The sequence below is a fragment of the Enhydra lutris genome, unplaced genomic scaffold (assembly GCF_002288905.1).
Source record: "Enhydra lutris kenyoni isolate GAN:26980312 unplaced genomic scaffold, ASM228890v2 scaffoldscaffold27, whole genome shotgun sequence".
NCBI lineage: Eukaryota > Metazoa > Chordata > Mammalia > Carnivora > Mustelidae > Enhydra > Enhydra lutris.
Window position 1 is genome coordinate 1,587,739 of NW_019154111.1, and position 141,546 is coordinate 1,729,284.

The 141,546-nt window shown below is 45.2% G+C and overlaps 7 protein-coding genes across 14 annotated transcripts; 1 reads left to right on the top strand and 6 right to left on the bottom strand.

The window, feature by feature from the left end:
• Positions 1-5,629: 5,629 nt before the first annotated feature.
• On the top strand, positions 5,630-13,982 carry LOC111152079 (family with sequence similarity 131 member B). Its single transcript, XM_022510375.1, has 7 exons — positions 5,630-5,699; positions 8,033-8,142; positions 8,696-8,731; positions 8,979-9,072; positions 9,338-9,535; positions 10,970-11,113; positions 11,310-13,982. The coding sequence occupies exons 1-7, from the start codon at positions 5,672-5,674 to the stop codon at positions 11,780-11,782; spliced, it is 1,083 nt and encodes a 360-aa protein (XP_022366083.1). The 5' UTR covers positions 5,630-5,671; the 3' UTR covers positions 11,783-13,982.
• Positions 13,983-16,174: 2,192 nt separating this feature from the next.
• Positions 16,175-45,863, bottom strand: LOC111152074 (chloride voltage-gated channel 1). The gene is made up of 23 exons (XM_022510369.1): positions 45,684-45,863; positions 42,901-43,021; positions 42,359-42,490; positions 41,790-41,918; positions 41,429-41,562; positions 40,281-40,358; positions 39,187-39,265; positions 33,705-33,830; positions 33,362-33,446; positions 33,046-33,147; positions 32,668-32,752; positions 32,271-32,420; positions 27,353-27,422; positions 27,053-27,163; positions 25,071-25,284; positions 24,707-24,840; positions 21,377-21,621; positions 20,992-21,103; positions 20,566-20,645; positions 20,263-20,301; positions 17,227-17,331; positions 17,052-17,138; positions 16,175-16,543 (listed from the first exon to the last, which is right to left on the bottom strand). The coding sequence occupies exons 1-23, from the start codon at positions 45,861-45,863 to the stop codon at positions 16,175-16,177; spliced, it is 2,967 nt and encodes a 988-aa protein (XP_022366077.1).
• A 4,567-nt stretch (positions 45,864-50,430) lies between these two features.
• Positions 50,431-66,933, bottom strand: LOC111152078 (caspase 2). Of its 2 annotated transcripts, XM_022510373.1 has the most exons (11): positions 66,777-66,933; positions 63,591-63,741; positions 63,131-63,298; positions 62,897-62,978; positions 62,210-62,304; positions 61,771-61,947; positions 56,806-56,934; positions 56,563-56,653; positions 53,002-53,151; positions 52,742-52,851; positions 50,431-52,611 (listed from the first exon to the last, which is right to left on the bottom strand). In XM_022510373.1, exons 1-11 carry the CDS (start codon positions 66,848-66,850, stop codon positions 52,480-52,482), a joined length of 1,359 nt encoding a protein of 452 aa, XP_022366081.1. In that variant the 5' UTR covers positions 66,851-66,933; the 3' UTR covers positions 50,431-52,479. The 2 variants fall into 2 exon arrangements, with proteins under 2 accessions (XP_022366081.1, XP_022366082.1); XM_022510374.1 differs by lacking the exons at positions 50,431-52,611; positions 52,742-52,851; positions 53,002-53,151 and adding an exon at positions 55,928-56,477.
• Positions 66,934-68,374: 1,441 nt separating this feature from the next.
• LOC111152082 (transmembrane protein 139) lies at positions 68,375-70,176 on the bottom strand. The gene is made up of 3 exons (XM_022510386.1): positions 70,158-70,176; positions 68,974-69,217; positions 68,375-68,756 (listed from the first exon to the last, which is right to left on the bottom strand). Exons 2-3 carry the CDS (start codon positions 69,198-69,200, stop codon positions 68,375-68,377), a joined length of 609 nt encoding a protein of 202 aa, XP_022366094.1. The 5' UTR covers positions 69,201-69,217; positions 70,158-70,176.
• A 10,960-nt stretch (positions 70,177-81,136) lies between these two features.
• LOC111152081 (glutathione S-transferase kappa 1) lies at positions 81,137-86,398 on the bottom strand. 7 transcript variants are annotated; one of them, XM_022510381.1, is made up of 9 exons: positions 86,298-86,398; positions 85,653-85,734; positions 85,324-85,452; positions 84,930-85,030; positions 84,726-84,761; positions 82,994-83,110; positions 82,527-82,620; positions 81,414-81,474; positions 81,137-81,261 (listed from the first exon to the last, which is right to left on the bottom strand). In XM_022510381.1, exons 1-8 carry the CDS (start codon positions 86,367-86,369, stop codon positions 81,455-81,457), a joined length of 651 nt encoding a protein of 216 aa, XP_022366089.1. In that variant the 5' UTR covers positions 86,370-86,398; the 3' UTR covers positions 81,137-81,261; positions 81,414-81,454. The 7 variants fall into 7 exon arrangements, with proteins under 7 accessions (XP_022366089.1, XP_022366090.1, XP_022366088.1 ...); XM_022510382.1 differs by having other exon boundaries at positions 81,137-81,471; XM_022510380.1 differs by having other exon boundaries at positions 81,137-81,474.
• Positions 86,399-109,127: 22,729 nt separating this feature from the next.
• Positions 109,128-110,110, bottom strand: LOC111152080 (taste 2 receptor member 40). The gene is given in 3 exon segments (XM_022510377.1): positions 109,128-109,308; positions 109,310-109,563; positions 109,565-110,110. Coding segments are annotated over 3 exon segments (981 nt in total).
• Positions 110,111-135,478: 25,368 nt separating this feature from the next.
• LOC111152111 (taste 2 receptor member 39) lies at positions 135,479-136,495 on the bottom strand. Its single transcript, XM_022510419.1, is given in 1 exon segment — positions 135,479-136,495. A coding segment is annotated over 1 exon segment (1,017 nt).
• Between the last annotated feature and the right edge of the window lie 5,051 nt (positions 136,496-141,546).

The window sequence follows — 141,546 nt, forward strand, 5'->3', positions numbered from 1 at the left end:
CGCCCACTCATGACTTAGCTCTGAGCCTGTTCCTCTGTGTCAGCAACTTCTACCCCAACCTCCCTTCTTTGTCTTCCTGTTCCCAGAGGATTAAGTAAATGACTCCCATTTAAAGGAATCCCTGCCGCCATCGCTGCTGTTCTGACTTCTATGCAGATGCGCTGCCATTCCAGGTGCTACCACCAGATAACTTCCTGCGGCCCTTTCCCAGAGTTCCCTAAGTTCCCTAGTAGCCACATGCCCACTTCCACTTCCGGTGCCTTCAGCCAATGAGGCCTCCTGCGAGCCACTAAGAGCTGCCCCAAGGCTGACTAAATGTGGGGGTGGCCTGAGTCACTTTCTTGTCTCCCTGAGACAGAGACTCTGATACAAAACACCGACATTGATAAATAGGAACCGACACTCTGGTCATCTGTGCCTCGTGACAGCACCAGAGACCTACACCATGGGAGGCAAGTCTCCCTTGGCATTTCAAAATATAGGAGTGTGGATAGACATGTTCCTCTCTTCAGCTTACGGCCCCAACTTCTTAAAAGAAAGACAACAGTGAGAGAAGGTGTAGCAAATAAAACCCTGAACAAAGTAGCTCTAATCATTTAAAAAACAGATGAACAGGCACATAAAGCTTTTTCCTACAGCCTCCGGAGTGAATTTTCTACCTGAGGGGCTGAGTTTATGCTCCTGCTCCTTCTTTTTCCAGCTGGGTAATTTGGGGGGAAAGATAGTTAGTTAATGGACCTCTAAGCCCAGATTTCTCAGCTGCAACACAAAGACAATGATTTCCCTCTTGGATTGTTGTAGGAAGACAGTGAAAACTCTTTGTCAACTGCTAAGTGATATTTGCACATTACTTATTATTATTTTATGCCATCTCCCCCATTCCCAGACTTAGTAGATGACTTGCTTCCCACTTCTCAGAGAAAACAGACACCATCAGACTGGAATCCCTCAACTCCCCAACACCAAATGTGCGACCTACTGGCATCTGCTCCATCTTTCCATCTGCAAGAATAGCTGGGCTCCTCGGTCTGAGCCCAGTCCCCCTCCCTGAGCCTTGTGCACATCCCTTGTGGTTGCCTTAGGAACTCCAGCTCTGCCTCATGAACCTTCCTTTCCAGTACTTTGAACCTCCCCCTCTTAGCTGGATCTTTTCATCCGCCCTTAACTGTGATTTGTGTCTCCCAGTAAAACCAAAGAAATTCTTTATTAAGCTGTTGTTGTCGTTGTTGTTTTAGGGTTTCCTCTGGATTTGTTGGGGGAGGGCATGAAGCTTGAGTGTGACTCTTTTAGTCCTACAGATAAAAGGGACCTATTTTTGTTCCTGGCTTGGGAACCAAGTCTTCAAAATGAGATGTCAATTGTCTTGCTTGGTCATTGAAGTCGGTACTATTAACGGGATTATTAAACTCCTGCAGAATCAGAGACCACCCCACATCACCGCCAACACCAAAAATATATTTAGAAGCCAGAGATTCTTTTTTTTTTAAGCTTTTTTTTTTTATTATTTTTAAGCAATCTCTACACCCAAGTGGGACTTGAACTTAAAACCCCAAGATTAAGAGTCACAAGCTTCGCTGACTGATCCAGCCAGGTATCCCTGAGGCCAGGGATTCTCAAATGTTTTTCTGGCCTGGATCCCTTGGCAATCTAGAAAATCCATGGCTTCCCTGTCAGAGTAATACTAAATACTAAATAATAAACAATAATATAAAAAGGGAACAACTAATATAAAAAAAACCAATTATTATAAAATGGTGATATAGTAATATATTTGCTTCTTTATCAAAGCATTTAATAGGAACATTTACAGGCAAGTTTACTACCACAGTAATTTCAATGTAGCGATGAACATAAAGGATAGTGTAAGAAATCTGCAACAACCGTTGTATAATAGAAACATCTATGATTTCTATGGGCGGTAAAGACACAGAACAACAGCTCTAATACCACTGTGCTTTGCTGCCTATACACATACCTGAAGGACATGGAGAATTTCAGTTACAAGTCAGGGAACATAAAGATGTAAGTACTTCCTAACTTTCAAGTTAGACACTCTGGATGCTGCCTGTGTATCCTGGGACAAGAGTTCCTGTTTTAGGGACACCCGGGTGGCCCAGTTGGTTAAGCATCTGCCTTCGGCTCATGTTGGGCTCCCTGCTCAGCTAGAAGTCCGCTTCTCCCTCTCCCTCTGCTTCTCCCCACGCCTGTGCTCTTTCTCTCTGTCAAATAAATAAATAAAATCTTTACAAAAAGTTCCTGTTTTATTTAATATTTATTTATTTATTGAGAGAGAGAAAGATAGAGCAAGCCAGGGGAGTGGCAGAGGGAGGAAGAGAGAGAATCTGGAGCAGACTCTTCATTGAGTGTGGCGCTTGACCCTGGTCTTGATTTCAAGACCCAAGCCAAAACCAAGAGTCAGAGGTTTAACCCACTGTACCACCCAGGCATTTCTAGAGTCCCTGTTTTAGATGGTGCTATTTCTTTCTTTCTTTTTTTAGAGCAGGCTCCATGCCCAGTGTGGAGCCCAATGTGGGGCTTGAATTCACAACCCTGAGATCAAGACCTGGGCTAAAGAATCAGACACTTCACCAACTGAGCCACCTAGGCACCCCTAGACAGTACTGTTTCTGAACTCGGTTCTATTCCTTCTGTCCAAGAGCTATCCATAGGAGATTAGGGGCATGAAACAGCAACCACACCGAAGGGGGAAACATCATTCCACCCCATCATGTTCCAAAAGGGACCAGTTAGGAAGTACCAATGCCATACTTGGGCATTCAGCCAAAGTCCTCTATTTTTAGAGTTTGGAAATAGACTAATATCGTGATTTCATTGAGAGCCAAACTTACCTGATGAGTGAGCCTGGACATCTGTGAAACATAGACTTTCCTCAGGGAATCCCATAAATTACTTGGGATGGAAAGCCTGACAAAAAGCAGAAGAATGTGTGTATGCGATTTTTAAACAAACATTGATATATTCTAATTCTTCTATTACAGTTTGCTTCTTTATAATGTCATATCATGAGTAATTTGTCAACAAATTCAGTTATCAAATATTATCAGTGGCTACATAGTATTCTCTTATAAGCATATAGTAACTTATTTAATTAATCCCCAGGTTTGAGCATGTGGGGTGTGTACAATCTTTCATTATTATGTAAATAGTGCTCTGATGGGTGCTGTAGATTAAATCTTTGTCCACATTCTATTTTTATTTCCTTAGAATATTTCTATAAATGGAATAGCTGTGTCACAATTTAGTAATGCGCAAAAACAGCAATGCATATTTTAAAGATTTTTTGATCAGTACTGTCAAATCGTCCTCCAGAAAGGTTGTTCCTGTTCATATCAGAACTGGAATCTTTGACCTTGGCTCTGAAGATAGCAAAAAGACTGGGAAAGAATGCTTCTAAATGGGGAGAAGTAAGAGGATCCTGAACTAGAAGCAGAAAGAGAGCAGGCCGGCGTTGTGCCTCTGACATTCTGTGTTTCTCTCGTGCTGGAAATACCTTTAAGACAGAATGCGAACCAGGACTGATTCCTTAAAACCTGGGGTGCCTTTTGTTGACTGGATTTCAATCATTAGGATAAACCCAGCCTTGTACAGCTGTGGCAAGGGGAACAGGAGCGGGGTTTGTATCCATGTTTGGACCAGATGAATAGTGGGAATACTGGAATCAGAGAGCACCCCAAAGGGAGAGTAGTTTCAAATGGGAAGGTGTGAGCACAGCTGGCCACTTGGTCTGTTACTTCCTGGCCTGGATATTCCCATCAGTGCTTTCCCTCCACAAGCAAAAGGGACTGAGTGGCACTGCTGTAGTATTGGAAGCTGTTTCTTCTTCCTCTTCCCCTTCCCCTTCTTCTCCTTCCTCTCCTCCTCCTCCTCTTTCTTCTCCTCCTTCTTCTTTCCCTCCATCTTTCCATGTTCTTTCCTTTGCAGCTAGACAATATATTCCAGAAGGGCAGAAACCACATGATGCTCCTTTGTATAACCAACAATAGTAAATATGGGGAAAAAATACTTGCTAATTCTTCTCACTGTCAAAATAAGGTATCAGATCTTGCCACAAATAATACCGGATGATTAAAATCTCAGGATACCTACTGACGACTCCCTCTTCTCTCATGCTTTTATAGATGCAGACTGGATTTTTTTGGTCATGCACAGAGACCAAAGATCAGTTCTCTCTCCATAATTCCATCTCCCAGATCTACAATTAGATTATTATCACCTTCTCTCACATCTTTCATCTGGGACTCCACAGAATGTGGTGGTTATCACCCTAAAATTTACCTCCCCATTCAGACTATACAGGGTTAAAAGGTGCATCTATGAGACTTGGTATTTTGTCCTGTTACACACCCACACCAGAGACAGTGCCCTGCTCCCTGCCCAACCCGGGAGGGACATGAAGGCAGGTGGGGAACACACAATGCTGGGTAAGCATTTGCTGTCATTGGTGCTGACCCCATCAGCTCTCTCACACTCGGGGTTTGTGGGCGCTGCTTACACAAGAGCCTCTGGTCCCTTTCTTGTGTGACTTTTCTGGACTTCACTTCCTCCCTGCTATACTATAGTACTTGACCCCGACCACATAGATCACTCCTTCTTTCTCTCAATCTCTTACCCACCGCACCCTTGGTACCTACCTGACCCCTTCTGGCCAGCCAGAGGGCAATCCTCCATTCTCTCGACTGCTTCCTGACATCCATGCTGTCATTTGTCAGAGGAGATCATCGCACAGAAAGTTAAATTGGATATAAAACTGTGCCGTCTAGTCAGTCTTGAATCCTGATTTTTATTCCCCTCTAGCTGGGACTGAATTATCTCATTCTACTCTCCCATTCCCAGGCAGGCCTGGAGGGATCTGCACCAACCCCATACTTATCCCCGAGTTTCCAGCGAGCGCCCAGTACAGGGAAGCTTAGCACACGATCCACTCGCAAAGACTCCGCGATCTGTTTGGGTGGACAAAACAGCGCACAGGAAACGCAGAGCAACCGAAGCTGTATCCAATCACGCTCGCGTTTGTGTCCCAGATGAGGCCCCAGGAAGAAAACAAGTGTTTGCGGAATTTGGCGGCCAAGGCCCTTCATCCAAGCTTTATTGCACGTCCCCCGCGCGCCGCCCCCCCACCCCAATCCCGCGCCTTTCTCGCTGGGCATCCCCAAACCCGGCCCTCGAAATCCATCTACCAGAACCGGAGGGCGGGCGCTGGGTTCTTTCCCAGCGGTCCCCACCGGGGACCGAAGGGGGACGTTCTCCGGGTCTCCAGCACCCCCAGACGCCAGCCCGGCCGGGACCGGGCGAGGAGCCCCCGCTCGGGCCACGGACACGGCGGGCGGAGGGGAGCGCCGCGAGGCGCGCGCGGAGCGCGGCGGCGGGGTCGAGGGCAGGGGCGGGGAGGCGCCGCGCGCAGCCAATCCCCGGGCCGCCCCCTCCCCGCCGCCGCCAGCCGAGCCGGGGCGGGGGAGCCAGGCGGCGGCGGCGGCGGCGGCGGCGGCGACGGAGGCTGCCGCGGGGAGGGATGGAGAGGGGAGGGGGGAGCGGAGCCGAGCGGAGACAGCCGCGGCGCTGCAGAGCGGCTGGGGCGGCGGCGCGGCTCCCGGTGCTGCCCCCGGCGCCCGCCCCGCGGCGGTGAGCGCCCGGCCCCGGAGGCGCCCGAGCCATGGGCTGCATCGGCTCCCGGACCGTGGGTGGGTACCGCGGCGGGGCGGGGGCGGGGGCGGGCGGAGGCAGGCTCGGCCCGCGCCGCTCCCTGACCCCCTCCCCCACCGCCCCCCGGCGCCCCCCGGCCCCCGCCCCGGCCTGGCTCCCGCACTTTCCCCGCGCTCGGCTCTCCTCCGCGCTCTCCCCTCGCGCCTCCGGTGCCGGACGCCCTCCCGGCTGCTCCGCTCCCTCGTCTCCCTCCAGCCTCCTTCCGCCGCCCTCCCCGCCCCCGCCGCGGTCCCTCTCCATCATCTCTCCAGCAGCCTCTTCTCGCTACTCGCGCGTCCCCGCGCCCGCCACCTCCCGGCCATCCGCCACGACCCTGCCTCCCCGCCCGCGCCTTTCTCCCCTTCCATTTCTGGGGCAGCCCCCTTCCAAGGACCCCCGGCCCCCGCCTCGGCCTCCGTCCCCCCGCCTCCGTCTGTCTTGGGTGTTTTGCTCCCACCTCTTTCCCTCTGTCTTGTTGCCTTTTTCTGCCGTTTCGGCCTCCCCCGATTCGCTTTGTTCACGTGCATCTTCCCTCCGGGGCGGGGGCGGGATGCGCCTGGTGCCTCGGGGAGGGGAACTGGGTCCACGCCCGGAGAAAATGGGGCCGGGCTGGGCTGGAGGAAAGGGCCGGGGGCGCGGGGAGGAGGCTGGGGGATTGAGAGGGGCGGACTGGGGTGGGGAGCCCGCTCCCAGGAGGGTGGGGCAGGCCGGCCCGAGGAACGGGGACCAGCACCTGTCGGCGGGGGCTGGCGGGGCGGTGCCGCCTCTTTATTTACCTTGGACTGGGGGCGGGCACAGGCGCCTCCTAAGTCGTCTCTCCCCTCAGCCTTTGCCTTGCTTCCACCCCCTTATCCCCCGCCCCATGCACCCACTCCACGCTCACAGCTCCATGAATTAGTCCAACCCTCTTCCAAACCCCCCAATTTTTCCCATTCCAACTCCCAATTTCTCCCGCCTACACGACCCGGTGACCTCAGGCTGAGAGAATAAATCGTATTATTATTACAAACAAACTCACTCTCCGGAAGCCTGATTTCTCTGAGACCCCGTTTATTTCCATGGATACTCCCCTCCTCTGCTTTCACCTCTTCCTGGGGTTCTCTTCTGCTGCCCCAGCTGCCCCCCCCCACAGCTCTGACTCAGCTCTCCCTCCTCTACAAAAGCTACCCCCCTCCTTCTCTGCCCTCCTCATCCCTCCTCTTCTCTGCCCCCTTCCTGCTCTCTACCCCAGGGGTCAGCTATTTCCTCTTCCCTGACAGCCACAGCCCCTGGTCTGACCCATCTCATCACTCCCCTGTAGCTCCAAGGGAGAGGGGCTCACTTAGGAGGGGGCTACCTCCTTCCCACCCATTAACCACCATCCCTTTTGCACTAGCTGTGTGGATTCCTGCTGAATGCCTCCCCATGCTTAAGCAAGCCATCTGATGGTTGAGTCCCTTTCCAACTGCCCAAGGGGTTCTTCCCCAACCTCTCAGGAGAGGCACCACCCTGCCCTCTTGCCAGCATCTGCCTTGGCCACAAGCTCTGGCCTCACCTGAACCATTCCCAGCCTCCTCTGCCCTCCAGCTCTCCAGTCCGCCCTCAAATCCTGTCCACCAGCCCCCTCATTATTTTTTGTCTTCTCCTTGACTTGAATGCCTATTCTTTTAGGTCCTCTTTTTAAAAGTCCCCTTCTCTTCCCCCCCTGTGCCATTTTGCTCCTCTTACATCCATGGCTTGTCTCCCACCAGTCAGGGCAGATGATCGCATCTCAGTCTTTGCTTTCTCCCCTCTCACCATTTCTGAGTGAACACATCCAAATCCTGCCTTTATCCCTGCCAAACCTCCTTCCCGCCAGAGAGATTCACCAACTCCAAGATACAAGTCACAAAGCCCACATATAGAGAAGCTTACCCCTAAAGAAGTTGTGCCCTTATTTGTGGAAACAGAATGGATGAAAGGCACCGCTCCCATATACTCCCATGTAGAAACCCTCAAAGATTCCTCAGGACAGAATAAAGAATGGTTTTCCTGGTAAAACCCAACCACTGACTCCTCCATTTAAACAACAACAAATAAGGACATAAACACTTTCTCTGACTATGCTATTCTTGGGTGAGCTCAAAGGGAATATTCTGGCTTAGCATTAGGGTTTGTCCCACCAAAAATTGGGGAAGAGTAGGGACCGGAAAGGAATGTACTTTCAGAAGGAGTGGGAGCTGAAGGGAAGGGAGGGTTCTGGGGGGGGGGCTGCCCCTGGGCAACACTCTGCAACCCTGGAAGGGCCTTTTGGGGGGGGGGATCGCAGGGGCTGTTGAAGGTGGAGCAACTAATGAGCCCGTGGCTACTTCAGGGAATGAGGTGATTGCAGTGGACTGGAAGGGCCTGAAGGATGTCGACCAGATCCACATGGACAGCACCAGCTCGCTGCACGGGAGCAGTCTCCACCGGCCGTCCACTGAGGTGAGACCCCATGCCCGGCTAGCCAAAGGAGTTTTGTATTGTTTTTTACATTTTATTTATTTATTTGTGTGCGAGAGAGAGTGAGCGGGGGAGGCACAGAGGCAGAGGGAGGAAGCAGGCTCTTTGCTGAGCAGGGAGCCCAAAGTGGGACTCCATCCCAGGACCCTGGGATAAGGACTGGAGGTGAAGGCACATGCTTAACTGACTGAGCCACCCAGGCGCAGCAGCAGCAACAGAAGGACTTTTAAAAGACCCCAGAAACCCTCATGAACAAAGCCTCCCAGCTGCCTGATCCTTGAATTATCTTCCTAAATTCCAAGGGAACAGCCCAAATACTTCTTCAGACTGACACTTTTAAGGAACATTTCTCCTGCTTTCCTCAAAACACAGGCCAAATGTTCCACATTGAACTCCTAATCCTGTAAATTAAGCTGGGGGAAAACCTCTCTACTTCACACACTCCTGGAAGTCCCTGGAATGCGGGGTGGGGTGCGGGCTACGTGCATTCCTGGGAGTGCCTGGGATCCCCACTCCATTTGCTCTCTCCTCACAGCAAAGCCGGACTGATTTCTCCTGGGATGGCATCAATGTGAGTGCAGCCAGCCCTCCCCAGGGCACCCTAGCTCCTCTCCCTTATACTCTCCCTTGATCTTCCACAGCAGGCACCGTGAACCTCACATTTCCTAAGGATTCCCCATATTTTCAAGGGCAGTTATGGGATAAGCGTCCTTGGGACTCCTGGGCATAATGTTTCCCCATCACCTGCCCTAACTCAGACCCTTTCTCCTGGAAGCTCTGAACTCCTCTCTGCCCCTCCTCCACGTTCCCTCTCCCAGCTCTCCATGGAGGACACCACTTCCATTCTTCCAAAGCTGAAGCGAAACTCTAACGCCTATGGCATTGGGGCCCTGGCCAAGTCATCCTTCTCAGGTGAGACTCCTGACCTGGGGATACATCCAGACAGGAGAATACCTATGCGCTCCTGGTCTCAGTCTCCTTGTTCCTTGAGGCCTAAAGAAGACTCCTACCCCTGACCTATTTGCCCTTTCCATCAAACCCTCCTGTCTAGGCTGCCCGTCATATGGAGCTCCCCCACTGGATGGAGTCCCATGGGACTTGGGTGGGGACACGAGGTGGATCTTGTATGGGTATTGTGTGCTATTCTGGAGGATGTGGAGAATGTCTGGCCCCTCAGGGATTTCTCGCAGCATGAAGGACCATGTGACGAAGCCCACAGCCATGGGGCAAGGCCGGGTGGCCCACATGATTGAGTGGCAGGGCTGGGGGAAGACACCAGCCATTCAGCCGCAACACAGCCATGAGGCGGTGCGCAGGGATACGGATGCCTACTCGGACCTCAGCGATGGCGAGAAGGAGGCACGTTTCCTAGCAGGTACTTATTCTGGGGACCCTCAAGAGACATGTTTTCAGGATGACTAGAGACTGACCTTCCAGCCCAATCCCTGATGGTAGGATTGGCTCTATCCATATGATGAACATAGTCATAATTTCCCCATCAGCTCCGATTTCAAGTACTTTGACTGATTCGGGTAAGTGCCCTCAAACTTATTTTTATTATTATCTCAGAAATTAAAGAGAATTACATGGGACTGTGGGTCCACCTGTTCCAAATTCCTTCTTTCCTAAATGGCAGCACTATCAGCATAGATCAAAAAGGCGGGGGCCTTCAAATCTGAAAGACTTTCCTTCCACTCATGTCTCTTGAGGAAAAAGAAGAAAAGGCAGTGGGAAGTCCCTTCTAGACTTTGCCCCTCAGCACATTGCAGTAGTGAGTTCACTTACTTGACTCATTGCTTATGACAGCCCCTAGAAGATCAAGGAAGCTTGGTGAGGTGAGGGTGGTAGACAGAAGAGGTTTCGGTCCAGGATAGTGGAATCCCTGCAAGACAGGCATATGGCGTGATTACAGTAAGACAGCTGGAAGAATGATAGATCTGGAAGAGAAGGGAGGTCTCTCTGTGCTGGTGGCATGAAGGTAGAAGAACTATCAGCGGAGAGTGGGGAGACAAACGTGTATTCATAGGGGGTAGTCTAGGGCCATTGGAAATGTAAGCTTCAACCTACAGCTTTGACTAGAATGGGGACCCACAGATCTACCCAGCCTCCCTAGTCTGTCCTCCCTCCCTTCTCCCAGTTGCTGGAACTTTCCTCTTGATACCACTGTGGACCTACAAGCCCATGGTGCTTCCTTGGGGATTTTCTATTGAAATTGAGCCCCCTCATTTAGTTTCCCCTGTCTTTGATGACCTAGTACTGGCTAATATTCTTAAAACCGTCCAAAGAGAAACTTCTGGAAATTCCTCATTTTAATCCCTTTAGATATCTCACCAGAAGGACCCCCCCCCCCCCGCCAACTCTCTCAGCTTAGAATTCTTAACCTGACCTCTGGAAGTCCCACATGGTTTTGCCTTGTGTGGGGGTTAGTCTGTGCTGTCCCATATAGTAGCCACTTGAACATGAACTTGAAATGTGTCTGAATGGAGATGTACAGTCAGTGTAAAAGACCAGCTGGATTTCAAAAACATGTATGAATAAAATAATGTGAAATACCTTGTTAATAATTTTTATATGGATGACATGTTGAAAGATAATCCAAGATATATGTTGGGCTAAATAAGATATGTTATAAAAATTAATTTCACCTGCTTCTTTTATGTTTTCTTTAATATGGCTGTGAGAAAATTTTAAATTGCACAGGTGGCTTGCATTGTATTTCTAGGACAGTGCTGCCCCCATGTCACCAAACCCTGCACGTGTGTCTAAGAGTTCCAGAGGTATCTCGTGCCAACTCTGTTTCTTCTTGCAGGTGTCATGGAACAGTTTGCTATCTCTGAGGCCACACTCATGGCCTGGTCTTCCATGGATGGCGAGGACATGAGTGTCAACTCCACCCAGGAACCACTGGGCTGCAACTACAGTGACAACTACCAGGAGCTGATGGAGAGTCAAGGTGAGGGATGGTCCTTCCGAGGTCTGAGAGGCCTCCCCGACTTCACTGGTCTCCCTCCATTCCTGTGGGCTCCCGGTTCGTCTCAGCTTTCCTTTTCTCCTCCCTACGCTGTTGCCCTCTCTATTCAGTTTTGTGGGCTGTTGCTGCCGCCTTCAGTGTTCTGTGACCCTGCTGACTTCCCTGATTCTCTTTACAGATGCCCTGGCTCAAGGCCCCATGGATGGATGGCCTCACTCCTATGTGTCCCAGGGCATGTACTGTCTGGGGTCATCGGATGCCTGGGAAGCCAGCGACCAGTCCCTCATTGCCTCTCCCGCCACGGGATCCTATCTTGGCCCTGCATTTGATGACTCCCAGCCTAGCTTGCATGAAATGGGGCCTTCCCAGCCTGCTTGCGGATACTCTGCTCAGGAGCCTCCACCTTTGCTGGGGTCAGACACAGACTGGGCTCCGGGGGTGGGGGGAGTGGACCTGGCAAGGGGCCCTGCCGAGGAGGAGAAGAGGCCATTGGCCCCCGAGGAGGAAGAGGATGCAGGATGCCGGGACCTGGAGTCTCTGTCCCCACGAGAAGATCCCGAGATGTCCACTGCTCTGAGTCGGAAGGTGTCTGATGTCACATCCTCAGGTGTGCAGTCCTTCGATGAGGAGGAGGGCGAGGCTAACAACTAGCTTCCCCCCACTCCACGCCCAGCCTTCCACTCCCACCTGAGGGGCATGGCTGCAACGAAACCCTCCCTACCCCAGTGGCACAGCTGAAACCCGGGCAGAAGACCATGAGGTTACCCAGGAGTTGCCAGTCCTTGCTGGGAAAATGGAGAGCCAGGATGGGATTTTACCCAGGCTTATGCTGTAGAAACCACAGGTCCAGGAACTGAGGCCCAGACCACCGGATGGCCCTGAACTTTGCTTGGCGGCAGGCTTCTGGGTCTGTAATGATGTGGCTCCCATGTTGCTCCTGAGGACCAGAGCACAGAGCAGCTCATGGTCGTCGACTGGGCCTCAGTTCTTCACCCTCTGATTCGTCTTCCAGGAGCCTTGACTGTGGCTGTGGGAATGCCTCCTTTCTGTGTCACTCCTGCTTTTCCTGACTCTCTGTTTTCTCTGACTATGGCCCCAGCTCATCCCCACTATGAGGAACAGACCTCGGGGGCTCTTGGTATGGCTCGACGACCCAAAGTTGTGTGCCCTTGGAGGGTGGAGAGTCTGTCCTCGGCGAGAAATTGGCTTCTGAGATCAGGAGTCATGGGGGAGGGGGAAGTGGCAGCTGGGATGCACAGGGCACAAACGTGATTCTCTGTACTGACAGGGCCTGCTCAGAGACCAGAAAGTCATTGATGAGACCGAGAACAAACATGGCCGCCTGTTCCGAGATCTTGATTATTCCCTTGTCTGGAAGGAGGATCCAAGGATCTGGGAAAGAGCCCAGCCGGGGCTGGCTGCCCCAGCTCTTGCTTCCGTTTTCTGCCTTCTTCTGTCTCCTGCTCTGGGAGCCCTGGCCCTGAGGGGTGACACAGAATGCAGGTGTCCTGGCCAAATGGGGAAGCATGAGGGCTGTGTCTCCTTCCATCCACCCTCTAATTCTCTGGAGCTGTTTACACTTTTCTCTTTGCCTTTTCTACATTTTTATAACTTCTTGGGGACTCAGGGTTGAGTGGGTTGGAGGGAGGAGTCCGGTGCTGTCAGGGCCCGGCCAGGGCGGGCTGTTTGCTGAGGAGCAGTGTGGGCTCTCGGGTCCTTTGCCCCTTCTTCAGCTCCTCCCAGGACTCTAAGGAGGGCCTCACAGATGTACTCCCTCCCTCCCCAGGCCTCTTGTGGAGGAAGAGAGGAGAATCAGAGTGTTCTTCCTTCCAGGACGGGTTGCAGTGAAGCGTACGCCCCGAAAGGGCTTGTCCTCTCACTCCCTGTTTCCATTGTGGTGGGGACTTCTGCGTAGCCCTTCTGTGAGAGATCCTGCCAGCAGAGGCCCAGGGGAAGAGAGAAGGACACCACAGCTGTGGAGATGGCTGGCACATTGCCCCTTCCCACTGCAGGGGCACAGGGAGACTCTGGGTAGAAGAGAGAAGCTGAGAGCTTCATTGTTGCCTTCCCTCCTGCCTCGTGCCGGGCTAAGGCTCCAGCTCCAAGGCCTTGTGTCCTACCCAAACTTCGTCAGGGGTCCCACCTCTTTACCCTCTGCCAGGAAGGGGGCACTGTCACTCTCTCCCAGACCCTGGACAGAACTGCCCTCCCACCCCATGCCCCAGACTTCTATTTCTTTGGAATGAGGAGGTTGAGAGTCGGGGTGTTTCTGTCCATCTGTGACCGGACCCCACCCCGCACTGAGTTCACACTGTCATTCACATGTGCTCTTGCAATGCAGCTGAGGCCAGGATCCCATGTCCTCCAGAGGAGAGGGACAGTGGCTTTCCTGGGGTTGGTCCTTGGAGGACCCGGGAATGGGCATGGTGAGCGTGGGTAGGGGGTCACCTTATCCACAGCTGTCTCAACAGAAGACCTCTCTTGTGTTTGGTGATGGGACCTGACACAGGAGGGAGCAGGATGGCGCAGAGAACAGCTCTGGGAGGTGGCCCTGCATGCCCTCACTGGTTGCCCCTCACTGGAGACTCCTCCCCTCCTGCTGTAGGACCTCCAGGCTTTGCATGCTCACGGTTCCCTCTTCCCACTGGTCCCTGTTTCCTCGCCTCATGTCACCTGCTGTCTCAATGCACCATCTTTTCCCTCTCAGTCTCACGTGCTCTTGCCTAGGTTCTGCCCTGAGACCATGGTGGACATCCAATCCAGTGGGCTCATTCATTACAGTTTGTTCTTGCTCAGGGCCTATGGAGTTGGGAAAGGTGGACTAAAGCCGTGTTCTTTTCTCCCTCCCTCCTTCCCTCCCTTCCCAGAGGAAGCTAAATGGTCCCTGCAACAGTGGCTGAAACCTTGAGGGAATCTAGCAGACTTTACTTGTGGAGGGGGCTCGCAGACCAGAGGTCAGGTGGGGGCCTGCATTTTCCATTCTGAAGAGGGAGAAGAGCCAAGGAGCTGGCCTGGGACCCTCTTAGGACTCTTCTGGAGGGAGAAACTGCCTCTCTGGTGCTGGGGGCAGGGTGCATGGGGTTTGCTTATAGCCTATTCTGGGGGAGGGGAGGGGCATGTGCAGGAAGAGGCTATCAGGGGTGGGGTGGGGGAGGGTTGCTTTTCCTTTGGGGTTAAAGGCTGTGCAGCACGTTTTCCAACAGTCCTGGAACAGGGCTGTTTTTATATTCTTGTGAATGAAACTGCTCTTGCTAAATGATTTTCCTTTGGTGGGGGGGTGCACTTTCATTTTCGAATCACTTTATTAAAGAAAAATCCAAATCTCCCATTCCTCCCCTTCCACTGCCCCACCTCCCCCAATGCCTCCCTTCTTATCCTTGTGCTGGGGCGGGGGGGCGGCTCTTGGTGAATGAGTGTATGACCTTTTCTTTGTCCCCACCTCTACATCCCATACTCTGTCTTCCAGGTCTGGGAAATAACCATTTTTACGGCCAGTCTTAGCATGTTTTCTTAATGTGACATTCCCACCCCAGGCCCAAGAGAGATTCTATGACATATATTACAGAGAGAATTATATATAAATATATATATATAAATATCATAGATTATATACACATGGGCATGGGCTCAAATGCCCACTGCCAGCCCCCCTGCCCAGGCTGCACCCTCTCTTGGCCTGGGGGCGGGGGTGGAAGGGACATCCTGTTGGAGAGAGCTACAGGCTGTGTTCAATGGCACTAAACAATGTGGTGGCACCTCTGACTATGAGTGTCTTCTTTGGGGGATGATGGAGAGTGGGCACAGGGGAGGGGAAGGAGGAGAATGTCGGAAAAGGAGTACGACTGTAGAACCAGATAGGGACCAAAAGGAGGGAGGGAGGGAAGAAAGCCTTGGGTGTGGAAGCCAGGGCTGCTAGGGGCTCAGAGCACCCAGGACCATTTCAGAGGAAAGACAGGCTAACGACAGGCGCCCTGTTGCTGATTCGGGGAGGATAAGTCTCCGGCTTCCCTGGCGTGGGAGACATCAAAGAGGTTTGTCATCCTGACACTGAACCCCCATCTCCCCACCCTAGAAGAGGAACACAAAGAACCAGTCTAAGAAAGGCTGGTGTCTGAGTGACACAGTGACCTGGCTGCCCTGAGCCTTGGTTCTTGGCAGGAGAAGCCACAGCGGCAGCAGCTGGAGGGCACAGCGGACCCTGGGGCAGGAGAGGTCAATGAGGACGGTGGAGAGGGGATGTAGTGGCCAGGGTGACCTGGAAACTGGAGGGTGAGGAAGCTGTCGTTGGTGCGAGATAGGATGGATTTGTGCCTGAAGGAGGCACGAGTGTTCGGCAACAAGACACTTGCTTCCTGCACAGAGCCCTTTGCTCTTGGGGGTTGCTCCTCCTTTATCCACAATGCACTGCTTCCACCCTGGGATGAAGAGGGGCCAATAGGACCGGCCTTTCACTGCCTTAGTGATGGCCCCTGCCTGGTGACAGGTAGTGGGAGCCAGAATGGAGTGGGAGGCAAATTTCAGGGAGTGGAGGTCCGCAAGCCAGAGGATGGGGTCGGGGTGTGTGTGAGAGAGGGCCGTGGGTAAGTGTATTCAGGGCTGGCACTCTATGAGGCCGGGAGATGACCCTCTCCTCCGAGGCCACAGTCATTGTGGGCCTCCCCCTGCAGAGCCTGTCAGTCACAGGGGCAAAGCCAGGGCGGTGTTGGGTCAAGACACTGGGGACTGTGGGGGACTGAAGGGAGGCTGAGAGAGGCAGGGGATTTCCCACCCATGTTCCAGGAAGGCTCAGGAAGTCCCATGGAATATCAGGTCCTCCAATGGGCTTGGAACTCCCACCTATCTGGACGTGGCCTAAAGAGCTGATTGAGGCTACTCTCTCTGCCCAAATTTTAACCCTCCTCTAAAACTAAAACTATCACCTTTTAAAATTCCCAGGAGGGGTCGGGACTTTGGTGTGCTCTCTCCAGCTTCAGGACATACCCCCTCCACACGCACACTGGCCTGGGGCTCTGGACAGTCTTTAAGAGGAGGTCCTGGAGATGGTCACAGGATCAGCTCGTCCTCATCCTCCTCGTCAGTGGATCGCAGACTGGGGCCCTGCAGGATGTCGGCCAGCTCCTCCAGCCCCGGGCTCCCCACCAGCTCCAGCTCCTCCAGCTCGCCCTCTGCCTTGTCTGGAGCCACGGACAGAGGGGGCTCTGGGGAGGGGGAGGGCACGGGGGTCTCTGGGGAGGCGGGAGTCCCATCCCCTGCCCCAGAAGCCCCTGTTCCACCCTCAGGCAGGCTCCAGGCCTCTGTGGGAGGGGGCGGGCCCCCAGGATTCTTCCGAATGGAAGTCGTGTTCCGGAAGCTGGCGAGGGGAGGGCGGAGCTGCACCCCAGACTTGGTGTGCCCCTCAATGGCCTTCTGCAGCTGGTGGGGAGAGGGAAAGGGGTAAAAAATTGGGAAGAGAAAGAAGATGGGACAGGGTGAGACAAACAGGCATGCGAGAAGGACACATTCATGCAAGGAGGACGAGCGGGAAAGACACGGAGGGGCACGGGAAGGGGCATGGGGGGAGATGCACCTGTGGACCTGCAAACCTCAAGCTCCTCTGGCAAGGCCCCTTCCTAGTGACCTTCAGGCATCCTTCAGCCACACCCCATCTCTTCCCTCTTTCCACGGCCCTCCACAGAGCAAACACATGAAACCGTGACTCATGCCCAGAATCCTCATCCCAAACCCCCGGGCCATGGAAAGTCCTGGAGCATTCCTCTCCACCTGCCACTTGCTCCCTCCATCCCCTCCAATCTCTGCCTAAGAAATAGAGAGGGAAATCTGGGGGACCTTCCAGAAGTTAAACCATCCCCTCCGTACCCCCACACCCTTATCCTGTGTCCACTCTTCCTCCTACTGCTCAAATGGGACCTGTCCCCTTTACCTCTTCCAATGCCAACACGCCCCTGAGCTTCCCCATGCTGGTCACGTAAGCAAGGTGGAGGCCAAGGAGTGAGAACAGTGTGTGGGTCTGCAGGGAAAGAGCAGCATGTTGGCGCACGTTCACCCCAGACCTCCCCTGCCCTCGGCAGCCCTGAACGGTCGGGGCAAGCACTTGCCTTGTGCAGGGATGTCTGCTCCACCAGCTGGAAGGGGGACTGGTCAATGCAGCAGTAGTCAAAACAGACAGGCTGGCTCAGCTGCTCCTGCTCCCAGGCTTCAATCTGTGTGGCGGAGTAGGGCAGTCACTCAGTATCATGGAGCCCCCTTCAGCCTCAGACCGGCAGCTTGACCCCAAACAGCCCTCCCAGCCCCAGCCCAGACCCTGAAATATGCAACGAACTCTTACAAATGCTCCGGATCACTAGACCTGCTCCCTTCCTCCCAGGGGCCTCTCCTCCCTCACCAGGCCCCCCATCGCCTTCACCCTTCGGCACTTAGAGCGTGGCTCTGTCTTCTTGTCTTCCCGCCTCCCCCCACCCCTTCCCTCCAACACTTTGTCATTTCCAGCCCTTCTGCCCAGTTTTATTTTCCACCACTCCTGCAATACCCAGTGCTCAGTGAAACCAGGCATGTCTTCTCGAATCTGCATTTGCTCTTCTGGATTCCCCTTATTCCCCCACCTGCCTGCACGCTGTTCTCCTGAGGATCCCAGGAGCACACTTTTTCTGTCCCTATCGTACTTTGCTGGTCTCTCCTTTTCCGAGATGACCTAGATTGTGCTCAGGCTCTTACTGGTGTTTGTCTTCTCTCTCCCTACAGGACAGAGGTGAGGGTGTAACCCCTTAAGAGTGTTCTGTGGGGTTGCCCCCGGAATGCTGTGCAGAATCTAGCACATTTGTCTCTTACAGATCATGGCAGCTACCCGTTGGGTTTGAAGAGCTGTCCTGGATCACGTGGCACTTGGTTGGCTTGAGTAAAGCCATTGTATTTTGTCTGTGACAGAAGCATGAAGGCATGAAGGCCTTAACCTCTTTTTGATTTTAGAGATACATGCTGAAATCCCCAAGATTCCAAATAAACCAGGAGAGCTCTCACTCTCATAACTGAATTGAAAATTTCTTGAAATCTCTTTTCAGTCGGTACCCTCTGAACTCTGTACTATTTTATTTTCCTAATGTCCAAATTCGCATGTCTCAGGTGTCAGAGACAGTCTCCGAAGGCCACCTCATAGTTCTCATGCCCAGTGTGGAGCCCATAGTGGGGTGCCCTCCATCTGTCCCTTCCTGGCAGTTCTGGACTACAATCCCACCTCCTCTAAACCTCACTCTCCCTGGCTGAATGTTCACACCAGGTCCAGCTGGCCCTCACAGCACATGGATCCATGGATGGATGGATGGATGACCATTCGGCAGGTGTGCTGTGGATACGATTTATTTGTAGGACCCTTGCCAACCCTGGTGAGGTGGGTCCTGTCCTCCTGGACCATTTCCTGCCCTTCCCAGTGCCCATGCACCAAGCACTTCCTCTGGGCCATGCATTATTCCAGCTGCTTTACATGTCTTCACTCATTGCATTATCTCCAACAGCCTCTCATTGTCTCTGTCTTACGGATGAGGAGACGGAAGCGTGGAGTACGTAAGTAGTCTGCCCAAGATGACACAGAGGTGGAGCCGGGCTTCCGACCTTGGCTGAAGATCCTGTTCCAGGAAGCCCCAGCTTATCTCCAAAGGGTAGGGTTTGTCTGCTTCAGGGTCTGATATGTCCCACTACTTGCAAAGGCTCAGCCCCTTTACCAGACCAGAGCTCTGTGTGCGCTCCGAACAGGGGAGCGGAAGGAAACACTTCTGGTGACATGTAACTGAGCTCTTCCCGCAGGTGTCATCGGGATATTGCCAAGGGTGCCTCCTCGATCTTGTCTGAAAACCAGTTTCAAAATATCCTGAATTTTTACTCCTATGGGATCTTATCCCTCTAGAATATCCCAGTGAGTGACAGGGGAGCTTAGATACCCAAAATCTTCTTTGGGAAAGACATAAGCTAAAAATGTATGCTTTGTTTATACCCCTCGTTGCACTTTATTTCCAGTGGTTGTTAAATAGCCTCACTGGGTCAGCTAGCCAGCTTTCCCTCTGGTGTGCTTCTTTGAAGAGTATGATTATTGGGTTAGCACTGAGCAAGGCCCTCCTCAACCATAGTTATGACCCATCTGATTCCTGCTTGGGGGCAGAAGCAAGAGCTATTTTTTTCCTCTGTGCTCATCGATCTTTCCATTAAGCATTGATCAGAAAAGTGCGTGTTTTGAGAGGTGACAAGGGGAGAAGGGGAAGACTTCCTTCTCTCCTATGACTCCCTCCCCCCACATCTAGTCTGGACAACCAAGGACATGTTTATTTTAAAATAACACCTGCTATGGTTCTTTGTCATCTACATACTTTTAAAGCTGTAGCTGTTCAGCCTCCGCAGGAGGCCTGCATTCTTTTACCAAACAGAATGGCTGCGAATAGACTCTGCTGTTTCTCTGCAACCCTGGGGTCTCTTTCCATCAGGACTGCGATCAGGACCGCCCTGCTGCCTCCAAATCTTTGCTCCATGTCTGTCCCCTCCTCACAACCAAGCCCATTCAGGGCTGGGTTTTCTCTCTCATGTACTCAATAATTACCTTGATCAGGAAACAGGTGTTTGTCCCAATGAGAAACCACTGTCCATATTGGCCCTCTGTTTTCCCTTCTTTCCAGTCTCGCTTCAGGGCATTTCCTAGTTGTCCACTGTCTCGAAGCCCTGTCCAGTCTGGTATTGTAACCTCAAGCAGGCCCTGACCACCTTAGTTTCCATGCTGCTCCTCCACACTGGTACACGTAACTGCTGGCTGCCTGGGGCCATCTTACTTCCGGTGAAGCTCATCCTTCCTGCACGGCCTTTTCCTGGTCCAGAACGTCCCTAATGTCTAAAAGATCTGAGGCTCATCTTAGCACTGTTGGTCCCATCTATGCATGGAAGCTCACAGTCTTTCTCCTCTGATCCCTCTGAGACCATCACGTTTCCCTCACCTCTGAGCAATGGGCCCATCCCTTTCTCTATAATCACGTCTCATTCCCAGCCTCTCAGAATGCTTTCTGGCCTCGACTAGCATCTTACTGTTCCAACACAATGAAGCAAGTGAGCAAAGCCTTCATCCGACAGAACGATCCACCCCAGGTGGCTGTTTCTCTTACCTCTTCAGGTGACATGTTGTCCACTAAATCCGTTGACTCCTAGAGAAGAAAGCCACAGATCCAAGTTCTTTCCCTTTTCTCCCCATGACAGCTGTGGTTCCCCTGGCCATTAGCAACCCTCACAGGCCAGGGCCACAGATGCCTGCTTTCCTGCTCATCCTTCCTGCCCTGTGATGAAGAGTCCCTGTGCTGGGACCTCCTCCCCCTTGACCTCCTCCCCCTTGATTTAAGGACCATGGTTCTCTCAGTCTTCAGAGGCATGGTCCTTTCCCTGTCCACCCTCCACAGCACATCTGCTCTTACCTGGGTTGTTTTCTTCTTTGTGGGGTGAGGTTTGCCCAGTAAGCAGCGCAGCAGGGACCGAAAGACAGAGGGTCTTTGACCTGAGGAGTGGTGAGCAGGTGGAAATGGAAACAAAGTCCTGTCTGTCCTGGGAGGAAAGGGCGGGGGCCACGGGCAATGGGAGGCAGCGAGGGGCCCCTGACACTTTGCCACACACAGTGTGCTCTTCCCAGATGCCTCACCTCTACAGATACCCTCTATCCTACCCTCCTGAATCAGCCCTTACTCCCACCACTCGGGACAGTCATATGGAGATTCAGTGATTACAACTCCCTTTCCGCCTCCCTCTGCCCTCATCCATCCTCATAGTAGCAGCCCTTGGGTGGAGGAGAGCCCAGAGAGAGCCCAGGAGGCATGAATGGGGGTGCATGCTGGGAGAATCTTCACCTGCAGGTTCCGGTGCTTCTGGCTGCTGTTTGTGGCTGGGCAGGGGCCCATTGGACCCTTCGGAGGACAACGGGGCAGTAGGAAAGGGATGAGTAGGAGGGAGAGGAGGCAGCTATAAGGAACAGTAAAAATTCTCAGTCCTGGGGAAGAGGCTGGTGTCCTAGGAATTCTATCTACATCCATTCACCCTCACACCCGTTCAGAATTCCTATATCCCTTTTAATTCTCATTGGTACCATCATCTGCAACCTGATCTCCTTCAGTCCCTGCCCCCAGGTGCACTGGTCTCTTTGACTTTCTCAGTGACCAGCATCCCATCTCCCTCCTCCCACTTTCCCTTTGCCCCAATCCATCCTACTCCCGCAGCCCGTCCCTGCCTGGTCACCTCAGGCTTCCCAGAGAGGTCCTCATCTTCATCCTCATCCACAAATGCAAAGGACTCCCTCCGGCCCTCAAGGGAGATGCCTTGGTGTCCCTTGCCAGCCAGCAGAGCCTTCCCGTCAAAGGGCAGCTCGGACAGCTTCCTGGCCATGTCCTGGGCTGCCCGCAGCCTCCGCTCGGGGCACAGGTGACGCTGTAGGAGGGCCTGCAGCTCTGACCGCTCCACGGAGCCCAGCAGGATCATTGAATCTGGGGGAGAGCCAAGCTCAGCCTGAGGGCCTGCACGGTTCCCTGCCCCCTCCAACCTGCTCTGCAGGACTGAGCTGGGGACAGAAGCCAAGCACCCCTGCTTCTTTTTCCAGCTCTTCCCCTCTCTTCCTGAAGATTCATTTCATACATCTTTCAGGATTGACCTCATTCAATCCCTTTTATTTCGCTCATTTAGCACTTAGAGACCCCATTGATAGTATGCTAATTGGTGTTAATTTATACTTATTTTGATGCAAGCCCTTCCTTATACAGGCTGTTTGTAAATAGGTGAACTTGGTACTAAAATGGCTAATCAATCCTATCTTGAGAGAAAGAAAGAAAGACAGACAGGCTTCAAAATCCATTTATATAGACTGAGATGTAAATATACTTTGAAAGAAGTCTACAAGGATATCTGAGGTTTAATCACTTAAAAACTGTGGGTCCTTCTAGGATATAAACAAAATGTCTCCTTTTCCTGGGAAGATCTTTCATATATGGAAATTCTGCTACCACAATGAGCATTTTCGTTGTTTTAAGCCCATAAAATTACAACAGTGTTACTAAGATAAATCTTACCATTAGGTCTTAGTCACTATTATGAAAACCCTCTACCTCCTTGGCTGTACCCCTGCTCCAGTGAAAAGCCACTGCTTTAGAGACCACTTACAAAGTATTTGGGATTTGGGAAAAATATTAAAATGAATCTAACTTGAACAACATGGACATTCTGATTATCTGAAATCAGGAACTAACAAACTTAATGGCTCCAAATGGCCCTACATGATTCTTCTTAATTACATGAATTCAAACATTAGGCAGTGTTTACTTAATATCTAGTAAATACCTAGAAGGAGGCAGTCTGAAGGAGATAGAAGTTATAGTCTCTGCCCTCAAAGAATTCTCAGCCTAGTGAGACACAGATATAAACTCCAATAAGAAATAATATAGAGGCGCCCGGGTGGTTCAGTCGGTTAAACGTCTGCCTTTGGCTCAGGTCATGATCCCGGGTTCCTGGGATTAAGCCCCACAAAGGGCTCCCTGCTCAGTGGGGAGGCCTGCTTCTCCCTCTCCCTCTGCCTACTGTTCCCCCTGCTTCTGCTCTGTCAAATAAATGAAAAAAAAAAAAAAACTAAAAAAATCATAATACAGAGCAGGATTAAATGCCAAAGGTGGACGAAAAGGATGGTGAAGGAAGGGACATGAAAGAACTGCTTTAAGGCCATTCCATAAACAAACAAACAAGCAAATGAATAATTTTAAAAAGGGGTGCCTGGGGGTGCAGTTGGCTAAGGGTCCAACTCTTGGTTTCAGTCTGGTTTGTGATCTCGGTGTCATGAGATCAAGACCCATGTTGGGCTCCGGGCTCAGCATAGAATCTGCTTGGATTTCTCTCTCTTCTTTTCCCTCTGCCCCTCCCTCCCGCTCTCTCTATCTCTCTCTCTCTGTTTCTCTCTTTCTTTAAGAATAATAAATAGGGGCACCTGGGTGGCTCAGTGGGTTAAAGCCTCTGCCTTCAGCTCAGGTCATGGTCTCGGTCCTGGGATCGAGCCCCGCATCGGGTTCTCTCTGCTCGGCAAGGAGCCTGCTTCCCCCTCTCTCTCTGCCTGCCTCTCTACTTGTGATCTCTCTCTGTCAAATAAATAAATAAAATTTAAAAAAAAAGAATAATAAATAAATTATTTAAAAAAATTAGAAAGGAGTAAAACCACTCACTCTTTCATATGGAACAGTTTCATTTGCCCCTCAAGTTGGGCATTGAAGAACAGCTACCATTCAACTCAGTAGCAAAGAGAACCACATAAGGGGCTAAGGGTTTTACAGCGGAGCCTCACTATTCATGAATGCCCTGTTTGCGAATTTGCCTCCTGGCTAAAGTACAGGTATTTGTAAACCCCATATTAGGGCTCAAGATGCCGCCACCATCGTTCACAGACCTGCACAGCGCAGCAGTGGGGCCTCCCCCCACACATGTTCCCAGCTGAGGTTAGAAAAGTAACATTCTGCTGCTTCTCTCAGCCCTCATATTATAAGCAAGCATTCTTTTCATTGTCCATTTAATGTCACATTTTCACAGTTTTGTTGGTTTTGTGTTAGTGATTCTGCTGTTTGACATCCTTCCCACCCCTCCCCCTACCACCCAAACAAGAAGGCTGTGATGTGCCTTATGGAGAAAATATACCTGTTAGGTAAGCTTTGTTCAGGCATGAGGTGTAGCCCTGTTGGCCATGAATTCTAGTTAATGAATCGACAGTATATACTAAATATGGTGTCTTTAAAGAGAGACACACATAAAATAAATGTATGCATTCATCGGTTGAAGAAAATGAGACGAGAGGAACCTAACCCTGTATTTTTTCCAGGGCAGTGTTTCAGTATAGTAACCCTAGTTCAGTGTTCAGTGACTTTAAAGGACATAGCTACAGTGACTAAAGAGCATCGGCTGTAGTTCTCTAATTGAATTTTTTTTTTAAGATTTTTTTATTTATTTATTTGACAGAGAGAGATCACAAGTAGACAGAGAGGCAGGCAGAGAGAGAGAGAGGGAAGCAGGCTCCCCGCTGAGCAGAGAGCCCAATGCGGGACTCGATCCCAGGACCCTGAGATCATGACCTGAGCCGAAGGCAGCGGCTTAACCCACTGAGCCACCCAGGCGCCCTGAATTTTTTTTTTAAGATTCATTTATTTTAGAGAGAGCGAGAAGGTGGGGAGGGGCAGAGGGAGAGAAAGAATCCCAAGCAGACACCCCACTGAGCATGGAGCCCAGTTCAGGCTTGATTTCACGACCCAGAGATTATGACCCAGAAAGTGCAACCCCAGCCGAAATCAAGAGTCGGGTGCTCAACTCACTGAGCCACCTGGTGCCCCTCTCTGACTACATTTTTAACTATCTTCTTTTGCTTGTGTTCTGGCAGTATTTTTCCTTCTTGAAGATGATCGTGTTCACTAGGAACACAAGCTGGGTATCCTGTGGCAGACTGGGTGATCCCTAAAGATAAGCCCGCGCTACAGTGCCTCCTCCAGCTCTGTGGAGCCCTGGTTCAGGTCACTAGCTCAGGAGTCTGCTTCCTTTCTTCCCACTCACCTTTTGAATCAACCAGTGGTAAAGTCTTGACTGTGGTGGTCTGGAGCAGGGTTTGCAATTCCCGGTAAGTGCAAGTGGCTGAAACAAACTTCACATCACGTACCATGATGTCCTCAACAAAGATGGTGAATTTACTACAGGGGGAGAAGGCATGGGGCGTTAGCCCCACCATAAACTTGTTCCTTTGCTGTCCCTTCCATTCCTCGCATGAGGTTTACCATGCATCATGTCACTCATAATACTCATTAAGTACATGGGAACATAAAAATAAGTAAAAAGCAGTATTCCCAAATGTTGATCCTAATCTCAGCAGCTCCCACCTCCACCCCATCAAGCCTGAACTAATTCCAGCTGGTGCCCTGACCTGAGCTGGTTCCAACCAAGGTCAGGCAAGTAGGGTAGCTTCTTGACCTGGATGATGCTGTCATAGAGGGAGGGCTGAAGGCTCTGAGCCACCATGTTGGCCAAGATGACAGCCACCATCATGGGTAAGATGTGGGCAATCTGACCCGTTAATTCGAAGCAAATCACAGCTGTGGAGACTGTGTGGGATACTGCACCGGTCAGCGCGGCTGCCCCTAGAATGACACAGGAATGTACCAGTGGGTTAGGGCTGCCACGTGCGGGATGTGATCCTGGTCAGTGCCAACACTCCTGACACAACCATCTGTCAAGAGTAGGAGCTAGAAAACTGTCAGCAAATCATTTTGATCTCATTCTGTGTCTTTTGGCAATTTATAAAATCATTGTGTGTGTCAAATTTTCATTTGTAAGATGAAGATAGTGATGTCCTATCCCTTGCTTTTGAAAGTTTGGATCATTTTTTTTTTTAATATTCTCTATATCCAACATGAGGCTCAAACTCACAACCCTCAGATCAAAAATCACATATTCTACTGACTGAACCAGGTAGGCACCCCAAAAGTTTGGATCATTCTTAATTGAGGATTCTAAAACCCAGTGACAGCATTTTCTACTGGACCTCGGGTTTTGATGTCAACAATATATGAGTGAAGGGAGTCAAAACCCAGGACTCATGGTGTGGACTTGGAGTAATAACACCTGTGTCAGATTCTGATTCTATAGTTTCTCAACTGTGTGTGTAGAACTCCATCCTTTTGGAATCCCATACTATCATCTCTAAGGTAAAAAAGGTCATTGAATAAGTTGTAAGGCCCTTGCAGATCTAAAACGTTATGATTCTATGAACTCTTTGAAAACAGAATCTTATTTTTCATTGTTTTCCCATCAACAGAAATAGTCACTAGAAGGTATACGTGAGAAGAGAACAGGAAAAAGACACAAACGACAGGGGCGTAATTGAGAGAGCACGTGACTCTGGATCTCAGGGTTGCGAGTTCAGGTCCCTAGTTGGGTGTAGAGCTTACTTAAAAAAAAAAAAAAAGAAAAGTCACAAAAGGGAAATACTGAGAGGACTAATTCTGCAAGATGGTACAAATAACATACTTCAGAACATAAACTGTCACAAGAGATATGTATTCCGGGAAACGTCCACCAGGGAAGATGGGTGACACCTGAGAGTCATGAAGATGGGGAATAAGAGCAGAGGACTCTCATGGATGAAAGAGGCTTTTCGTAAAGGTCTGTGATGGGGGGGTAAGGACACCATATGCACTGGAAAGCTGCCTAATGCTTCTATATTTAAGGGCGGCACGGCTGTAGGTGTTATGGGGTTTTGATGGGGAAGAGCAGGAGCGGGGAGGCATAATAATTTTGAGGATTATACAGGCCACTGTGTTTGTTAGACAGGGTTTCGGTTGGATGGGATTGTGGATTTAATGTGAAAAAGATTATCACAGATTCTCAGAATGTTAGGGCTGTAAGATATCTCAGAAGTCATTTTATAATAAAGAAACTCTGGTGCAGAAAGGTAGGTAACTTGCTCCACTGTCATCCAGGTGACAAGTGACAGGGATGAGTAGAGACCATGTTTCTTTGCTCTTAGTCAGGTACTTTAAAGTCCTGTCAGTATTAGCCCATCTGCAGTTTGGGAGTATCCAAGCCAGTCACCTGCATTGCGGTTTCTATAATTCTTTGGAAGGAAGGAAAAAACCCTTACCAAACATTCAGACACAATCCTAGGTGCTTTCATTCTTATTATCTCATTTAATTCCCATAATCCCTTTTCTACATAAAGAAACTAAGCTTCAAAAACGTTCAGTAAGAGCTAATGAGAGTCAAAGCCAAGGGTTGATTATTTGAATGAAAGTTGAATCAAATAGCATAAAATTAAAACCACATTATGTAGTTTGTCTGGAATAAAGATGTCATGGGAGAGTTTGCGTGTGGCTATTAGGGGTTACCAGAGGGTGGAATGTGTCTTACCAATTACTGCATAGCCCCCGGGTAGGATCTTATAGATGATATCATCAAATAAGATACCATCAGGGAATAGCATAGCCATGATCTCTCCTACCAGCCTTCCGAATGCAGCTCCTAGAGGAAAGACAAAAGGAAGGAAGGTGTTGAAAGATCCAAGTTCCTTATCCTCTATATTTCAGAGCCAATCCCTTCTTGGGCATTAAGAACAAATACAAGCCCCTGGCATTCCAGGCCTTTCCTTAATTTCCCAGTACCCTAGATTGCAGCTGTCAGCAAGATCCCAGGTTTCCCATCAGAACTTACCTAGTACGAACACAGGCATGAAGCCTCCGCAGGGTATGGGCATAGTGGTGGCCACGATGGACATCCAGAACTGGGGTAAAAAGAGGTATCAGGACACCCTCTCAACTCTGCCCAACACACACACACACACACACACACACACACACACCTATTCCACTTCCTCCCCACTTCCAACCCTTCCTCTTGCCTCAAGAGTCACAGAAACCCTGGGGTAGCTAATTCGTCCAGAAGCCATCTTGTCTGTACTCTTTCTCCAGAATCAAAAAACGTGGAGTGCTCACCCAGGCTAAAAACCACCAAAGACAACATTGTAAGAGTTCTCTTGATGATCGTTTCCCCTTGGAATGACTATATTTGCCTTTAAGCAATCTAGAACAAGAAGCGGAGCCCCTGAAGATTCCTGTCACTGCTCCAGAAGGTATAGTATAGCCTATACTATACCCTCCTAGCCCAAAAAGTTCACCTCAGCAGAACAGCCTGAAACTCTTGAAGCTGGAGGGTTATCTTTTCCTGGTCAGATTGTTTCTGAAAAAGAGCTCAGCTCTAAGTGTCAGACATCTTAGAGTCTCAGTGACTTCCTATGTGACTAATTTAAATATATAGTTATTTATAAACCCATTTATATGGCAAACCTCACAAGGGAACCTGGAGTGAAGACTGTCCTGCCTGAGTCATTTCCTTTAACATCAAACCACATTAAACAGAGGTTCAAAAGATCAAATCTATCCTAGCCATACTGGAAGGACACATTGAGAAAGTTAGCCAGTGCAACAGAAAAGATCTCAAAGGCCAACTTTGTCAGGTAGTATTCCAAAAGAAACCAGAACAATTTTAGCAAAAGTAACACATACATTCTGTGGCAAAGAAATGTGGAAGAATTGAGAAATAGAATGGAAAAATGAGCATTGGTTGAACCTTTAAAATATCTGTAAAAGAAATAAAAATATGAGATACACCATGAAAATGTAGAAACAGGTTTTACATATTACTTCCAAAATAAGTAAGCCAATCTTACAAAAGGATCTCAAACTCATGTGGTGAAAGATGGTAGCAGCTAAATTAGAACAAATTGCCAGGATTGAAATATTTGTAATTGAAAATCTGTACCAAGTGCATTGTAAACTAATGAGAAATACATTTCTTACTATTCTGAACCATAGAAAGAGTCCCTTGATCTAGGGCTGATGTCAAGAGGCCATGCCAAAGGCTCTAAGAAGGCTTCATCCCAGAAGCTCTGAGATGAGACAAAAATGTATACTTCTTCATGTCAGAATATGACCATGTAAAACAGCTGATAATGGCCAAGTCAAAGGTACAGATGAAGATATTATAGACTGAGAAAGCCTTGAGTATAAAGCAACCTTGTGTCTTGTTTTCTCTGCCTGCTCTCAGTCCTGGTGGGGTGCTCATCAATGCGGGTAGCATGCAGGTAGTTCACTGGGGAGGGAAGGAGGAAGGAAGGAAAGAAAGAAGAGAGCTTGGTCAAATAGCGTTCATGCAACACAGAAAAGGCTTCTCAGAGCTACTATTTGCGGAAACGCCCAACAGAAATGCTCGTTGGGGAATTTGTTGAACCTGCAGATGACCAGACACCATGTCGGTCAGTGTGGACACGGAGTTCTGGGTATTTGTAGCTTACTTAACCTTTGCAAATGATTTTGACATGTAACAACTGGAGACCCCTTGAACTACTTTGTACCATCTCTTTGGAATAAGCACATGAAAGCCGTATGGGATTTTTTAGGTTCGGGTTAATCTGAAAGCTCCAGTAATACAGATTATAGGTGGCCGATAGGTCTGATTTCAGAGGATGAATTCTGGATTGTCCTCCAAGATATGTGTAAGAACAGATGAGGATCTGAGGGCCCTGAAGTGAGCAACTCCTAAGGACAAAGAATGACCCAAGTTTAGCAAACTTTTCGAGCTATTAGCACACCAAAGGAAAGATCCAGATGCAATGTAAATAATGTAGAACACAAATAACTCCCAAGAATTTAAACACCCAGCGCTAGAGAACTAGGAAGCTAGAGTCCCACCATGACAGATTCTACTTTAGTCAGACCCTTCACAGAAGGAGTGCCACAGAGAATTCTACAGAGCCTCAGGCTATGCTGGTCAGTGATACTAGGTACTGACTTTAGACTTATTAGATAGGGAAACTGAGAAGTTGTAATTTTATTCATACCCATGATACCCAGCTGTTAACTTACAACATGCTGGTATTTCCATGTCTTAAGACTGGGGAAGATGGAAATTCCCTTCATCAATAGGGGAGAATCTTATCTGCCTGTGTGAATACCGCCGGAAGCCCACACAGGCTAAATTTCAAACCAGACTGGAAAAATAGTTCCAGTCACTTTTATATTCTAATTTGGTTATGTAGCCTATCACCTACACTTAGGACTAGATAAAGGGATGGATGCATATGTGTCCAATAACAGAAAAGTGAAAATGCTTGAAGCAGTGATAATTGGACAATACCATGGATTTATAGCAATGAGTGGTGTTAGTTACATTTTTTTTTTTAAGATTTTATTTATTTATTTGACAGACAGAGATCACAAGCAGGCAGAGAGAGAGGCAGGGAAGCAGGCTCCCCACTGAGCAGAGAGCCCAATGCAGGGCTCAATCCCAGGACCCTGAGATCATGACCTGAGCCAAAGGCAGAGGTCTTAACCCACTGAGCCACCCAGATGCCCCTACATTTTTAAATATTATGGAATGGCATAGGCCTGATGCAAACTGTGAGGCTTGAAATATAGCCCAGGAAGTATGTGAGCTTCTTTCCCTGTTACGTGCATGATGTAAACATTATCAAGGATGTGATTCAGTGAGAAATTAATAATAGCGACATACAGTTGAGTCCTGCTGTACAATCCAAGTAGGCCTCCCAGAATAAACTTTAATCTGTGAAGTCAAATCCAGATACATACTTGGGAATCTGGGGAGGTGAGGTGAGGTGTAGGGGAAATGTTGAAAAATATATGGTATTTTGTTTCTACAAAACTTTGCAAGAGCTTGACATTTTAAAAATATGCATGATCCCAAAGTTACCATATAGTTCAGTCTAGAGGAACATCAGGAAAACGCAATCATTATCCTTGAACAATAAATCCTGAGAGGCTATCAAAGCTTGGATTTGGTTACTTACAGGAAGCTGGGATGTATAAGTTAGAGAAGAGGAACTCTGTATTGAAAGTCCTAAAGTCAATTCCTTAACAAGGCTGAGAACTTACTTACAATGAAAATATCAAATCTCTTGAAGGTAATAAAGTGGGTGTACAAAATATTGAAGCTGCCAACCCCCTGAACCCACACGGAGTGGAACGGGAAAGAACATGCAGAGATGCAGTTTCTAGAAACCCAGAGCAAATCCTGAGAATATAAGTCACAAAGTTGGAACCTGGTGTGTCAAGCACCTGGTGTCTTTAATCACAGGGTCCTTGACAAGTACATTAAAGGAGCAGCCAAAAACAAAGACATTTTTTTCAACCATAACATGAGCTTTGCCAAAGTACAACAATCAAATATTATATATTTGGCACACGGTAGGTGTGTAATAACATTTATGGAATAAATGAACCCATGACAGCTATTATAATGTAAATATAACTTAGTGACTCATATCCTGGGAAAATATAGATTCAAAAAATGTGTCATGAATAAGTGAATATTCAAAAGCATGAACGTTCAGTGTGGACGAACTTTTGAATGAGAACCTTAATGTACAGAGGAAAATGTTGGATCATTCAAGCAAGACATAGGATTTGTAATAAGGCAATCACTGAGAAAGAAAACAAGATGGGGAAAGCAGCAATTATAATAGATGTCACAACTGGGGGTGGAAATAAGAGTGTGCTTGTATAAAGCAGTGACTGAGAAGCCTATGAAGATGTGGAAGAGGCCAGCTTTGGTTTCCTAATTGAGATGAAAAGAAAATAGCTTGCAAGTGGCAAAATCCTCATGGTCTCACCAGCAAAAGGGGAAATAACAACATGTATAAAAATTACTTATAGAGGGGCACCTGGGTGGCTCAGCTGGTTAAGCATCTGCCTTCAGCTCAGGTCATGAATCCACAGTCCTGGGATCAAGCCCCACATAAGGCTCCCTGCTCAGCAGGGAGTCTGCTTCTCCCTCTCCTGCTGCTGCTCCCCTAGCTTGTGCTCTCTCTCTCTCTCAAAAAAATAAAAAATCTTTAAAAAAAATTACTTATAGGGCGCCTACATGGCTCAGTCAGTTAAGTGTCTGACTCTAGATTTTTGCCTTAGGTCATGATCCTAGGTTTGTGGGATTGAGTCCCATGTTGGGCTCCATGCTCAGCAGGGAGTCTGGGTAGGATTCTCTCTCTCTCCTGCTCCCTCTGTTCCTCTCTGAGCTCATGAGCATGCTCTCTCTAAATAAATAAATAAAGTCTTAAAAATTATTTATAGTCACTAAAAAATTGAGTTAAATATTTAATCTCTTTGGCAATTCTAGAAAAGAGATTACCCACTAGGTAGGGACAAATGGATATGCAAATCATCTAAAGATAGATAATTGGATATAGGAGAATGAAGTACCTAATTATCTAATATGTGGGGGATTTGGTTAATTTATGTCAGGTGTTTACACAGTTATCTACGTTGCTCAACCCTGTCTCTTCCTCATTTACTAGGCTGCTGTGACATCTTGGTCATTTAGCAAGTGGAACCTTTAGCAGGCTTATGGTAATTATGGCAACATTGCTAGGTTGACATGAAGGGAGCAATTAACCCAGATCTGGGCTCACTTCTGTAGGTGAGCAACTCACCTAGGCTATGGGAGCATAGCTATTTCTCTTTAGGTTGGACAAAGCCCCAGTGAAGTTCTTATGCAAACCGTGGGTTCCCGGCTGAAAAGGGACAGGAGCTTAAGGGGTTAGGAGTGCAAGGAGGGGTACCTTCATGATAAAGAAGAGGAAGATGATGATGACCACATTGACCTGTGGGTGGATCCACACGGCCGACCGGCCCAGGCTTTCAGGGTCACCCACATGCTTTACCCACGTGTTGTTGTCAAACAGGGTACTGATGGCTTCACGAGGCATCAGCTGTGAGAGGAGGAAGTAAAAGGGGGAGGTCTCCAAGGATGTCAGATACTAGCGCTCTGTACAGAACTGCTCCCCCAGTCTCATTGTTCGAGGGGCCCTCCTGCTCTTCTCTCAGGGGAGAGGTTCTACCCTTGAGCAAAAGAGCTCAGAAGCCTGAGGAATGTCTGCTGTGGCCCTGCCCTGGCTGAGTCTGGTCATGTGCTCAGTGACGTGACCCCTCCCACCCCCCAGACTCCTTGGAGCTGACCTCTCCAGCCATGAATTGACCCATTCCTGGCGGAAAGGTGAATGAGGCAATGATGAAGGTGACTATTCCGGGATACAGCAGGCGGCTGAAAAAGAAACAGATTGGAACCCTGCAAGTTAGCCCCAGGGGACGCCACGCTGAGCCAGCGAGCTGGGCCCACGCAGCCTCAGCTCTTTAAACACATGACATTCTTGTCACCAAAAAGCAACTTTTAAGGGGCAGACCACACCCCTTGCTCCCCTGTGTGGTATATTGGGTTCCTATATTTCATCGCAAGCCACCTACAGGCAAGGACGGCCTTTGACAAAGATTAAAAGGGAGGGGCTCATGGAGAAAGCAGAATGGAAACGGGCAGGACACAGAAGGGCAGTGACTCACTGCTTCGCCAGAAACTGGCTGAGGGCCTTGTTCTTTCGGACACCGAGCATGACTTGGCGATGCAGGTACACAAATACAGCTCCCAGGAAGCCACAGCAAATCCTGAGGGCATAAGTTATACAGCAATTGAACCCTCTTCGCAGACCTGCCCTCAGCGGGAGACAAATACCAGGTGTCCACCCTCCCTTTCTGCCCTCTTGCCCTCAGCAATTCACACTTATCCAGGTCTGCCCCACCTTCTTCCAGCCGGGGACCCTTCCGGCTGACACCGCACCCACGCCCTGTTCACCACTCCCAAGCAGCCAACTCCACTGACCCGATGATGGCGAAGGCTGGGAGCTCCTGCAGATCAAAGGGGAAATCCATTCGGAAATTGGTTCTGAAGAGAGCAGTGATGGTGACTGTGGGATGGAAAGGCCAGGCATCATGGTGGGAGCACCACAGAAACACGGTGCTGGGAGTGGGGATGGGGGAGGCTGGAGTCATCAGCTGAGGGTCAGCTCTTTCCTTCCTCCCAGGCTATGACCTAGATCTTTGCCCTATATCCTTGGGCCTTGGGCCCTCTTTCCAAATAATGGCATCCATTCCTTTTCTAAACGGCCCCAAGGAGATTTGTTCCCCACCCCAGTTCCAGCCTCCACCCCAGGCTGCCCTGTTACCTGCATCCTTGTTCCACACGGCCAGTACGCGGAAAACAAAGGCGCTGAACGTGGCCGCAAAGAATCCTCGCCAGTAGTTCCGCACGGCAAAGTAGGTAGAGGTGACCTCGATGCTGAACAGCACTCCTGCAGGGGCGTGGAGGTAGTCAGGTGCAGAGGAAAGGAGAAGCTCTCCGCGACACTCTCCCACCTGCGGGCCTGAGGTGTTTTTGCTGAAACCCGAATCATGAGGGAACAGTAGTGGGAAGTAATGGTCTCCTGGAACCTCGTGCTCTAAACCATACACTGGCTCCTGCTGGCAGTGGTTTGCAGGCCGGGGATGTGGTCCAACAAAGATACAGGGAGGGGGGGGGAGGAGGGGTGGTCCTCAACCCACAAACCAGGAAGATCAGGTGGTCCTCCCTCTCTCTCCCTTAGAAAGTAGGGTTGGGTGGGATTCACAATTGTCACATGTCCACAGTTACGCAAGTTTCTGCAGAGAAGTTAGGAGAGAGAACCTTTCCAGAGCAGGTGCGCAGCAGCGTTGCCAAGCAGAGCTCAGGATTTATAGGGACTCTCCTTCACATTCCTCCCATGCGCCATATACCATAGGGCAAGTTTATAAAGAACAAATAACCAAAATGAACACAAAAAGACTTCATGAGAGGGGCGCCTGGGTGGCTCAGTGGGTTAAAGCCTCTGCCTTCGGCTCAGGTCATGATCCCAGGGTCCTGGGATTGAGCCCCGCATTGGGCTCTCTGCTCAGTGGGGAGCCTGCTTCCTCCTCTCTCTCTGCCTGCCTTTCTGCCTACTTGTGATCTCTGTCTGTCCAATAAATAAATAAAATCTTAAAAAAAAAAACAACAACAAAACTTCATGAGAGCTGACAATACTCAATGTTCCAAGAAAAGAAAGTAGAAGATTCACCCAGAGATTTTTATGAAAAAAAAAAAACAAAAAAACACACACACACACAAAAAAAACAAAACCAACATTAAAAATCTGACTTAAAGAACCAAATAAGGAGAAAAACCAAGAAGCTAGAAGTTAAAAACAATTTTGCTTAAGAAAAAGGTGAGTGAGATAGGAGGAAAGCTAATCAAAAGTCCTAAGCACTACTGTTTCCAAGAGCAGATAGTGGACTGGAAAATGAGTTGGTAGATACACAGACCAACAGTAGGCATGGGGAGGGACAAAGTAAGGAATGCTAAGGAGGGCATAAAACCAAAATTCAAGAGACGGAAAAAAAAGTAACCTTTGACATATTAAGAATAAGGGAGTGGACTTTGATTAGATGCAAAGTAAAAATTGATGACAAATCTTTATCAGAAATGAGGAGGAGAAACCAGGGAACTGAGGCATATCATCAGATAAATGGACAAGAACTTGGCCCCATGAGAGGCCATGAGCCAGATGAGGTTTGTCTCCTCCTTTCTCCCCATGGTGGACAGTTGCTGGCCTGCCTGAGACCCCCACCGGCTCCCCTCTTCCCCTTCAGGGAGCATCTCCCACCCCAGCCATTTTTTCTCCCTGTTCTGTACTTGAAGTAACATTTCTCAAATTCCTCAAGAGTCCCCCCTCTATTTCACAGTCACAGGAAGTTACTTGCAGCACGGGGGTGAGGGGGTGGGGGCCCAACCATTACCCGCTCATCTAGTAGCTGCAGCACTTGGCAGAAGGGCCCTAGTGGTGAGCTCAAACGCCACCCTCTCCCAGAAGGCATTCCCAGCACCCCTCATCAAGTAGAAAAGGCCCCTCTCATCACCTTCCTGTCTCAGAGTTTGGGACTTTGGGGCACTTGCCACTTGCAGACAGAGTGATTTGTTTCCATCTCAGAGTTCTCTCTAGGATCAAAAATTCCTTGGAGCCCCCCACCTAATCCCATGCCTGGTACATTATCAAGCCTTAGTGCCTATTCTGTGTATGAACAGTGAGGAGAGGATGGGAAGGAAAGAGAACAAAAGAGAACAGAACGGGTGAAATTTCAGAAAACGGAGCGAGGGACGGTGGAATTGGGGGCAGAGAGAGCTGCCAGCCACCCCTTCTGCCCCTGCTCCTCAAATCACATCAGGTGAGGCATCTGTGTCCTCGGGCTAAAAGGATGATTTGACACAGTGGGGAAGCAGGTGGGGCAAGTCTCTCCTTTTCTTGAGTAGTAATAAAACCAAACCAGCTTTGATTTGCTGGGGTGTAAGCTATCCAACTTATGCATATTTTACAACCATTTTTTTTGAAACCCCAGGCTAGATTTTCTTTCCTACGAGGTGGTTCTGGGATGCCTTCCCTAGCAGTCTGTCACTGTATCCTCAGGAATGAGAACTGGTTTTAATATTCATCAGAGCCAAACAGAAAATGTGCTTCTAAAAGCAAACAAAGCCTTACAAACACAAACAGCTTTTGCAAACTCTCTAGTCTCTAAGGTTCTGGAGCTGGCTCTCTCCTGGCACCCTGGATGTTCTCTGTGCCCCTGCTCTGGCTCCTTTGCCTCCGCCCAGGCTAGGGCCTTCCTTGCCTTGGTGTCCTGTCCTTGCTACTCACAGACGCACTCTCTTAGCTCCATTTATGCCCACGGCTTCAGCTGCCGCCTCCATGCTACTGGGTCGCAGAGTGATGTTTCCAGCTCAGTTCCTGAACCTCAACCTCACCCATCTGGCTGCCTATTTGGTATCACTTGGCTCTGCCACAGGAACTTCAAACTCAACCTATCTACAGTAAAACCGGGGTCAGCTGGGAGGCTCAGTTGGTAAAGCGTCCGACTCTTGACTCTTGGATTCGGGTCAGGTCAGGACCTCGTGGGTGGAGGGATGGAGCGCAGGGCTCAGCAGGGAGTCTGCCTGAAGGTTCTCTCCCTCTGCCCCTCCACCCCTCCCCTCTCTCTCCTTTGTCAAAATAAATAAACAAATCTCTCTTTTTTAAAAAAATAAAGTAAAATTGATCAACTCCTCCAGACCTCTTTCACTTCCTATATTCCTTGTTTGGCTTACTAGCACCACTGGCCATCCAGTTTTCTTCGAAATGAACTTTGGGAACTGGCCCAAATTCCTCTTCCTCTCTCATCCTTTATAACCTTGCACAAAATCAACCTCCAGGTCCCATCAATTTGACCTCCTATCACTACGTATGTATCATCCCCTTCTCTCTCTCTCTCCTCTGCCCCCATCCAGTTCACTCTCTCATCATCTAGCATTAGGGCTACAATGGTTTTCTTGTTAATCTCAGATGAATCCTGTTAATCCACGGGCCAGTTCTATTCCGCACACTTCTGCCAAAGGGATGGGACGAACGCAGTTTGACATATCACTTCCTTGTTCAGAATTCTTTAGTGGCTCCACTTCGCCCATGGCCGAATCTCCCAAAGTCCATCTGTGAGATACTAGGAGCCTCAGGAGAAGTTCCTCGCTAAAGGGATTCTGTGGGAAGGGCTGTGTTTGAGCCACAGTTTGCATATTCACAATGCCTCCCAGCATAGCCAACATTCTGGTCACTTCTCCAGTTCAAAAAAAAAACCGGTCTGTTTAACATAGCATCTTCCAACTTATTTGACCTTGGGGCCCTTTCACATGTTACATCTATTAACACCGTGGAGAACTATGTTCTGTAAAACACACTGGACAAAGTCTAGCCTGGAGAACAGAATCTATGTTCTCGTGTGTGGCCGCTGAGGACCCTCACGATGCAGCCCATAAGTTCCCCTGCATCCTCTAGTGATTCTCTCATCTCCTGTGATTAGAGCCCCCAGATCGTGACTATGCGATGCCTTTTCTTCTGTCCAGAGCACCCTGTCCTCACAGCCTTCTTTGCACTTTGCCCAAGAGGCCCTGGAGACACATCTTTGAGTGGGCTGGAGGACCGGTCTGTCAGCCCAGCCACCCTCTCAGCTGTGAGCGCCTGGGAGCACAGTACCCAGAGGACAGATGATGGAAGAAAAAGGATGTTTGCTGTTTTAGCAGAATGTGGAAGCATTCTTTTTGCAGTGGTGTAAGGAATTAAGAGTTGGCTACGTAGCGAATAAATTACCTTACTACTAATTGTTTTTCTTTCAGGATTATTCTATGATCATTAAAAAAAAGGAAAACAATCAAATAAAACTACCTGGCAGGACATTTATTACTTGTATTCAATATAAACATCCTGAAAATGGCACCTCAATTTTTCAGTCCTGAACCTTTTCTCACATCAAGAGGCATATTTTATCTGTAACTCTCTTATCTTTCCTATAGTCTCTACCGAACCTAGAGAACCTTCCTTGTTCATCCTAGAAATTCCAGTTTTATGCAAACAAAACAAAACAAAACAAAAAACCCCAAACCCAGATTCTCTTCATTTTAAAAGAATCTGGCTGATTACAACCAAAATTTAAAAAGTCTACCTGTCTGTTTTTAGATCTTCTGGATTTGTAAGGCGAAAAGAGTAAGCAAAGGTGAAAGTGGGAATAAATGTAAGTGTGTGATGTCTAACCTGTACGGAAATTCAGACACACCCCTCACTCATGGGGACTGGTGACTTCAATGACAAGAGCCAGAGTGCAGAGGGATGCTAGCTGATGTGACCTCCTTGATCTGTGCGGGCTGTGCAGCGTCAGGATAAGCGAGCAGGACACACTTTCATTCACTCTGAACGCTTATCCCTACGTCATTCCTGAGCCAGGTCCTGTTAGCTACCTGACACTCCTCTACGAAGGCACTGACGACATTTTCATAATCGAAAAGATACCTCTCACAGCAGGTGTGTGGAAGAAGCATAGGCTTTTCCAGCAATTTTGTTCCCCAGCTGTCAGCTGGAATCCAATGACTCTAATGAAGGATCCGTGTAATCCCACCTGCGCTCATCCCATTACAGCTAGCACTGAGTCGTAAACAAACAGGTACAGCTGCTCTCCCTGTCCGGACCCATTTGTTCGTGTTCCAGGACACAGGTGACAGTCCGAAAAACCACCCTTTGCCTTCTACATGCAGAAAGAGCTAACATCAGGTTTAAGCTGCTATCAGGGAGCTACGGGGTTTAACTCCCATCTGTAGCCCTCGTGAAAGCTGACCGTGAGTCTAAGGCCCACCTACACACCCGTGTCCTAACAACACGCACAAATGGAAGTTTTTCCTTGGAGAACAAACCACGGAGAGTCCCCTGGTAGAAGACGTAGTCGTAAGTGGAGGGCAAACATGTCCAACAATATCGACAGGCTTTATTTAAGACAAGGACAGAAACCGGGAGGCTGCTCCGGTTTTCATTCCTGGCTCTCCCACTCGCTCAAGTCCCTTACCCTCTCTATAATCAGTTTTCTCCTTCCTCTCCTCTGCACTGTGGCTCTCATATGGCTTTTAGCAGGAGTGAATGTAGAGAGACACGTAGAATGTCACTAGCACATAGTAAATACTCAGGAAAAGTTCGCTATTCTTGCCATACTTCCATTTTAAGTGGCAATATTGCACTTGGGGATGCTGACAAAACCTGGCTGGAGAGCCAGCCTAGGCAGTGGACTGATATAGGAGGGGTGGATACTTGCCTCCAAGTGGCGTCCCAAAACAACAGCCGACTCCTACCGCGCAGCCCACGGTCAGCATGTCAGTGTAATAGTATGGCTGCTACTAGGGGAGAGACAGACAGACAGACAGATGGGAGGGGCAGGGAAGGGGGCCAGAGAGGAATGGAGAACAAGCAAGGGTGGGGAATAAGGTAGAAGGGGAGGCTTAAGTCACAGGGAATCAGCGTGGCCCCCTCCTCCCCAGTGATTCCCAGGCCAAGTGAAACTCAGTTAGTTTGGCAAACAGGAAGTGACCTCATAGCGCAAGTCCAAACACAGAAAATGAAATAAAAGATAAATATGTGGAAGGCACGTCAGCCAATAAGTGATCATCAGAGAGGGGCTGGAGATGGGGATGGCCCAGGGCAAGAAATGTCAGTAGCAAGAGAAACAGAAAGGACTCCAGACAAACAGTACCAATAAAGCCCGCATAAACCAGCCGCCAGCCACAAAGGAACACACAGCCCTCTGGTAGAGAAGTATGGGTGCCTGCAAGCCAGGGGCTGCGATCCGGGTCACTCTTTGAATGCCCACCCACTAGTCCCGTTGGCGAGCTCCCTCTCCACCCCAAAGGTTAGGCAGCCACTCCAACCCCCTTCCAAGTCGTGCTCGGGGAACAGGGTAGGGAGGAAGTGGGACTTGCCTCCAATAGGGGCTGCAAAGCAGCATCCCACGCCCACCGCACAGGCCGACACCAGGAGATCAAGCTGCCCAGACACGGTCTGCAACAGAGAAGCACGCAGGACGAGGAGAGTAGAGGGCTGGGGCTGGCAGCAGTGTTCATGAGGGATGGGGTGGGGGCTAGGGAGACCAAGGGACAGGGCTAGACAGGAGGGCAGCAGAGGAACTGGCCAGGGTGCAGGTCTGGAGCAGGGGTGTGGATCAAGAAGGGAGGGGTGTCTTGGGGATGGCAACATGTGGCTGGGGTAGGCGGGTGGGGGTGTGTGTGAAGAGGATAAGGGAGCGTGGGTTAGCGCAGTGCCCCACGTCAGCATCGCGGCCAGCCCAGCACAGACAGCCCTCCCGAGGCCCCGAACACACACAGCCCCTCCCTCATTTTACTTTCTCAACCTTACCTCATAGACTCCACAGAACATCGACATAAACCTGCTGAGGACAGCAGCACAGATGCTGGCGATGTGGACAAAAGGGCCCTGAGAGAGAGAAGGAGTGGACAGGTCAGGGGCTGGGGGTCCAGATGGGAGATTTGTGGCTCCAGGCACTGAGCAAGGTGCCCAAAATACAGTAGTGAGCAAGACAGAGGGTGTGCCCTCGGGATCTACAATCCAGAGAGCAAGGGGTGGGGTGGACCAGCATCTCAGGGAAGCTCTGGGGACAGAAGATGAGGGAGGGTGAGGGGAGGAGGAGACAGGACAGACGAGGGTACAGTGGGGGACTAGAGAAGGCACTCAGCCATCACAACTGAGAAGTATCTCCACTGAGATGAGGTTGGGAGCCACATGCATGTCAGGAGGAACAGAGAACAGCAGGGGCAGGAGCCCTGGTACAGGAACAGCTTGTGTGGTTGAGGGACGGGAAGAGCTTGTCACCCAAACACAGTGAACGAAGGGCAGCTTGAGAGGCCCAGAGACCAAAGAGAAGCCAGATCAGCACAGGTCTCCTAGGCCCCAGTAAGAAGTTGGGGTTTTATTGTGAGAAGACTGGGAAGCCATTAGAAGTTCCGAAGCAAACGTCAGCCAGTACTGATTGCTTTTTGGAAAGACGACTCTGGCTGCCATGTGGATCCCCGATTGTAGCAGGGCAAGAATGCACAGCAGCGGAACCTTGGAAAAAGCACAGCCTTTTTCTGGGTCTCAGCTTCCACATATTAAAACAAGGAAATTGGTGCTCAGCTGGGGGAGACTCTCTATTCCCCCAACCCCGGGGACATTTGCCAGTGTCTGGAGATATTCTGATTGTCAAAACTGGGGGGGCACTCCTAGCATCTAGGGAGTAGAGGCCAGGGGTGCTGTTAACCTCCTACAATGCACAGGGGAGCCCCTCAGAACCAAGAATTATCCAGCCCCAAATGTCCACAGTGCCCAGGCTGGAGGCTCCGCTCTAAGTCCCTACCAGCTCAGACAGGTCGGTCATTCTGCGTCAGGACTAGGAACTTCCCGAGTATTGATTTCCTTCCCCAGTGCCCCTTGGCACTGCCTCTTCCTGGGCCCGGGGCTCCCTCTGGGCTCAGTGCTGCCCTCTGCTGGAGTACCAGTGGACCTACCTCCTTCCCCACAGGAATGCCACTGCCCAGCCCCGCAGTCAAGGCCACAACCTTGGCCACAAAGGCCTTGAGGGTGAGATACTCCTTCAGGATCACCCCACGGAGTATTGTCTTCATTTCAGGGATTCCAGAGCCTAGAAGGGTCAAAGAATGATTATGCGCAGCTTCCAACAAGAGGTTCAAAGGGAGAGGAATGTCCAGACAGTGGACTTGGCCATGGGGGTGGGTGGGGGGACGATGGCAGGGCAGGGGAAAGGGTTGTCAGGAGGGCTGGGAGGAGGAGAAAGTGGACTGGAAAGGTCTGGAGGCCAATGAGATTGTGCTGACGACATGACACGGGGAGGATGGGGTCAGTTCTCACCAACAGCCTGGGGAGAGATGAGGTGGCAGAAGAGGGCACTGAAGAGGATGAGAGTTAGCGGGAAGGTGACCCAGACCAGGTACTGCAGAGGCAGGTTGGGCTGCATCTGGTAATAGCTCCACTTGTAGGCTGCAGAGACACGAGCCTGGGTTCAGTCCCAGGGTGGCGGGGATGTCGCCACTCCCCCCCGGCTGCAGCGCACCGGTGTGCCGTGAACGTCCTCATGCCCCGACGATGCTGCCGACCCCACTTGAGCAGGCACACTGTTAGCAACTGTGCCGGCTGGCCCAGAACTGAGGGGTGCCTGGGACTCGGGGTGGTCAGTGCTCAAACCAAAAAAGGCCTGGGAAAATGGGGATGAGTTGGTCACCTAATTAGAGGGGCACCATCAGCTTGGCTGGTAGCAGGTAAAGGGGCAGGAGAAATGGATCTGGGTCCAGATCTGTTCTTATCCTGGGCCAGATCTCCTCTGGGCAACACCCGCCTCCCCGAACACCCAACTTGTCCTAGGTAGGAACTCAAGAAATAGCCATCGTGAGGGAGAGGCTGAAGGGCCACGGTAAACCTACCCTGAAGGGTTTTGGCACTGACATAGTCCATGCTCCAGCTAACCAGAGCCATAAGCAGTCCCAGGAGCACCAGAAAGATCCAGTCTTCTCCTAATTTTCTTCTCATCACATGTCCCAGGCGGTGGACACAGCCTGAGAAGAGGGAAGGGCAAAGGAGAGCAGCTATCCAGTCACCACTGTGGGCTCTGACTGAGGACTGGACTGGAAGAGCGGGGCCCCCAGGGTCTTGCTGTATGGTTCATTCACCAAGCTTCTATTCACCTCTCTGCCAGCTGTGCCCCTGTCCCTTCCAAAGGCACCCCAGTCCAATTCCCCTTGGGATACTTGAATGCCTTCTAAAACTCTTGTTTCCTGGGGGGCGAGTGGGAGAGTAGGGAATAAGGCGAAGTGAGAGGAGACAGGGAGGGATGCCTTTCCTTGTTGCTAGGAGGAGGACTCCAGTGTGGATATGGGGAGGGTGGAGGGTGGGTATTTCCCAGTTATTCTCCTAGTCCCTGTACTTCCTTCCACTCCAGATGCCTTTAGCCCGCAGGCCCCATCACCTTGACATTTAGAATAGTGATCCTCATCCTTGCTGTCCACGCTCTCACTGGAGCCCGTCTTCTTGGGCATCCCTGTGTCCTGCTCCTTGTCTGAGAATTGCTGTTTGTAATGACCATAAATCTGGACACAGAGAGAATGGGAAATGTCTGTTTTGCTGGAGGTAGAAGAAATAGATAAGAGGGAAGCACAGAGACCTGCAGGGAAAACAGCTTTTTAAACTCCTGGGTGTTGAGGGCCTAGCATAGGACCCTTTTGTGGCCGAACCCGCCCTGAGCTCTCTGCATGCTTCCACTCCTTACCTACCTGTCCATCCTCACCCTCTCTCTGTCTGCGCCCATCTTGGTCAAGGGAGGCCTTCAAGGAGGCCAATTCCTACTCTGCAGTAGAGACACAGGAACTCTGCTAAGACTGGACATCCATGTCAATTAGGTGTTTTGTTCCAGCTTACGGTGTTTCAGCCTCTGTCTCTCTACCATCCTAGCCACCCCCTTCCTTCCTAGGAATCCTCACATGGACCCATGAGGACAGACAAGAAGGTGACTCTTGGTTTTTCCATCTTGGTGTGTCTGGCTTTTCTTGAGGCCCCTCAGATGCTCTGCCAAGCTCAGAGAAAGCCCATCCACCTTGCCTCCCTGTGCTCATGTGCACAAACAGGTGCCAGTCCTGGTAAGGGACTCCCTAGACCAGGATAACTAGATGCTCACTAAGTGTGGGGAGGGCAGAGGGGTACCATTCTGATCTGGTAGCCCTCTGCTCTCATTGCTGTGCAGGGCATGTGTGTTTAGGGCAGAAGGAGCAAGGGCTCTCACTGCTTTTAGTCTGTCCTTCCCCCACTGTACTAGGTCTGTCCTCTGAGGCCAGGGTCAGGCCAGGCCGTGTTGCTGGTTCTGGGAGAGCCTGGGTAAGGGAGATCTGATTTCACAATATGAGTGGCAGCGTTTACACCCTAGTTCTGGACAGGCGCACACTAACGGCCCGGCTCATGGCTGTTTCATCTTCTGGGATGAGGTTAGTGACTGAGGGAGACAGTGTGTCCCTCCCTGTCCCACCTGGCCTCAGAGGGCAGACACTACCCATGCAGTTTAGGGCACGTCCCTCTCCACCTTCTGTCTCAGCTGCCTCTGGTCCTAAGCTGGTGGAGGTGAGGGAGGGGGTCCTCCAAACCAAACCCTGGCTGGGAAACACCTAAAAGAGCCAAATCAGAGCCAGCTGGTTCAGGGCTGAGCACAGCATCAAAGCAGGTCTGGGGAGGGAACGGACGACCCAAATCTGAAGGGGATGCTGCGTCTGGGATTCATAGAGAAAAACACCAGTGTGTGGAGCAGGGAGGCTGGGCATGGGAAGGACAGCTGAAACAATGTCAAAAAAATATTGCTAATTGTTGAAGCTGGGTAAGGGGTGCTTGGGGATTCATCATATGGGTCTATTTTTAAGTTTGAAATTTTCCATAATGAAAATTAAACAGAGAAAAACTTAAGTCCAAACCCCTTGTCTTTGCTTTCAAGCCAACTCTACTTCCCAAATTAATTTACCATTCCTTTCCCGCATGAAGCTCCATGCTAGTCTGCCTGGTCTCCGCACTGTCAGCAGAAAGTGCCTTTTACTTTTCACTCTCCCCACCCAGGTAGCTTGGTGAACACGGGTGAGAAGAGCCCAAGGCCATGAGCAGGGGTCTTTCTGTCCAATCTCACCCTGTGTTCCAAGGCCAGAGCAGGCTCCAGCTTCCCTAGGAAACGCCCTCCCTTCCACTCACCATTCCAGCTTCCTCTGACTTTGTGCCCCCATCCCGCCCCCGCCGCCCCCTTTCCCCAGGGTTGCCTCATGTTGGGGACTAAGACTGCAGCGTGACTCTTATAGACTCGTGGCCCCCAATGCTGACATCACCCGTGAAGTCCCCCTCAGGTCCCCACCCTGTCTAGATCCCCCTAATCGCTCCTGGACCTATCTTCAGCTAAAACACTTTTTAAAGTCTGGCTTCCTGGTCCTGACAGGATCCATCCTGGATACTCTGCAATCGCCTTTCCTCACTGACCCTCACTTCCCTGTCGATCCATGGCAACCTCAGAAGCTTCCCCGTGGTCGTGCCCTCCCATTTCCCCTTTCTAGATGTCTGCGACGCACCACTCCCCACTCCTGGGCAGGGAGGTTATTCCTGGATATTCCTGGACATTCCCAATCCCCTCTCCCCGGGAACATGCACTTCTACCTTCCCAGGCCCCTACCACTTAATAGGTTCTTATCTGATCAACCCTTCCCACCTAAAAGTTTGATTGCATTTCTTCCGCTCCTGTTGACCCCGGTGTATCTTTGATCACTCACAAGCAATCCAGTTAGTTTCCTCTACTTATCCTAGCACCTTCCTTCTGCCCTCTCAGAAGTGTTTGTGCATGTTCTGCTGAGGGTCAGGAGGGAGAGCTCTGAAGGTGTCTGCACTGGGGTGAGGGTGTAAGACACAGCTTGCACACAGGGGTGTGGGTTCCCGTGCTTATCACTCCATGCAGGTTATGTAAGCACGAGCTAGGCCAGCATGTGTCGCTGTGCCGGTCCCCCCAGGATTCGGGTGTTCGTTAGTCAGGGTTATATAAAACCACATGGGTCTCTAAATGCATGCTTGGCTGAGCTCGGTCCTTTGAAGGATTTTCGTATTTCGAACACATTACCATGTACTTTTTTAAGTTAAAAGATTAACACTTCTGCCTCTTTTCACCTAATTCCCAATTTCCCCCAATCCATCACACGACTCTCTCCTTGATTCCACCACCCTTTCCCCTTAGGACTTTACCTGTGTGGGGCGGGTGTTGGCACGGGGGCCTGCATCCCTCCGGAGCCTGTGCTGAAGGGCCCCGCTCTCAGAGGGCAGTCCGTAGCTGGTGCAGTGTTCGAAGGGCACATACTGGTACTGGGGAGCACTACCCCACCAGCTCTGCTCGCCGCCACGCCGCAGGGACCCAGCTGGCTCCATGTTCCCTCCCTGGGCCAGGCCTTGGCCCGCTTGCCCCCGTCCTCCCCCCAGTACGGCTCCTTAAGCCTGTCCTCTTGCCTGTCCCCAAGGCGTCTGGGGCAGCATGCCCACCCCCAGCTATTTATAGCCATCTCTCTGTCACATGACCTCCCCCCCCCACTGCCACATCTGATCTGCTTGGGGTCGAAGCAGGTGTGAGAGCAGTATGGGGGAGGGGCTGGGAGGAGAACCTGAGGGACAGCCCCACAGGGAATTCCCTCAGCAGGGCCAGCGGCACTGTCCCCCTCCATAGCCACAAGGAGGCTTCCAGCCCCAAGGCACTGGGCCGTCTATAAATATTGCTCAGACCAGGACAGAGAGCAGCTCTGTGTGCTCCCAGGGAGTGGCAGATCTGCACCCTATTCCACGCGTGGAGAGGTGAGGGGTGGCCGTTGGAGTGATTCTAACGTCTGGGAACACGGGAGGGTAACTCACCGGAGAGAGTAACTGGTGCCTTTCTGCCATCTTTTCCTGTTGGGCTGCTCCCAGCTCAGTATCTTCCCAAGACTGAGTCCTCATCTGTTGGACCTGCTCTCCCAACCCATCCGATTTTCAGTTTTCTCCTCCAGCTTTGCTATTTCTATCTGCCAGATGCTGCTAATAATGCTTTGGTGTCATCCCCTTGACCCCACCCTTATTACCCATTGGGTGTGGGAAGCAGGGGTAACAGCCATGGATTCTGGCCTTTCTCCCACTTCCCAGACAGATATGTCAATCACACCAGAAGCCTGGACTCTTCACGGAGGGACTGAGCTTCTACTTAGACTGTGGAGCACCTGCCTAGGTCTGTCAGGGCAGGTTAGATAACAGGGGAGAAGGGGAAGTGGGCCAGAGGCGTGCAGGAGGCCGGAGTCAGGGGCAGGGAGTAAGTTTATCTCATCACGAGTCCCACAAACATAAAAGATGAGGGGAAGTACTCTGCTCTTCTTCCCTTTTCCATTCAATAAACAGATTTTGGCCAAGGCCAAACTACTCTATCCGCTGTCACTTTTTTAAAAAACTGATTTTCCTAGGACATTCCTTCCCCTGTGAACTCTTCACCTTAGAAGAAGTTACAAACACGAGCCAATGTATAGTTTAGAATCTGTCACTAAGTAGGATCTGCCCCAGAATATTCCAAGTTCAGGGACAGCAGAATAGGGACACCAATCATCTGGTCTACAGTTAAATCTTGATCTCAGCTGAGACTGCCCAAAGCAGGTGAGACAGATGCCGTTAAAAGCAGGTTATCTGGGGCACCAGGTTGGCTCATCTGATGGAGGATAGGGCTCCTGATCTTGGGGGTGTAAGTCGGGCCCCATGTTGAGTATAGAGATTACTTACATAAATAAATCTTTTTTTTTTTTAAATAAAAGCATGTTTTCTAACATAAATCCTACAGCTTGAAGGCCTATAATCCACCAGCTATGATTAAAAACATATGACAGTTTGAGGGACTTGAAGGCTGTGACTTTCACCTTCTCTTTAGGCAGAATGAACATAAGAGATCTAAGTATTAGGTATAAAATGAAAGGAATATTTCTTAATAAGGACAGTACAGTGCCAAGGTGAAGGTGGATTCTTTGGGGGGTTTCGGAAACAGAAAGACTGACACCTGTTTGTGGAGCATGGCTCTCCTGAAGGGAGCCAGTTTTTACAGGACATCAATAATCCCGAGAACACAATTACTATTTCTTTACTATTCCTTAGGAAATCAGGACCTGGTTACAGATTCCAAGATTTGAAGGCCAGTGGGACCAGGAAAATCCTCATTCCACCAAACCAAGTAGAAATGCCAGCTGCAATTCTAAAGACCAGATCCTGAAATTGGGAGGGTCAAGGAAATGTACAGCGGCTAATGCTAGAGAGCAAGGATTTGTAATTATCTTGAGTTTGACATCACAATGAGTTAAAATCTCATGGGCTACCATCCTTTAAGAGAACAAGAAAATAAAATGTAAACTATGACTACCCTCCACCCAACAACTCACAGGGACCGGTGCTTAGGGTCTTATTTGGAAGATGGGTTTCTGGGGAGTTCTGTGAAAAGCTCCAAAATCTGGAAACAAACTTGCAAGCATGCATGCGTTCTATTAGGTATGTATATTGTGTAAGGTAAGTATTGTTCTGATATTTTGATTTTCTTGAGGTCCATGATACCAAATAAAACCTAGAGGCTTCTGGAATTGATATTTGAAGGAAGGTTGTCAAAAATAACCATACGGAACACATGTGGAGGGGAAAGTGTGTGTTGGAGTACAGGTGGGTGTGAGCGAGCCAGCCCCTTGGCATTCCATCAATTTAAACATGAACTTTCTGGGTTACACCCTTGTTTCCAGACCTCTTCAAATCTGGCCCCCCAGCCCACTGGACGACACACCATTACTCTTAAGGGCTTCTGGCTGTCACTTTCCCTCTGCACATCCAGCCTGGCACCAAACCCAGGACCACCTACTTTCTAGTATCACCTAGGCAACAGTGACCCCCTCACCCCACACTTTCTCTCTAGATGTACTCACTGGTAGTCATTTCTCCTCCACTCCCCATTGGACCTTGCCCCACAGATCTTGAGAAATCCTTGGTCCCTTCCAAGGCCTATAGAAGGCCTTCCTGATAGCCCTGGACAGGTCTCTCTCTCCCCCTTCTGGTTTTTCAAACATGATACACTTTTTGCCTATTCTCTACCTAGCTGGCACAAAGATGGAATAGTCTTTGGTCTCAGGCTCATTCTCTCAGTTCAGTGGGAGAAATATTTCTTCCCCCAAAAGTGAGGGGGGAAAAAAATCTCATGCTAGGAAGCCCCAAACACAATACTGTTAGCAAGAAGCATATACTCAAGGTAACATTTTCACATCCTGACCTCAGTTTCTACAGAAAGGCAGTAACTTGGGGGATTATGGTAATAAAAGAAAACTCTTCAGTGTCTGCCCCGAGAGTAAGCACGGCGTATGAATGTGTCACGGAACTGAAGCTCACTGTGGCAGATCCTCAAGCGTCTGTGGTGCGCTAACACCTGCTAACACCATGTTGTGAGTTTGCCTCATGTTTTTAATCCTCACAGGGACCTTTTGAGGGAGAAATAATTTTCCTCCTTCTTTGCTAAGGGAAACTGAGGTTCCATGAGGTTAGGTACCTTAGCCAAGGTCTCCAGTATCTCAAAAGTTCTGGGCCAGCTTTCAAAACCTATTTAAGTCTAGAGTTCGTGGCCTTAAAGCTACCTTTCTTCCTTTTTTGTGTATTTGAAGTCTTTGAGCCTCATTTCCTTCTTCTGAAAAAACAAAACAAAACAAAACAAAAAAACAAACAAACGACTGGGAAAATGACGAGATCGTGGGCCTGCAGGGAGGGCAGACTGTAAAGGTGAAAGTGGTCCCTTGCCGTGGCCATCATTGCTGTGTTCCTCCTCTGACCAGACCAGATGCCTGCCCTGCCCGCCCCTCAAATCGAGGCTCCACTCTCCTGGCCCACGTTTCCTCTTCCCCCTTACAAGAAGCAGGATGCAGGAGAGCAGCAGAGAAGGCAGCCCCCAGCTCAGGGAGGGGGATAATTTTAGCAGAGAATCCCTGGCAGAGGTAGCAGGGGGGAAGGGAAGAGAGCTATGAAATTCAACCTGATACTCTCATTCAAGGGCGGGGTGGGAAGGACACACAATCCGAGTCAGAAACCAGCGCCTCGCTCTGTAATTCCCAAACATACACTTCCAGAAGGTTTGCTTATGCTGGAAATGGGCACTCTGCTTACTCCTATGGCTCCAGTAATTCCTTAACCTCTTGGAGACTCTGCAACCCTTCTTCTCCTGAGGACAGCCCTGCTTTCCCTGCGCTGCAGCGAAGCGGTGTCAAGAGGCTTTGCGCCTTCCCGTGTTCTTCAGCCGATTCTCCTCCCTCCACTTGCTGATATGCCTCAGCTCAACTTAATCTCTTTTGGATCCTCCTCCTCCTCCTATCTCCCAACCCCTCTCCCCCAGGTCCCACTGACGCTTACTACCAAGATGTTCCTAAAGAATTTCCCATCTCCTTCCATGGCCCACATGCACTTACATACTCGTCTCTCCATGCACATACTTGGGACACATGGCAACCCAAGAATTTACCAACCTACAGAGCCCACTGCTTAGATCTTGTTCATGCTGCCCTGAGTTCTCTCACAGTCCATGTCCACTCTAGAAAACCTTAAATCCAACTTGGGGCCACGGAGATTCTATAATCCTCACCATTTTGTAATTCCAGCCCAATCTCTTTCTCCAGCCTCCATCCCATAATCTACATAATCCAGAACCAACACTGCTTGCTAATAACTCTTAGATCACCTCTGACCCTGAGAAATCCCAGCGTCAGCTATATTCTGGGCAGTTGCCTATGGCCATGACAGCTGAGAGAGGCCCCCACCTGTATCTGTAACAAAGATCATGGCAGCAAAGGGAGAAGGGCGTTCAGCTCTGTTTGCCTTGGGAGGTGGTGAGGAGTGCTGTAAAGGGCCAAGAAAATGAGAATATATGAACTTCAGAAGATTATCTGTGGAAAAAGAGATGTCAGGCACACATCAGCAATAAATATGAGCATTTATTTGGCACCTGAAGGCAATATAAAATCCTGGCAGTGGGAAATGGAAAGGTTCTATCACCTAAATACTTCCATATGATACTGATCCAAAAGCAGGACTCAGCAAAAATCTCCAAACCCCCCAGCTCACACAACAAGTATTTACTGACCATCTGAACTACTATAGGTTGAGCACTATGCCAGGGATCATGGGAGATGTGGAAGATGGCGTCTGACACATGACATCTGTCTTCTTCACAAGCTAGTACTATCAGTGGATAAAACAAAACACCTGGAAAAACCTAGAGTATAAATACTAAACTGTATATTGTTCAAAGGAAATTTCGTCCAGAAGTAGGGTTCTAGCCAGGGTTGCTTTCTTCCTTCACCCAAAAACATTTATTGAAGACCTACCATGTGCTAGGTGCTGGGTATATACCGGTGAACAAAAGAAACAGAGACAAGGTTTCTATCCTCAGGGAGCTTACAACCTAGTAGGGGAAACAGAAATGACCAAGTGAAGCAAGTAAATTGTGCTAAGTGCAATGAAGGGATTAAACAGGATGCAGTAATAAAGAAACATGGAAGATTATTTAGACAGAATGACCCAAGAAGGCCTCCACAAGAAGGTGGCATTTAAGCCAAGACTTGTGAGGAATGGAGCTCAGTAGACCCCAGAAAAGTGTCTGTGATGGTCCAGGGCGGGAAAGACCTCAGCATGTTTGAGAAACTGGGGATGGTGCTGAGACAGTCACTTAGAAGGAAATCAGCCTTTAATGAGGTTCAAGGGGAAGGTAGGAGCCATATAGGCCAAGGTTAGGAGTTTGGACATTACTTCAGGTATAACAGAAATCTTAGCAGGGGAGTGAGATGATCAGATTTATATTTAAAAACCCCAAACCAAAATCTGTCATATAGAGATCAGATTGGAGGGACAAGAGAAGTCCCTGAAGAACAGGGAAAGCAGGACACATGGCACAGATAAAGAAGATTTCTAGGGGACACAGCACATACAGCCAACAGCCTAAGATGGAGACCTGGGAGAAGGGAAAACGGGCCATATAAAATCAAAGGGGATTTAATACTGAAACAGAAAGCAGGAACAAGCTACCACATTATATCTGTGAGCAGCCAAATGATCCAATTAAAGTAGTATATTAAACAGATTTGGTGGCAGCAGTAAACAGGATGAGAAGAAGGTGAAAGGGGAGAAACAGGAAGTAGGGAGATAACAACTAGGATGCTTTTTTAAAAAAAGGACATTTCAGAGGAAGCAAAAGATAAGGTGACAGGTTAGAGTATGAGGAAGCATACCACCCTAATCTGCCTCTGCTAACACTCTCTGCTGAGGTTCATCTCAGTAACCAAGCTCAGAGAGAGAATCTCTGATTAAGAAAACTCTGGAACTTCCCTGAGCAAAGATCAAGGAGTTCCAGGTACCAGGGGTCCTCAGTAGGATTCCTTGAGCCCAAAGGAGCCAACTGCGGAGCGAAGAACCCAGCCTTCCACTGGGTGGCCTTGCGGTCCCAACCACACAGGTCCCGACCACACACGCGGAAGCCATATGCCGCCAGTCCTGTCTGCCCTTTTGAGGCAAAATGAAAAATGTCTACTTTGAATCAGAACGCTTTCCAAACTCTCAGTCTGGGATAAATGGGGTGGAAATATGAAAGAAAAAAGAAAGGGGATGGTTTTCGAAACGTCTTAGCTAATGTAATAAAAGCAATTACCAAAGTGCTGTCTACCAAAGACCTGGGGGCAGGAAGTGAACACTAACTGTAGGGAAACCCACATGCCCTCTCCCCATAAAGACACTGTGCTCTTAATATCATCGGCCAGGCTCCTCTACTGCAGCTGCCCATCCGGCCAGAGTCCGCTCTACAGGAAGGGAGCTGCCACAGGAGGGGCTGGCCTGTGGTCCCGCGCACCCAGGCGGAAAGGACGGGCATGCTCCACAAGCCCTGGAGATTCCCAATCCCTGAGGGAGAAGAGACACCGCGCACCAGAATAGGACAGGTCCCATCAGGCCTCCACGCAGCAGGGCTGTGGGCACGGCGTCACGTGGGAGGGTGGCCCGGGAACAGGTAGAGAGGGCGGCACAGGGTGCTACAGTACTCGGACATCTCCTTGCAGCGGTGGAACTCCGTGCCAGGGGCGTAGCCCTCACGCTCCTTGATGAGCGCGTTCACCTGCGAAGACAGAAACCCGCCGTCCCCCATCTGAGCCTCTTGGCACGAAGGGCAGGCTAGAGACGATGACAGACGGGGTGAGGCAGGAGGGCAGAACCTGAGCAGACAAGAGCGGATGGAAATGACTGACCTTCACGAGCATGTCAGCCACATGCATGTCACAAGCCCGCTCGGAGAACACCTGGGTGAGGGCCTCAATATACCAGGAACCCCGTTTGGTGTTTCGCATGGCGGCAGTCCCTGCAACAAGGATGGTGCCACGCACAGTGTGAAGGTCACAGCACAGCTTACACGGCTGGGGGTCCCAAACTTGACTTCCATTGCATCCTGTACCCTCCCCACTCAGAGAGCCTGGGGGCAAATGTGCACGTCTCTGGGAGCTCCGAATACCTCTGAGGCAGGCATAGCCACAGATCATGTCTGAGCGCGTGGGCAGTCGGGTCTTCAGCATCTCCTCTTTGCTGGCGTCACTCTCCTCGCACTCAGAGGATCCTGTGTGGTGCTTTCCGTCTCGCTGGTCCACCCCACGGTCTGTTTCATCTGTAGCAAAGGCAGACAGAATGGACAAAGACGTTATTTCCTCCCGTGGCTCCTGACCTGCCACAGGCAAGCCAGAGTTCCCTGTCACCTTCACTGGGAAGAGCCATTTCCAGCTGCTGCCTCCAATCTCCGGCTGATGAATTAAAAAAAATAATCATTACTCCCATTCCTGCCCAGCTTCATCCACTCTGCGAAGACGGAAATTGCCAAACACTCCTTGTAATCAGGACTAAAAATCCTATGTCTTTACTTGTTCAATTAGCAATACACCTGGAAGTCACAGTGCTTTTTATGACAATACATAATTAAATGCTGACAAATCAGTTTTATATATAAATAGGAAAACCGAGTTAATAAATGGATAATACGATTACTACATGCATGATGTATGAAAATCACCTCAGATCTATGTTATCAATAAAAAAATTTTTAAAAACCCCGAACGTGATCAGTTTCTAAATCTTTTGGTATTTTTAGGTTACTTACTCCTTATTAATTTCATAAGTCAAATTGTGGCAGGCATCCAAGATTTAAGAGAAATTTGTAAAAGGAAAAACTTAAAAATTGGGATAATTTGATTATTTTCTTCTATATGATTGAAAAAGAACACTTACTAAATTTTAGCAATTTTCAACATACCTGGACTACATGTCCAACCTCTTGACCCAGGCCTTACCTATGCCCAGACATACTCTTTTTTGGATGTTGCTGTTTTATTTTGGAGGTGGGTGGGATACAGTCAGTAGGAAAAAGAGACAGGGAAGACACATAGCTTAACACACCAAAAATAAGAAAGCGAAGCCTTTTACAGTATTCCTACGCCAGGCAACACTTGAGAGCCCAAAAGGCAAGTGAAGCTTGAAGAATTATGGGGAAATGACCAAAATTCGCTGATCCCAAAAAAAGTTATTGAGCAACTGCCATGTGTCAGGCACTATTTTGCATTAAGCCCCAGGATGTAAAGATTCCTGCCCTCACAGAACTCACTCTCTAGTTTAGGGGCCAGGCAACTGCAGAAAGGAGAGTAATTTTATAGACTTCAGTTATATTAACTAATAAGAACGACAGTAGACCGGGGAGTTCAAATCTTCAAAGGTCATCTCTTGAAGGATTTCATTTGAGAGAGAAGATTCAGATTACCCCAGGAAAGAGCAATTCTCCCTATCCAGATCTGACACTGTATATATATCTCTGAATATAGTAAGAGAAAATGATCATAAATGTCTTTATTTCATTTTATTTTGCCAGTAATACCTCCTGAAGGCAATAGGGCAATCTAAATGTGTCCCTCAAGGAAAAGGAAACTTTCTTTCTTGGCTTCGAGTCTCAGATCTATTAATCAATAAATGTTATTGCTTCTCCCAGTAACACAAAATCCCATCTATTTTCTATGTGACTGCTACAGTTTTTGAGAAGATTAATTTTCATCCCTTTGTTCAATATTTATTAAGTGCTACCATGTATCAGGCAGTGCCCTGGGTCTGTGCATCCAGCCGGTGAATAAACAGTAAGTTCCTGCCCTCACAAACTCTTCCCTCACTGTAGCTTTCCAGCATGGTAATCGTCCTGGAAAAGAATCCATCACATTATTTCTTTCTTTTTTTTTTTTTTAAAGATTTTATTTATTTATTTGACAGAGAGAGATCACAAGTAGGCAGAGAGGCAGGCAGAGAGAGAGAGGAGGAAGCAGGCTCCCTGCTGAGCAGAGAGCCCGATGCGGGACTCGATCCCAGGACCCTGAGATCATGACCTGAGCCGAAGGCAGTGGCTTAATCCACTGAGCCACCCAGGCGCCCCCATCACATTATTTCTTGAGCTACCAACAGCTCCACACTATTATCTGCTGAAGCCCCAAATCTCAGCTTGACTAAAGCTTCACCATCAGCTGGATGTACTGCCTGCAGCCAGCCTTATCTTACTACACACCTACCTATGCCCCTTCTTTAAATGAGATCCAGGCAGACTTCTGGCCCAGGACAACATTTTGGGGGAGGGCGGCGGTCCTTCCAGTCTTGGTGTGCTTGTCATCTTGTATCCCTGTCTCGTCTGAAAGGCCCTACTGACTACTCCACACCTATGCAGATTTTATCCTTCTGGGTCCAAATTGAGCCTTACCACATCAAAATACTTATGAAATGTCTTCAAACTAAGCCGGCTTAAAACAATCGATTCCTTACTGCTTATTCCTTCATATGTATGGCCTGTATCTCACTCATTTTCCCCTTGCTCGAGGCCTCCGAATCATTCTCAAGCTATTTCGTGTATACTTGCATTATCTTTTTAGTAACTGGAAGGCTCTTTCAAGGACACATTTTTTTTCTCTTTTTTCCTTTTTTTAGATAGTAGCAGTTTGAGAGACCACACATTTTCTTCTGCTTTTCTGATAGTAACTTAGTCATGTTGTAGGACCATAATAAATTATATTCTTTGGTGATATCAGAAAGATAATGTTAACCATTTATATTTGTTGAATACACGAGAGATAAGAATTATTTGAATGTTAGGACAAAGTGCCCTTTAAACCAAACTATAAGCCCCTTGAGGGCACGGACCATGCCGTTAACAGTCACAGCTGGCCTCTTCTATGGATGGACTATGAGCCAGGTGCAAAATAAGCCCCTCATACATATTATTTTCATTCAATTATCACAACAACATTATGAAGTAGGTCTGATTACTACCTACAGTTTATATGAGGAAATTAAGGTGGAGGGACATCAAGGAACTTCTCTAACTTGATATAGCTAAAAGTGGTTAGAGCTTTTAATTATTACGGTTTCCCTTTAGGAGAAGAAGTATGCTGGCATGTCTTCGGAGCATAGCCTCGGTGTCCCGGCTCTTCGAGGTTAGGAGACTGCATGCGAGAAAGAAGAGGGATGGAAGCAGCTCAAGGCTGAGTAAGAGCCACGGCCCGGCTTGGGGCTTCTGCACTCCTGGCCTGCACGCTATAGGGATGAAGCAGAGAAGAGGCAACAACGGAGTGCAGATGAGAAGAGAAGAGGGGAAGAGGGCTGGAGAAAAGAGGAAGGGTACGAAGGGAGAGAGAGAAAGAAGAGACAGACAGAAGCTCCTTAACTGCAATGGGTAACAAAAACAAGCACACCAGAGTTAATAGCACAGAAGTGAGAGTTCTCCGGGAAGAAGGCAAAGGCACTGATAAAGAGAGTCCTGAGAAGAGGAGATGGTGGTGCACAGAGAGCTGACCAACCTGAGAGCCATGGGCTGCCCAAGTCCCAGCACACCCCATGCATTGGGAGACACTTACAGAGCAAGAGAGGCGGTGGCAGCAGTGAACAGAAGGAGGTGCCCAAGGGATCCAATAGCACCTGAGAGGAGCAAACAGGAGAGTGAGAGCTGGTGGGAGGCTGCCCAGGAGCCACCACCCAGGTGCTGACCTGCCAGGGCACTCACCTCCACGGCAGGCCTGGATGAAGAACATTTTCGGTTTGTTCTGTAGGTTTGGGCAGCTGGCGTTATCAAAGAGCCGAAAAACCTCTTGAAGCTGCCAGAAAGACAGAAAAGAGAAGAGAGGTTAAGTAGACCGCAGGCCTTTCTGAGTCCTCCATGGACTACAGCAACAGTTACGAGAGAGACAGGTAGGCAGGAGGGGAAGTCATCGAGCATGAACAGCTGTCGCCACAAGATGACACACACCTGAAGCAGTTTGCCATCCACACCATAGATGCCGCCCTCCACACCGTGAGAGAGAAGCGCCACAATGCAGGAGTCGGTGACACGGTGGGGAGGTAACTGCGCAAAGTTCTCAAGTTTCTCTTGCATTTCCTGGAGGAAAAACACATTTTAGTGTTGTTCACTGCAGTCAGCACCAACAGAATCTTTCTTTGGTTTCTGAAACCCTAACCCTAAGCTGTTTATTACTGTGGTCAATGAAAAGAGAAGTCAGACACCCTAGGAAAGGCTAAATAAGCTGTGGACTCATCAGAAAGATGCATGACTTCAGATACAGAATTCTGAATATTATCTCACAAAATCCAGACTCACTGAGATATGTCAAGAGTTCTTGGACTAAACCAAGACACTAATAAAGCTAATTAAGTGCTAGTTAATTTTCTCCACTCCCCAATCATTAATCTGATCCCTTTCTTAGAGCAAAGGCTCTCTATATAAATATAAATGGCACAAGGGGGACCACCAGGTGAGCTATGAATGAGTAAAACATCTATCCTGCCATAAGGAAATAAATCGTTCTGATAAAGGGCTAATGGAATCATGATAATAGAGAATGACAGTACTTCCATGCTGTTTTCGGCCCGAGATTTACGTTCCCTGGGATGTGACAATATCTGGGTAAAATGCTTCATGCACAGAAGAGCATACCGGAGAATTCTGCACAGGACCATGGCTACATACATGGGCTACAGGATCACAAAGACTTGGGTTTGAGCCCTGGGTTCACAAATTGAAACGAGTTCAGTTTTTTGGCCCCTCAAATCTCTAATACTCATTTTGTAAGAAGATAATTAAGAGTAAATGTTCTCCAATTTCATAAAGATTAAATGAAATACTATGTAGAAAGGATTTATAGCAATGTCTGGCACATACTGATCATTCTGCCGTTATCACAATGTGCATATCTAACACGGAGTAGCAATGTTATCAGAAAATGTTTTCAGAAAACCTACTACTGGTCCATCTTTAGTCCAACTTAAGACTCTTGTTTACAGTGTACCAGGTTGCCATACACGAATGTCACTCTGCCTTAAGCAACTTTTCCAACGGAAAGTTACACCAAATAGTAAATACTCCAATACAAACTGTTAAACCTGTGCCTCCTCTACAACTCAAGAAGTCTGAGTGGTCTCTCCTATTTGAGACCAGAAGAGAGAAAACAAGTTCATTTACTATGAATTTTAGTGAACCATAATGAGTATAACGACAGCAAACTAGGGAGGACAGTTACAGCATAACCTTACTTAACAGTTTTCAGGTACAGCTCCCAATAAAAAGCACACTTGTATAATACATGCAGTAGTTCTGGAAACTTGCAAGAAATGCAAAATTTTGGGTCGCAGCAAACTGTTTTAATAAGCCCTCCAGGTGACTTTGACATGCTGAAGTCTGAGAACTACTGGTCTGTTTGGAACACTTTTGTTTGCAGGTAACAGAGACAATTGTATAGAAGACTTGGAAGTCTGTAACTAAACTGGAAATGAAGAAGAAATTGGCTTGATTGAAAAGTATGTACATTTTCTGGGTCAAGAGAAGCCAATCATAATATTGGAAATCTTAAGACAATAAAAAGATGTCCAAACTCATTTATTTCAGGAATATATAATCTCAAGAGACTACAGAAGTATGAATGTTCTTCTAGAGTTGACCATAATAGAATTCTCATTTGCAAAGATTTCATTTTTTTATTTGGAATTTTAACACAGAGTAGTTGATGCTAATTTTGCTGGAAGAAAGCAATAAAAACGTATGTTTGGCACCTACTCATGAGCATTTTGAACTTTAGTGAGATTCTTAGATCAGTAAATAGAGGACAACAAAGCCCAAGTAAGAACACACATACTCAGTAATTGAATTTAACAGTACTAAACTGGAAACTGGCGGTTATTCATTTGGGGGGAAATTTTCCAAAAGTAGCACAGCTTAAAACAGAACCTCTAGATTTATTACTGATAAAATTATAGTACTTCTAAAAATAGCAAGGTTCTTCACTCTTGCCTGTGTTTTTGACTGGAGGTTGGGGGACACAAGGGAATAAACTATAAACCCTCTGAGATGATACGCAAAATTTTATGGCTAGCTGCATTCTCCAGGGATGGCCCCTAGTGCACCCTTACAGTTTCAAGGCAGTCTAACCCATATGCAAGTTAAAAATCAATACCACATGGTAAAAGGAAATTTGCCACTTTAAAATGTATCTCATTTCCTAGCACAGGATAAACTGTAATTCTAGAACTAGTAACCTCAGGAGGGAGGCATGGTGACAGAAGACTTTGATGACAAAGAGAAAAACTGAAAACCCACACAAGCGGTGAGAACACCAGTGCACTGTAAAGCACTGTCAAGTGAAGAGGGTTAGCTAAGACTATACTCTGAATTTTTAAATGCAATTATTTTTGAAGTCAAAAGGTATAATGGGGGGCGGAGGATCTTATGTTTTTGGTTCTCTTCGGCTCATCAAATAATCAGATGATAAAAGAGTTGAGTCTCTCTCTCTCTCTCTTTTTTTTTTTAAGAGTTGAGTCTCTTGAGAAGTCCTATTACGAAGAAAGTACTCTGTGCAGATGCCCAAAGAACCAAATTATCAGACCCATTGTAACTACTTGGTTTTAACTGTATCTCAGAGTTTGACTGGCCACTGTTGGAAACCGACTTTGCAATGTCCTCCTCACATTTCTGAATCTCCAAAGCTGAAGACGAGGCTGCACAGGGAGGGTTCTATCCCAAGATTCAGTCCTATGCTTTCTGCTCTTGTTACTCTACTATCCTCAAAGATCTCATACTCTCATCACTTAAAGTATTTTTCCTACACACGTAATGCCCAAATTACATTTTTGGTTCTGACATCTCTTGAGAACCCTCAATTCCTTACTTAATTTTTCTGTCTTCTTCCATATGCAATCATTTAACTACCAAGCTCTTATAGTACAATCATGCCATTGTGCTATTTTCCATACATATTATTTCCCTATTGTTCCACTGTTTTGTCCAGGCTCCCAACATCTTGTATTGGCATTATATCAACTCCACACTGGATTCCCTGCCACTGGTCTCTACTTCTTTCTTTTCAACGGTGCCTTGAATCATCACTGTGAATGTATCACCTTTCTGTTAAAAGAATTACTAATGTTTTTCTCTTACTTTCTTTTTTTAAAAAATATTTTATTTACTTGACAGAGAAAGACAGCGAGAAAGAGAACACAAGTAGAGGGAGAGGAAGAGTGAGAAGCAAGGCTCCCCGCAGGGCAAGGAGCCTGATGCAGGGCTTGATTCCAGGACCCTGGGATCATGACCTGAGCCAAAGGCAGACGCGTAACGACTGAGCCACCCAGGTGCCCCTACTAATGTTTTTCTAAAACATGGAAGTTCAAGGTCATGGCGTTCTGATCCCAATCTTATTCTTGGCACTCCTTTGTCCTAGACATTTGGTTTACCCATTAGGTCCCTAACATCACACACACATTTCCTATCTGTAGGCCATTCTCCCTGCCTAGGACCCGTTCATCACTCCTCTGTGCTTGAGTAGCTTCTTTCAAGTCCTGCTCAAGTCCCACACCCTCCATTTATCCTTCTGACCAGATCTACCCAGGTGAATTGTTTCATTCTCTTAACTACTGTAGAATACACTGTCTACTCTTGCTTGGTCCTTCAGAATGTAAGGGTAAGTACTTCTACTTTTGCTGATGTCAAGACTCCCTCATCTAACTGAGGTGCTATGAATTTAAGATTCACATTTAAAAAAATTTTTAGTAGAGCAAACATAGTCCCCCCACCATTGTAAAGTGCTCAAAATTAATTAATTTTTAAAGTAACCTCTATGTCCAACATGGGGCTTGAACTCACAACCCAAGATCAAGAGTCACATGCTCTTACACAATCATTCTCATGGAAGATAGCTAAGATACAGAAATAAAAACCACAGACAATGCTGAAGACAAAACAGATTCTCTACCTCAACAAATCGAAGTGAATGTCCTAGAAACTTTGATTTTACCACTGACATTCCCAAAGGCAAGTTTAGGAAAGTGCTATTATTCTGGAATCAAAATAAAGAATTAGGGGTGGGGGTGGATGGGTGAGACAGGTGATGGGGATTTGGGAGTAATGTACGGAAGCGCTGAATTACTGTACTATATACATGAAACTGTTTTAACACTGTAAGTTAACTAACTGGAATTAAAATTAAAACTTTAAAAAAAAGGAAAGGGATGGAAATGGAAAAAAGATGAATAATTAGTATCTATTTACTAATAGGCTACTATCAATTTCAGAACAGAAATACCTAAAGGTAACTAAATCAACAGTATAGCTCAGTAATTGAGGGTTAACAGGGAATAATGAAAATGCTTGTGATTTGCAGGAATCCAGTTTAGAAGTAATCTCCCCTAAGATCTGTCTTGTGGTCACACAACTGGTAAGAGTAAGGAATTTCCCCATATTCACTCATTAAACCGCCATGGACAGTTCTAGCAAACTTTCATTTGCAAGAATATCACCTGCCGAAGTAATAATAACTGATCAATAACCGGACTTGTAAGAGACAATGTCAAACCAAGGAGTAAATGTCCTGTGTTGTCCCGGTTTATAAATATCTTTCCTGACTGGTTGGGTGAATCTCAGGGTCTCCTCACATCCCGAGTGACTAGGAATTGAGTCTCTGAATATATGAGAGTAACAGCCCAATCTGGGACCAGTATTACCCAGGGAGAGCACAGTGACTCTGAGAAGTTAACACTGAAGCAGCTCGCTGGCCCTAATTCTTTTTTTTTTTTTTTTTTTTAACTGGGTTGTAAGGTAGGACAGAACAGAACGAGTAAAAAGGTAGGGAGAAGAAAGTAACCTGAGTAAGACCTATCCAGCAGGCAGAGGAGCAGAGGATGTGTCTGGCCCCAGTGTTGCTCAGCTCTCTACCGTACACATTAGATGTACCTGCGCAGTCTGGTCAAGTAGAACATGAACTTTGTAGCCTAAGAGCCTGAAGAGGGTGACCAGAGTGCTGTGGTCCACATCCCCTCCAGAGCGAAATTCCAGGTCTTTCTCTCCAGTGAAGTGCACATTGCTCAGCACCAGTGCCAGTCCACGAGGCCGAGACTGTAACCTATAGGCCTGGGGGAAAGGGGAGCCAATTAGAGCTTCTTATGGATAGAAACCCTTTCCCCAACTAAATGAGACATTTCAAGTAAACAAAGCCATCATATTCTTGTTAACCCCACCAAGTCAATATAGAGAAATGCCCAGAGAAGATAACCAATCAGTATGGACTTTCTGTCTAACAAAGCAGGAAGGCGTATATATGTAAACTAAGTTCAGGTGCCCAGGAAGGGTGTCTCATTTCCCAACTTTTCTTCTTGCATTCTGTAGGACTCACCAGCTGGTAGTGTGTTTGATAAAACTCGGGAGTGCAAGGCTTCACCTGAAGGCAGGGAGGACCATCTCCGTTGTCTAGGGAGTGCTCCACAGTATCTGTGGCACAGAGAGCCAAAAAACTAGTGTACCATCTATGTGTCAATCCCAGTACTTCATTATAACCTAAGGCACCCTACTGAACTGGGGTTTTAAAAATTACTGGTCTTGCTCATTTCCCTATGTTAGAAGCTCCATGAGGCCAGAGACCCTGTCTGCTTTTGCTCACCACTGGATCCTCTGCATTGAGCCCACTCACAGTAGGTGCTTAACCCACTGAATGACTGAATGGGATATCTGATAAAAGCCTTCTTCTAATCACTAGGATACTCAGTCAGCAGGCTAATAGCCCATAATGTAACAGCTCATCCTAAAGTAACAGCTTTAAGGAGCGAGGCCAGTCATGTGTCGGAATTTCCTACTTGTACCAGTTGCTCTAAGGACCAAATGCCATTAAGAAAAAAATCATCTGTGACAGAGGGGAAGCAAGGCCCAGCCAATCCCCCAACTAGACTGTGCTGCTAATCCCTAACAAATTCGCAAAAGAGACTGTTCCCAGTATGAATGAAAACAGGTATCATGCTAGGGCAAAGTCAGATATCAGTCAAGAAAAAAGTCAATCTGTGGGATATGTTATCTCATTGATTCTCACCTGGAGACAGGCGGAGCTGCTTGTGAGGGGGACAGGACTCACACATCGGGAAGGGGAGACTCAAGTCGTAGTCACAGCTCAACTGTAAGAAATGAGGACCCACCATGCCAGGACTTAGGGAGATGGTCCAGTTCGAACAAAACCATAATCTAGTCAACCCCACCCTGCCTCAAAAATTCCTTCCCACCAAACTAACCCTTCTCAACACACCACCACATGTCTAGGGCTCCATACCGGCGGGAGTGCATGCTGAAGACCAGAGAGGGTTGTGAGCAAGAGATCCTCCAGGTGACCCTGCTTGGTCTCCCTCAGGGCCACACAGAAGGCATCAAAAGCGTGAGGACCCCTCTTGGGCAGCAAGTTGAGAAGTTCCACATTTTGGCTGAAACTGCCCACTTTGGCCTAAGATAAAAGAATACAACATAAAATCATATTTACTTATTCAGCTGTAATTCTATTTCTCCAGATGACCTTCCTAGTAATCTCAAGAACCCTTTTACAGAAGAAATATATGTATGGGGGCAGTCTTTCCTATTATTTTTAAATTATGTATCTTTTCTGAAAAGGCGTTAGGGTAGAAGGGCATTTTCATTTCCTTAGTAAGGTTCTATATCCTTGCCACACTTCATAGTGTTCTGTTCCCCCTACTACAATGAGTTTACTGATTTGGTGTTTCTCTTTTGCTTCCCAATACCTGAATGTGCTCCCTCATTTCCAAGGTGATGATGTCCCTCTCCAGGAGGTGTTCTAACAGTTCACTCAGCAACAGCTGTTTGGCTAGCACCACTCGGTTCTTTTTCAGTGCTTCCTGATGGTCAGGATGCATGCCACACACTCCCAATATCCTGCAGATAAAAGGCAGAGGGAAAGGCCATCAAATACAAGATCTGACACCGAAGAGTGGAATGGAAAAGGAGTGGGTAGGAAGAACAAAAAGAATGGGACTTATGATAACCAATATTAGGCATATTTTATTGAATCTGGTTAAAATCAAAGTAGTATTAAGCAGTAACACACTAATCATGAAGAAATAATTTATAATTTTTTATGGAGTATGTTCCACTGAGACCATCTTCTGAGGTGAACAGTCTGTCTAGGGGAGGGAAATATCTACCTTGACAAAAATACACACAAAAGAAGGACTACTCTGTCTGACAGACCAATTTTAACTAAGAGATTATTCCAGGCCGTTGAAGGTTCTGCCACAAGGGAAAAAGTGGTTCCGAGAAAGGGGCGAAAAGAGGGTAAGGGGGAGCAGCCTCTGGGAGCGACAGTTCTGACAAGAAGGCTCAGGGTCCCAAAGGTGGTGGCAATGTAGCAAAGGTCAGACACATTCTGTGTGAAGAACATGAGAAAATCATGGAGGCCATGGAAAAGTTAAAGTCTGGAATGACTTTCAATGGAGTGGCCACACATTATAGTGAAGATAAAGCCAGGCAAGGGTGCGACCTGGGCTGGATGACCAGAGGTTCCACAGTGGGACCATTTTAAGAAGCAGCATTTGCCCTGCCTGTAAGAGGGCTGGTTAAGCCTGTGTTTACAGACCCTCCGGTTAAGACAAAATTTGGGTATCATATTATAATAGTGAAGGGAGAAAATAAAATTGTATGAAAGATTGAAAAAAAAAAGAGAGAGAGATTATCCCAGAAAACCTGTCACATTATTTATCTAGGCTGCTAAAAATAATATGAGTTAAGATGATCCTGGGTGAGGAATAAAATAATTTGATAAAATGGCAAAAGCTCAAGCCAATGGCTGGCTTTAATAGGAAATAAATGAGACAGGCTGACACACATTACTCTGTAGCCCACTTCTACCAATTGTACCTGTGGTCTTTAAACTTAAGTTGCTGTGACAGAATGACACTAGAAATGATCAGAATCCTGTAATTAAGAACTAAGGAGCAAGTATGACAGAAAGTCACAGGAGATAAACACCCATGGCAAACACAATGAACATAACTTGAGATCATCTGAAAGAGTTAAAGCATAAAGGATAAATTGTTTTGGTAATTTATTAGGGGTGTCTTTATTTCAAGGATTCTTTGGTTTTCTTATTGGTTTGGAAGGATAATCAGCTTCTGTTTATGAATTTTAAAATTCCATTTCCAACACATTATCATCTCTGTGCCTAGTTTATATAAATGCACAGCTCCCCAGCTTGCCTAGTTAGTTTCCAAAAACATGACAACAGTAAGGGCCTGATGGCAGTGAGAAAGGGATAACATCTACAGTTCGTAAGTTAAAATCTATTTAAAAATGCATATGGATTTCAAAGATGTTAAAATATGTATGTGTGGGGGGAAATGGGCATCTTAGAAATTACTTAGACACCATGCATTTATAGGATGTACTTGGCTTGACTCCAGGTTAGAGATTTATTGAGGAGGGAAAAGGCGGAGTCCTGAAACTGCTAAGAGAGATCCAACAAGGTGGCATGTGGGATCCTGAGTCAGAGAAGTTATAAAACATTCCCAAGGCTGGAAGCAGCTAACTAGGGTTAAATCTGGGATTTGGGACAATGATGTCTGAAACTCCATTTTAACTTCAGGTTTCTATTCTATAGAAATACTCCTGTGACCCCAAACCTTCAATAGAAACCTGCTACGATACATCTAGAGAAAAAAAAAAAAAAATTAAGAATCACCTTAGAAAACACCAAAGCAGTAACAATGACAGGATATATGAAACTCTGGTAAAAATGTTATTAGGCCAACAACTGGATGCTGGTTATTTCCTCAGGATACGGATCATTGGTGAGGAAGGTCTACTCAAGTTTCTTCTCTTAATTTACCAGTAGCGTTTTTTCCTTAAAACTTTCTCTGCCCTTGGTTTCCTGAATACTATTCTCTCCAGTTCCTCTCTTAGCCTCCTATGTTGCTGATCCTTCACAAGATCTTTAACTGCCCCTTAAATGCTGACATTCCATTAGGAACCCTCCTCAAAGAGTCTCTCCCTATTCACTCTCATCCGTACACAGGATTCACTGACTGGCTCCCAGTTCTTGACTCTTTCAATTTCTGGACTTAAATTTTCAATCAGAAACTCATTAAGTTTAATCTGAAGCCATTATCCATTCTCCACACACCTGCTCCTCCCTGCACTCCACTTTAGGGTGAAAGTCTTTCAAATATGGACTTTTCCCAAAGTACCCATGAGCACCCAGAACTTCAGGGCACAACTGGAAGGGGAGGAAGGAGAGGAGAGAAAAGGACACAAAGGGAATTCTTAAGTCTTGATTCTGTCTTTCTGCAGGTTCTGGCTCCAAAGTCCTGAACTGATCCTCTGGGTCTGGACCGCGAGTCATTAAAATGTTATCCGGGGTGATGCCTGCCATGAAATCAAACAACTGGGGCAGAGGCGCAGACACACTCGAGTCTCGGAACCACCTTGTCCTTTCAAAGTACTCAAACCCCAAAGCCTGTGTCGACTGCTTTGAAAACCTGATCGTTACACCCAAAGCAAAACGTGTCATGATATACTCAATCCAAGTCAAATGCACATCGGGCAGTATCCCGAGGTTTGCAGGTCTCGTCCGTTTTTAAGGGGACAGAGTAAAGTTTGTCATAAAAGAATAAGGGGAAAGAAAGGATGGAGAATCTTTAAGAGAAGCCGAGATTTGGCAGAACTGGAGAGCTCCTCCTGTTCAGAGCCCCCGTGGGTTGGACAAAGCAGGCTGGGGCGGTCGGCTCACGAGGGACAAGGCCGACGGGAGGCCGCCGCTCGCGCGCCCCTCGGGGCTCAACCCGGCCTCCCACCCTTGGCAGCAAGGGCGGACACGGCCGCTTCCAGGGATGCCAAGGGCTGGGGACGCCGGGGCCATGACCCGCACTCCCCTCCCTCGGCCCCATGAAAGAACTCTGCGACCCTCCCTCACTCACCGGCGCCCTCTGTCAGCGGCCATAAGCGCCTTTCGCTGTAGGGCAGGCCGAGAGCCCGTGCTCGGCGCCGCCATTTACCGCTTTTCCCGGGCTGTGCGCGAACCGCCCACAATCCAAACAAACCAAAAGCCCGGGAGCCCTCTGCATCCCTCTCCTGTCCGGCAGCGCACACAGCGCCTGCGCCTTGCTTCTCCTAGCTCCACCCCTAAGCGAGGCCTGCCCCGCCCCTCCCGTCGCCGGTGCGCGCGCAGGTACGGAGCTCTCGCGCTGGACGTGCCGTCCAACGGGATGAGAGAGCGCACTTGGCGGAAAGGGAAGGGGCGGGGGTAACGCGGAGACGCTCGGTCCTACGCGGGAATGCGATTAGTCGTTGGTTCCCGCGGAAATCACGGCTGGCTCTCCGGCGCCTCCCACCTTGCCTCACCCGCCTACTGGAAGCACTTTACTGAGATGGGTTTGGCCAGACTTTTGATTTTATTGAAGTTGAACTATTAGGGCCAGGATAAGGTGGAGATGGAGAGACTAGAAGGCGTTGTTAGATGCCGCACAGTGGGTGACTGACGAAGAGGGGAGCACACATCACAGCCACAGCACGATTCCAGAGAATCTGGTGTTCTGTTGGGATCCGAGGAAGCCGGAGGGAGGGCTGGGCTAAAACCCTGTGGTCAGAATGCAGGGATGAGGCTTAACGGTTAGACACCGTGCGGGTGGCTCCAGCGCTTCACTGGTGATTCAAGAGGGAACCTTAGATCCTCCGCCACCCCTCGCCAGGCTCCTGTTTTCTCCTTTCTCAGCCTCATCCACCCATCTCAAAATCGGAAGCCCCTCCCCCTGGGGCAATTTACTCCACGGCTTCCCGTCAGCAAGCACTAGAGAGTGCTCTTCAGCCCCTGGGCAGAAACTGCTCCCTAACTGGAGCCGGGGCTGTCTCAGCTTTGATTAGTTTTGCTTATCCAGGAGGCTGGGCACACTTGGTCACACTCAGCCCGCACTGCCTGTAGACACGACTATTCCACCATTCTGTCTATAGGAAGTCTCCCACCCCTCTCCAGCAATTGTCCAAGGTAAAGATTGAGAGATTTGTGGGTGACCTTGTATTTGAAAATACAATAGGATTTGGGATCAGAAGAGTAGAGTTTAAATAATTTTTATGCTGTTTACTAGCAGTGTGCCCTGTCCAAGTTCTTAAACTTAACTGTCCCTTGGAACCCTCATTTTTCAAATAAGGGTATTAACATCTCATATGGCTGGAAAGCCTAACTGAGCTGGTAGAGAAGCACCCAGAACAGAAACAACAAAGTTGTCACTCAAATGTTTCTTTTCTTCCTTATCCAGATTCTCTGGATACTCCTTCTCTCACCCTCCATTTAACTCTGGAAATACCGGATATGGGGTAGGTCACTGAACGTTACCTGAATACTCAAATGGTGCCACACACATCCCCGCTGGAAAAGGCTTATGATAGCCTGACTCCCCTCTGTGTTCATTTCTCCACGCAGAAACACAGTTCCTGACATATAGCAGGAACTGGAAAAATGTTGGTTCAAATGCATGAATGGGTCTGGTGCAGAGATGATAATATACCATGGGAAAGTCTTTTAGGGGGGTGTCCAGTTGTTTTCAAAGAAAACATCATCATCCGGTTGATCAAAGCTGACATCATAGGCGGGGGGTGGAGTAAGAGGCTCCAACGTGGGGTGCAACCCCAAGCTCTGCAGATCAGGAGCAGTGGACATGACCCGGGTTCCCCGAAGCCGGAGGCTGACTGGAACTCTTCCAGTCACAGACCCCTCTGAGCCAACTCGCCTTCCTTGTCTGGCTCTATTGGGGCCGTCTGGATGGCTAGGCTGTCCTTCCTCAAGTCCTGGAGGGATTACAACACTGCTGTAGGGGGGTGGTTGATCCAGCTGCTGGGGGCGGCATTGTGATTCCAGCACCACAGGTTCTTCGTAGGTTGGCACCTCAAAGGCTTCATTGTCTCTGAGGGAGAAGAAACGTCACTGGTGACCTCCTGAAAGGAGTCCTTTTCCCCTTTACTATCTTCTATTGGCAAAAGACCCTCCTACCCCTGACCCCACCCACCCCCTCATAGATAAAAGTAACAGGAAAGCAGAGCGGTATGTCTGAGAGATTAGAGGGATACAGGGGAAAAGAGTCCATCATGTATTCCTAGAATTCCGCCCACCCCTTAACTCACCGTGCACTGCCCGAGGCCCCTGGGTTCTCCGTCTGCATTGATCGGAATCCCCATTCCAGAGAACAGGCCAGGAGGCAGACAAACAAAAAGAAGCCACCCAAGGCGAGAAAGAAGTAAGCAACGGGGGCGATGTCTTTGCCCAGCAAAGCCAGCCCCAGGAGGAAGGAGGCACAGCACAGGAAGAGAAGCGGCTTCTCCAGTCTCCCCGACGACTGGCTTGGCACCATCGTCCCTCCCCAGGCTCCTGCAAAAAGACAGTATGTCTAAACCAGCAGTTGGCAGTTGACGGGAGTCCGCCGCATCAGATTCCAAAGTAACCATATTAGACACCTTCAGGTTTTAGGTTCTTTAATCTCAAATCAAATGGCCCAAATATATGACCTTCAAGGTTCCCTTCAGTTTTCTAATTCTCTCTAGGATCACACTGCTGTCCCAGGATATCAGCATGTGTGGAGTAGCCAGGAAATAACCCCAGCAGCTTTCATGGCCCTCCCTTTCTAACTTCTTCCTTCTCTGCAATGTCCCTTCCAGCTCTATCTTTCTACACCACCCAAGACTCAGTGCCCTGCCTGGGGCCTCAGTGCTCAACAGCATCTGTGGAATCCAGGTGATGAGGCAGGCGCTGCCTTTTCTCTGTAATTGCTCTGCATTGGACCTCCACCCTACCCACCCCCATCTTCCCAGTTAGACCCTGTTGGAGAGGGAATTTGGGGAGAAATACCACTTACCCTGTCTGACCCCATCTTCCCATTTCTTCCACTCAGCCCATGCTCTGGTTGAGGGGGAGAAAGTACACACGGATACAACAAAGGGACACAACTATGAGAATCTTACAAAGGCCTAGGGCAATGGACAGAGGCCCAGATAACCCCTGATGTCTCCATATTTGCCAGGGTATCCCATCCTCTATGGGCCTTAACTCAGGAAGCTCAGATTTCAAGTTTCCTGCCTGTAGTTACCGCAAGGGGTAGGAACCTGGTGGGGAGAAGCCTTCTTTTCCCTCTGCAAGACAGCAGCAATGCCTAGGCAGTTGTACCCCAAAACCAGCCCATTAGGAATTCCCTGAACTCTGCATAGCAAGAAGCCACAGACTCTAGGTAGGGGCCAGATCCCCCGCTTTAACCCTAACCCCAATCCCATGGCCTTCCTACCCTTCTCACCGGTGTTAGGAATTCCTCCCTCACCTGTCCAGACCGACTCCACAGAAAGTAGGTTGTAGGGGAGCGGGAGGGCGGGGGTGGAGCCCAGTGGCTCCACCCACTTTTCTGTTCTAATCCCTCAGTTCCTGCGCAGGCTTCCTCCTCTCCTTTCTGTTTACAACTGACTTGTTATTGCCGAACCTTGATTTTTTTTTTTTTTTACACTGTCCACCCTCTTTTTAATGAGAGTGCTCCTGCGTCCCCGCCCTCATCCCAATGATCTTTGTACTTCGGACCAGAGTTCTGTTCAGTTTCCTCTTCTCAATGCACACTGCATTGTGAGTAGTTTGTGTTGTATTTAGTTAATATATTTTATGCCTAGAGCAGAGGCCACGGTTTATTTAATCTCTAGATCACATAGTGCTTTGCATGATTTCCTGTGGACATGGAATGGCCTGTCGTGCTTCAGCTGCCAAAGTACCTTTTCTTTGAACTTGTTTTCTGCAGACCTGTAAGACGTTTTTGTATTTGCTTCTTGGCCCAGTTAACTCTTGATTCTTCAAAAGCCACGTCCATAGTGATGCCTACTGTGGAGGCTGTCTCCACAGTGTATCCACAGCATTCCTTCCTACTCCCGTTCAAACCTTTAGCTGTTTATATAGTAACTTTTCTGTTTTCCACTGTGAGCTTTTCAAAGTATGTAATTGTTTCAATAAATTCTGAATCCCTGCAACTGACTTGGTAGGTGCTCATTGAACAGTAGAATGCTCTCATTTGAAGGCTGCCATCTTGCCTGGCCTCACCACCCCCTGGAGATCCAGGACCCACTCTTAAAAAAAAAAAAAGTTTTATTTATTTATTTGAGAGAAAGAGAGAGCATGAGCAGGGGGCAGGGGCAGAGGGAGAAGCAGGCTTTCCATTGAGCAGGGAGCCCCATATGGGGCTTGATCCCAGAATCCTGGAATCCCAGAACTCTGGGACCAAAGGCAGACACTCAACCAACTGAGCCACTCAGGCACCCCCATGACCACTCTTTTAAGGGGAATCATGGTAATAAGTCTAGGTGATGCAGGTACTGGAAGGTGTAGAGGATGGGCATACTTTATTCTTGAGAGTCAGAGAAGGACACAAGACTGGGTTCCAGGGCTTCATAGTATTACCATTGTACAAACCAAGGGGAGTAGGAGATAACGGGGCACAAATCTAATCCCAAGGACAGTTGTGGGGCATAGCCAAGGCTGATGCATCAGAGGATGTGTGGAGTGTGTGAGTGTGTGTCTGAGAGAGAAACAGAGACCTACAGAGTGGGAGAGGAAGGGAGAGAGGAAGGGAGGGAGGGAAAGAAGGATGAGGGTGCCTGGAATGGAATGCAGGTGTGTGTAGTGGTGGAATGTCAATGATGATTCTTTGACCAGATAAAGGATAGGGAAGAGATGTAAGAGGAAGGCTGTGGTAGTCCAAATGAGCTGTATCCCTATAGGAAGTGGGAACGGAGAGTACGGGGAGAGCTGGTTGTTGTTTTGTTTACATGAATTTCCTTACTGTTCATCTCATATAAGGAAAGTATGCCTGGGATCAGAAGGATTTGCATCTGGGGAGCCTGGCTGGTTTAGTTGGTAAAGCAAGCAACTCTTGATCTCAGGGCCATGAGTTTGAGCCCCATAGTGGATGTAGAGATTATTTTAAAATAAAATCTTAAAAAAAGAGAAGGATTTACATCTACAGTTAATATAGTAATAGAAGGAAATTGGCCAAGAGTCATTGGTATGTATGACAAGTAAGAGGGCTTTGTTAAGAAGTGCATTCTGGATAGCGAGATGGGGGGCATGTAGACTGAGAAGCAAGGGAGTCAAGGGGGGGCTGAACATCTACAGTGTGAAAGGATTTGCAGTTGGGAGAATGAGATCTTTGTAGCATAAGGCTCTTGGTTGTCGGGAGCCTACACTAGAGAGACTTACTAGTTAAGAACCAGTTCCAAGTCAGGAAGGCTGGACTGTGCCTTCAATATATTCTCTATCATGATAATTTTAAATAGATTTTCTAAAAATTCCATTTTTTTATACTGTTACTTTTTATTTGAGAGAAAGAGAGGAGGGGCAGAGGGAGAGAGAATCCTTAAGCAGACTCCGTGCTGAACATGGAGCCCAGATATGGGGGTGTAGGGTGGGGGCTTAATCCCAAGACCCTGAGATCATGAGCTGAGCTGAAATCAAGAGTTGACTGCTTAACCCACTGAGCCACCCAGGCAACCCTAAAAATTCCACTTGTTAAATATAAAATCTTGCAAAATATTTAAAGGTTATAGAGAAAAAATATCATCCACAATCTCCTTATTCTATCATGGCTGTTTAAAATTTCTACACATTTCTTCTCGTCTGTCCACACACTGGTTGAAATGATCTTTGGCTGAAATCAGAGTACTCACCATTTTGTATTTTTTTAAATTAAATATTGTATCACATGTAGTTCACCTTTTGATATAGTCTTTGTTGTGGTCATTTTTAACAGCCACATAGTATTTTATTGAATGGATGTACCATAATTTAACATACCTTTATGTTATGTTACTTAGTTGCATTGAGTTTTTTTTATTCTTTTTTTTGGTCATCAAATGTTTCAAGAGACAGAAAGTAGATTAGTGCTTGCCAGGCACTGGAGAGGGGGAAGAATGGGGATTAACTGCTAATGGATTTCTTTTGGGGGTAAGGAAAATGTTTAAAAATTAGTAGTGATGGAGGGCACCTGAGTAGTTCAATCAGTGAAGCATCTGATTTTTTATTTCAGCTCAGGTAATGATCTTGGGGTCATGGGATGAAGCCTCTCGTTGGGCTCTCTGTGTAGCCTGCTTGGGATTCACCTTCTTCCTCTTTCTGCCCTCCCCCCTAAAATAAATAAATCTTAAAAAATTAGTAGTGATGCTTGCACAACTCTGAATATGCTTTAAAGACCCACTGAATTTTTTTACACTTTGTAAGGATGAATTATGCCTCCATAAAGCCATTTAAAGAATGATACTACAATGAACCTCTTCTTACATGTTTTGCCTTATTTTTGGATTATTTCCTCCTGTTGAATTCCAGGAAATGTTATCATTGAAATTTGTGAAAGCAATGAGAAAGAAAGCTTTTGTTGAATATGTATGGCCAAACTTTTTCCCGAACATTTTACTTTCCTTTTTTCTTCAACTTAGTATCCTTAGCAAAATATAAATGCTGAAGATACTATTGGTCATTCATCCTGCTTTCTACTTGCCTGTCTCTACAAACCACCGTGTTAGAGGTCAGATTACTGCCCTAGGTGGGCCAACTATGCCCACCTCATTTTGGAAGGGAATAGTGAAGGGAAATGGGAGGTGGGGGAGGGGGAGAAGCAGAGATAATTGACAGACTTCTGTGAGAGGTAGTTAATGTCTACCACTGAGCACTTCTGTACACCTCCGTATTCTTGTGATTTTGTGTTTCTGAATCTGAGTCTGCTTTATACTTGTAGCCAACACGTGTGTTTTGTGTATTGCTCACTGTGCTAAATGCTTTACACAAATTAAGTAATTTAAAATATAACATAATAAGAGGTAGTTGCTATTATTATGTTCGTTTTATAGATGCAATCAGAAACTTGAGGAAAATGTATAGCTAATAAAGGTTGGGGCCATGATTTGAATCTGTAGTCCCACTCCAGAAACCTGACTCTTAAACATTATGTCATCCAACTCTAAACACACTTTTTGGCTGATTTAGTAATGATAATTTAACAAAACACCTTTGACATTCTAAAATTATAACTCTGGGGTCTTCCCTGGACATTATTTTCCCCACTGTTTGGCGTCTTAAGGCTGATCTTTAGAGAGCAAAGGCAGCAAAAGAGAGTATGAGAAGATTAAAGAAAGTTATCAATATATAAGGCAAGAATGGGAAATTATGGTTGCAGCCCCTGTATCAGGATGTTTATCTTTTATGAGCTAATTAAGACTGATTACAAAAGGTAAGACTTTTACCTGAATAGCTCTAGAAGCCCAATGTGCAGGTTAACTTTTTAAAAAACAGTATAGGTGAGAAGACAGCGTATATGTGTGTGTACAAACAAATTGGCCCAATCTCATTTGATCCTTGACAATCGTGTGCATGAGTCTGATTATCATTTTCATGTTACAGAGGAGGAAATCAGCAGAGAAAGTAGATTTGTTTAGTTAGAATCAAACTCAGAGTCTTTCCCTTTTAACTCAGTTTTGAGTGTTTCTCTTTGTGTTTGTTGCCTCACCCACAGTGTTTTCAAATGTGTAGGGAAGGTGGATAATGATTTAATATGAAGTGTATCAGCATCACTGATATTTCTGGGATGGAAATGCTTCCCATAAATGATGAATTCTCAAGTACGTAAGGATAAATACCCATTCTTACTCTCATCAGCTCGGTGTAAAACTGCACAAAGCTCACTGGGAATGCACCAAACGAATATGAGGTTCAGGCTGTCCCTCCATTTCAGCTGTTCGGCACTAAGCCACAAAAAGTAATTCTCAAATTTGAGAAGTTGAGTGTGGTTGTTGCCCAGAGACAAAAAAAAAAAAAAGCATTGTGTTTATGAGATGTCTGCAGATAGCGGCAAAGGAGTCCCACATGAGTATGTCCCTAAATAAGAGAAAACAGAGAGGTATTTGTGGTTGTGGTTAAGCACATATTTTTAGAGATGTGCAGCCCAGGTTTCAAATCTCACTCCTACTGCTTATTCGCTGTGTGACCTGTAAGCTATTTCATCTTTCTGCATGCATGAAAGTAGAGTTAAATATTAGTTAATGTTTTCTCTTTTGAAATAAGATTTGTCTACAGTGTTCAGCACAGATTTTTAGTGGACCACTCTGTAAGTTTTGATAAAGAGTTATACCTGTGTAACGCAAACTCCAATCGAGATACGAAGCATTACTATCATCTAGAAAGTTCCCTCATGTCTCCTCCCTGTCAACCCCATAGGCAACTATTGTTTTGGTTTCTTTCCATTTATTATGCTCTTGAAAATAGTTTCTATTTTATGAAACAACAATTAATTTATTTAATGATAACCACTGATAACCATTTGGTTATCCAAGTGATAACCATTTAGTTTTTATCCAGGATTTTGCAATTCCTACCTTTGTATACATGTCTTTTTTTTTTTTTTTTTTTTTTTAAGATTCTACTTATTTATTTGACAGAGAGAGAGACAGTGAGAGAGGGAACACAAGCAGGGGAAGTTGGAGAGGGAGAAGCAGGCCTCCCTCTGAGCAAGAAGCCTGATGTGGGGCTCGATCCCAGGACCCTGGGATCATGACCTGAGCCAAAGGCAGACATTTAACAACTGAGCTACCCGGTGCCTCTATATACATATTTTTACTCATTTGTATAAATCAGAAAGATTCCTGAAAGTGAAGTTTTTGATATATATTGCCGTTTGCTCTCAAAAGGAGTTATAAAAATTCACTCTCCTGCTCACATTGCAGGAATATCTGTTTGCCCACGGACTTGGATTCGATAAATTTTTACTATTCACTTGCTACACAGGACGCTCTAAGGTGTATTCAGTAGATCTGATAGGAATATCACTCTCTATCAAAGAGGTGACTGTTCTTAAGAGAAGAAACATGTACATAACTAATTGTAAGACAGGGTACAAGGTGACAAGGAACAAAGTGGTGCTGTGCTTCCAGGCAGACTCCGCGCTGACAAGGGTGGGGATCTGAATGCAGCATGGATACAGATGGGGTTTGTTTATAGTCTTTTTATGTCCATCTCGTCATTATGAATGGAGTGGATAATAAATACTTATATCATTGACTGGCAATTAGTGTATATTTGCTGAGTTAATGATTCATGATCTTTCGGTCCCTTGATCCTCCTTCCATTGCCTCCCCACCTCTCCAGGCTTTTTTCCATCTGGCATCAGCTAGAGCCAGCCATACCCTTGAACATGGACTTGGAGGAAGTTGGTCTGATGCAAGCTAAGGGTTTTAGTTTTCCCCAGTCCCCTGCAAAGACATTGAAGGAACTCTCTGGGATTAAGGTCATGGGATGCATGAAGAACAGTGGTCCAGTTGGCCTCCGAGCCACCAATCCCCTCTTTCCCTGGGGTCCAAGTGGCTACTTCTTTCTGCTTTCACTTCTGCTTAACCCCGGGAATTGTGGTCAAATGAAACACTGTGATTCCTCTGAGGAGAATGATGAATAGTGCACCCTAGGTTCATCTTCCGGCTGGACTCCTGCTTTCTCTGTGCACCTCGCAGCAGCATCCCTTCCTGCAGTCCCCATTCAGCTTCTCTACTTTGAGACTTCCCGTATCTCCCCCTTGACCTAGTTATCGCCTTCTCCTTTGCCATCCCCATCTCTTTTTCCTTTCTTTCACTCATAGTCTCCTTTTTTTTTTTTTTTTTGGCTCATTTATTTGACAAGCAGTTACTCAGCATGTATTATGTGCTTACAGGAGCAGCACAGTACATACTTTGTGAGGTCTGGTGCAAAACTGGAAAATGCAGGGCCCTTAATTGAAATTAAGAATTTCAAGACAAGAGACACCTGGGTGGCTCAGTGGGTTAAAGCCTCTGCCTTCAGCTCAGGTCATGTTCCCAGGGTCCTGGGATCGAGCCCCGCATCGGGCTCTCTGCTCAGCAGGGAGCCTGCTTCCTCCTCTCTCTCTCTCTGCTTCTCTGCCTGCTTGTGATCTCTGTCTGTCAAATAAATAAATAAAATCTTAAAAAAAAAAAGAATTTCAAGACAAGGCAGAGCATCAAAGCAGTCATGAGGCCCTGTGTGAGTGCACAGGTTGCAAGTCCATGAAGCTGAGGCTGACCTTGTATGTACAATACTATGGGGACATGGTGAGAATGTGTAACATCACAGAATTGAAATCTCAGTACATTTTCTTTTTTAAAGGAAATTCTACAGCCACTGTGGGGCTCAAGTTCATAACCCTGAGATCAGAGGTTTTATGCTGTACTGACTAAGCCAGCCTGTCAGTACTTTTTCAAGACATTTTTATTATGGAAATAGCCCAGCACACATAAAAGAGGAAAGAACAGTGTAATGAACTTTCCATGTACCCATCACTCAGCTTCAGTAATTACATTTCATCCACTCTTTCCACCTCTCCCACTTTTTAAAGGCAGCATGTCATTTCCACCCTAAATGTTTCAGAATGTAGTTCCAACCAATGAGAACTCTGTGCCCAGCCACCCTGCCATTATCACACTTAATGAAATCAATATTAATTTCTTAGTATCACCTAATATCCAGTCCATGTTATTTTCCCCCAGTTGTCTCAAAATGTGTTCTTACAGTTTGTACATTCTTTTAAGATATGCTATTAAGGGGCTGGCTTACTCAGTCAGTAGAGCATGCAATTCTTGATCTCAGGGTTGTTGGATTTGGGCCCCACATTAGGTGTAGAGCCTACTTAAAAAAAATTAAAAAGGGGTGCTGGGGTGGCTCAGTTGGTTAAGCATCTGACTTGATCTCGGCTCAAGTCTTGATCTCAGGGTCGTGAGTTTGAGCCCCATGTTGGGGTCCACACTGGGTGTAAAGCCTACTTATAAACAAACTATTAAGGACAATATGGACATTTCAAAAACAATCCAGTTAGAAAATGGGCAGAATCCATCAGAAAGGATGAATACCCAACCTCTGTATCAACATGGACGGGACTGGAGGAGACTATGCTGAGTGAAATAAGTTAAGCAGAGAGAGTCAGTTATCACATGATTTCACTTACTTGTGAAGCATAAGGAATAAACACAGAGGACATTGGGAAAAGGAAAGGAAAAGTGAATTGGGGGAAATCAGAGGGGGAGACGAACCATGAGAGACTGTGGACTCTGAGAAACTAAGGGTTGTGGAGGGGAGGGGAGTTGGGGGTTGGGTGAGCCTGGTGGTGGGTATTAAGGGTACATACTGCATGGAGCACTGGGTGTGGTGCATAAACAATGAATCTTAGAACACTGAAAACATAAAACAAAATTTAAAAAAAAAAAAAAGAAAATAAGAGCAGAAGAGTATAAAGAGGGAATAAAAGAATAATCTTTAAAAATAAAGGAAAAAATGGGCAGAAGGTGTGAACAGATATTTCACTGAAGAGGATGTACAGATGGCGAAGTACACAAAAAGATATCCATTATTCCTTAGGAAAATGCAAATTAAAATCACAATGAGATAGCACTTACACACCTATCAGAATGGCTAAAATTAAAAAGAGTAATGACACCAAATGCTGGTGAAGATGCAGAGAAACTGGATCACTTACACATTTCTGGTGGGAAGGTTAAGATGGTTTGGCCACTTAGGAAAAATGTAGCAGTTCTTTGTACAATTAAACATGCACTTACCATATGACCCAGCAACTGTATTCCTGAACCCCCCAAAATGAAAATCTGCATGTACACAAAAACGTGTACAAGAATATTCATAGCAGGTTTATTTGTAATAGCCCTAAACTGAAAACAACCTAAATGTCCTTCAACAGGTCAAACAAACTCTGGCACATCCATACCATGGAATACTACTCAGCAATAAAAAGAACAAACCACTGAGACACACACCTTGCATGTGAAAATAAGCCAATCTGACGCCATTAATATAGCACTCTTGAAATGAGAAGACTATATGAAGAACAGATTAGTCATTGCCAGGGTTTAGAGTAGTGGGGAGGACAGAAGGTAGCCTAGCTATGAAATGGAAACACGAGGACCCCTTATGCTAAAAATATTTTGTATCTTGTCTGTGATGGTGGTCCCACACACATTACACAGAAAAAAAAGACACACAAATGAGTGCATGAAAAAGTGGTGGAATCTGAACAGGGTTTGATGGAGTGAATCGATGTCAATTTCCTGGTTGTGTCATTGGGCTGTAGCTGCACAAGATGTTACCACTGGGGGAACTTGATGAAGGGTAGATTGAGTCCTCTGAATCATGCCTGACATTTGTGTATTAAAACATATGGACATTTCTGGTTGCACACAGAAAAAACCACAGAGTAGGAATGTGAATGACAAAGGGGAGACTTTTCACTTGGTACTGTGGTTTCTTCCCTTTTGTTTTACCTTCTGTGCCTGTGAAACCTTCTGTTGTTAATTAATGCTTGTGTTTTGGGCCTGTAAAAAATATAATTCTAGAAATTTTACTTAAGGAGTTTGTTTTAGAAGCATGTTTTTTGGTACACTTCAAATTTGCACTGCAATGCAAAAAAGTGGTTCAGTGAATTCTGAGTACTGACATAACTGCAAATTTTATATCGCACTAGGACTGTTGATGGAAGTGGAGGAGAGGAAGAAACTAATATTAAGTATGAAACTCTTTGGGTTAGAAAAAAGTTCCTTTATTTTAAAATACAGCTGCCTTTGGGGGCTTCCCCTTTTCTCAATGATAGTTACTTTGATGTGTCAACTGAGTAGGAGACACTCAGAGAGCTGACAAAACATTTCTGAGTGTGTTCATGAGGGTGTTTCCAGAAGAGACTAGTATTTGAATCCAGAGACTGAGTAGAGAAGGTGGCCCTCAGTAGTGTGTGGGGGTATCATCCAATCTGTTGAGGGCCTGAATGGAACAAAAAAGCAAAGGGCAAACTTGCTTTCTCTGCTTGCACTGAAACATCTGTGTTCTGTTGCCCTCAGACACAGGTGCTCCTGGTTCTCAGGCCTTTAGATTCTGGATTGGAACTATACCACCAGCCCGCTTTCCTGGGCCTCCAGCTTGCGGATTGTGGGACTTCTCAGCCTCCAAAACCATGTGAGCCAATCCCTGATAATAGAACTCCTTTTATATATACCTATAAATAGTATATTGTTTGTTTCTTTGGCGAACCCTGACTGTTGGATTCTACTCAGCAGAAGTTCAGACATTATAATCTGAACTATATTTGTAAGGTTTAGTCTAGAAATTGTCTCATTCCTCCAGAGATTAAGTTTGCTATAGATTAGGAAAATAGAATGCTAGACTCCTTGGAGGAAGATTGGCAGGGCTGGGAGATACGAATCTACAATAAAAGATTATGTCACATTAGCCTGGGATAAGATTTAGGATTAAGTTAAGCAAATGATAACATTTCAAAAACAACTGTGCCCAAATGTGAATCTGCAAATTCTTTTATTTTTTCATTTAAATATTATATATTTTTTCATATGTCAGAATAAATGATCATTTCAAAAAGTATACAAATGAAATGGAAACATTTTGGCATATTTTATTCCAGGATTAATATATTAGTGTCCTCTATAATCTATTTTTATTACATCAAGACATAATTGAGATCATACTAAGTAGTTTCATCTTTTTTCCAAATAATATTCTAAGAATTCCAATGCTGAAATTCTTTACAAGTAGAATTTTTGAGGGTGCCTGGGGGGCAAAGTCAGTTGAGTGATCCTTGGTTTTCTGCTTGGGTCATGCTCTCAGGGTCATGAGATCGGGTGCCATGTCGGGCTCCCCACTCTGTGAGGAGTCCGCTTGGGATTTTTCTTTGCCTGTCTGCCCCTCCCACTTTTGTGCATGCTCCCTCTCTCTCAAATAAATAAATCTTTAAATATATATATATAAAAACTTCTTAAAGATTTTATTTATTAATTTATTTGACAGAAGAGAGAGAGAGAGAGAAAGAGCACAAGTAGGGGAATCAGCAGGCGAGAGGGAGAGGGAGAAGCAGGCTCTCTGCTGAGTAGGAAGCCCAACTCGGGGCTTGATCCCAGGACCCTGGGATCATGACCTGAGCCAAAGGAAGCCCCTTAATGACTAAACCACCCAGGTGCCCTAAAACATATATAATTTTTGATGGCTATGAAACCTTACATCCAGGATGTACCATGACTTATTCAAACATCCTATTGTTATATATTAAGTTACTTGATATCACAGACACTATTGAGACAAGCATCTTTATTCACAAAACTTTTTCTCTACCACCATGCTGTCAGCATATATGAGAACTTCTATAAACTTAAATATGTAACTTCAATATATGAGAAGTAACATTTTAATTTGCTCTTATGTTTCTTATTGGACATTTTCCCATATTTTAAATTTATATTAACTGTACATGTCATGAAATCTTTAAAAAAGGGAGTGTGTATTTGGAGATGTACTTCTGGCCTTGGTGAGCAGATTAGCCTAGTAAGGATCACTGGAAATCCTGGAGTACGCTGGAATAACAGAAGAGGGGAGAAGAGGAAAACCACAAGTGAAGGGGGTTAAGAGGGGAAAATGAGCTCTGAGAGCAGAAAAAGCCAGAGGGCAGAGGCAAGAAATCCCCTCTTAATGCCTCTGGAGACACTGAGCCATCAAAGACACATACCTGCTTCCCACGAGATGTCCAAGTATGGTTTCAGGGTATTGTCAACCAGGTCGAAAGACTACTGAAACAAAGGTCTTCTGATTATTGCACAGCTGGCACATACAGAGCAGGGCCTTTGGATAAATAACTGAGGGAGTGGGAAAGCTGTAGGTTTGTGTGGGAAGGAACAGGGGTTATACTAGGCCAGGGAGAGAGGCCCTGGGGTTTACTCAGGATCTGCTTTGTGGGTGAGCAACTTCCCAGGCCACGGCAACTTCAGCCTGCGGCCCTGTGCTGCCACCTTGCTCTGGTTTTGCTAGTCAGTGTAGTTGGAGCTGGTTCAAATATCTGGGCAGAAGCTCAGCCAAGTTCTGGCTTTTTCTGATCCCAGCTCCGTCTAAGGCACTGTGGCTGGTCAGAAGACAGTAACCTCCAAACTGGTTAGGTGCAAAGTACAGCTGGCTTTTTTCCATCCCTGAAGAGGGACTGTTTCCTCTCCTTCCACATAAGCTGCCCTGAGATGGGCAGCAGGGCTCACAGTATGGAAAGAGCTGTTCACAAACACCTAGAGTGGACAGGAGGTGACTGCAGGAAGAACATACAAACACCAGGGAGGACACAGATCCAGAAATATGATGCCTCATGGCATTATGTTTATTCTGAGGGAAAGCAGAGTTTGGGGCACTACGCGACCCCCTCTACAGCATCTCCCAGGACCACAGAGGAACCTCTATCAGAGAAACCAGAGTCCTAGTGTCACACAGTGGAAGAAGGGGAAGCAGAAGGTCTGCTTTTTATCCCAATAGTTTTGCTTCTCCTGGCCATCCTTAAAGTCTGGCGTTTATGGCTGGAGGCACAGGGCCCATCCACTTCTCTCCTAGATGGAGAAAATCAGTCAGAGGCGGGCCCCACAAGCCCCGAGTGGTTTTCTAGGAAGAGCTCTGTTTGGCATCATTCTCTTCTATGGGGGTAAAAGTGGCCTTTTTCACATTCAGCCCTGAGAACCTCTGTGTATAAGGCTTCATTGCTGGAAATACATGGAATATTTTTTTTTTGCTCTGTATCTGTCCTGGTCAACTGGTAAATGGGGGTGGGCTGGGGTTGAGGGCAGCTCACCATGAACCTGTAACTTACCCAGCAGGTGTGCCAGCAACTCCATCCGATCAGAGCCAAACAGCATGTGGGTTTGGTTATCCAGATGGGCCACTGTGATCGGCAACCCAAAAGCCTGGAGAGAGCAGTTAGTGCAGGGAGGAAGGTGATGGAGCAGGTGTTCATTATGGCTGGGATAGAAGGCTGAGTCGGTACTCGTCTGAGGTCATATAAGCAAAGCAGCCTAAGAGGTGTCTGCTAAGAGGCTCCACAGCTTTAGGAGTTTTCTGTTTCTAATTCTCAGATGCTCTGTCTTTCCTCTCACCATCTAGCTCCCTCCCTTCCTTTCCTTGGACTCTGGGACAAGAAAGGAAAGGATAAGGGTTGTCTGGACAGCTGGGAGGACTCATGTTGGGAGCATCTTTTAGAACAGGAGCATGGGGACCCAGCAGATGCTTGGCCTCAGTCTTCAGCACTGGGGTTGGGGGCCCACATCAAGAATTGCTCACCCCGTATTTACAGGCTGCCTCAGTGGTCTCCTTGAGCTTGTTCTTCACCTTTGGTGTTGAGATCTTTTCCAGAAGTCCTCGGGCTTGTTCTGAAGACATGCCAGCCTTCTCTGCAGCCTGAGGGAATGCGGTGGGGAACACAACTGTGTATTAGTGAGGTAGGGCTCAGAAGAAACTCTGGTCTTTATTTTCTGCTCCCATTTTCCTGGTAAGGCCTTTACTCACCCACCCACAGAGGTCTATCTTTGCTAAGAGGGCCTGTTTTTCTCGCCCCCCCTTAAAATCTTGTGATTGGTGGAAAGAACAGGGTGCAGAAATTTAAAGCCAGAGGGCATCTTAGAAACGAGCTCCCTAACTTACTAACCAAGAGGGGACGGCTGCCCAGAGGCAGTATATGACTTGGTTGGCATTAAAAACTTGTTAGTGGCAGAGCCAACACTGGAATCCAAGTCTGGGCTCTTGCCTTTCTACTTCTCAGAATCCCTGAGTATCTTGTGCTTTTTTTTTTAAATCAAGGGCTGGGCTATAATTCTCATGGCATTTCCCAAGGACTTTTGAGCAGGGCATAGGGAGATAGTCACTGGCAGGGCTTAACAAGAATAAGCGTTTCTATTTGGGGTTTGTTGGTATCATTTGGGATTAGTGGTTCTCAATTTTGGCTGCATCCTAGAATCTTCCGAGGGGGCTTTTTAAAAATCCCACTCATAGGTCATCCCCTAGAAAAATTACATCATAATTTTTGGTAGGCAGTGCCCAGGTGCTCCAGGTGACTAAAATATACAGCCAAGGTTGAGAACCACTGTAGTCTGACCTCCTCAACTTGGAGGGGGGGACGGGAAGTCATGAGGTATATTCTGATGTGACAGGGTCTTTGAGTTGGCTACATGAGAGAATTGTGTCCCAGACCAAATGTTCAACAACAGGGAAGCAGTTAAGTAAGCAAAAGGAGGCCCACTGAATGGACTGCTGTGTAGAAACTAAGAATGGTACTTTCAAAGAATTTACAATGGTATGGAAAATGATTGTTACTCAGTAATGGAAAGAAGCCTGTGCATATACTTTGCAGGAATAAAAACACTGGAGGAACACATTGGCCATTCTTTGTTGATTTGCCATTTTATGTATTAAATCTGAATATGCCTCAACTATCTTTTGTAAACTGCAGGGAAAATACCGTTTTGAATTTCCTGATTTAATCCCACAGACAAGCTTACTTTTCATACCCCCATCTATGGCTGGCACACATTTAAATGTTTTGAGCTATTTCCGTGTGTTTCCACTCAGGCTTCTGTGGGATTCTGGCTTGAGTCCGTTATCTCTCTCTCTCTTTTTTTTCTTTTTTCTTTTTAAAGCCTGTCTGTAAAGTCTCCTGCTTTCTACTCTGGATATATCAGTGAGGTCTGGTGTTGGGAGTGTTTGGGGCCAATACTTCATCCCTCCCCACCTGAGGGTGCCAACATGTAACATCTCCCTCCCATTGAGTTCTTTCATGAAATAAAATCTACCCATGTAGAATTTTGCACTTTCCCTTTCAACCGTGAGATCTATTCTTTTGAGAATCCTCTGAGTTCCAACCTTTCAGGAATTTGGCTCCTCAAATACAGATATCCTTTCTCCCCAAATAACTATGACCTCTTCCACCCAACATGAAAACTGTGTCCTCTTTGCCCCTAAACGTCAGCTATTTTCAGCTTTACTGTGAGAGGGGTGGGGACAGAGCCAGGATACTCACAGCCAGGATGCTCTGGGGCTCCGTGATGTCTTCATCCTGAGAAGAAGAGAACACTCGGCAGGAAGGGGGCAGCGAGGGGTGAGATGGGTGGACAGTAGGCCAGTGAACAATGGGCAGGACCAGGACTCTGGAAATCAGGTTCTAGGGGAAGGTCAGCACGTTATCCAGGGTCTCCCAAGTAGGTTCCCAGAGCCGTGCCCTCACCCGTGACCAGACACGCATCCATAGTTCCCTGGACACTTTCTCCAGCATCTCTGGGTGTTCCATGCTCACAGCAGTGAGGAATCTCATGGCTGATAGACTTCCTGTGGGGCAGAGGTACTCAGAGGCAGGGCTCTTCTAGCTTGTTTCCCATGGAGGACCGGCTCTTTCCTGCTTCTGACATCCGCAGAGCAGCTCAACTGCCCTCACCCTCCCACCCAAATTTCTCATAACCGGTGTATCCTGCTCTTCTTCCCCTCAGGTCCCCCACAAGCTGCTGGTCACTCAGCGCTGGCCTGTGTTTTCCCACGCTTTGTTTCATTTCATGCAATTGCCAGCCCCTACTTCCTGGCCTTTGCTGCCTTCCACTTGATAACCCATCTGTATTTCACTCTACCTTTTTCAAGGATCACAGAGAAGAAATCCTTGGGCAAGTGCATGGGAACCTGGACATACTGTCCCAGGAGCCTGACATCATTTCTCAAGTACTGGGCTTTGCGGGGAAGCAGAGCTGGTGGCTGGTTTCCTGCAAATGGAAATTTGGGCACACTGGTGAGAGTCTACCTGAGGGTCCCAGGCCTGGGGGGACCCCTACCCGGGTTTTCAGCAGAGTGCAAATTACTAGCTGCTGGTGCCAATATAAAGACCCGTTTGAGGGCAGTCCCCCTGGACCTTTGGAAGCTGCCCTCCCTCAAATCCCTGTCCCAAACACTTTTGCCTTCACACCACTGTCTTTCATGATCCCTGCAATGAAGCTGGGGCGCAACTGCAGGCTGATGTTCCAGATGTTCTTATACCGGCACAGGACCTGAAGGAGCAGAGGTGGAGATGGGGAGCCAGTGTGTAAGATGGACACAGTGAAAATGGCCTAGGGAGGGGGAGGGGTGTTCTATGGCAACTGATTAGCCAGAGGCTCTAAGTGAAGAAGAGTAAGGGTTATGCGAACACCCTAAACAATTTGGTTTTAAACGGCAAAACTCCACTCCCAGAAATCAATCCCATGAACTTTGCTCCGTCCCAAGACATCGATCCCAGGATCTTTGCTCAGTGGACAGCTACCATCCTATTCTGCACGGCATCCCCGCCCCCAAACTAACCTAGGCTAAGAGGTGGCTATGCCATGGATTTCTCCTTAATTTTTTGGAGTTACCCCCCACCCTCTTATTCCAAACATCCGTGCGAAACCACTGCCTTAGGCTATAAAGGGTCGATCTGGAGCCAGCGACCGTATCCCGTTTAGAGACACAAAGTGACTTTCAACCCGGGCTGGTAGCGCCAAGAATTTCACGAGACCACGGTCCCCGCGCCCCGCCTCCCCATTTCCTCTGCCCTTGCCCTCCAAGCCCCAGCCAAGGGGGCTCCCGGAGTCACCTCGAAGCCCAACCAGGAGTAGGGGGACAGCACATCGTAGAAGAGCTCCAGGGTGCGCGGCACCGGCCCCATGCTGCAGCAGCGCGCGTTTCCCTGGGCCTGCGCGGCGACCCCGCCACGCTTCCCGGCCTGCCCGGGAGGACCCGCCCCCGTCCCCGCTGCGCAGCCGCGCGAGGAAAACCGCCCAGGGCCAAGTGTGACCGAAGGGCGCCTGGGGCTGGGCCCCCTGGGGAGGCCGTGACTCCCAGCGACACAGCGCCCCCACCAGCACCCCCGCCCCGCCTCCGGCCGCTCCGCGCGCCTCCTGGTCTCCGCCGCTGTCCGGGGCCCAAGCAGGTGTTTGAGTTGTTTATTGTCCCTCTCACTTAGCTGTGCTGCTTTGGCAGGCCCCAGTACCTTTCTGAACCTCAGTTTCTTCGTCATTCCTCTTTAAAATGGACCTACGTGATGATAACCCCTACCTCGTATAGCCTTGTGAGGATGGATACATGTTAGTTATTGGCGTGACTTGGCACTTGAAGGAACTTTCTGAGACCGGGGCAGAGTAAGAAGTGCCCAAATTATACATTTTTTGTACTTTTCGGAGAGTGAGTGCAGGAGAGAAGGAGGCCTCTCTGCCACGATAATCGGAAAGATAATGGAGAATGGTGTGTCCTATTTCTATTTGTGAATATGTCATATCCTCTTACACTGGGATTACATTTACTGCAGGGAAATAATTTCTTAAATATCTTTTTAATTTTATTAAAATTATTCTTAATGTTACTAATTTTATGAATTGGAAAACATAACAATAAAGATTCCACTTCTCATTTGTATTCATTAGAAAAACAACCTTAAGCTACGAGAACACAAAGACTGTAAACATTTACATAGAGTAGAACATACGAAATGAAACAAGGATGCTATTTTCACCCACTTGCAAATTGAATTAATTACTTTGGAATAACTGAAACTGAAAAATTACACATTTCTCCAGTAATTTTAATTTAAAAGTATCCAAGAGCAAATTTAGCCCCATACTAATATTTTATTTTAAAAGTAAGTCATCACTTATTTTTAAAAACTTTAATATTTAGGAATGACTTTGAGATTTACAGAAGAGTTGTAAAGATAGTACAGAAAGTTCCTAGATACCCCTTATCCAGCTTTCCTTAACGGGGACACCTTACATAACCGTGGTGTGGTGATCAAAACTAAGAAATTAACATTGGTACATTACTATTAACTAGATGATGGGCTTCATTCAGATTTCATTTTTTCCACAACTATCCTTGTTTTCTGTTCCAGGATTCATTCCAGGCTACCACCTACCATTTATTTATTTTTTTTATTTTTTTTTTTTTTTAAAGATTTTATTTATTTATTTGACAGAGAGAGATCACAAGTAGATGGAGAGGCAGGCAGAGAGAGAGAGAGGAGGAGGAAGCAGGCTTCTTGCTGAGCAGAGAGCCCGATGTGGGACTCGATCCCAGGACCCTGAGATCATGACCTGAGCCGAAGGCAGCGGCTTAACCCACTGAGCCACCCAGGCATCCCCCACCTACCATTTAGTTGTCCTTCTCTTTAGTCTCCTCCTATCTGTGAAAGTTTCTTGACTTTTTCTTGTGTTTCTTGACCTTGACACTTTTGAAAAGTATTGGTTACGTGTTTTGTAGAATGTCCCTCAATTTGGGTTTGATGTTTTTTTTTATGTCTAGGCTGGGATTGGGATATTATGGAAGTATACCACAAAGGTGAGGTGCCCTTCTCCTTGAATTATGTCAGGGGTTCCTGATACTAACATAACTTATTAGCCATGATGTTAACCTTGACCTTTTGGGTAAGGTGGAAAAAACTGTCAGGTTTCTCTATGGAAAAATCACTGTTTCTGCCTTTCCATAATCTATTGTTTGGAAGGGAGTCATTAAGTACAGCCTAGTTTGGAGGTGGGAGTACTGGCTGAGTAGATTAAGCCCATCTCTTGGAGAGAAGGACATCAAAGAATTTGTGGCTGTTTCATAAAACCACCCATATTTTTGGGGAGATATGTTGAAGCTATGAAATGTCCTGTTTCTCCTTAAATTTTCATCTGCCAATTTTATCATTCATGGTAAGGTAGATTTTGCCTGCAGCAATTATTACTACGGTGTTCTAATGGTGATTTTCTATTTCCCTTGTTTCTTCTACGTTTATTAATTGAAATTCTGAAAGGAGAATTGTTCCATTTATGTATTTATCTATTAATTCATATTTATTTATATCATATGAACTGATGAATATTGTAAGAATCATAGAATGGTAAAACATTGATCTGAGTCTCTACATCCTGCTTCCATCTACTATTATTATTAGTATTATTATTATTATACTGGGCTCTGAGTAGGAATAACAGAAACATATTTACACTTCTTTACACATGCTGAGAGGAGTGCCTAGGTACTGACTAGAATTGTTGGAACAAGAAATAGTGGTGTAAGCCAATTATTTACAGTTGCAAAAGTAACTAATAAAGGGACTAAATATGATGTGATTATCAAACTTAGGAGGGGTGGAAAAGGGGTGGGATATGTAAACCAAATCCTTATCTTTCATGGTCAATGATATTGTCTACATTTGAATCATCATTAGAGCTTTGATCATGTAATTTGGAATTAAGTATTTGAAACCACAAATGCTTTAAATAAACTGCCTTCCCAAATAAGTAAAAGATAGATTGTCTGATAAATGGTTTTGGGTCAACTGGGAGGTTTAAACAAAATGTAGCTGGACCCATACATCACACCTTATGCAAGGAACATGGCTAGCCTGATTGAATATTTTATTTAAAAAAAAAGAAACCTCTTAAGTATCTGAGGAACTTATGGAAAAACCTTTAAAAAAATCTGGGAGTAACTGGGGCGCCTGGTGACTCAGTGGTTTAAGTGTCTGATTTCAGTTCAGGCCATTATCTCTGGATCTTGGGATGGAGTCCCAGCATCAGGCTTCTTGCTCAGTGGGGAGTCTGTTTGTCCCTCTGCCTCTACTTCTGTCCCTCCCCCTGCTCGTGTTCTCTCTGTCACTCTCTTAGAAAAATAAAATCTTCAAAAAAAAAAAAAATCTAAAAGTAGAGACCCCTTTGTTAGCGGTAATACTAAATATAGAAACTTTAAAAGATAAATTCAATTACATAAAATTTAAAAAATTTGGCAAACTCCAGTAAGTCAAAAAATAACTGGGAAAAAAATATTTGGGTTCATTTCATAGTCAAAAAGCTAATTATCCTAGTGTAGAAAGAGCTACAAAATCAATAAAATAAAAGAACAGAAGCCCCTTGGAGAAACGGGCCAATGATATGAACATAGACAGAAATGGACATATGGCACATAAAAAACTGTGTTTGTATATACTTTTTAAAAAGTTGTGAATCAGGATTACACTATGATATGCTTTTATTTATCCAGTTGGGAGAGATCAAAAAGTTTGATGACTCAGGGTGTTGGCAGGGATTTGTGGAAAATCATTGTCTTATGCAACTGGTGGGGGTGTAAATCGGTACAACCTCTAAGGAGGGCAGTTTAGCAATATCTTTCTATTTTGCAAATATACACACCCTTTGACCTAGCAATTCCATTTTTAAGAATTTATATTATAAATATGTTTGCCTTCAGGCAATATGATAGGCTATGGGTTTATTTATTATGACATTATTTATAATAGCAAAAGTTTGGAAACTACCTAAATGTTCATAGACCTGGAACTAATTCAATTCACTATGATTATAATATTTTTCAACTTTATCTTTTATTTTTATTTTTTAAAAGATTTTATTTATCTATTTGACAGACAGAGATCACAAGTAGGCAGAGAGAGGAAGGGGGAAGCAGGCTCCCTGCTGAGCAGAGAGCCCCAATGCGAGGCTTGATCCCAGGACCCTGGGATCATGACCTGAGCCGAAGGCAGAGGCTTTAAACTACTGTGCCACCCAGGAGCCCCTATTTTTCAACTTTAAAAAGAATTTGGAAGCTCGCTATTTTTTAAAAAAATGTTTAAACAATTTTTTAAAGGATTTTATTTATTTATTTGAGACAATAAGGTAGAGAGAGAGAGAGCATGATCTGGGGGAGAGGTAGAAGGAGAGGGGTAGGCAGACTCCCTGCTGAGCCAGGAGCCCGATGTGGGACTCAATCCCAGGACTCTGGGATCATGACCTGAGCAGAAGGTAGACACTTAACAATCTGAGCCACCCAGGCACCCCTGGAAGCTCTTTAAATATTAGTATTGCATCATATCCTATGTATTAATAAGCGAAAAGCAAGATTCAAAACAGTGCATATTATTCGCTGTTTTTTTTTTTAAGGGTTGCCATGCTTTCTAAGTGTGTGGTGTATATATACACATATGTGCATGTTGGTAACACTGGGTGGAGAGACGAAATTGGTGAAACTGGTTGCTTTTGAGGAGGGAAGCTGGGGGTCTGGGGCAGGGCAAGACAAAGTTTTTGTTGGATGTAACATTTAACCCTTTGATTTGCGACCCAAGTGAATATCTTATCTACCCAGAAAGAAAGGCAGGAGGAAAGGATAAAGGCAGGAAGGAGGGAAGAAAAAGGGAGGAAGGAAGGAAGATGATTTTGGGAATTTGTACTGGCAGAACAGGGAGGGGATTGGAAGGAGACTTAGGTATCTGATTTATTGCCATTTGTATATTTTACTTTGCCTAAGGAAAATGTCAGTTATGAAGGCCATGGAGCAGCACGTGTGACACAGTTTTAAGGTACAATATTTGCCAAGATGCAACAGAGTATTTACATCTTTGTTCTCAAGGCCTGACATTTTCATAAGGATTTACCAAGGAGTGTGTGAAATTCTGTGTGCTAGCTTTCTCCCTGAATAAATCATGCCAAAATGCAAGACAGTGAGGTTGACATTATTATGGTTCTAATTTTGGAAACACTGTGCTCTATTAAAAGAGATCAACCCTGGCAAACTGGTGTACTTGAAATATAACTATAACAAACTTAGTTGGAACATCTCACAGTTCGCTGTTCATCAGGTCATACCAGCGTGACAACATTGCAGCTGAGAACAGCTAATATGTGCTTTCATTAAACCCTTATAAAACACATATGCATGTGGGTGAAAATTAAAGAAAACGAAAATAATTCTATTAGGGATTACACATAATTTTTCTTAATTTCTTAGACTCTCCTTAAGGCTTTGATAATGTCTTTTTTTATTTTTTTATAGAAGAGCTTTGTTGTGTTATAACTGACATGCAATAAACTGCACATATTTACAATGTATCTTTAATAAGTTTTGACATCCGCATGCACCCATGCAACCATCACATGATCAAGTTAGCAAACATAGCTGCAAACTTCCTTGAGACCCTTGGCGATCCCTGCCCTTCATTCCCAAACAACCACTGAGGGGCCTTCTGTCACTAGAGGCCAGCCTGCACTAATCGTTCTGCCACTACATATTAGTTGGCATATTTTTTTATACATTAAAAACCTTCATGTTCCAAAATCTGTTTTAGAAGCCAGAGCCATTGTTTCCTGGTGTCACAGCTGGGACGAAGTCTCATGGAGATCGGAGCGGAGGATTTATTTATTTATTTTTTGGGGATTGATGTTATAGCTGCCACCTGTGGAAAGGAAGTGGGGAGAAAGGGAGAGAAGGAAGGGCACAGCACCGTGTGGAGGGAGGCATTGGGCTTCATGCTTGATTCTCAGCCAACCCCGCAAGGAATTGTGAGGCTGGGATGGCTTCATAGAGCTGCCGAAGCTGGGGGAGCCGGCTGGGCCTTTACAGCCCCTCACAAGTCAGTCACAGGATGTGGGTTGTCCTGGGAAGGTGGGATGGGCTTGGCTGAGGTGACTCTTCGGCGGAGGGCGGTCTGCTGGCAGCACTCCATGAACTGGGGGTCATGTCTGAAGGGGGATGGGTGCAGAGCACCACAGTGCTCGAGATATAATAATTCTGATAGTTCCTCATCCTGGGGAATTCTTTGAAAATAATATCGGAGAAACAAATTTCACGTTATGGAGAGAAAGGGATATTGCATTTTTAGGGACTTTTTTGAGAATCTGAAAGGGCAGTGGGAGCAATCCTTAATTTCAGGCCTAAGAACGTGATCTGCTTGTTCATTACTTGACACTTGTCATTCCACAAGTGTAGGAGCTGTCAGCGTCAGCACTGTTGACATATTGGAGTGGGTAATTCTGGTGGGGTTGTCCCGTGCCTTATAGGACGTTTAGCAGCTCCCTGGTCTCTACCCACCAGATGCCAGGAGTACCCCCATCCCTAGCTGTATCAATAAGGTATGCTACGTGAAAGAAAACAGATGCAAAGAGCTCCGTATTGTATGACATACTCAGAGAAAACAGAAAGCGGATCAGTGGTTTCTCTGAAGGCTGGGAATGGGAGTGCGGAGTGCTGAAAATTGGCATGAGAGGATTTTTTGAAGTGATGTTGTCTGCAGGATAAAAATCACCGCTGGCTAAGAATCATTGCACTAGTGTTTCTTGAAGGCTCCATATGTCCCACTTACTGTTCCGAGTGTTTGGGGTGGATACAAGCACTGTTTTATCTTTTGATATGGGAATCAAAAGGCATAAAGTTGGTTCAATATAAAGTGTGTGTGTGTGCATGTGTGTGTGTGTGTGTGTGTGTTGGGGTGGAGGGTGTTGGGGTAACAAGAAAGAATGAAACTCCTAGAAAAAGAGACCCTTAATGAAGACTTGAGAGCTAGGTAGGGATTCGGTAGGATTTAGACCATGGAGAGGGAGTGGAGGTAGGTTTGTACCCAGAGTGAGCCGCAGGTATGAAAGACGGCCTGTGGTCCAGAGTCTCCAGGAACTAAGAGAAGTTCTTTTGGGCAAAGAAGGCAGTGGCCTGGGGAGGTGACAGGTAGAGGCCAGGTCATGTGACAGGTTTCAAAGTCTCTACTTGAGTGACCTCCAGCTTGTATGATTTTTATTTCTTTTTTTTAAAGTTTTTTTTTTAAATTTGAGAGAGCGAGTGAGCGTAAGTTGGGGGAGGAGCGGAGGGTGAGGGAAAAGCAGATTCCCTGCTGAGCAGGGAGCACCACTTGGGGCTTGATCCCAGAACCCAGGGATCATGACCTGAATGACCTGAACGAAAGGCAGATGCTTAACCAACTGAGCCACCCAGGTGCCCCCTGATTTTTAAAGCATTTTATGGAAGAGCAATAGTTCCATTGCTTGAGTACTCAGATGTCATGCTTCCTGTGGTGTAGGAACTCATGTAAAAACTGTCAGTAATTTACTCTTGTGATGAATCACATAGCCACAAATAATTATTTTTATTATTTAGCTAATACATGTAGAATACACATTGCTTATTAGATGTCAGAAACTGTGCTTTATAAAAATTAACTCATTTAGGGGTGCCTCAATGGCACAGTTGGTTAAGCGTTTAACTGTTGGTTTTGGCTCAGGTCATGATCTCAGGGTCATGATCTCAGGGTTGTGTTTTCAGGGTCATGAAATCAAGCCCTGCCTTGGCTCTGCGCTTAGCCCAGAGTCTGCTTGAGATTCTCTCTCCTTCTCCCTCTGCCCCTCTTGCTCATGCTCTCTCTCTCTTTCTAAATTAAGTAAATAAATCTTTTTAAAAATTAACTCATTTTATCATTGAAACAACACTACAATGTAGGTGCTGTTTTGTAGCAGATTTATTGAGGTATAATTTACATATATAATATTCACCCATTATAAGTGTACCATTTAGTGAATTTTATTAATTATATAGAGCTGTGCAGCCATCTCCATGATACTGTCTTGGAATCTTTCCATCACCTCAAACAGTTCCCTTGGACCAGATTGCAGTTAAAACCACTCCTCCCCTGACCCCTCCCCCCCTCCCCCAGGATCAGGAAACCACTGATCTGCTTTCTGTCTCCATAGATTTGCCTTTTCTGAAAATGTCATGTAAATGGGATCATATAATGTATAGCTTTTTTGCATCTGTTTTCTTGTACTTTGTATGTTTTTGAGGTTCATCCATGTTGTAGCATATATCAGTAGTTTTTTTTGTTTGTTTGTTTGTTTTTTACTTTTTATTGCTGGATAGCATTTCATGTATGGATGTACTAGTACCACATTTTGTTTATCCATTCACCAGTTGATGGGCGTTTGCCGATTCTTGGCCATTATGACCAATACTGCTATGAGTATTTGCATTCAGGTCTTGATATGGGCATGTGTTTTCATTTCTCTTGAGTAGATAGCTGGGGTGCGATTTCTGAGCCTAATGGTAAGTTTAATTTTTTTTTTTTTTAAGATTTTATTTATTTATTTGACAGAGAGATCACAAGCAGGCAGAGAGGCAGGCAGAGAGAGAGGAGGAAGCAGGCTCCCTGCTGAGCAGAGAGCCCGATGCGGGGCTCCATCCCAGGACTCTGAGATCATGACCCGAGCCGAAGGCAGCGGCTTAACCCACTGAGCCACCCAGGCGCCCCGGTAAGTTTAACTTTTTAAGAAACTGAACCTGTTGGGGCACCTGGGTGGTGCAGTGGGTTAAGCGTCTGCCTTCTGCTCAGATCATGATCCCTGGGTCCTGGGATCTAGCCCTAAGTTGGGCTCCCTGCTTAGCAGGGAGTCTGCTTCTACCTCTTACTCTCCCTCTGTGCTCTCTCTCTCAATCTCTCTCTCTCAAATAAATAAATAAAATCTTAAAAGAAAGAAAGAAAGAAAGAAAGAAAGAAAGAAATAGAACCCGTACTCCCTAGTGTCTCTTCAGGTAGGTACTATTATCACATTGATTCCCATTCTACTGATGGGCAACTGGGGGCATAGAGAGATTCAGAAACTTGCACAAGATCATAAAGCCTGTAAGTGGTGGGGGTGGTAATTGAACTCTTGTGGTCTGGAGTCCTTTCTGCGACCTTGACACTAAACTTTGGTGGCCATTTCCTAGGTTGGAAATTGTTCTCAGTTTCAAAGAATGAGGCGTGTCTGCTTTCCCTCACCTGATTTTGGTTTCACGCTGCTGGAGAACATGTTGTTCAGTTCTGTCCATGGGAATCGTGCCTGAAGGAATGTCTATGATGTCCTTTTTCTTCCTTACTTCCAAGGTCATTCCCTATGCAAATTTCAGTCCACTCAAGTATTTTTATTTTTGTTTTTCTTCTGTGAGAAAAATGAACAAAACTAGCCAGTGTTTTGCAGTTGGGATTTGTAAACTCTCCAATGACCAAGTCCCCTTTCTTGGACCGAGAACCACCTTCTTAGGGCAAAATGACATTGTAGTTACTGAATCAGTGTATGCCTGCTGGATTTCCTTTTAATGCAGCTGCTGCTATCCTGCAGTGCACTTGCCAATAATAGCTTGTGGGCTGATGGCCACTCATAGGCCAGTCGTTCAAAACACCGTCTGGCTCTGACTAGTAATACCAACTCCTGATTTTTTTTTTAAGATTTTATTTATTTATTTGACAGACAGAGATCACAAGTAGGCAGAGAGGCAGGCGGAGGGTGCACGGGGTGGGGGGGTTGCTGTGGGGGAAGCAGGCTCCCCGCTGAGCAGAGAGCCCCATGCCGGAGCTCGATCCCAGTACCCTGGGATCATGACTTGAGCTGAAGGCAGAGACTTTAACCCACTGAGCCACCCAGGCACCCTCCTGATTTTTTAAAAAAGATTTATTTGTTTATTTATTTATTTATTTATTTGAGTGAGAGAGAGAGAAAGAGAGAGAGAGAAGGAGGAGGGGGAGGGGAAGAGGGAGAGGGGAAAGAGTGAGAGAAGCAGACTCCCCGCTGAACACAGATCCTGAGATCACACACGACCTGAATCGAGTCTGAAGCTTAACCGCTTAACTGACTGAGCCACCCAGGCACCCCTACCTCCTCCTGGTTTTAAAGACCAGCCTCATCATCACCCCCTTCTGCTTCCAAGATCTGATGTGATCACCCCCCTTAGGACCTTTCCTTTGCTGTGAATTACAAAAAAGGCAACAGCTTGCTCTACAATGTACTCTAAACAAATCAGTGGGCAGATGCATTTTCAGGCCTTTAGATTAACTTGTACATGCTGGGCAATATGCAATTTGGGGGATTGTTCCTAAAGAGATATGAACTACTTGAGAGAGGCTTAGTCAAAGCTGAGATTATAGAGAGGTTTTGCTGGGGTCTTTGAGTTCTAGTAATATATTCTTAGGGCCTGAGTGTTTTCTAGGTGTAGTTCCTGGGAATGAAACTTGCCAAAAATCACACAAATAGTAAAAGGCACAACTGCGATTCTAACTCAGGCCCCAAATATTTTTCCTTTTTAAAAAAAAGTATTTATTTCCTTATTTTGAGTCCCTCACCGTAGTTTTTTAAATTTTATTTTTCTCTTCCACTCTTAATCTCCCTCTCATATTATTACAGATAATAATAGCAACAGTAACACCGAGGGAGCACTAACTGACACGCATTGCTTAAGTACTTGTATCAAGTCAGCGAATCCTCACAGGCATATAGAGTACTTGCTCTTATGATCTCCCCTTTTTCAAATGAAGACACTGATTAAACAGAGAGGTTAAGGGACTTGCCCAAGGCGACAGAACCAGTAAACAGCAGGGCCAGGATTTGAATCTAAGTGGTGTTTCTCCAGCAGCCATGCTCCTAACTACTGTGTCGCGCACACTCCCAGATACATGCTATGGATTTTGTTTTTCTCCTCCTCCTCCTTCCTCTCCCCCTACCCACCCCCCCTCCTTTTTCTGTTGTTCTGCTTCTTCTGCTTTTCTCTTGGAAATACCCACAGTGCTATTTGTACTTCCAGCACACCGCTTCTGACCGCTGCATGCTATTCTGCCCTGGGCATCTGCCACACCTTTCTGACCCATTCTCCTTGTTTGGGGTGCCTACAGCTCGCTGCCTCCACAAACAGTGCTGCAAGGAACACCTTATCTAGGTCTCCTCAAGTCTGGTGCTAGAGTTTCTCTTAGGGATGTCCCTAGGAGCAAGTGGATCACTAAGTCAAAGTTTATGTGAATATTTTACTTCCCCAATACTGACAGATTGGTCTTTGGAATGGTGGTACAATTTCCCACCCTGCTAGTATCAGGGTGTTCCTTTCTTCACATCCTTGCCAACACTTAGTAATTTTTGGCTATTTTGATGAATGTGAAATAGTACCTTATGTTTTTTGGGGGGAGGGGAGTGTGTGTGTGCAGGGATGGGGGAAGGTAGGGGCAGAGGGAGAGGGGGAGAGAAAATCTCCAAGCAAACTCCATGCCCAGTGTGGAGCCTGATGTGGGACTTGATCTCAGGACCCCGAGATCAACTGAAATTAAGAGTCAAAAGCTTAATGGACTGAGCCACCCAGGCGCCTCTCTTATTGTTGTTTTAACCTGTGTATTTCTGGTTACAAGTGGGAATGAACACCTCTTCTATCCGTTGGCCACTTGAGTTTTCTCTGCCTGTTCGTATATATGTGTGTGCATGTGTGTATACCAGTTTTCCTTGTACACTCTCATTAGTGATCTCCTGTGGCTTTTGGTTGTTGTAAATGCCTTCTGCCTGACTGTCATCCCTATCTTTCACTGAAGGGAAATCCAATCAATTTTCGAGCTTCCAGGTTCTTGTTTAATAAGCCATTCTCTATCCTGTAGTGACAAAATTATTCCATATTTTCTTCTATTAACTTTATAATCTTACCTTTCACATTTCGATCTTTTATCCATTTGGATTTTCCTTTGTATAAAGTAAGAGGAAGGGATCCAACTTTATTTTTCTCCAAACAGTGAACCTCATTCCCAGTACTTTTTATTATACCTAGTTTTATTTTTAAGAGATTTTAATTTTTTAAGTGATCTCGACACCCAACATAGGGCTCAAACCCACAACTCCAAATCAAGAGTGTGTATACCACTGACTTGAGTCAGCCAGGCGCCCCCAGCAGTACTTTTTAATAAATAATCTCACTTACATATGGTTCTCTTTTTATCATATCTTAAGTTCCCATGTATGAATGAGTATATTTTATGCTCATTTTCCTGTTATATTAGTTTAACAATAGCTTAGTAGTATGCCTTAGTACCTGGTAGAGATTAGTTATTCAAGAGCCTTTATTCTTTTATGTAAGTTTTAAACTAAGTTGTTGAGTTCATAAAAAAATAATATTTTATTTCTGGAAAGATCTAGATTTGTCAATAGGCAAATTCTTTCCTTCTATGATTCTTATTTACCTTTATGTCCTTATTACCTGGCACAGTATCTCACGTATCCAGTAGCTCAGTATTTATAGAACTGAACTATTGTTAGACTGATTTATGTCCCTTTTCAAAGGAACTGTTCAGGAAACAATGTGATGATGATAATGGATGTCACATTTGAAGCCATATTGTCTTGAGTGAGAGGAGAGAGATGAGGAGAGCAAAGATCAGAGAGTTGACCCCTTGTGTCACAAGGACAGTTGTGGCTTTTGTTTTGATTGTAATTACCAAATTACAATTTAGTAATTAATTAATTAATTAATTATTTTCTGTAATTACTAAATAAGATTAGATACTCTTGATTGGAAATAGCTTTTGTATCGAACTTTAGAGGTGGCTGCACAAGGTTCAATAGCTGGGTTCCTAATGGGTTTTTCAAAGGAAAATAGGAAGCTTGAGCCAGGAGATTAGAGAGGGGAAAGTCTTGTTAGTTAATTATCTTGTTCCGTTAGTGACTTGTTCAATGCTGAGGTGTAAATTCGTCTTTAAAAAAGGGATTGTGCTTCGGCAATGAGGAGGATGCCATCTAGTGGCAGTAACTCCACACGGCACTATTTGATCTTCAGTCCCAGTAATAACAGGAAATACTAGGGTGCCTACAGGATGTTAGGAACCATTGTAAGAGTTGTGCACATTACAGCAAAACCCACGAGATAGAGGTATTTATGACCTCTATTGTAAAAGTGAGGAAATTGAGCCTCAGAGGAATTAAGCAACTTGCCCAAGGTCACAGAGCTAGTACTATGTTGAAATCTTGACAGTGCGCAGCTATAGCTTTGGTATGTTCAGTCTTTTTTTTGTTATTTGGCCTGTTATTTTGCCTGAGAGTGGTGTGCCAGAGCTCCTACCAGACAGACAGCATGGATGGTGAGCGTCTCTTCCCAACTTCCCATTCAGTGACGTCACGGTGGTAGTTCAAATTCCATCACGGTGGGAATATTTATACAATGAAAATCAGAATACTCCACACATCAGGCCCTCATTCTTTCTCTCTCTCTCTCTCTCTCTCCTTACTCTCTCTCTCTTTCCTCCCTCCCCCACACTCTTTCCCAGAGAACTGGTTTGCCAACATACCCTGGGTGAGGAGAACTGAGAATTCAGAGGCATAGCCCTAGGCTTTCTTTAGGGAAATTGGGCAAGAGATTTGGAAAGTAATCAAAACCGGTTTTGGGGGAAAAATGTATAAAGAGATCTTGGGACTTTTTCATTTTCTTGGTATTAAAACAGAAACAGGTAGTTTATGACTAATGTAGAACTCCTTAAAATGAAGACATATTGAAGAGTAATGTAGGGTTGCTCACTTGCTTTAGCAGGAAAGAAGGCAAAACAGTTGTACAGTCTGTGTTGCAGATCACACATTAAACATGGCTGAAGAAGGATGCCTGGCTCAGTTGGGGAGAACATGCGACTCTACATCTCGGTGTCCTAAGTTTGAGTGCCACACTGGGCATAGCGATTACTTAAAAAAATGGTCAAAGAGACAGATGAGTCAGGAAAGGTGAGCAGAACCATTTCTAGAGGAACTTAAGCTAAATGCAGCGGGACCTACTTAAGGATTGTGGAAAGTGCAAAGTAGGATTAGAAAGTTCAGAGAACATGACACCTGGGTGGCACAAAGAGTTAAGTGTCTGCCTTTGGCTCTGGTCAGTCAGTCGTGATCCCAGGGTTCTGGGACCAAGCCTTCATCGGGCTCCCTGCTCAGTGGGGAGCCTGCTTTTCCCTCTGCTCCTTCCCCTGCTTGTGACCACTCTCTTGTTGTGTCTCCCTCTTAAAAAAAAAAAAAGTTTAGAGAACAAACACATGTATGTCAATTTGAAGGGAATCAAATCACAGATGGGAGAGTGGCCATGGCATTTAGGGGAAATGACACAAAGTTGCTGTAACTTCCCAATTTAAAACCCACAAAATCTAGGCTAAAGCTCCTAGAAATATTTGAATCATATAATAACCCCTTTCAAAAGTCTTCCACAGACAATACTGGGAGAAAGTTGATAGTTGCTAAACCTAAGATACATAAAGGATCACTGTTCTATTTCTTTACTTTTCTGTATATTTGAAATTTTCCATAATTAAAAAAGAAAAACCAATTCCAGACCATCAGACTTTTCAAATGATTATATTCAGTTCAGTGAATATAACAGAGCATTGAAATCTGTTAGGAAAGGTAGGTCTGAGACGGAGTATGGAGGACTTTGCAGCCCATCTGCAGGTCTATAGGTAATGGAAGCCATTGGAGGATTTGACACAGGTAGTAAGTGCGCACGTGTGTGTATGTTTGTGCGTGAAGTTCAAGTCTCTGTATGTCTGCTTTTAGAGGAATGAGACTGGAGCTACTATAGCCGTCGTTGAAAGGTAATACTTGAAATCTGAATCTAGCTTCAGTCATTTGGGTGGTGCTCGGGTGATGAACTGCTCTGGTTTGCCCAAGACTGAGGGTTTCCTGAGATGAGGGATTTTGAGTTTTAAAACCTTGGTAGTTGGTCACCTTAGTGATGGCAACAGAGAGTGTGCAAACTGTGAGTGTGTTCTTTGTTTAAAGTGTGCTTGATGGGTAAGGAAACAGGATAAAGACCAGGCAGCTGAACAGATGCAGAAGCTAGGGGGAAGAGTTTTTAAACAGGCGGTTGGCCGTTGCCCCAGGCCATGGAGAACTGGAGAGGATGGATACTCGGGCCATAGAATCGGATGTTTTAGGATGACCTCTTCAGATCAGGACTTGCCAGACATATTCTTCAGTTACCCACCCTTTGGAAACCATATAAAACCAAAGCCAAAACTAACATCAGGTACAATTAATCAGTGCCAAAAATGTAATTGCATTACTACTTTTTGGTGTTAGAATACAGATTCAGAAATTAATTAGTTAATAACTCATGAAAAGGTAAACTGCAAAGGCAAAGGCATTTTATCATTTAATAATTTGATCAATTCATAAAAGGATTAAAGCAGTCCCTTGTAGGATTTAATTTTTCTCATATTATATATTTTCCTATATTAAATTTCACATAAAGCTGAGCAAATATTAGTCAAAATATAAATATAAATATAAAACATAAATATATTTGCAAACTTATATACTCCAGAGCAAGTAATCTTAACCCTACTTGCTAATCTTAGCTACTTGATTAATTGAGTCTGTCTGGCATTGGCTACGCTGCACTGTGAATGAAGTCTTCGGCTAGGGGTTTTGGGGAATAGAAAGATCCAGTATGACCGTGGATGTCCTTTTTTGTCAGCCGGCCCAGTGGTGAGATCCCAGGCTCTCTAGTCTCTCGGGTTTGCAGTTGGGCCTTTGAGGTTTATTCACCAAAGTTGGCTAGGCACTGATGCATTGGAGCATTGCCCTGTCTTCTCAGATACACTTCAGCCGGAGAACCGAAAAGTCATACGGCTTTTTCTTTCTTGTACCTCAGTCACTTTAAGGCCAGAGCTTACCTTTGGTGTAATTTATTCCCATTGCTATCTCCAACATTCTGTGAGAGCAGAGAAAACACATGCTTCCCCCAGTTCTACTTCCAGATACCACTGCCTGTCAGGACCTGTTCAGGTTAGGTGGGGAATCTGGGATCCACGCACACTGTGAGGGCAGGCAGTTGGGGGTAGTTGGTGGGGAGTAAGGGGGTGGAGCTAGGAGTGAAGTCATGTTTCCTCCTATTTCCGACCTCAGCGAAGGTCACCAAATCCAGCTCCTCCTCCCCGTCCCTGTAGAGTCCTCCAGGCAGATTAGCCATTCTCTCTAGGCTAAGAGGAAGGGGAGGGCGGCTTCAGGGCCCAGGATAGACACAACCACAACCTCCAAGTGGCTAGACTGAGTTTTTTGAGGCATATTTCTGGCCTTTAAGTCTGAAGGGAAGCAAATTTTTCTCTCTGCATTCATGAATGGAATGTGAGTGTCAGGTCCTGTTCCATTGAGAAGTAAGATGAACAGGAAACCCGACCAGGATCCTATGAGGTCTCCAGTCTTTGGAGAGTCAAATTGCCCCATCTCCCCGCTAAGCATTTCTGTCACTCTTGGTTCCAGCTGCACTCAGGGCCACCAGCAATAATTTATTATCCAGCATCTGGTTTGAATCAACCATACATTTATCTGTGGACTCTGAGGGCTCTAGGGAGGAGATGCAAACAACAGCTGTCATTAGGGAGGACTGGATGTATTGGGACCCTTTTCTCTTTTGCATCCTCTGGCCGTGGTGGGGATTTCTAGGGATGCTCAGTGGGAACATTCTTGGCCCTGGTCTTTCCTAACTGGTCCAGTGGGACTGAGAAGAATTGTCTTGAGTTCCCCTTTTTCTGTCAGAGAAGGAAAGCAGAAAGATCGGGATTTATTTTTTTTTAAAGATTTATTTATTTATTTGAGAGAGAGAGAGAGAGAGTGAGCAGGGAGGGGCAGAGGGAGAGTGAGAGAGAAACCCCAGCAGACTCTGAGCTGAGTGTGGAGCCCGACATAGGTCTCATCTCAAGACCCTGAGATCATGACCTGAGCCAAAACCCAGGGGTCAGAGGCTTAAGTAACTGTACCACCTAGGGGCCCCAACAGTTTTATTTTATTTTAAAATGTATTTTATTTATTTATTGTATATTTTTTAGTAGGCTCCATGCCCAGCACAGAGCCCAAACTGAAATCAAGAGTTGGCAGTCACTTAACTGACTGAGCCACCCAGGCACTCCAATTTCGTTTTGTCTTTTTTTTTTTTGAGAGGAATTTGAACTATGAACATTGCAGTTTGAGGTACATCCCTGCACCCACAGTACAGGGACCTCCACTGAAGTGTTTCCCACCTGGTAATTAAATGAGTTGTTCTTTCCTAGTCTCCGAGCCTTTGGAGATTGACAATTTAGCTGTGTTAACCTTTGAATGCTTGGTATATCGTTCAGTGAGCAGCTCTCTCAGTGCACTCTTGTTGAATGAATTTACATGCTCACCTTCTTATGGTGGCTTGTCGTTTATTATGCACAGACATATTGTTTCCTTTGAACCTCAAAACAACCCTGTGAAGTGAATATTATGATCATCTTTGTTTTCTGCATGGGGAAACTGAGGCCAAAACACGGTTGGTGACCTTCCAAAGATCACTTAGAGCGGGGACTTGAATCTAGATTTTTGAATCTAGATTTCTTCCCCTGTGCCACACTGACTCTAGACATTTCCCATCATCATCTAATAAACCAGCCAAAAAGGACACAAACATGTCAGCATTGCCCTGTTGGGTCAGAACCTCAGGAACCCACAGCCTTGTGTCCAGTCTCACAGTGGGAGTCTGGAGGAGCGTGATCATTTCAGAGCTAGAGATGCAGCCTTCCAGATGTTCCCAAGGACCCTGCAGGAACCTGTTTCATGATTTTTACTCCTTGTTACGCACAGAATAGCTTCAGGGCAGTATCTTTTAAAGCTTTAGATACAAACTCCTTTGGGGCCTTGTGTATGTCTATAACAGCAGGATGGTGGTAGGAGCAAGGGACTAAGCACTCCTTGTTTGTTTCTCACAAAGAACTAAAGGATTATGGTTTAGGGATCACCAAGGGGTGGGCCAAAGCTGGAGGAATTGAAAGTGGCGAAATATTCAGGAAGTTGCATTCAAAACAGGGCAAAATCGCCATAATGAGTGTCTCTGGTTTTCAGTGAAGGTAGCTGGGATTTGGTGGTGGGTTTTGGTCCCTCCTTGTGTTGGAGAAAGTACCAAGTACAGGGTTGGCAAACTGTGGCTTGGGGATCAAATTACACTCACTGCCTGTTTTTGTAGAGGCCACATACTAAGAAAGCTTTTTGCATGTTTACATGGTTAAAAAAAATTAAAGGATATTTCATGAAGTGTGAAAATTATATGAAATTGACATTTCAGTGTCTGTAAATAAAGTTTTATTAGAGCGCAGCCATGACTGTTCGTTTACATGTTGCTTTTGGTGGCTTGTGTGCTACAACGGAAGAGTTGAGGACTTGTGGCCAGGACTGTATGTGGCCCAAGAGCTTAAAATATTTATTGTGCGTGGCTCTTGACAGGAAGTTTGCTGAGCCCTGACCTAGTGCTCTGCTTCATTCAAAATTGCCAGGGGATTAAACTCTGGAATACTGGATGTCTTTCTGGTGTTGCCAGAAGGGTGTGCTGGAGCCAAGTATTTCAGGGCACCACCCTGCCCACCCTGCTTGGGGTAATGAGCTGCTGTGGATGTGCCACATTTTCCCCTGAGTCTGTGGGACAGGCTAAGCCCCCGGTGCGCCTTCTTTTTTTTTTTTTTTTTAAAGATTTTATTTATTTATTTGACAGACAGATCACAAGTAGGCAGAGAGGCAGGCAGAGAGAGAGGAAGGGAAGCAGGCTCCCTGCTGAGCAGAGAGCCCGATGCGGGACTCGATCCCAGGACCCTGAGATCATGACCTGAGCCGAAGGCAGCGGCTTAACCCACTGAGCCACCCAGGCGCCCCCCCGGTGCGCCTTCTTTCCAGGTCTTGGTCTCTTCACAACTGGCCTGTTCTAAGTATCCTCATTCTAGACTCCTGGCCTCTCAGTCTGGCATCCCTTCCTTTTAGAATAGTAACAGCTACCATTTGTTGAGAGCTTATGCTGTGTTTTATCTCTCTCATTTCTTAGGGTGAGATAGATAATTCTAGGAGGGAGGTATTATTATCATTATTCCCATTTTACAGATACAGAAGCTGAGGTTCAGAAAGGTGCAACAACATGCCTGCACCAAATGCCTGGAAATAGCAAAGCCCAACCCCAGACCGAAGTCATTGTGATTCCAGGAACGCATGGCAGGAGGGAGGGGGCAGCTGCCCAGAGGTGAGATTTTTCCCAGTAATGGTCTGCCTTGGAATTCTTTCCTTGGATTACCTTCATTGCTGCTCCCACAGCCAAATCCAACCCAACCCAACCCAACCCAACCCAACCCAACCCAACAACCCAGGGGACTGTTGATTCTTTTTCTTTTCAACTGTTTCCAAAACCACTTTTCTCTTATTTTTTTCCTAACACAACTGAGATAGGACAGAATATTTATAAGGCACTTTGCTAAAAAAAAAAAAAAAAAAAGAAGAAAGAAAAATCAAATGAGAGACAAACAAGAAACTTTACAAAAAAAACCAGCCCCCCCCCCCCCCCCCGCCCCCGCAGTGAAGCTGGCTGACAGGCTAGCTTCACAGACACAGAGTTCCTGGGCGGTATAGCATGCTGAACTCTGAAAGGCCCTGCCCAGAAATTTTCCTCTGGAAAATTCTTGGAAGACCTTTTACTGCTTGCAGGGATCACACCCAAGGGCCAGGTAGGATCTGTAGAGTACTTCTTCCAACTGAACCTGGCCAAGCACTTAGCACTTTCACCCCTTCCCTTTCCCAATCCTTCTGCTCTGGCTTTCCACGCCACACCTCTTGTGCTGCCCCTTGCTCTTTTCTGCCTCCACCTACCCTTCCTGGGCCACTTTCTAGGCTCTAAGATGCTTCTGTCCTGCTTCCAGTAGAAGTTTCTAATCATATAACATGTCACCTCTCCTCAAAGAACATGGGATGAACACTTTCCTCTGACTTTTGCCTCTGATATCTGAAGCAACCTGTCCCTAGTCTAGTGAAGGGGTCCAGAGAGCTCCCTCAGTCTTACAACACTAAGGACTGGTGCCCCAGCTTGTTTATCCTTCCTCCTTCTCCCACAAACCAACCTTTCTGAGCATGTAAGGAATTAACATTCCTCCTACCTCTCTTCTAAGGAGTCCACTTGTGTCCAGAGGGAAGAAACAGGAGTCTAATGGGACTCTCAGTCTTTCTTCCCATTCTGCCATGATTTTTCTACTTGGTTTCTTCTCTCCTCCCCCCAACTCAAGACTCACCTTCAATAGAAGGTTCTTTCCCAGCAGCCCAAAGTAAAGAGTGTGTGAGAGAAAAATACGAGATAATTTCTGCAGAGTCCACTCCCAGAAAAGCAGGAACCACAGGGGAATTAACAGATACTGAGGTGTTAGGAGGCAAAGATTGTTGTGGGATTGTGGAACAACTCTTTGCCTCTCAAGTTCCAGCTGTTAGATTGGCCCTGGCTGCTACTCTAGTTTTCATTCTCCAGGACTCAACCAGGTTTGCGACACCCTGCCCTGTTCTGGGCCTTCTACATGGGAGTTCTGTGACAACCAACGTCCCCCTGTTGCTCCACATGGTGGATGAATGTCCAGAGTGACTTTGTGGGTAAAGGAACTCTTCACACCATGACTTTTGAACCTCTCTCAGGGTACAGTGCTCTTATGTAGAGTTTGCAAAGTAGGTCCTTTAGGACTTATGATTTCTTTTTTCTGTCTTTCCTTCCTTCCTTCCTTCCTTTCTTTCTTTCTTTCTTTCTTTCTTTCTTTTTCAAGATTTTATTTATTTATTTGAGAGTGAGAGAGGGAGAGAGGATGAGCAGTGGGGAGGGCCAAGGGAGAGGGAGAAGCAGACTCTCCACTGATCAGGAAGCGAAACATGGGGCTTGATCCCAGGACCCTGAGATCATGACCTGAGTTGAAGGCAGAAGCTTAACTGACTGAGTCACCCAGGCATCCTAGGACTTCTGATTTCTGTCTAAAGCCAACCAATTTGAAAATAGGGTGTTATGGCCCATTATGGAAATTTAGGTGTGTTGTACAAAAAGAAAGAAAAAGAAAAGATGGAAGGAAGGAAGGAAGGAAGGAAGGAAGGATGGACTGGAGGGAACTTTATCTGGTTGAAGGTAGGGCAACTAGGAGTATTGACGTCTCTATCCTTGAAGCTCTTGTTAGCTCTCTGCTGCTTTTGGCTTTTGCAAACAATGACATAATATTTCCTCATAATAAGCATGGGGAGGGATTATATAGTTTCTCATCTTGGGATCGTTCATATCAATCACATTGTGGCTCTAAATTTTGTTTTTCTCTGTTTTTCAGTAGATAGGTATACATGTATTATTGGAAAAAAAGATATTTCTCTATTGTTTCGTAGTTGGAATGACACTTCAGAATCTGATTTGTCTTATCATACCAACCAACCTAGCCTTAAATAGTCACAGAAATAAGTATCAGTTAGGAAAACTATGAAAAATGTTTATTTATTTTCATGAATCTTTTCTTTTCTAGTTGAATAAATCCCATGCTGTTGGAACTTTAAAGGGATGTACTTGAGTGTGTGTGTGCGTATGTGTATAATTTTTTTTGCTGTTCACAGATGTAAGGGACTTTCTCAGAAAAATGTGCTTGAGAGCCCAGATACTCAGCATTTAGTCTTTGCTACTGATGTTTCATTTTCATTTGGGAGTGTTGGTATGATCAGTAGCCTTCTTTTCACATTTTCCTCTATAATTTTAATTTAAAAAACACCAAATACAAGAAACCCCCCAGTTCCTAACTGTCTGGTTCCAAGATATCTAGGAATGGGGTGTCCTATTTTGTGCACAGCCCTTTAAGACTGTGTTTATGGGGGCTCCTGGGTGGCTCAGTGGGGCGCCTGGGTGGCTCAGTGGGTTAAGCTGCTGCCTTCAGCTCAGGTCATGATCTCAGGGTCCTGGGATCGAGTCCCACATTGGGCTCTCTGCTCAGCGGGGAGCCTGCTTCCCTTCCTCTCTCTCTCTGCCTGCCTCTGTGCCTACTTGTGATCTCTCTCTGTCAAATAAATAAATAAAATCTTAAAAAAAAAAGACTGTGTTTATGCCATCATTCTAAAGAGTGACAGTGAAGTGTGATGTTTTCCTTCTTCTCAAACAGGCCCTCCCTGGTCACCTGCCCCTGCACCACCCATCGCTTCAAGGAGACCTAGAACTGACAACACCAGAGGCAGACACACTTGCATAACAGACTCAGGAGCACAGCAAAACAGACATTTCTTTACTCTGGACTCCTCCTATTTTCTCTGTGTGGCTGCACACATGACTCTTGCCCTCAGTCCTCCTCTCTTCTCCTTTTATCCCCCTACTATTTGGAAAAATGAAGCATTCAGCTGACCATCCATTCACCCCACCTGCCGCCCTGTATTTCATGTTTCTCTGCAGACAATGTCCTGGAATTATTGGTATTTACAAACTCCCTCACTGTTTTCCTCACCTTCTCCGGAAACTTCTGCAATCGGAAGACCACCTGTCATGCCACTAATAGTGTATGCAGCCTCCATTCTCTTTAAAGTCTCTGTGGAGTTTGATAATTCTGGCCAGCCTTTCTTTCCAGAATCCCTTTTCCCTATATTACAGTTTCCCTTCTACCTCTTGGAATGCATACTACACTCATCACTAGCCCTCCTTTTTCTTCACTGTGGATCAGTAGGGTGCCTTAACTAGGGTGACCATGTAATTTTTCATCCAGACCAAGATATCCTTGAGAATGAAAGGGTGCTCGGTGACAACAGGCACAAACTGAGATCATCCCAGGCAAATGGAAATGTATGGCCAACCTCTCCTTTCAGGCTCAGGGGAGGAGATGCAAGGAGGAGCTCAGGGCAGGAGTTGAATGAGCATAGATTGAGAAGATTTCACAGATTCATCTTAGAGTTGCTTAGCTACTTTTTCTTAGAATCTCGTGTTAAAAATTCAGCGTCCCTTTCATGAAAGGGCCCAGTTACCTGAGGAGAAGTGTCAGAGCAAGATTAGGGCAGAAGAGATGGATGAAGAGAGAGGTCTAGGTGGGGAGAGGCAGAACTGGTTGAACCAGGTCCTGTGGTTTTCTGGGTTCCAGTCACAGAGTCTGCTCTTACAGGTGAGGAAGAACATGGTGCTGAAACCTCTTCCAGGCTCTTCTCAGCTCAGGGTTACCCAAGATCTGTAGCACTGAGTGGCCAGCTGGAGAAGCATCCATGATGATTTTGCACAAAATATTCCAGGAACTGTTGAAGATGTTGGACATGGAAATAAATAGCAACTGCATTGAAAATGTAGAGAACGAGAAAGCAGCTGATAGCTTTGATGGCCCCCATGTGAGCCTTCATGCTGGGGTCCCTGGAGCTAGTGGCATTGCTTTCCATGTGTAGAGTATGTGTCTTGAGAGAGAGGATCAGCAGGGTGGCTGGAAGGATGAACATGATCAGAGGAATGAAGATCCCCAGGTTATAGAGAACCAGGTTAACCATATTGGTCTCAGAGAAGTAGTTCCTCTCAGTGGAAATGGAACTACTGCCATTTCTACTACCATTTCCTCTCAGGAATGGAACTACTTCCATACACTTTGAAGGTATCTATAGAGAAGGGAAAGCTGAAGCATAAGGAGATGAACGGTGATAGTCCCAGACGCCAAGGCATGACCCCTGTGATTTTCCTCCTCCTCATGCAGAACAAAGGGTGAGCAAAGTTTGCAATTCTAAGACAACAGAAGATGCTGAGCCAGGCAGCAAGCCAGAGGTTGAAATAGCTCAGAAACATGACGATGACTTTGAAGAGTATAAGCCCTGTGTTTTGGTTATAAGTGACTGGGAACAGTGGACTGTAAGTATTCTCCAGCATCATCCAGATCTGCAGCAAGAGCCTGGAAAAGCCGAGCATCAGCGGAATGCAGTCACTGACAGGGAGTCTTTTGCCTCTGGCCCACTTGGCCCCGTGGATAGCCGTAATGAAGCCGTTCCCAATGATGCCAGTGATGCACTCTATTCCAGAGACCACCAAGGTGAGGACGATTTTAAACCTGGATGTGTCTCTATCTGTGGCATCTGTGCTCACCGTGGCCATTCTCTTTGGCCCTCACTTTCAGGTTTCCACACCAAGGACTGGTACCTGTTCTGCAAACTTCTGACCCTCATTCAGTGTTATTGTAATTCTTCCTCCAGTTAATGGTTATTTCCAATTTTTCTTCATTTGATTGCTGCATGACTGACTACAAGTCAGAGGCTTGAAATGCAAATGATGGAAGGATCTTGTTACAGGCGGTGTCCATTTTTCATAAAGACCTATTTGCCTTGGGCTTGCAGAGGCTCATTGGAAAAAAATTTGGAAGAGGTTCCTATCACAGCATCTTTCTACCTTATTTACTTTAAGCCCATATTCACGTGACAGGCAAGAGTCCCAGATTAGGAATTTTAACTGTTCCCATGCCTTTGTACTCATCTCACAAGACCTGTTACCTGCTAAATTGTCTTTAAAATGCAACAGCTCCTTTGATCTGCCTTCTCCGGCTTCCTTTATTTTCTCTCTTATTTGTGGAGTTGTTTTTATCCTACAGCTAGCATGTTTACGAATAAGAAATTCCCATCAGCTTGTATATGGACATTTTTACTTAGAATCAAGATTCCTTCACAAAGTTCAGCTATTATAATGTACCCAAACAAGAAGAACCAAAATTTGATGCTATTTGGGTTAATTAGAAATGAGAAAAACTGCCTTGTTACAGTTTCATTATTTGCCTGTGTATCACAATTATAATTTACTGATATGCACATCAGTGTTTGAAAGCTGAGACAGGTAGAATTACCCTGGGAAAGTGACAGGGTGTTCTGAACATAGTGCTGAACTTGCACATGTGACCAAACACTGTTATCTTGAAATTTAATTCCCTACTTCTTCACACTGTGAAACACACTGAGCCCTGGCATTTTCAAACAATATGCAGATGCCCGGGACTTATTCCAGATCTAGTAAGGTAGTATCTGAGATAGGGCCCAGGCAGGTTGTATTTTTAAAAAGCTAAAAGTAGTTTGTATTGCTCATAACCAGATTGAGAACCGAAATCTTAGCTAGACACTAATGAGTTTTGGGCCAAATCTGGCCTGTGGATGTGTTTTATTTTGTACAGCCTAATCCTGGACAGCATTAGCCCACCAGTTCTTAATACTTCTTATTGGTCAACATTTAAATTTAGGAGATTGCATATATGCACACAAAAAAAATCAGTCCTTGAAAAATTAGAAGGTTGGGCAGTTTTGGGGCTGTGTGGTGAGTTGGTTGAAGTGGAACAATGGCTATACATTTAAATGAGGTATATGTGTACTTTTAGTTTGTCACAGTATCCACCAATTCCTAGTATCTTTTGACTCTGAGGCTTCATGCCAGTGTGATGGCCCTGTTATAACTTAAAAAAAGAAAAAGAAAGAAAGAAAGAAAGAAAGAAATTAATTTTAGCAAAAGAAAGAGCATGAGTGGGGGTGGGGAAGGCAGAGGGATAGGAAGAGAGAGAGAATCACAAGCAGACTCCCCACTGAGAGCAGAGCCAACACAGGGCTTGATCTCACAACCCTGAGGATCAGGACCTGAGTAGAAATCAAGAGTTGGACACCGTGTCGATTTCCAACACGGTGGACTGAGCCACCCTGTTACAACTTCTATAATAGAGGTGTAGAGATGATGAAAATGCATTTCCCTCCCAAAATTAATTTTATTTCAAATTAAAGTCAGAGATATATTTTTATTATAAAGTTGCCTTTTATTATTAAATCATGTTTGTGTAAAAATAACACCAGAAAAAGCAATATATTGCAAAATTATGAAAAAAATGTTAAAAGAAATTAAAGCTCATGTCAACACAAAGCCTTGTACAAGTGTTCATAGCAGCTTTACTTATAATAGCCAGAAAGAAGAAACAAGATTCCGTGACAAGTTCTACATATCCAGTGAGAATCAACTTTGGTTACTTCTACTAATAGAGAGAGTCGTATTGGGGTGCCTGGGTAGCTCAGTTGGTTAAGCATTGGACTCTTGTTTTCTTTTTTTTTTAAAAGATTTTATTTATTCATTTGAGAGAGATACAGGAACAGAGACACACACAGAGAGAGAGCACAAGCAGGGGGAGAGACAGAGGGAGAGGAAGAAGCAGACTCCCCACTGAGCTGGGAGCCCAACATGGGGCTTGATCCCAAGACCTGGAGATCATGACCTGAGTTGAAGACAGACGCTTAACCATCTGAGCCACCCAGGTGCCCTGTGTTGGACTCTTTGATTTCTGTGCAGGTCATGATCTCTGGGTTGTGAGATCAAGTCCAAGTTGGCCACCATGCTCATTGGGAAGTCTGCTTGAGATTCTCTCCCTCTCCCTCTGCCCCTACCCCTGCTCTCACTCTCTCTCTCTAAAATAAAGAAACAAGTCCTTAAAAAAATAATTGAGAGTAGTATTTATCAGCAGCTTTCACGAATTCCAATGCAGCAAACTCATCTTTTTGTGTATTTTGTTTCAACTTATGTAAGTTTTTGATAAATAATATCTTCCTAAAGTTCTTGCACATAACTGATTTCTGCTGTTCTGGTACCATCTTCTGTTGATGATCATTCACGTTTTCCTCTATTTTAATATGCAAGAGCAGTGGGTGAGCAGGTGTGATATTAATAGGGATGTGGGGCCAATTCATTTTTTAGCCTGTGGTCATTTCTCATTCAGGGAGCTAGAATGGAGTCTCCTTTATTATAGGGAAATTCTCCTGGGTGAACCAAAGACCAAAGGCTTCATATTCTTGGCTATTGGGTTCAAAAAATTTGGTGCTGTTGTAGCATAGATCAGATTTGGAAGAATATGTTATTAGGGAAATCATTTCCTCTAACTTCTCTCTCAAGCACTGCCATGCAAACTAGGAAGCTTTCTCAGTTGGGGAGGGGTGAGAAGTGCAGGGATGAGTTGGAGTATGTTGAAACATCTCCATGAAAGTGACCCCACATCCTACCTTGTGTGGGGCACACCATGGGGCTGCATGGGGTGGCAAAGACAGAGTGGGGCTGCAGGATTGCTCCTGAGTCTCCCCAGGCATACTCGAGACAGTCGCTAAACCTTCCTTGTGTTCACAAAAAGGGTTTGGAAATTTGCTGAGGGAGTTGGTAGATTCTAAAGGGGTGTGTGGTGGTCTTAGCCAGGAGGCTTTGCAAGCTTGGGTTCAGATGAAGCCAGTGCAAGGACAGAGGAATGGCCAAGGAAGAGACTCCCCATTTCCCACCTCCCTCCACTTCCATTTGATGATCATGGAACATGGATGTCACCTCCTGTAGGAGAAATCCTGAGAAAATCTTGCAATCAGGGGCGCCTGGGTGGCTCAGTGGGTTAAGCCGCTGCCTTCGGCTCAGGTCATGATCTCAGGGTCCTGGGATCGAGCCCCGCATCGGGCTCTCTGCTCGGCAGGGAGCCTGCTTCCTCCTCTCTCTCTGCCTGCCTCTGCCTGCTTGTGATCTCTCTCTGTCAAATAAATAATAAATAAAATCTTTAAAAAAAAAAAAAATCTTGCAATCATAGTGTTTAAACCTGGTATGACTGAGAAAACACTAAAGTATAATTGGCTCCTAAGGTGGTGTGAACTCAGTGAGCAGGATAAAACCTGACCAAAATTCTTTCCTTTAATCATAGCGTCCTGCTCTGTGCTGCTGACTCTCCCTTTCCCAACCCACAGTGACATCTTGGGCAGATTTCATCTTTTCTGGTCTTTTTGGGTTATTAATATTTGATCCAGTTTGGTTTCATGTATGGGTTGAATCTTTACCATCTCCCTTTTACCCAAGCACAGTTTGAGCTGAGACCCCATTTGTTCAGATCAGAGGGGGACTGGATGGGTCTGGGACACCTGTCTCTTCCTCTTCTTCTTCCAGGGTGCTGCTGTGGGAGAGGGGACAGATTTATTTTATCTCTTTATTTTACTGGCTGCTGTGCTAAATGCATTCTCTTGTGGTTGCGACTGCTGTCCTGACACCATCTGGCCATGTGTACCTCTGAGGGCCAAGCATTGTGTACTGGCTGTAGCATGAGGAGCATGTGGGAGTTCTAGAGGGCTCCATTGCAGCACTGGAGTCAGTCCTTATTTATTCCAGTAACCCTTCCCTCCTACTTTGATAAGTCTAGCTCTAGACTGCGGGCTGTCACTGGTTACAGTAGGGCTGGCATTGCCACCTCTTGATAAGCTTTGCAGGTCAATATCTAGCCCCATCCTTGGCTGCCTGTTTTTAGATCTGGCCTTCTCAACCTTGTGTATATACCAGAGTTCCCTAACACTGTGAGGCTTTAAAAAACATCTATACCCATGTTCCATCCTCAAAGATTCTGAGTAATTGTTCTGGAGAAAAGCTAAGTGTTGGCATCTCTGAAGCTCCCCATTGCAATTCCAGTGGGAGCAGGGGAGAGTTGAGAACCACTATGGGCATGGGTTATTTACCCCCATGGTTTATGGTATGGTCTCTAAGGCCAATTCTGGGACAACAGGAACCCTGCACTCAGCATGGCTGTAGAGGTGACTGAATGACTTCCTGGATAAGACTGAGGACATGTCCTTCCATCAGGTAGAGGGAGATCAGATCCAGAGGTTGAATTTCAGAGAACAGTTACAATATTTTGCAAAACTGAGTTTTTGCCTTGTGAAAGTCACTTCTACTATAAAGTATTAGAAAAGCAAATATTTCTCAGATCTCTGTGAAAAGGAGGGAAAAGAACATAGATGTAAAGAGTCATAGGTTTCTACTTTATAAACTGAAAACCACTCCTATGTGCTTATTTGGCAAAGGATGTAAGGTACAAGAGCAGCTGTTATGACGCCATTATGAAGCAAACCACCGTAAGCACAAAGACCAGGGATGTGGAAAAGATGTGATCAAATCCTAATGAGCTGCAAAGAGACAGAAGAGTCAACAAGGTTTGTTTTGGTCATTAATAAAACATGCAATTATTTATTTCAGTGAAAAATCTGCCAGGACATTACCTTTTTCACAGAGAGCAAGTTGTAAAAGAGTGTCTTTTGAATGTGATGGAAACTGTGGGTCCTGAAAAGATATAAGCATGTGCAAATACAAGTGTAATCAGAAACACTGTTGCTCAATGTACTAGAAATATGGCTGAGAAATTAAAAAGAAAAATTGTGTGAAAAAAGTCTTAAACATTGTGACATTTGCTTTTGCAGCTGATGAGGGTACATATTTAGTAATACTTAGATGTAATAATTAGCTCTATTTATTCACTGTGGGTTTGAGAATTTTTATATGACTGAAAATATTTTAGACAGTGTGCCCATGACAGGCACAACACTAGGAAGTAATTAAGAAATTCATTTTTGTAACAGAGGAAATTTTCAAAAAATTTAATATAGATGATGTCCCTGGGATAGATGGTGCTAATATTGGACTTGCAGTAAAACTTAAATTCCATTTGGCAAGTCATGCAAGGACACAACTTTACCTCTACTCATTTGCACTATTCAGCAGGAATTGCTTTCTGTTAGAAGTTATAAGTGGAACCCATCACAGACACAGAGCTTACTACCTGTAAGCTGGATCTCCCCTGGGGTTTGGGGCATGGAGCGTCGCAGGCACTGTTGGATGAATCGGACACCTAACACAGCGGCCTGCTCACTGCACATAGGTTGGGAGGCTCAGCCAGCACAGAATCCAAGGAGAGGTGTTAAACTGTTGAAATGAGCTCATGTCTTCATCACTGAGGAATAAAATCTCTGCTTATGCTAAGCAGCGAAGATTGTTATCACGTAATTGGCTAACACTTTGAATGCCCTGCAAAGGCATCCACTGTAGTTATAAAACATTATGAGAAAGTTATCTTGCATAGTGTTATTTGGTCCTTTTTTCTGGTCTAGAATTAGTTCTAGCACTGTAACTGATGGTCTGAACCCCGCGATGAGAATTCTGTTAGTCTGAAGGCTGATGGCATGCCAAGTAGCTTATTGGTTCCAGCTCTGTGAAGATGACCTCCCCCTGCCCAGTGCTCCTTTATCTCTTCATACCTGCAGTGTGGAAGGTGATCTACGGTGAGATACATGACTGGACATTAAGTACAGGGACCCCAGAACACTAAACTCCTGCAACTATCTGAACAATTGTGCGAAGATTGTTAAAAAAAATCTTTGGAAATGCCTACGTTTGTGAACAGCTCTATTCAGTTATTGAAGTAAGACTAAGTATCCCTCCTAGTTGAGGCTATCGGCCAAGGATGAATTCTGCATTGGCACTGAACTTGGTACAAGATTTAACCATGACAGGCTAAAGAAAAAGCCTCAGATTTCTTGTTCCAAAACAAAAGTTAACAAGCTGTGAAAGAAAATGTTAAAAGTAAAATATTTGTTTTGTGTTTTTTCCCTCAATTTTGAATTTATGTTGCAATCATGAATATCATACGTGCATGCATTATGTGCTATGGTCATAATCATAGTTCAGAAAAATAAAGTTTGATTATGCTCCTGGCACTTGTTGTGTTTTTCTTCCCTCTTCTATGTTTACCCATAGACTTTTATGTCCCTGGCTTCTTTAGACCCTGGAGTTTTCAGTGACCTCTTCAATGTGTGTCTTGTGTGGGCAGATACTCTGTGGCTCTAAAGCTTAGCAGCCATAAGGTGGAGCCTGGGAATCCTTGGAAAATAGGGCAATTACTTAATTTTTCCACTAGTGGGCGGGCATGTTCCTTCTTTTTAAATAGGAGCATCTAGCAAACCTTTGAAAACCTTTTCTATTTTGGGCAATCCTCTAAGAGTTTTCTCCACCCACTTTCAGGAAGACCTCTGAATCTTTATACTCAAGGTCAAAGTTGTGGTCATGGCCAGACAGTTTTCATGAGGAAACTCACATTGTCTCTTAATAAAGCAATTTTTTGGTTAATATTTATTTTTGAAAGATAAGTTGCAAATAAAAACTGTATCCCTTAAATAGACTAACTGCAGTTGCCTAGAGAGCCTATTTCTAAAGACTCTGGAACATCAGAATACCAGAATACCAATACTACAGGTGACTCAAGAGCTCGTGTTGGGGATGAGAGAATGCAGGCCTTAAGCAGGGAGGAGAATTGCCTAAGGCCACTCACCTGTTGCGCTCCTTACTGGAATATCAGGTAATGCTTCTTGGGTGGTCCCTTTACACTTGCCTTTGGATTTCTTTCTTTCTTTCTTTCTTTCTTTTTTTTTTAAGATTTTATTTATTTATTTGACAGATAGAGATCACAAGTAGGCAGAGAGTCAGGTAGAGAGAGAGAGAGAGAGGAGGAAGCAGGCCCCCTGCTGAGCAGAGAGCCTAATGTGGGGCTTGATCCGAGGACCCCGGAATCATGACCCAAGCCTAAGGCAGAGGCTTTAACCCACTGAGCCACCCAGGCGCCCCTGCCTTTGGATTTCTATTAACTTCTCAGCAGGCTATCTCTTTACTAATGCATAATTACTTGACTAATTAAGCTCTTATCCAATCCAGGAAAGGGTGATGAAAGCTCACTTAGGCCCAGTGGTCACCAACCTTTTTCTTCCCCCCTTAAATGAGCTCCTGCTCTTAGGAGGTCTAGATACAGACAATGACCATTGTTTCTAAATAAAACTGGAATCTTATTCATTCGACAAACATATAATTACCTACTGTATCTGGGACACTGGAGAGAAATAGTAAACAGAAAAATTCCTGTCTTCATGAATTTTGCAGTTTAATTTTGCTGGGCAAGGGACGGGAAGGAGAAGAGGGGAAAGGGAGCGAGAGAGTTTGGGAAGGGCAGAAAATAAACAAGTAAACAGATGATATAATTTCAGATAATAACTACCATAAAAAAGTAAAGAATTGATTTTCAAGGGTGCCAAGACTATTTAATGGGGGGAGAATAGTCCTTTCAAAACTGAACACCTACAACTGAATATCTATATGCCAAAGAATGAAGTTAGACTTCTACCTCATACCATATACAAAAATGAACTCAAAATGGATCAAAGACTGAAATGTAAGACTTGACGCTATTAAGCTCTTAGAAGAAAACAGAAGTATAAATCTTTGTGCCTTTGGACTATGCAGTGGCTTCCCAGATATGACACTTAAAGCATAAACAATGAAAAAATGGAGAAATTGGACTTTGTCAAAATTTAAAAACTTTTGTGTTTCAATAGGTACTATCAAGAAAGCGAATAGACAAGTCATGTAACGGGAGAAAATATTTGCAAATCCTGTATCTGATAAGAGTTTAGTATCCAGAAAGAACTGCTACAACTCAACAATAAAAAGACAGACCATTTAAAAAGTGGGCAAAGGATTTGAATAGCCTTTTTTCCAAAGAAGATACACAAATGGCCAATATGCTCATGAAAAAAGCACTCAGCACCATTAGTCATTAGAATAATGTAAATCAAAGTACATCTCATCAAACCCATTAGGATGGCAAAACTAAAGACAATTACAATTGTTGACAAGGTTTGGATAAATTGGAACACTCATACATTGCTGGTGTGAATATAAAAGTGAATCAGGCTCAAGCTATATTGAAAGGACCCTCTTAGAAGTGGGGGAGATACTGTCTGTTGGACAGGAGAGATTACAAGAGGCCAAAGAGCTCATTGCCTGCTTTAGATCAGGATTTTCAACCTTGACACTACTTTTGTAGTGTCTACTTTGACATTCTGGGCCTAATATTTTGTTGTAGGAGCCTGTCTGTGCATTGTAGGATAGTCGGCATTTCTGGCCTCCACCCACTAGGTGCTACTGACATTCCCCCAGTCGTGATATCTAAAATATCTCCAGACATTATCAAATGTTCCATGGAGAGGGTGCTGTCAAAAATTGACCCTGGTTGAGAAGGAGCCCCACAAAGAAACCCCACAAAGAACCACACATCAGCCTATCAGTGTCCTATTGCTTCTACAATAGATTGCCAAAAAATGGTTTAAAACAACAATTTCTGATCTCACAGTTCTGGGGGTCAGAAGTGCAACCTGGGTCTTACTGGGCTAATATTAAGGTGTTGGCAGGCCTGCATTCCTTCTGGGAGCTCTGGTGGAAAATGCCTTTCCTTCCCAGCTTTTCAATGTTGCTCTTGTTCCTGACTCCCTGCTCCCAGCCAGCAATGGCATCACATCTTCTCTGACTCTTGCCCTCCTGCCTCCCTCTGATAAAGACCCTTTGATTACATTGGGCCCGCCTGGGTAGTCCAGGTTCATCTTCCCATCTGGAAGTTCTAAACTTCATCACATGTGCCAAGTCCCTTTTACCATGGAAGGTAATGTATTCACAGGTTTCACAGATTAGTATGTGGACATCTTTGGGGAAGGCATTCTGTGTACCACAGTCAGTATTTGGGCTTAAGCCAACCAGATGACACTGAGCGGCCAGATGTATCAGCACTAGTTAAGTAAGACCCTGGGCTTTCTACTTCCTTCTCCCTCTGCCTCCTCCCAGGAGCTAGAAGCAGTTGAGCGAGTGGGAAAAGAAAGTGAGAAAAAGAGATCTCACCCTACCCCTCCCCATCACTGGAACCGAATGCTGAGGTGTGCTCAGGTCTAGCTGGGGAGAGACCTCGAGATCATTTGGGAGATAATGATTTTGATTACAGTAGGATGGAACTTTTTTTAAAAATGGAAAATTAGGAGGTCTAGATACAGACAATGACCGTTGTTTCTAAACAAAACTGGAATCTTATTCATTTGACAAACACATAAGTACCTACCATATCTTATTTTAATTCCCCACTTGTCTGGAAGGCCACAGGCTCTACCGGGAAGGTCACTCATGGCTAGAAAAGAGTCTGTTAATCAGTAAAACTGAAGGCAGTGATGGAGAGAGGAAAAGGTCACAGCTCATAGCCCCTCATAGAATCTAGTTTATTGGATAAACCTGCTACAAGAGGGTTTTGGGGGAGAGAGGATTTCAAAATCTATTGCATCACCCCATGACTGAGAGGATCCTTTTCTCAGAGGAGGAGAGGTGGCAGAGTGTTGAATGTGTCTGTACCCACAGGCCAAGAGATGTGGGGGCCTCGGGAAACCCATGACTCTCCCAAGAATGTTGGATGATCTTGCTTTTGCCTAGAAATTTGAGGAGAGAGGTAGAGGAAGGAGAGAAAGGAGTGGGAAAAAGGTAGACAGACCTGGGCTGGTAACTACCAACGTTTGTGTGGGTAAGATCGAGCAGACAGTGTTTCAAATCTGTGCTCGCAAGAGGAGCTGGGGCATATGGCCCTTACATGGAGAGGGATACAGCTTGCAGCTCCGTGGCTCTGAGTCAGACTTTAAAGTGCTTCCCAGTGTGTCAGTGTAAGGCCTGCCTGAACCCTAAAACTGTAACTGGAAAACTTTCATGGGTTTTTTGAGGACAACAATTAAATATCCAAACACAGGTTTCTCCCTTCATGGTTGGATGAGCCTGCTTCCTTCTCTCCTGAGACATGGACACACAGTGGAGCAGGCCACACACAAAGATTCAAAACTTTGAGTGCCAATCAGGCTAAAACAAAAATTACCTCTAATTTTGAATTATATATGGTTTATTTATATATGATTATAATGACCATTTAAAGAATACAAGAATGATATACTTATCAAGGGGTAAGAAAAATTTGGAGGAGGGGGGAAGATTATGGAGCACCAAAAATGTGTGTGTGTATGTTTTTTAAAGATTTACTTATTTATTTTAGAAAGAGAGAGAGAGTGCATAAGTGTCCATGCGCAAGTGGGGAGAGGAATAGAGGGAGAGAGAATGACTCTCTCCAAACTCAGCACAGAATCTGATGCAGGGCTTGATCTCAAGACCCTGAGATCATGACCCAAGCCGAACCAAGAGTGGGACACTTAACCGACTGAGCCACCCAGGTGCCCCCGGGTGTGTGTGTTGTGCAGGAAAAGAGTCACTGATGTGTCTGAGTGGGGTAGACTCATCAAGATAAAGTGGAGCAGGTGATGAAGGTGATTCAGTAATGCAACTAGGTACTTAGTGTCTTCCATGTCAGTACAGGACCTCAGGGAGCTATGAAGCAGGAGAAGAGGGCCCACCCCTAAAAAGAGCTGCAGGTCCAGAGAGAGGAACCACACTCAAGACTGACATGGGGAGAGATGGGGAGGGGGCAGGGCCTTAAGCAGAATTTCACCTTTCTCTACATGCTAAATAGGAATGAACTTCTAAAACTCTACTCCAGGTTCACTGTACATCTTGGAAGTCAGATGCTGTTTATGTGCTTCCCTCATGTTGTCTTCATGCCCAAAGTCTTACCCAGGATTGTCTGGCAACAAAAAGACCCTGGATTTTTCCTCTTTTTCCCTAGAGAAGTGGGCAGAAGTATCCCACTGAAGCTGGATTCTGTCTCTCTCCATGTATTTGTAGCAATCCACCTGGGTACAGGTGCTTTTTGCTTTTAAGCTGAATATAGTAAAGATTCATTTTCTAAATTAAAGAGATTGTCCCTGGCCACATCTGAGGCTCTCCATAAGTAATCTGTTGAAGGAAGAAGAGAAGGAAGGAAGGTGGAAAGGTCAGAGGAAGGAAAATTGGAAGGAAGGAAGGGAGGAAGAAAGGCAAAAAGGGAAGGAGAGAAAGCAGGAAGGAGGGAAGGAAAGAAATAGGAAAGGAAAGAGGGAAAGAAAGGAGAGAGGGATGGGAAAATGGAGGGAAGAGTAGACCAAAGGACAGAAGGAGGGAGGAAATAAAGACTTGCCTTTCTGTGTGTGTGCTTCCATGCTCTGTCACATGGATTTGCTTCCAGAAGTAGCACAGAAGATTATGGAGAAGGTTAGCTCTGTGCAGGGAACTCTAAACCTTTGAGTTATGACAGAAGAAGCAAGGAGGGTACTTTGGTGCCAGATCTTTAAGGTGTGGGTTGGTGGGGAGGGGGGCGTAGAGCTGTCCTTATTCTGAGAGTGAGGCTGAGAAATGCTCCTGTGACCTGTGAGCTCATGGACCCTGGTAATGCAGATCTTCCCCAAGAGCTGTCAAAACACCTGTCTCTGGGGGCATAAGCACAGTTAAACCCAAGGAGCCTATGCTTGCTTCATTTACTGGCCTGCCTTAAGGTCCCTTTATCCTCCCCCTGGAGCCTTGTTCTCCCCTGTCTGCATGCTGGGCATTATTAACCTTGTACTCTGCACTTGGTTTTTTTGAGGGGGAGGTTGTCTATATCCTGTGATCCCCAGAGAGATTGCTTTGGTCTCATTTCATAAATGCCTTTGGCTCTGTACTATGATTTTCAAATGGGTCTGTTCTAAGGTGGCTGGAATTTGGATGGGTGTAAATAAGAGATGCTGCGAATATTAAATGTGAAGAATCTAGGTGTAAAGTGGGCATTGATCAATATCTGTGGATCTTGAAAACACTTAAATGCTGCTTCTTTACTATTTGCTTTTCGTTGTCCTTAATGCTGTCTTCATTTGTTCTCCAGTCAAGACTGGAAGTCTTTGATCCCCATGATCAAGAGAAACATTTTCTATCTTGACAAGTGTAAGCCACCACATTTCTGAGGAAGTGTGGCATAGTCTGGGTGATCCCTAAAGAATACAGAGCTACCTCCTCTCTGTGACTGGAAGTCAGGTAGGGAGTCTAGGTTGGAGCACTGGGAAGCCAATAAGAAGAGAAAGGAGGGTATAAAGTAAGATATGTAAGATACCTTTCTTCTCCCTTTCCTTCAAATTTTTGGGGGTTTTTTTGTTGTTATTTCACTTTACTTAGCAAACAGTCACAGTCTGAGCCCCATTCTTCTTCACATTTTATGAGAAAGTGTTTTTTTGTTCAGCAGAAAATGGGAGCTCAAGGAGATCCTGGAGCAGAGACAAGAATGCTCCACAAATCTGGCATGACATTCCCTGTATTTCCTGCTTGCTCCCAATCAGCTGGGGCTGTATGGTTCGCTCTGGCCAGTGGGCTATGAGTGGAAGGTGATGTGTGACATCCTCCCTATGGCACCAAGAAACAAGTGGGACAACTTCACAAGTTACATCTGCTGAGGTAGACCCTGGAGCCTTGTCTGTGATGGTGGCTCACTAGCTCTATGCAGCCTGGATCCCTGAGACACTGTATGGAGAACAGCTACCCTTGGAGTCCTTGGACCTGCAGAGGGTTTTGAAGTGCAAGGAATCAATGTGTGTTTTCTTTCTTTTCTTTTTTTTTAATGTGTTTTTTCTTAAGCCATTGAAACTTTTTTTTTTTAATTTTTAAGGAAAATGAATTTAAGCGGATACCTTAAATAGTATAACTTTTAGTTTAAAAACATTTACACAGCACTTTATGGAGCATATTTTCATAGATATTTCCTTTAAAGTTCACTGTGTGGCTAAGGTAATTTTTCTTTCTTTTGACTTTTATTTTGACTAAATTTCAGGCTTCTAGAAAAATTGTAAGAAGAGCTCAAAGGATTCCTGTACACCCTTTACCCAGATTGCCCAAATATTGCCGTTTTACTGCATTGCTTCTTTTCTCTCTTTCTCTCTCTCTCTCTCTCTCTCTCTCTTTATATATACACACACACACACACACACACACACACACATATATATGAAGTAACTTTTTTCTGAACTGTTTGAGAGAAAGCTGCAGATATGATGCCCCTTCATCTGTAATTACTTCAGTGTGTTCCCCAAAAACAAAGGCAATAGGGTCATGTGTTCTGCAGCATAGCATAGCTTATTCTAGACCAATACAGACAACCTTTGTGGCATTGTTAAATGGGGAAGGTTTAATAGAGACTGGAGAAGCAGCAGAACAGAAGTCACAAAGCTCAGAATTTGAGAGATTAGAATCTTAAGGGAAACAGGTTTTGATCCTTTAATTGGTATTTTATGATATAATACGATGTATAATATATATCATATTATATATATCATATCATAATAATATAATATAAAATGATATTTAGGACCCAGATACAGGTTTATGGGAAGGGAGTTACCATACGGAGAGAAGTAATTTCAGGAAAATCGGTTTCCCAATCAAGATAAAACTGGACGCTTTTTTCTACTTTGTGCCCGCAGTAGGTATTACTATCATATGATATTGCCATGTTTCCAGTAAAATCACTTGTTTTTCTCCAGGCCTGAAAATGTATCCAGGCCACTGGCAAGGATGACCTTAGAAAGAGTGTACTTAACACAAGTGTAAGAATTTATCCTTGGGTGCCGCGGGAGGGCTAGCAGTTGGAAACCACACTATCTAAGCAGAAGGAATGCTGTCCATAACATTCAGGGTCAGCCTAGGGTTAGATACCTGGGACCTTACTGCCCAGCCTTCTATTTTGGCCGTGATAGGGACTCATCAGTCCTAATTTCCAGAGTTGTGTCCTTTTCACTCTTCCTTCCAAATCTACCTCCCCCAGGGCTTTCAATCTGTGCCTGGTTCCGGTTTGAATGAGCCACTGATTTATCTGTAGCCATCCAGGATCTGGAGCGCAGATGTAAATGGCAGTTTTCTCTGGTAAGTGTTGGTGGCAATTGGATCCTATTCTGATTTGCATTCCCAAGGCCTGCAGGTTCTCAGGAAATCATATCTTACACAGGCAGTCTGGTGAAGGTTATTTTTAATCTCAGCTATAAATGCCAGTCCATAATAGTTCTTAAAATCGAAAGAGCTTTCATTTGCAGAGGATAGTTAGAGACAGAGTCATTAGTTTAGCAAAAATCTGGACCAAAAAGGTGATAAGGAAAGGTGACTCTGGAGATAGAGAGGGCTGGGGGTTCAGGAGTGAGAAAGGGACAGGCACAAATTTGGAAGACATTGGCTTTTTGAACAATGAGAATGTAGGGACTTGTTCAGGGAGAGCATGTAGGGAGAAATAGAGAAATGCATTTTGAACCTCCGACGGCATTTTAAGCATTCTGTTCTCTCTTAAAGTCAGTCTCATTAGAATTCATCCCTGTTTCTGACATCAGTGGTGGTGCCTGAGAGCCCATTTCCTCCGTTCTCACCACCTCTCAGTCTCTAGTCTCCTCTCTTGCTGGTGCTGGGCCTTGCCTGGAGATGCTTTTATACTCCAAATTCCAGTCCAGGGTTAGAATTGGCTTATGTGGAGTTATATGCTCTGTGTAGATATTTTAAAATCCTGGGTGAGCTCCCATATAAAGTAGGAATGAATTTTAAACTTTGCAAACCGAGGGAATGAAGAACAACTTGTATGTTAAAAGTAACTATGTTTAGGGTGACTGGGTGTCTCAGTTGGTTAAGTGACTGCCTTTGGCTCAGGTCATGATCCTGGGGTCCTGGGATTGAGTCCCGCATCAGACTCCCCCTTCTCTGTGGAGAGCCTGCTTCTCCCTCTCCATTTACCTGTCACCGCCCCCCCCCAACCATTTGTGCTCTCTCTCTCTGTCAAATAAATAAAATCTTTAAAAAAATAAATAAAAGTAATTAGTTTAATAGCTGCATGGCTCCCCTTCCCCCAATCCACCTGGTGGGTGAAAACATAAACCTGGGTAGACTCACTCATTTCTTGTTACACTCACCCCACTCAAGATTTTTTCTCCTGCTTTGAGCCTGGCTACTCCTTAAACATGGAAGGAAGGTGGTTTGGGCTGTTCTCCAAGCCAAGTGACCAGTCACCATATAGTCTTTCCCATATACATGTCTTTCTCATATACAGTCACTGCTGCAACTCCCTTTCCTCTCACTGTAACACCTATGTTCAGCCTGGCGCCCTTTCTTCTCCCTTAGCCTGCCCCTCTCTTGCTCACTCTCCTGGTGCTAGCAGCTCCATCTTTGTGTTCAGTTATGTTTGTTGTACAGAATCCCATTATTTGATGGTTGGAGTAGTGTCTCCATGGTGATACAGGTACAAGTCTTCCCAGGTAATCAGCTACCATATCTTTTTATCTACTTGGCAGGCAAGTTAGAGTTGGCTGGGATAGACTAAATCCTGCTTATATCTTTTCTGTGTTTGTTCTTATGAAAAAATTCCCAAGATGATGGTGAGGACATGCACACAGCTGTGTGGAGTTCACGCAGGGAGGTCCATATAGATGTTTTCCTTTATTTTAAGTATACTGACCACTTAATTTATTGATGAAAGTCTCTCATTTCTAGCCCAATAATCAGCTTTCATCAATTTAAGCTTTCTGGAAATTTTCCATGAAATCATTAAGAAAAAGGAATTGGGTGCTGGCACTGTTTAATCAATTGGAGGGACTGATAAACTTCCCAAAGTGTCAGTCACATAATAAAATTAGCAGTTCTCTTAACAGGTAAGTAAAACACTAGCATAAAACAAAAATAAGATAAGCCTGTTATCCATAGAGCTAATGTTCCAGTTCAGAAATCTCCTGTAGAAAACCAGTTTCAGGGATTTTTATGACCCTAAATTAAGATTTGGGCAATTCAAGATTGTCCATGATAAAACATTGTGGGCACCAAAGATTGAACTTTGAAATAGGCTTAGAGGTGTAATAAAAAAAATGTTATGTATAAGGGTTCTGATTTTAAATATTAGACCAAACAAATGAACTTAAGTTCCCATTCTTCTGAGACTCCATTGAGAAAAAATATCATAATCCCATAATAATTAAGAAAGAGGTATGGGGATGGCCAAAGGCAGACTAGAGATTTCATCGCATCTCTTGGATATGAACTAACAATGAAAACATATTTTGGATGAAGTGACATAGAAGATACTCATAATATGCACATGGTGGACCTCTGGGAATGTGGTGGCTGATCAGCTTGCTGATAGTCTTGAGGTCCCTTGATGTATGTTTCTTAGCTTTGGCTACTAGCTTTGGCTAGTAGGAGTGAGGCAGGCAGGGTGTTAAACCAGAGTCATTGCTATAATTCTGTCTGTCATGTAGCTCCTTCAGTGTTTCCTTTCAACCCTTTCCCACCACTGCACACAGAACCGTTGGCAGCCCCCATACTGACAATTCTTTTTTAGAGAAATTGAACACAATTCCAAGGAAGAACTAGGGCTTCCAGTGCAGTTGTCTGCAGAGAGTAAATTCTTTTGTTATTATGACATTTTAGATTTCTAGGCTAATGTCTGATTTTTTACCCACATACCTAAAACACACACACACACACACACACACACACACACACACACAGAAAACAAAAAAACCTCAACCCCCCCCCCCAAAAAAAACCATCAGAAGTTAATCCCAATGAACTGAATGGCCCAGTTGCAAAATGGAGGTCCCAATCAGCCTTTCCATTCAAAAGAATGTCCTACTGGGAAATAATTCTTACTTATTATTTGAAAAGGCAGCCTTTCATTTTCCTTCATGAATTAGTAATCAAGGATTATCAGAAATAGGAGCAAAATTCATAGCCTAAAAGAGAAAGAGCAAGATAAATATTCAAAATAAGTGACCCCTGAAGAAATAAAAATCAAAGAAGAACACTTAAAAAAAAAGTTGAACTTATATCTTCAGAGAAGATCATTCTTCCCTCTTCCTCATTATTAGTACCCTGATTTTGTTTGGACTGGATTAGAGTGGAAGTGTGGACTTTAAATTAAAAATAACTTCTACAAATTTCCTTGTGGGGGTGTCTGTATGACCCAGTTCTGCCTAGAATGTAGAAGTGATGCCTGTGTGTAGCAGCCATCCTGTGACCATGAATATGAACTTAAGCAGCATGATTTGTCTGGAGAGGAAGCTTGAAAGATCTTGGGTCATTGGTGACTTCCTAGAGCAATTTTTTCAGCCTCTAGAACTCATGTTATATTAAAAAATAGCATTATAAGTCAAGCAGAGAAAGTCAATTATCATATGGTTTCACTTACCTGTGGAGCATAAGGAATAACATGGAGGACATTAGGAGAAGGAAAGGAAAAGTGAATTGGGGGAAATCTGAAGGAGAGACAAACCAAGAGAGACTGTGGACTCTGAGAAACAAACTGAGGGTTTTGGAGAGGAGCGGGTGGGGCGTTAGGTGAGCCTGGTGGTGGGTATTAAGGAGGGCATGTATTTCATGGAGCACTGGGTGTGGTGCATAAACAATGAATCTTGGAACAGTGAAAAAAATAAAATTTGGTCTGTAAAAAAAAAAGCATTATATGGTCACTTTAGTCAGATTTCTGTTATATGCAATTGTGCAACCCTGGTAAATCACTAAGTATTAAAAGAAGATTCTAAAAACTTCTAAAGAAAAAAGAAAAAAGGCACAGGTTGCTTTCATCCAGTTAGTAACGCCAAATGTGAAAAGATAACGAAATTTCTTCTAATTACTTAAGGTAAATTATTTAGACCTAGAATTATATATTCAATCAACTACCAATCAAAAGTGAGGAAAAAAGGAAAACATTTCCCATTTTCCAAAGGACCTTTCTGAGGAAATTACTTAGTGGATTATATCCAGCTGAGAGTACCATGATTAAAGTATGGAATTCCTTTGAGAAGGTGTAAGGAATATACTATCTCTGGGAGATGAGGGTGGTCTAAACAACATAAAGGTAGGCAGTTGAGCAGGATTATCATAAATCTAAACTGAACTCTTGCATGTTATTGAGTAAATGATGGAGTGTCAGAAAATAAAATGTATCTGATTTTTATGCTGGAAATAGTCTCCTTTTACTTGGGTCTATGGATTGTGTCATTGAACTTAATGGAAAGCACTTTTTGGACCTGAGTTCAATAATAGCTTTAGTAATAACATTAGAAATGCTATTTATTGGGGTGCCTGGGTGGCTTAGTTGGTTAGGCTTATGCCTTCGGCTCCAGTCATGATCCCAGAGTCCTGAGATTGAGTCCTGTAGCAGGCTCCCTGCTCAGCCGGGTTTCTGCTTCCTCCTCTTCCTCTCACCCTGCTCTCCTGTTCTCTCTCTTCCACTCTCTCAAATAAGTGAATACAATCTTTTTTTAAAGAAAGAAATGCTGTTTATTGATTTTTCTACATTTATTTTTAAAAAATTTTTAAAGATTTTATTTATTTATTTGACACAGAGAAATCGCAAGTAGGCAGAGAGGCAGGCAGAGAGAGAGGGGGGAGCAGACTCTCTGATGAGCAGAGAGCCTGACAAGAGACTTGACCCCAGGACCCTGAGATCATGACCTGAGCTAAAGGCAGAGACTTAACCCATCGAGCCACCCAGGAGCCCGATTTTTCTACATTTAAAATAAATTCAAAGGTAAAGCACAGAAGTCTGGACTACAGTTACAGAATAGCATATGACAGTGTAAAAAGAGCATGTTGCTTTTCGAAGTTAGAAGGCAGAGAAGGGAGAAGTAGTAGAGGGAAGGATAGGAGCACCAACACTATTTAGTGCTGAGTTGATAGGCATTGACTATAAATATTAGAACAAAACATTGAAATGTAAAATGATCATTCAATAATTTAAAAGCAATGAGAATAAGAGCTAAAAGTAGTAATGCAATTCTCAAAATTTGGGAGGAGGACAAGGGAACAGCTGAGGACAATATAAGAGACACTTCTGTCCTCATCTTTTACAGTGATGAGTCAATGGGTGTTGTTTACAGATGGATAAAACAATGCGTGTGTGTGTGTGTGTGTCTGTGTGTGTGTGTGTCTGTATTCGAAGCTATAAAAGTAGCCACCACAAAAGCTAAAGCCAGAAATCAATAGAACTGCTGCTTGTGGGAAGTGGAAATCAGGGTGAGCAGGAGACTTACTTTTTTTTTTTTTTTAAATTTTATTTTTTTAAACATATAATATATTTTTATCCCCAGGGGTACAGGTCTGTGAATCGCCAGGTTTACACACTTCACAGCACTCACCATAGCACATACCCTCCCCAATGTCCATAATCCCACCCCCAACCCCCCTCCCCCCATTAACCCTCAGTTTGTTTTGTGAGATTAAGAGTCAATTATGGTTTGTCTCCCTCCCAATCCCATCTTGTTTCATTTATTCTTCTCCTACCCCCATAACCCCCCATGTTGCATCTCCTCTCCCTCGTATCAGGGAGATCATATGATAGTTGTCTTTCTCCAATTGACTTATTTCGCTAAGCATGATACCCTCTAGTTCCATCCATGTCGTCGCAAATGGCAAGATTTCATTTCTTTTGATGGCTGCATAGTATTCCATTGTGTATATATACCACATCTTCTTTATCCATTCGTCTGTTGATGGACATCTAGGTTCTTTCCATAGTTTGGCTATTGTAGACATTGCTGCTATAAACATTCGGGTGCACGTGCCCCTTCGGATCACTACGTTTGTATCTTTAGGGTAAATACCCAGCAGTGCAATTGCTGGGTCATAGGGTAGTTCTATTTTCAACATTTTGAGGAACCTCCATGCTGTTTTCCAGAGTGGTTGCACCAGCTTGCGTTCCCACCGACAGTGTAGGAGGGTTCCCCTTTCTCCGCATCCTCGCCAGCATCTGTCATTTCCTGACTTGTTAATTTTAGCCATTCTGACTGGTGTGAGGTGGTATCTCATTGTGGTTTTGATTTGTATTTCCCTGATGCCGAGTGATGTGGAGCACTTTTTCATGTGTCTGTTCGCCATCTGGATGTCTTCTTTGCGGAAATGTCTGTTCATGTCCTCTGCCCATTTCTTGATTGGATTATTTGTTCTTTGGGTGTTGAGTTTGCTAAGTTCTTTATAGATTTTGGACACTAGCCCTTTATCCGATATGTCATTTGCAAATATCTTCTCCCATTCTGTCAGTTGTCTTTTGGTTTTGTTAACTGTTTCCTTTGCTGTGCAAAAGCTTTTGATCTTGATGAAATCCCAATAGTTCATTTTTGCCCTTGCTTCCCTTGCCTTTGGCAATGTTCCTAGGAAGATGTTGCTGCGGCTGAGGTCGAAGAGGTTGCTGCCTATGTTCTCCTCAAGAATTTTGATGGATTCCTTTCTCACATTGAGATCCTTCATCCATTTTGAGTCTATTTTCGTGTGTGGTGTAAGGAAATGATCCAATTTCATTTTTCTGCATGTGGCTGTCCGATTTTCCCAACACCATTTGTTGAAGAGGCTGTCTTTTTTCCATTGGATATTTTTTCCTGCTTTGTCGAAGATGAGTTGACCATAGAGTTGAGGGTCTATTTCTGGGCTCTCTATTCTGTTCCATTGATCTATGTGTCTGTTTTTGTGCCAGTACCATGCTGTCTTGATGATGACAGCTTTGTAATAGAGCTTGAAGTCCGGAATTGTGATGCCACCAACTTTGCCTTTCTATTTCAATATTGCTTTGGCTATTCGAGGTCTTTTCTGGTTCCATATAAATTTTAGGGTTATTTGTTCCATTTCTTTGAAAAAAATGGATGGTACTTTGATAGGAATTGCATTAAATGTGTAGACTGCTTTAGGTAGCATAGACATTTTCACAATATTTATTCTTCCAATCCAGGAGCATGGAATGTTTTTCCATTTCTTTGTGTCTTCCTCAATTTCTTTCAGGAGACTTACTTTTCACAAAATACCTTTTCAGGATTTATTTGCTTGTCTGTTTGCCAAAAGCTATTTTACTTTAATAATAAATATTTTTTATTATAATATAATATTATATAATATATAAAATAATAGATATTTTACTTTGATAATAAACTTAAAAAATAAATTTGAAATAACTCTAATTTCTTAATTCTGTAATCTTTGGGTGGAGTTTTAGAAATCAGTAACAGTATTATGTTTTTGTTAATATTGACAATCTCATTAAAAAAAAACAAACCCAGGCATTGAGTTAAGATACTTTTAATAGACAGCTTTGTAGCAATCAGGCTATTTCACAAGAAAATAAACCTTACCACATTACCAGAAATAGTGACAAACAATTGTGACATGTGATATGTATTTCCCCAATTATCTGTTACTGGGTTTTGGGAGCTGCTCAGTGATCAATCTAATAATTTCCATCAATATTTTCTCACCGGTCATGGCTTTGATGGTCTATTTCCAGCTGCCTATAACTATGTTTTTGTTTGTTTGTTTTTAAAGATTTTATTTATTTGACAGAGGGAGAAAGAGAGAGAGAACGAGCAGAGGGAATGGCAAGCAGAGGGAGAGGAAGAAGCAGGGTCCTTGATGCGGGGCTCAATGCCAGGACCCTGGGATCATGACCTGTCCTAAAGGCAGTCGATTAACCAAGCCACCCAGGGACCCTGATAACTATGTTTTGATACTCACTGACTTAATGTCTTCAGCCCCTGAGAATATTTACAAAACAAGTTTACCAGTTTTCTTAGCATCCAGTATATTTTCCAGAATCCATTTGTTAATGTACAAGGAAGGATGAAATCATTTTGAATATCAAACATTTTTTTTAAAAACAACAAAATACTTGATAAGGATTAAATGACAAGCAGTGATGAATATCTAATGTTCACAGCTGAAACAGTCATGTTCCTTCCTGGAAGACTTTCATGGTTTCAATAGCAAGTCATATTTACTTGTTGGTACATGTGAGGAGTACTTGGCCCAGTGAGGACTGCCCTAGAGGTGTCCATGTCTACAGATTGTAGACTGGTTATGAAATGGGGGAGGGTAGTTTACCCTTTCTTCTCTCAGGGTGGCTCTTTCCACTACAGGTCATAAATAATAAAGCAATAATAAAGCAGCCCAAAGTCCAGACCTGCCCTGAATAGATTCAAGTGCATCTCTCTCCTGGATTGAACATTTCAAAATTTCAAGGTCTTCCTTACATTTTGTTCTTTTACCTTATTTATCTTATCTTAGAGCCCCATGGAGATAGAAGTTCAGAAAACAAGACCCTTTAAGAAGAGTCTCTGCATCTTATTGAAGAGAAAAAGAAATAATGTTTCTATTTCAGGAGGAATTTAACCTGGTTATTACAGATAGGGAGAGAAAATAGGGTAAGTTTTTATCATAGATTGATGATTCAACATTGGTTGCTACCTCAGTGTGGTTCCATATTTAATGATGAATATGGCCATCTTAGATGCAAAATATTGCAATATATAACTGGTACCTGTCAATTTTTATGTACTGAAATATAAGATAAATTCCCCCAAGTAAAATTGCCAATTAGAAGTATGTTCCTTCAGAAGTATTGCTAAACTGTACTTGAGGAAGCAGCAATTAGCATTTCCATCAACTTATGAGATTGCCTGGTCTCCATAATCACACATAGTGTGTTACCAAACTTTCTGATCTTTGCTAATCTGATAGGTGAAAACTTATACTTCAAAGTAGTCTTAATTTTTCTCTTGTTATAAGCCAGTATGACCATCTTAAAAATTTTTGTTTTATCTCAATGTGGTTTTAATTTGAATCTCCCTGATGGCTAGTGATGATGAACATTTTTTCATGTGTCTGATAGCCATTTATATGTCTTCATTGGAGAAGTGTCTGTTCATATCTTCTGCCCATTTTTTGATATGATTGTCTGTTTTGTGTGTGTTGAGTTTCAGGAGTTCTTTATAGATCCTGGATATCAACCTTTTGTCTGTACTGTCATTTGCAAATATCTTCTCCCATTCCGTGGGTTGTCTCTTTGTTTTTTTTGACTGTTTCCTTTGCTGTGTAGAAGCTTTTGATCTTGATGAAGTCCCAAAAGTTCATCTTAGCTTTTGTTTCCTTTGACTTTGGAGACATATCTTGAAAGAAGTTGCTGTGGCTGATATCAAAGAGGTTACTGCCTATGTTCTCCTCTAGGATTCTGATGGATTCCTGTCTCATGTTGAGATCTTTTATCCATTTTGAGTTTATCTTTGTGTACAGTGTAAGAGAATGGTCGAGTTTCATTCTTCTGCAGATAGCTGTACAGTTTTCCCAGCACCATTTATTGAAGAGACTGTCTTTTTTCCACTGTATATTTTTTCCTGTTTTGTCGAAGATTATTTGACCATAGAGTTGAGGGTCCATATTTGGGCTCTCTACTCTGTTCCACTGGTCTATGTGTCTGTTTTTATGCCAGTGCCATGCTGTCTTGGTGATCACGGCTTTGTAGTAAAGCTTGAAATCAGGTAATGTGATGCCCCCAGTTTTATTTTTGTTTTTCAACATTTCCTTAGCAATTCAGGGTCTCTTCTGATTCCATACAAATTTTAGGATTATTTGCTCCAGCTCTTTGAAAAATACTGGTGGAATTTTGATCAGAATGGCATTAAAAGTATAGATTGCTCTAGGTAGTATAGACATTTTAACAATGTTTATTCTTCCGATCCAAGAGCATGGAATGGTCTTCCATCTTTTTGTGTCTTCTTCAATTTCTTTCATGAGTGTTCTGTAGTTTCTTGAGTACAGTTCCTTTACCTCTTTGGTTAGGTTTATTCCCAGGTATCTTATGGTTCTTGGTGCTATAGTAAATGGAATCAATTCTCTAATTTCCCTTTCTGTATTTTCATTGTTAGTGTATAAGAAAGCCACGATTTCTGTACGTTGACTTTGTATCCTGCCACGTTACTGAATTGCTGTATGAGTTCTAGTAGTTTGGGGGTGGAGTCTTTTGGGGTTTCCATATAAAGAATCATGTCATCTGTGTGACAGGAAACATCATGTGTTGGAGAAGATGTGGAGAAAGGGGAACCCTCTTACACTGTTGGTGGGAATGCAAGTTGGTGCAGCCACTTTGGAGAACAGTGTGGAGATTCCTCAAGAAATTAAAAATAGAACTTCCCTATGACCCTGCAATTGCACTACTGGGTATTTACCCCAAAGATACTGATGTAGTGAAAAGAAGGGCCATCTGTACCCCATTGTTTATAGCAGCAATGGCCACGGTCGCCAAACTGTGGAAAGAACCAAGATGCCCTTCAACAGACGAATGGATAAGGAAGATGTGTTCCATATACACTATGGAGTATTATGCCTCCATCAGAAAGGATGAATACCCAACTTTTGTAGCAACATGGACGGGACTGGAAGAGATTATGCTGAGTGAAATAAGTCAAGCAGAGAGAGTCAATTATCATATGGTTTCACTTATTTGTGGAGCATAACAAATAGCATGGAGGACAAGGGGAGATGGAGAGGAGAAGGGAGTTGTGGGAAATTGGAAGGGGAGGTGAACCATGAGAGACTATGGACTCTGAAAAACAATCTGAGAGTTTTGAAGGGACGGGAGTTGGGAGGTTGGGGGAAGCAGGTGGTGGGTATTGGAGAGGGCATGGATTGCATGGAGCACTGGGTGTGGTGCAAAAATAATGAATACTGTTATGCTGAAAAAATAAAAAATTAAAAAAAAATTTGTTTTAGAAAATAATCACTCGAGAACTTGAAAGAATTGTTTCAGTTCTAACACCAAAAATTCTGACTTAATTTAGGGGTCAGGCTTGGACATTGGTATTTTTAAAAATCTCTCCCAGAGATTTAATGTATAGAATCACTGCTTTAGATGAAGCAAGGGGAGGTAGAAATGGAAGGCTCAGGTCCAGAATGTCAAGCATCACTGTGATTGTGCACATGAAGCAAAAGAGAAAAGTGAAATCAGCCTTCTGTATTAAAAAAATACATAGCTAGAAGATAAAAGGATCAGGTTTGGGAAAGAAAGGAGGTAGAAGGAGAGGGTTATGGGTGAGGGAAAGGGGGAAAGGTAGAGCTGTTGGGCTGGGTGCTGTTGTACTCTGTGGGTTTAAGTCATGGAGTCTGCTCTTTTAGGTAAAGATGAACTTGAGATTGAAGCTGCTTCCAAGCTCTTCTCAACCCAGGGTTGTCCCAAATCAGTAGAATGGAGTGTCCAGCAGGGTAGGCAGCCATGATGAATCTGCACAAAATATTCCAGTAACTGTTGATGTCAAAGATGTTGGACATATAGAGAAATAGAGCAACTGCATTGAAAATGTACATAATGAGAAAGTAGCTGGTAGCTTTGATGGCCCCCATATGAGCCTCCATGCTGGGATCCCTGGAGCCAGTGGAATTTCTTTCCATGTGTAGGGTGTGTCTCTTGAGAGAGATGATCAGCAGGGTAGCTGAAAGGATGAACATGATCAGAGGAATGAAGATCCTCAAGTTACAGAGAAGAACCAGGTTGACCATATTGGTCTCAGTGAAGTATTTTTTCTTACTTGAGTTGGAGGAAGGGATAGAAGAATTGTTGCAATACACACTGTAGATGTATTTAGAGAAGAGCCCACTGTAGCCCAGAGAAATAGACACTGAAAGCCACAGAAGCCAGGGCATCCATCTGGAAATTTTCCACTTCAGCTTGAGGAAAAGGGGGTGGGAGAAATCAGCAATCTTCACGAAGTAGAAGAAACTGAGCCAGGCAGCAAACCAGAGGCTACAATGATTTAAGTACATGAAACTTACTTTGAACATGTTATATATAAGGTCTTCATTATAAAAATGTGGGAATGTTGAGCTGAAGGTAAACTCTAGCATCATGAAGCTTTGGAGAGCTATTCTGGATACACTCAAGGAAAACAGGATGCTGCCACAGGTGGAAACTACCTTATTTTTAATCCATTCAGCTGCATTTATAGCCATAATGAACCCATTTGCAATGATACCAGTAATGCATTCAGTGCCTATAATTGTTAAAATCGAGAAGATCTGAAATGGTGACAGTTCATTTTCTGGGGGATTGCAGGTTTTGGTCATCTTAAGTTGTTACCCCTCTTTGATGTCTGGAGGAAAATGTCTCTCTAGCATTTGTTAGGCAGATCTTTGATAGCTCCCATTCTTCATGTCACAGGAGTAAGTCTTGGATGCATCATTTCCAAATTCACTCCATTTGTTTATCTAACAATTCTTAGCTCTAAATCTGGAGATGCAAATGATGGAAGGATTTGCTTTTTAATCCTCTTCCATGTCCACTGGATTTGTTGGTATTGGTTCAATTATGGGGCTGGGGAGGATGCTTGTTTATAAACCGCTAACATGGCATTGAGGGCCATGGCTTTGACTAGCACCATTTAAGCTGAACATATGCCCACCAAGTCACCATTTTTAAAAAAAGATTTTATGTATTTATTTGAGAGAGAGAGATAGCGAGAGAGATAGCGAGAGAGAGCATGAGTGGGGTGGAGGTACACAGGGAGAGGGAGAAGCAGACTCCCAGCTGAACAGGGAGCCCGACATGGGGCTTAATCCCAGGTCCCTGGGACCATGACCTGAGCTGTAGTCAGACACTTAATGACTGAGCGACCCAGGTTCCCACCAAGTCACCATTTAACTAATTTCACTTGTGACCTCAGGGAACTGACTGAAAATAATAATAATAATAATAATAATAATACTAATAATAATAAATTCAAAGACATAGAGATAGAGGCATGTAGTTCTTATTATGTGCTAGGCACTTTTCAAATACTTTCTATAATCATATTTAAGCCTTACAGCAACCCAATGAAGAATATACTTTTTTTTTTTTTAAGATTGTGCTTTTATTACCTACATTTTCAGATGTGGAAACTGAGGCCAAAGTCACACACCTAGAGAGAGACAGAGTTGGGATTCTAACACAAGTTACGTGTTAAGAGCCAGAGTCCCTGTTCTTTCCCATTATTTATACTTCCTGGACCTGTGGATCTTTTTGTGTGGATCCTTTTGGCCAAAGACTAAATTCAGGTTTGACTTGACTGTTAACATTTTTTTCCCTGATAGTCTTTTATGATGTCTTCACTACTTAAAGGAAGACTAATTGAGTTTAAAAAAAAAAAAAAAAAAGGCAACCCAGCATTCTATCTGCAAAATTTTCCTTACTACTTAAACAGAACCCTTCACTTCTGACACTTCTGGTCACCATATGTGTGGGTTTTTGTTTTTTGTGTATGTGTTTTTTCCCACACCAGGTCATTCTGTGACACCAGCCAGTGTCCTACAATTTAACTCAATTTGGACACTACCTACCTGGAGATAGCATCAGATTCCATGGGTTAAGGAATCAGTCCCACAAGACTGACCCCACACCAGATGGCAAGCACATATTCTGGTTGTCACCTGTGCTCCTGACCTGTCAGCTATAAATTAGAGGTTCCCATGGATTCTCTCCTCAGGTCCCATTAATTTGCCAGAGTGGCTCACAGAACTCAAGAAAATAGCTTGCCAGTTTTATAATAAACTTTATAATAAAGGATAGGATAAAGGCTACCAATGAACTTTCAGGTGGAGGAGATGAGGAGGGCAAAGTATGTGGCTTCCATGCCCTCTCCAGTGAACATCACATGTTCACTATAAGCTCTCTGAACCCAAGGAGGCTTCATTCTATAGGCAGGATTGATTAAATCATTGGCCATTGGTGATTGTTTCTACTCTAGCCCCTCTCTCCTTTCTGGAAGTAAGGGGGTGGGACCGAAAATTCCAAGCTTCTAGTCAATGATTGGTTCTCCTGACAACCACCCCAGTTTAGATGTGGTTTTCAAGTCACTTCATCAACATAACCAAAAACACCTTTATAATGCTTATGGCTTTAGAAATTCCAAAGGTTTTAGGAGTTCTGCCAGAGAAAAGGCACAGAGACCAAATGTATCTCTTATTATAAATCACAATATCACAATAGTAAAGCATGAAGATGCTAATTTTCAAGAGATAGAAATTCCTTGCAAAACAAATTACTTGAGGGGCGCCTGGGTGGCTCAGTGGGTTGAGCCTCTGCTTTCGGCTCAGGTCCTGCTCTCAGGGTCCTGGGATCAAGCCCTGCATTGGGCTCTTTGCTCAGCAGGGAGCCTGCTTCTCCCTCTCTCTCTGCCTGCCTCTCTGCCTACTTGTGATCTCTGTCTGTCAAATTAAAAAAAAACAAAAACAAAAACAAATTACTTGGGAGATAATAAACTTTTGTTACATATAAATTTTTAAACACATGCACATGTATACATTTCCTTTTAAATAGAACACAATGAAAAATGAAGGTTGAAGGTATTAAAAAAAGAAAACCATAGGCCCAAGATGGTGCCACTTAGACCAAGTTCCCAAACTGGGGCCTAATACTCAATCTAATTGCAATTTCAATCTCCCCCAGAAATGTTGCCTTAACTGGTCAGTCAGGAATTTTCTGGTCAGCACTAAAGAAGTAATCTGGGGATCCCTGGGTGGCTCAGTGGGTTAGGACTCTGCCTTCAGCTCAGGTCATGGTCCCAGGGTCCTGGGATCGAGCCCCGAGTTGGGCTCTCTGCTCGGCGGGGGGCCTGCTTCCCTTCCTCTCTCTCTCTGCCCACCTCTGCCTGCTTGTGATCTCTGCCTGTCAAATGAATAAATGAAATCTTTAAAAAACAAAAACAGAAACAAAAACAAAAACAAAGAAGTCATCTGTTACTTGTTCTCTGTCCCACAAAAGAAGATGAAGTAATCTGTATCATCAGATCCTCTGCCCTTTCCACTAAAACAAAGTGACCTTGCCCAGAGCGATCTTTTCTTTTCTTTTCTTTTCTTTCCCTAATAACTTCCTGCCCCACCCTCTTTCCTATGAGAACCTTCCATTTTGCAGAAATCTTCTGAGTGCCTCTGTACTTGCCAGGTGAGGTGTGGCCTGATTCATCAATCATTTCATAAAGCCAGTTAGATCTTTAAATGTACTTGGTTGAATTTTGTTTTGTTAACAAAGGAAAAGTTCCCTGTTCCTTAACAAGGTAGGCTAACCAATATTAGGGCAAAAACAGCACCCAAGTCACCCAATCTATATTGGAATATTAAAGCCAAAAGAGATGAATGAAAGAATCACTTGCATCTTGGGGTGATTGCTTCTGATTTTAAAATGTAAGCTTAGGACAAATGATAATGCTGACTTCTCAATTCAGAGTAAATGGACTTTAGTGAATGTACATAATGAATGATGATCTAATAAAGAGAGGGTTGGTGAGTGAGATGTCTCTGAAAATCTTAATTAACATTTGGTTTTCTTCTTAAGGCTTCTTTTAAAAAAGTCAAAAAGGTTATGAAGGTTTTCTGGCCTAATGAACTGTTTTAGACAAGTTGTTACGAATTTTACTATCTCATCTTTAGGTCCCTATTTCTGAACTCCAAATATTTCCCTTGAACATAGGGTAATAAACAACTCTGCTTATTTCCACCCACTTGTACAAGCTCAGGGCCTCTGATTATGGTTTTAAGATGCTTTTCTTATCACTGGCTCTTCTCCATCTCTGCTGACCCAGGCCTTCCACTGTGAGGGAGCAATGAGACAGGATCTCTTAAGAGTTTGAGGACTCTCTGCTCATCTGCTTGCTCACCACTGTCCCACTCCCAGCTCTAGCCTACAGTGCCTGACCCCCTGGGAGGCAGTGCAGATACTTGCCAGTTAACGATCATATCAAGGGCCCTCAGCTCAGGTAAATTCTTTAAAATGACTGGCATCCAGAGGAGCATCTTCCACTACTCCATAAATGTTGAACTTTTGCAGGTCTGATCCCCAAATCAAGTGTGGAAGTGTGGAACAGCAAGGTTGAGTGAGAGCACAGCAGTTCTCTGTGTTTCTGTGAGAGAAACAAACACTGGTGGGAGATAGAGAGGGTAGAGGAATAGGATAGAGGAAGGGGACAAGACCTCAGCTAGCAGCTAGACTTCCCAGTGTTGGGGTGCTGTGTAGAGGGAGTGGGCGGGAGCAGGGACCATAGCCATCATCAGAGGCACTTCATAAGAGGCTCTGTTTGGGGACACCTGCGTGGCTCAGTGGGTTAAGCCTCTGTCTTCGGCTCAGGTCATGATCTCAGGGTCCTGGGATGGAGCCCCATATCGGGCTCTCTGTTCAGCGGGGAGCCTGCTTCCCCCCCTTCTCTCTGCCTGCCTCTCTGCCTACTTGTGATCTCTCTCTCTGTCAAATAAATAAATAAAATATTTTAAAAAAAGAGGCTCTGTTTGTCACAGCTTATGGTGATGTTGCTTCCTACAATGGAAAGAAGAATATTGTTGATAGGAACTCCCAGGGGCAGTCCAAAGTGGGGTGAGGCGGCCTTTCTAGACAAAGAGATGATTTTTTAGAAGCAGAGCCAGTGGAATTACTAGAACCTGAATGACATACCCAGTTTGCTAAATATATCCAAGTGTATATTTAACCAAGGAAAACTCATGAAGAAGAATTTGAACCATTAAGGACAGAGAAAACGGCTTTAAAAAGTTCAGTTTATTTGGTATATTTTTAACTTACTATTTCAAAATAGTTTTGACATAGAGATGTGTTGTGTACAGAGAATTCCTATATACCCTTCACCTAGCTGCCCATAATGCTTACATCTGACATAACCATGGCACAATGACCAAAACTAAGAAGTTAGCACTGTTACAATACTAGTAGCTAAACTATGGGCTTTATTTGGATTTTTCCAGTTTTCCATTAATGTCCTTTTCCTATTCCAAGATCCAATCTAGAATTCCATGATGCATTTAATCATTGTGTATTTTTAGTCTCATTCAATCTGTAATTCTTGGTTTTTCATTTTCTTTCATGACCATGACCATTTTGAAGAATACTGGCCAGGTACTTTGTAGAGCAGTCCTTGGTTTGGGTTTGTCTCATGTTTTCTCATGATTACATTGGAGTTATGGATTTGGGGGAATACTCCAAAGGTGAGGTACCCTTCTCATTGTAGGAGGTACATGATGCCAATGTCTTAGTAGTAGTAATGGGAAACTTGAGCATCCTTGGTTAAGATGACATCTATCTGTCAGTTTTCTCCACCATGGTTATTCACACCCCCCCCCCCTTTTAAAATCTCATCATCTGAAGTGAGTCACTGAAATCTAGCCCATACTCAAGGGGAGAGGAATTA

What these genes read in the sequence shown, in the direction of transcription:
- LOC111152079 (XM_022510375.1), top strand. Translation starts at nt 5,672, where the DNA reads ATGGGCTGCATCGGCTCCCGGACCGTGG. An exon ending in GGCCAAGTCATCCTTCTCAG is followed by an intron (nt 9,073 to 9,337) that starts GTGAGACTCCTG and finishes CTGGCCCCTCAG; the next exon opens with GGATTTCTCGCAGCATGAAG. An exon ending in GGAGCTGATGGAGAGTCAAG is followed by an intron (nt 11,114 to 11,309) that starts GTGAGGGATGGT and finishes TTCTCTTTACAG; the next exon opens with ATGCCCTGGCTCAAGGCCCC.
- LOC111152074 (XM_022510369.1), bottom strand. Translation starts at nt 45,863, where the DNA reads ATGGAGCCAGCTGGGTCCCTGCGGCGTGGCGGCGAGCAGAGCTGGTGG. An exon ending in ACCACTGGTTGATTCAAAAG is followed by an intron (nt 21,622 to 24,706) that starts GTGAGTGGGAAG and finishes GCTCTCCCCCAG; the next exon opens with ATTCAATGATCCTGCTGGGC. An exon ending in AGAAGCACCGGAACCTGCAG is followed by an intron (nt 20,646 to 20,991) that starts GTGAAGATTCTC and finishes ACCACTCCTCAG; the next exon opens with GTCAAAGACCCTCTGTCTTT.
- LOC111152078 (XM_022510373.1), bottom strand. Translation starts at nt 66,850, where the DNA reads ATGGCGGCGCCGAGCACGGGCTCTCGGCCTGCCCTACAGCGAAAGGCG. An exon ending in TGGATGGCAAACTGCTTCAG is followed by an intron (nt 56,654 to 56,805) that starts GTGTGTGTCATC and finishes TCTTTCTGGCAG; the next exon opens with CTTCAAGAGGTTTTTCGGCT. An exon ending in TGGCTGACATGCTCGTGAAG is followed by an intron (nt 52,612 to 52,741) that starts GTCAGTCATTTC and finishes CTGTCTTCGCAG; the next exon opens with GTGAACGCGCTCATCAAGGA.
- LOC111152082 (XM_022510386.1), bottom strand. Translation starts at nt 69,200, where the DNA reads ATGGTGCCAAGCCAGTCGTCGGGGAGACTGGAGAAGCCGCTTCTCTTC. An exon ending in GGGGCCTCGGGCAGTGCACG is followed by an intron (nt 68,757 to 68,973) that starts GTGAGTTAAGGG and finishes CTTCTCCCTCAG; the next exon opens with AGACAATGAAGCCTTTGAGG.
- LOC111152081 (XM_022510378.1), bottom strand. Translation starts at nt 86,369, where the DNA reads ATGGGGCCGGTGCCGCGCACCCTGGAGCTCTTCTACGATGTGCTGTCC. An exon ending in AGCCCCAGAGCATCCTGGCT is followed by an intron (nt 83,111 to 84,725) that starts GTGAGTATCCTG and finishes GCATTCCCTCAG; the next exon opens with GCTGCAGAGAAGGCTGGCAT. An exon ending in GTTGCTGGCACACCTGCTGG is followed by an intron (nt 82,270 to 82,526) that starts GTAAGTTACAGG and finishes TTCTCCATCTAG; the next exon opens with GAGAGAAGTGGATGGGCCCT.